This window comes from Mirounga leonina, unplaced genomic scaffold (assembly GCF_011800145.1).
Source record: "Mirounga leonina isolate KUSES-001 unplaced genomic scaffold, KU_Mleo_1.0 Mir_129, whole genome shotgun sequence".
NCBI classification, from domain to species: Eukaryota; Metazoa; Chordata; class Mammalia; order Carnivora; family Phocidae; genus Mirounga; species Mirounga leonina.
Window position 1 is genome coordinate 40,576,462 of NW_023270323.1, and position 131,166 is coordinate 40,707,627.

General features: G+C 42.0%; 3 protein-coding genes and 1 long non-coding RNA gene across 9 annotated transcripts; 3 read left to right on the top strand and 1 right to left on the bottom strand.

Annotated features, from left to right (window-relative positions):
- Positions 1-26,709: 26,709 nt before the first annotated feature.
- On the bottom strand, positions 26,710-64,864 carry SPATA18 (spermatogenesis associated 18). 4 transcript variants are annotated; one of them, XM_035004999.1, is made up of 14 exons: positions 64,777-64,864; positions 64,083-64,244; positions 51,661-51,766; positions 51,430-51,545; positions 49,948-50,060; positions 44,631-44,726; positions 41,246-41,482; positions 39,228-39,504; positions 36,718-36,876; positions 35,706-35,881; positions 32,575-32,698; positions 30,696-30,779; positions 28,159-28,204; positions 26,710-27,863 (listed from the first exon to the last, which is right to left on the bottom strand). In XM_035004999.1, the coding sequence occupies exons 2-14, from the start codon at positions 64,167-64,169 to the stop codon at positions 27,856-27,858; spliced, it is 1,629 nt and encodes a 542-aa protein (XP_034860890.1). In that variant the 5' UTR covers positions 64,170-64,244; positions 64,777-64,864; the 3' UTR covers positions 26,710-27,855. The 4 variants fall into 4 exon arrangements, 3 of the variants coding, with proteins under 3 accessions (XP_034860890.1, XP_034860891.1, XP_034860892.1); XR_004679221.1 differs by lacking the exon at positions 64,777-64,864 and having other exon boundaries at positions 32,525-32,698; positions 64,083-64,488; XM_035005000.1 differs by lacking the exons at positions 44,631-44,726; positions 64,777-64,864 and having other exon boundaries at positions 64,083-64,488.
- On the top strand, positions 64,778-70,591 carry LOC118010536. The gene is made up of 2 exons (XR_004679222.1): positions 64,778-64,867; positions 70,266-70,591. It is a non-coding gene; the product is annotated as an uncharacterized LOC118010536 (long non-coding RNA).
- A 2,749-nt stretch (positions 70,592-73,340) lies between these two features.
- Positions 73,341-91,392, top strand: SGCB (sarcoglycan beta). Of its 2 annotated transcripts, none has more exons than XM_035005005.1 (6): positions 73,341-73,408; positions 79,234-79,443; positions 83,256-83,441; positions 84,089-84,280; positions 84,591-84,722; positions 87,995-91,392. In XM_035005005.1, the coding sequence occupies exons 1-6, from the start codon at positions 73,367-73,369 to the stop codon at positions 88,196-88,198; spliced, it is 966 nt and encodes a 321-aa protein (XP_034860896.1). In that variant the 5' UTR covers positions 73,341-73,366; the 3' UTR covers positions 88,199-91,392. The 2 variants fall into 2 exon arrangements, with proteins under 2 accessions (XP_034860896.1, XP_034860895.1); XM_035005004.1 differs by lacking the exon at positions 73,341-73,408 and adding an exon at positions 78,473-78,618.
- Positions 91,393-93,816: 2,424 nt separating this feature from the next.
- Positions 93,817-116,431, top strand: LRRC66 (leucine rich repeat containing 66). Of its 2 annotated transcripts, XM_035005002.1 has the most exons (4): positions 93,817-94,468; positions 106,433-106,602; positions 111,787-111,976; positions 114,008-116,431. In XM_035005002.1, the coding sequence occupies exons 1-4, from the start codon at positions 93,973-93,975 to the stop codon at positions 116,206-116,208; spliced, it is 3,057 nt and encodes a 1,018-aa protein (XP_034860893.1). In that variant the 5' UTR covers positions 93,817-93,972; the 3' UTR covers positions 116,209-116,431. The 2 variants fall into 2 exon arrangements, with proteins under 2 accessions (XP_034860893.1, XP_034860894.1); XM_035005003.1 differs by lacking the exons at positions 93,817-94,468; positions 106,433-106,602 and adding an exon at positions 108,258-109,948.
- The last annotated feature ends 14,735 nt before the right edge of the window (positions 116,432-131,166 follow it).

The following is a 131,166-nucleotide window of genomic DNA, read 5'->3' on the forward strand; positions in this document are numbered from 1 at the left end:
AACTGAGGGTTCTAGAGGGGAGGGAGGTGGGAGGATGGGTTAGCCTGGTGATGGGTATTAAAGAGGGCACGTATTGAATGGAGCACTGGGTGTTATACGCAAACAATGAATCATGGAACACTACATCAAAAACTAATGATGTAATGTATGGTGATTAACATAACATAATAAAAAAAAAATACTCTCCTAGAGCCCTCATCTTGAGTAGACAATCTCATTCCCCTTCCATAAATGCCCAGTGGGGAAGTCTAGAGGTTCTAGAATACTGGGAAACTGTATCCAAGTGTTTACTTAGAAATGTCACTTGATTTTGGATCCTGACTTTTGTCCCCTGCAATTTAAATTAGAATTTTATTTCTGCATGTGTGTATTTAAATGGTGAAGATAAGAATTTGTATTTATAATTCTCGTATATGCATGAAGACATTCTGGGAGAATACAAAAAATGGAAAATTGTTAAAGAGAATGGGCAGAGACGGGAACAAGTAGAGCAGAGACCTTTTTAAAATTAAATTGAAAGTCTGTACGTATCAAAATCTTTAGTACAATTGTTTTAATTGAAAAATCTGTCTAGGGGCTGAAGGAAAGGAGAATTTCTGCTGATGACTCTGAGAAGGCTTATTTATTCAGGAATCCAGAACCAAGGCTTCACATCTTCTTCAACCAAGAACAAAAAAGTAAGTGAAATAACTAAGCTTTAAAGATATAAACTCTCTTTAAGACCTTTTCCCCTAGTTTCTGAGACCTCTTGCTGAATTTCAGAAGGCTTATTTCAGTTCCAGTTTTCTGATGTATCTTGCTGAATATTTAGTCTTATAATACCTTCATAATAAGGATTAAAACTGTTAATTTCATAATATATATTAAAAATGTTTTGTCAGGGGCTCCTGGGTGGCTCAGTTGGTTAAGCATCTGCCTTCGGCTCAGGTCATGATCCCAGGGTCTGGGGATCAAGGCCCAGGTCGGGCTCCCTGCTCAGCGGGGAGCCTGCTTCTCTCTCTCCCTGCTGCTTCCCCTGCCTGTGCTCTCTCTCTGTCAAATAAATAAATAAAATTTTTATTTAAGAAATGTTTTGTCAGGCATTTTTAACAGATAATAATCAACTACTCAAGACATTTGCAAGACATTTAGCTTTTCTCTTTCTTTGCTTTCGTCCTTCACAGCCCCATCCTCAAATATTAAATAGTGAATGTCGAAAGTCACTGGTGGGTAAACAAGGAAACAAGGTCATTGTTATTTTTTCAGACAACAATTATTTAGTGCTTGAATCCACGTGAAGATAAATGGTTAGCTGTGTTTGATCTTATTAAGTGAAAAAAGAGGGGCTACTGAAAGCATTACGCACACAAAAATAAAGGAATTACTAAATCTCATTTGTCATAAAATGAAATCTGCACAATCCAGCTGAGAAATATTTGCCCACGGATGGCTGCCTCATTGTGAGCAGATGTTGCCTTCAAAGAATTTTAGACAACAATGGGTGAAGAGCTTTCTAAATATAATTTAAATATATATATCTTTATGTATTTTTTTACATATATGTCTTTATATTTATAGTTATATGTTACCCAATGGTCCAGTAGCATCGATCCATTTTTTTATCTGGGATTCAATTTCCTCTTGGTTGACTTGATCTGTCTAATAAGTTTGAAGTAATTGTGACCTTCACCATATCCCAAACCTGAACGAATTTGGCAAGAAATAAATAGAACTTTGATTTTCTCTTCATCCACTCATCAAGATTATTAGTTGCTATTTGTTTGCTTCTTTATTCCTCTAGCTCAAAATCTGTTTTATTGGAAAGACATGCATGATGTAGAGAAATTTAAGCCAGGATTATCTTCTGGCAATCAGCAACCAAAAGTGAACGCTAGTTTGTTAGGTTTTTGATGCTTAAAGAGCATTTGAGGAAAAGAATATTTCTTTGCCTTATTTCATTTGTAGAAAATTAAAAAGTGGAGCCTGGAAGATCATCTCCTGTGACACTTACCTTTTTCTTTCTCCGTGAATCTGGTAGAGATGGCAACGTTTCAGCTGAGATGGCCCATACACAGGTTTGTAAAGGGACAATTCTGAGTTTCTTAAATGGATTTCTTCTTCGTAAATAGCCCCTCTTTTTCTTTTAAGGAAACAAATTTCACTGGCTTTTCCAGATGTAAGAAACTATCGATTTGTTTTGTAGATGTATTCTTCCTAAAACCTTGTTGTTTCTATAATTTGGTTCCAGAGCCTGCTTCATGGGTGTGTGATCAGGGCCATGGCACAGCCCTGCCCCCAACTCGGAGGGGCACAATGCTTGCTTTAATACTCTACTGTCACCAAACTGAAATTTTTAATAATTATTAAACAAGAGAACCCATGTTTTTTCATTTTGTACAGGGCCCCCAAATTATGTAGCAGGTCCTGCTCAGTTCAAGTAATCAATCATCAAAATTCAAGTGGAAGAATATCATGGGCCTTATAGAGTATAATAATAATAGAGAATACTTGGTGAGGATTACGTGCTGTTCTAAGAACTTTATGGGTACTAACTCATTTGAGCCTTGAGAAAACCACTGCAAGGTAAATGTTATCATTTTCCTCATTTTGCAGATGGGGAAATTGAAACACAGAGGTTAATGAAATTAATCACTCACTGCATTAATGGAGGGACTAGAATTAGATCCCAGACAGCCTGACTCCAGAGTCTGCTATATTAAAAGTAGTGAGAGCAGTTAAATTAAACTTCAGAATCACCTGGCTTCCATAATACAGTCCCTACCCCAGAATCTTGTAAAGCCAGTCTTATTTTGTGCTTCTACTTCCCCTGCTCCCCCACCAGTTTCAGACTTTATCTGGGTAACCATTATACTGTGGATGTTTTATTTAGCAGAATTTATAGGATGCCCCCATTTCTTTGATCCATGAAGTATCTCACCTGCAGTATACCCATGTACCAAAGAATCACATTTTAATTCTTCTGGGGGGATCCATGTGACCTTCAATGCATCTGGGAGGTTTAAGGTTGTTTTCCTAACTCATATATTTGCTAACCCAGGAGATACTCTTACTTTTTTTACTTAAGATGGGCTCAGTTCCTTGGCTGAACTAAAAATGCATTTTGCCCCATAAAACTTGCTCCAACAGACTTCTAATTAGTTTGCCTTCTGTCAGCAATGGGGAAACCAGCTTCTGGACACTAATATTTTTCAGGCAGGGAAGGTCATAAAATCTGGCAGTTAGCATCTATGAATAAAAACAAAGAAAGGAATTCCCATTTTGTGAGACATGTCCATAACTCACAGCCAAAACATCGATGCAATAAGTGATTTATTTAAAAATATTTTTAAACAAAGAAAAAAAGTGTAGCATAAAGACCTCATTGGAAGGAACACGACTGAAGATGATAGAAAGGATTGCCAACATACACCCAGGAAAGACAGTGAGAAGAGTTAAGCCTGGTGGCTATGAGCTCTGTAGCCTGAAGACCTGACTTTAAATCCTGGCTCTACCACAGAGTGATTTGCCCTGGGATGTTCATCTGGTTTCTGAGACCTTACTCCCAGTGACAGATAGAACTCACTTTTCACTTAGGCACTTCTCAGGAAGGGAGTCTTTGTTTCTTGCCAATATGTCCTATAAGATATTTACTGTGGCTTTATGATGCTGGAATTGGTTGTGCCTCTAACCTGAGCGTTACTGTGTCTGGGCTCTCTGTGCAGGGAGCAATTCGGGCCACCTGCAGAAAAGGGAAGGTATAGTTAATGCCTTTGTTGACAAGAGTCACTTTTCACTGAGAGTCTCAGCTGAAAACAACGCTGCATTGCAAAATCATGCATCACTTCTGGTCAATGTCAGGAAACATCCCCCCATATATACACACTGCCCCTTAGCAGCCATATATTTGATATCCACTACCAGGTAGACTCATATTTCCAAGGAATTTAAGGTGTACCAGGAACACATGAAACCTCAGGAAGTCATCTCCCTGAAGCATCAATTCACTCAAAGACCTAGGAAGGAAACATACAGTTGGCATTTTTATATTCTTTTTTTTTAAATAATTTCAGGGTTTTTTTTTTTAATTTTATTATGTTATGTTAGTCACCATACAATACATCATTAGTTTTTGATGTAGTGATCCACGATCCATTGTTTTTGTATAACACCCAGTGCTCCATGCAGTACGTGCCCTCCTTAATACCCATCACTGGGCATTTTTATATTCTTATACATAGGAATCTGAATGATCAAAATCTGACACTGATAGAGTAAAAATACCACCAAATGTGCAGGGTTGGTTCTCTTCCATTCAATCCGATTCCCCAAATTTATAGACTTAATATATGTCATCCCTTGACCAGCAGAACAATTAGAATTGTTTAGAGGCTCTGAAGATAAAGTTGCAGCTCTCAAAGTTTCACACTTGTAAAAGATGCTTTGGGCTACCTTTTCAGACCAGGCAGGCATGATATGATAGGATTGTATGTTAATTCTTTCTTATGCTATTAGACATTTCCATGAAAAATGTGAGAAAAACACAGATCTGGTTTATCCTATGTACTGTGGGTATTCTTGAGTCTCACAACACCAAAGAAGTTAAACACTAGAATTTTCAATCCACAGGAAACCTTAGAAACTATCTCATCTACAGGTTCTTCCAGCTATACCTAGGGGCCACAGTAGAGGATGAGGTGAGGCCAAGAGGGAACAGCTCACCCTCCCCCTACTCAATCCCTCTACCATTGCCCCTTGCCCCCATCAATCACATCGAGAGGCTCCACTTTGATCTGATTTTTATTTGTCTAGGATTTCCAAGTAAGATATGATTTAAGGGAGAGCTTCTAAGAAAAAAAAAAAAAAGAGTTGAAAGTAGCCAATGTCACATTTTTTATTTATTTTTTAATATTACTAAAGTCACATTATGCCCAGCTCAGTCCTCCCATCCCAACCTGAAGCCAGTAAACATCCTGCTTTAAGACTAGGCAAGAATCTTCGGTTTCATTTATGTTGCTATCACCAGGATTCTTTGACAAAGCATTATGGTCAATTAGCAAGTTGAGTGAATTTAAGAAAGTATTGCTTCCTGTTCGTTATTTCAGTTGGTGTATGATTGTCCATCATTAGGAAAAGGTAGGTGTGGCCCTTCCTTCCTTTAAGAAACAGCCATCACCCTTCTGCTCTCCCCCAAGCTCTGCCCCACTTCAGAGCCTAGACTCAGACAGCATGTGATCAATGGAGTGTTTCCCTAAACTCCAGTCAGACATACCATTTTTATGCTTTTCATTATAGCTACATGTCAATTGCTCTTTCATTTATTTAACATTTTCTTTAAATCAGTGCACATCTTAATGTTAGCCATGCCCTAAACAATAATATCCATTAAATCATGGGGAAAAAATGTCTTTTTACTGACACCTTAAAATAAATACAGAATCATGAAAATAAAAAAACTCTGCCAATTTTCTGGGCCAAATCATCTTGTGGAGCATGTTTTGGAAAACACTGATCGAATTCAATCCATCAGCAGAGTCACCGAATCCTTGTTCTCCGCCAAACAGTGTACCAGGGGTTAGACATACAAAACTTATTGAGGGGCCGTGGCGAGTGCGTTTTTTCTGCTTAGGTGATTCAAATGGTACTGGGGTCCCAGGTGCCTAAAAGAGTTTCTTTGTCCCCATTTTATTGCCCAATGAAAACATGTGCCTTTAAGAGAATCAATTTCAGTGTTGTGGCTGTGTTGCTTTGGGGGTTTTTCATTTGTTTGTTTTTGACCCAGGCATGTTACCATTATTCACAGCAAAGAGACACTGGCATTGGAGACTCCTGTCTGAAATGACAAGGGGTTGCATGCTCTGAAAGCACTTTTGGGGAGAAAGAGATTGCCCAAACCACCATGAGTGAGGAACATAAGTGGCTGTTACGGATTGAATGCGTGTGTCCCCCAAAATTCATATTTTGAAATCGTAACCCTGAATGTGATGGTATTAGGAGGTGGGGCCTCTGGGAGGTGAATAGTTCATCTGAATGGAATTAGTGTCCTTATAAAAAAAGACCCCAGAGAGCTCCCTCACCCCTCCTCCATGTGAGGTTATAGCAAGAAGATGGCTGTCTATGAACCAGGACGAAGGCCCCCACCAAACATGGAATCTTGTGGCATCTTGATCTTGGACTTCTGTGAGAAATAAATGTTTCTTGTTCAAGTGATCCTGTCTATGATATTTCTGTTATAGTCGCCAAATGGACTAGGACAGTAGCCCAAACTCCCCCCTCCACTAGCTCTGCTTTGATGTACAACAGCATTTGCCAAACTGCTCAAAGTATTAGGTAAAATGATGATAACTATTATATCATTATAATTATTCTTAAAATGATTCCCTGGGTAAACAAGTGGGAAACACTGGATTAGTAAAAAATTAAATGTATTTCTTTACTGGGAAACTGCTCAGAGCTTTTATTTGCTAATCGCATTGCAGCTTTCCAAGAGAGGAATATGGTTTGCATTGTTCCTCAATAATTATCTGGCCGTGGAGCACGTTCTTGAGAATCATTTCATGGGAACTGTGTTACATGGAATACACTTTGGACAGCATTATTCTGGAAACATCCAGAAGCCGTATTGGAGAAATGGAACTTAATTGAGAGTTCACACCTCCTGGCAGAATTTAAGAACTTAAGACGTGGGATAAGGAGAGAAATGCTGGATTATGCAGCACACCCAGAGCCCCTCGGGAGATTTAAAGAGCTTTGCCTCACTCAGCGGACTCTCCCACACCTGGGGTCAAGAGAAGACAGACAAGGGATGTCAGCTACACAGTACTTGCCTTCAACAGCTGATGGTGTTTGGGCTTCTTCCCTTGGAATATTTGAAGTACTGAGTCAATGAAGATGATTCTAAATATTTTCTTAGGGCTAAGACTGTAAACTTGGCTACAAAACTGGAAAATTTTCAAACCTATTTCTCCGTAACGTGGGTGTTTGGGATTTTTAAAAATACTTTTCTAGTAAATTGCGCACTGCTTGTCCACAAACAGCAGCCTAAGGCCCTTGGTGCGTGCGTTGTAAGACCATTTCTCCTCAAACGTCACTGAACGTCTGCGGCCAAGTACAGCACGGCATGCATGCCCTGTTTGTTCCCAGGGCAGCCGCTACCCTTATTCCCGCCAGCAAAGATTATGAGTCATGTTTGGGTGTCTTGGGGCTTTGTAAATGGTGGTAAACTGAGTCCAATTTTCTTTTTCCGATAGAAATGAGCAACAAAAATCATTGCTCTTGATAACAAAAAGTTAGAGCTTGTCAACGCGCTCACAGGGCATGTGACAGGTTTATAGGTCCCTTTCACAAGATCTTCCATATTTTAAGGTCCATGTTTTCCCAGTGCAGACTTGGATGACAACTTGAGTGATTCCTGTATTCTTTTAGTCTCTCTGGATTAAAATCATGGGCTCTGGTCAAGTTCAACTTTCCAATTCAAATCTCCAACTAAATGAAAGAAAATGTGCCAGTGATATGGTCAGCTAAACCTGGGAAAAGGGCCTAAAGGTCATGGATGAGGAGTGACCTCGTAGGGGTAGGTAAGAAGCCAACTTCCATTATCATCAGTTTGGTAGATTGTCTGGGGGTTGGGGGGTGGAAATGGTTCCAATTATTCCTCTCTCTGTATCCATGCCCTTGCAATGTGATGGCGGTGCAATATTGCAGCTCCTACCATCAAAGGATGCAGCTTGTCCTTGGATCCGGGCTGGCCTTGTAACCATCTTAGGCCAATGGAATGTGGAAGAAGCGTCAATGTATGAGTCCTTGCATATTTCCCTTCACTTTGACCCTGACTTCACCATGTGAACAAGCCTGAGTTAGCCTGATGGAGAATGAGAGAACACATGGCCTGTGGTCAGTCAGCCCAATCGGACCAGTTGTGACCCCAGCTGGCATCTGTGATACTTGGTTCAGGAGCCCCCATATGACAAAGTCTAGCCCAGATGAGCTTGTTGATCTGCAGCTGACTGTAGATGCATGAACGAGCCCAGCTGAGATCAGCCAACCCTGTCCTAAATCATCAGAACCTCCCAGCTACCCCATCAACATGTGAGCAACAGTATATAGTTAATGAATTAAACCACTAAGGTTTGGGGCAAGGGCTTGGTATGCAGCAGTAACTAACTGATACAAACATAATCACCTTAATCTCTTCATCATCAATAATCATCATTCATTTTAACATTTTTTTCCATATAGTCTTTCACCCTACCCCCGGTTTCTTCTATTATTAACATTCTGCATTAGTATGGTACCTTGTTACAATCGATGAGCTAATATCACTACATTATTATCGACTAAACTCCATTGTTACATTAGAATTCACTGTGTTGCACATTCTAAATGTTTGACAAAGGTATGATGACTTGTATCTGCCATTACAGTAGCATACAGAATAGTTTGGTTGCCCTAAAAATCCCCTATGCTCTACCTACCTATTCATCCCTCCTCTCCACCCACCCACCCTGAACCCCTGGAAACCGATGACCTTTTTACCATCTCCATGGTTTCGTCTTTTCCAGAATGTCCTGTAGTTGGAATCATAAAATGCATATTCTTTTCTGATTGGCTTATTTTAACATTTTCTATGTCTAGCACGGTGCTGTTTTTCCTAAATTAACTCACTTAACACTGCAGGGTGCTATTTCTTGCTCAGTTTACAGCTAAAAGAACCAAACTCATAGATGCTAAATTAGCTGGCCCACAGACACACAGCTAACAAGTGCTAGAGTTTGAGAAACTCAGGTCTTCCCTACTGTAGAGCCAGAATCCTTCCCTACCACAGGAAAAGTGATGAAGTGGTGACGCGAGGCCATAGTCTGCCTACAGCTTTGTCTCATTTGGCTCACCTACTGTTTTAAATACCAGAAAAATTTTAGCTTTTCTTTTAAAAATGGTAGGGTATGGCAATTGTAGGCCTGGCTTCTCACACAGTCCGTCATCTTAGTCAATTTGGGCTGCTAGAACAAAACACCATCGACTGGATGGTTTAAACAAGACTATCATTTCTCACATTCTGGAGGCTGGAAGTCTGAGATCATTGGGGCATGAGATTATACTTCTCTAGGGTCTTCACCTCTCCCTATTGTATTGGATCTAGTCCTATTCACTTATTTACATGATCTCTCTTTTCACTGTTCTCTCCATAAGCAATGCTATTGACCCCGGCTAGGAGTCTTGCAGGGTCTTAGGTCTTAGAATAAAATGGTGAGTTAGATATCTTGCTGCCTCTGGACAGTGCTGAACACGGGAAGTCCTGATGTCGCGTAGGAAGAACTTTAAATATTTGATAGGCTGGACTTCCTTAAAAACTTCTGCTCTGCAAAAGACAATATCAAGAGAATGAAAAGACAGCCACAGACTGGGAGAAAACATTTGCAAAAGACACACCTGATAAAGGACTACTATACAAAATATACAATAAACGCTTAACACTCAACAAGAAAACAAACAACCTGATTTCAAAAATGGGGCAAAGACCTTAACAGAAACCTTTCCAAAGAAAATATATAGATGGCAAATAAGCCCGTGAAAAGATGGTCCTCATCACATGTCATCAGGGAAATGCAAACTAAAACAACAATGAGATATCACTAGACACTTATTAGTCAAAATCCAGAACACTGACAACAGCAAATCCTGGTGAGGGTATGGAGCTACAGGAACTGTCATTCACTGCTGGTGGGAATGCAAAATGCTACAGACACTTGGGCTGTGTCTTATAACACTAAACACACTCTCACCATAAAACCCAGCAATCATACTTCTTGGTTGGTATTTACCCAAACAAGTTGAAAACTTATGTCTACACAAAAACCTGCACACAGATGTTTATAGCAGCTTTATTCATAACTGCTAAACCTTGGGAGCAACCAAGATGTCCTTCAAGGTGAGTGGATAAACTGAGGCACCTCCGGGCATGAAATATTATTCAGTGCTAGGGAAAGAGCTAGGGCCCGACAGGCTCCCTGCTCAGCGGGGAGTCTGCTTCTCCCTCTCCTTCTGCCCCTCCCCCTGCTCGTGCGTGCTCTCTCTCTCAAATAAATAAATAAAATCTTTAAAAAATAAAAATTAAAAAATAACAGGAAATGAGCTATCAAACCATGAAAAGGCATGGAAAAACCTTAAATGCAGGGTGCCTGGGTGGCTCAGTTGGTTGAGCAACTGCCTTCGGCTCAGGTCATGATCCTGGAGTCCCAGGATCGAGTCCCGCATCGGGCTCCCTGCTCGGCAGGGAGTCTGCTTTTCCCTCTGACCCTCCTCCTTCTCATGCTCTCTGTCTCTCATTCTCTCTGTCTCAAATAAATAAATAAAATCTTTAAAAAAAAAAAAAAAAACCTTAAATGCATATTACTAAGTGAAAGAAGCTAATATGAAAAGGATGTACCTACTGTATGTTTCCAACTATGTGACATTCTGGAAAAGACAAAACTATGGAGACAGTGAAAAGACCAGTAGTTGCCAAGGGTAGGGGATAGGGAGATGAATAGACAGAGCACAGAAGATTTTTAGGACAGCGAACATACTCTGGATGATATTATAATGATGGACACATGTCATTATACATTTGTCCAAATCTATAGAATGTACAACACCAAGAGTGAACCCTAAGGAAAACTATGGACTTTAGGTGGTTGTGGTATTTCATTATAGTTTCATCCTTGGTAAAAAATGTACCAATCTGGTGACTGATATTGATAACGGGCAAGGACACAGGAAGTCAGAGCCAGAGATGATAGTGAATTGTAGAATCTTGGATGGATATTGAACTTTATTTGAGGTCTTTTGGGAGGGGGGGTCTAGGCCACTCTCATCTAGATCATAAGGGTCCAGGAGACCCCAGATAATATCCAAGCCTTTGTGTTTAGTCAAGAATTTCCCACTGAAATCTCCCATCTGGTTCCATTTGCCTGTCCCAGGCAAATGCAAACCACAGGTATTTGACCCTAATTGAGGGACAGGGTGTCCAGACAAAATGAATGTGTAAGTCATGGTATGTGTATTTTCCCAGCAGTCTCTGCAATTAGAGAACTTTGTAATTCAAAATTGGCAGAAGTAGTTGTATGAGAGAAAAAGGAATTTGTTTGAGGTTTCTAGATGAGGTATGAATAACATAAATCCCTAACTTGTACTGATCTTTTACTGTTTTACTTTTAAAAATAATGTCTTCAAAATGCAAGACATTTTGTCATCTTGACCCAGTGGAAATTTTTATCTCAAGTTCTTGACACCGAGGACTCTTTCTAGAGATGTTTTAATTAGAATGATATCAATATTGATGAATTTTCATAAACCATTTTTCAGAGCAAATACAATTAAGCCATCATATTAGTTAGGATTTATATTCAGCTGTGAGTAAACTGAAACCTGAAAAAAATAGTATGTTGATCACACAAGAGTTTATGCTGTCATGTAAAAGGAGTCTGGAGATAGGTTCTCCAAGGATGAGATTGTGATTCCATGAAGTCATCAGGACACCCACCTCTCCCATTGTCCTCCTCCTCCACCCTCAGCTTGTGGTTTTCATCTTTAAGGACCCATCTAGCGAAGGCTGCTGGAAATCCAGCTATGAGAGGAGGAAAAAGGAAGAGGAAGAGCTAGTTACCTCTTCTTAATGAACCTCTTCAGAAATCCCATCTACTGGCTCTACTTAATACATCATTGGGTGGATCACAGACACAGGGCTACAGTAGCAGCAAGGAAAACTGGGAAATGTAGTTTTTCAGCAGGGTACCTCACCCAGCGTTCCCCTGAGAAAGTGGGGAAAACAAATATGAAAGGCCACCTTTAATCTAACCACACCAGTTTAATTTTTGATTAATTTTCTATTCGGCACCATTCAAAAGTTCCATTTTTTCCCATATTTCATTCTACTAAAATTATTTAGTTAGTATTAATTCCTTTTGATTTGAAATTTATAATGGAAATTTCTTTCACTCCTATGTTTTAGTCCATAACTAATTTTACCAGATACAATTTATGCCATTGTGAGATTTCTTCTGTGTATATTATTTCTACCAAAGTAAAACTTTCTAATATCAAATACTGCACTTTTAAATCATCTCAAGAAAATTTTATTCTACTCCTATTGGTATTGGGGAGAGTACAAATAATATTCCCCATGACTTTTGAAATCTCAGAATGTTTAAAATTACAATTCTTACCCCCATCATTTTCCTTAAAGGTAACCACTATTAAACATTTCTTGTGTATCCTTCCACAAAAAGCTAAATGTATATATATTTATTTCTTAGCAAATCTGGGAGAAAATAGAGACTAAGTTAGTAAAAGAGAACATTAGAAAAGTAAAGAGAAGAAGGCTACAGGAGAGACCCACAGAAGGAGTTTGACACAAAGAAGCCCAAGCAGACAGGAAGGGCAAATAAAGGAAAAGCCTGCTCCATCAGTCCAGAAGGATTGCAAGGTGAGGATGGTGAGGCAGGGGTTGGAGAGATAGAAGGTCAGAAATGTGCCCATCTGCCTACCCCTGTTTAGGGAGAAAGTATAGTAGGTAAGTCCGGAGGACCTCTTGCTTTACAGGCCGTTTGGACTTAACTAGAGACTGCTAGCAAGGTAACCCTGTACCTTTGGTGGCCTCCAAGACAACACATAGAATGCTCAAGCAGAGAGGAGATTCAGTTTGCCCTCCTGAGCCCCCTTTGTTTTCTGTTTCATGAATGCTAGATTGACCAGCTGGTCTGCCATGTGCCTACCTTCTTGGGACAAACAGATACACCCACTGCCCCTACTACAGGCTAGACAACTGGACCAAGAACTGGATGGACCCATGGCAGGGACTCCCAAAAGAGGACGGGGAAGAGGGAAGACCGGGATCCTCTAGATCCTCTAGATCCTGAACTATCTGAGCAAGACTAGAGACTACATATATAAAACCCGCAAACATCAGCAGAGATGCCAGCGGAACATTCAAGGACAGGACCAGGCCATCCATACCCCAGGGAACACAAGCTGTACATGCCAAAAGTCTAGCACAAGGTCACAAGACCCCTTTCTTATAAGACCATGAGGTTGTGGAAGCCTGTCTTCCACACACTCGGGTACCACCTTGGAGAAGAGTAGAGGGAAGAAGGAAGAGATTTGAAATACTAGGAAATTATTCCCTGAGACACTGGATTGACCACGAATAATTTTAAATCATGGAATCAGGCCAAGTTTTAAACTGGACTAAATCAGTTCCCATTCCCCAAAGGAACTAGAGATGAGAGGAGTTCTTGAGGCAGAACTTACCAGTTATATTTAACTCCATAAACTTTCTTTGCATGTAGGATTAAGGAGAGACCATTTGTGACTTCACCAGAACTGGTAAATTCTTTAATAATCTGAGGGCCAAAATGTTCTGCTTCCTTCCATGACTGTTATTTCATGTGAGTCTCACTTGAGGTAGGTCTGGGGACATTGTTACCTCCATTGACAAATAAAGACAAAGTAAGTGGCTCATAAAATAGGAAGTAGCGGAACTGGAAGAAAGAGCCCAATTTCTCCAGCTAGTTCTCTTTTCACTGGGCAAGTGAACGTGAGTCTCCAGATTCTCCACCAAAGACCAAAAAAAAGACAGTTTTTTAGGGATAACGGACACATTCTGGGCACTGCTCTCTAGATATGCTGAGGTTTCTCTACTCCAGCCAAAGAGTAAGTTTTTGGACAGAGAAGGCCCCACACACCAAGGCCTGGGAGAAACAACCAGCTGCCCCCTCTCTCAGCGTTCTGTTCTCCCCAGGCATCCACAAATTCTGTTAAAGCTCCAGACCATGTTCCTCATTTCATTTTGTGCCAAGGACAATTTATTTGCAACTTCCCCAACTCCCATGAGACCTCACTGTACCTCCATTGATCTGATTTAATTAAAATCAAATCTTGAAAAAGCTCACACACAGTCCTTGCCTTACAACGATGTTCACTGTGCTTCCTTGCTAATTTACTGAAAAACCATACTGAAGCCCCATTGAACCCACTGACTGAAGGCTCAACCATATGATCATCCAAACACTCATTTCTCACTTCCTACACTAGTTAAGTAGCCAGGTTCAAGTTCACAGGAAGCTCCAAGATCTCATGCAACTTTTCCAGGGTCCAAAGATGTGAGCTGTGTTTCCTTTAAGATGCACTGGAAACCTAGCATTGAAATGATGTGTCTAAATCACACTCTCTCACTCTGCGGGGTCCAGCTGCTCGAGTTTCATGAGGATGACTTTTCAGGGCCTTCAGATCTTATTTCACATCAAGCGAAGTCTGGTCTTGATTAAAGTTGCAGCGAGGGAAGCATATGGCAGTGAGAGAGACAGAGGCTGGGTAATGAGCCCCTGCAGGTCCACACTGAGGAAAGTAAGAGCCCATATACTGTCTGCCGTTCATTGAAGTTGGGCTCCAAATGAAACACGAGCTTGCACATTCCCTGTGTTTATATATTTCAGTTAATTGAGTTCTTAATTATTAAAAGTGATCCCAGCCAGGCAAGGGATTTAGTGAGCTAAGTATTAAAATAACACATCATTGAGACAAATTTTCTCCAAAGTTCCCCTGATACGGTAAGTCTGGAGAGTCGTTGCTGTCATATATTTTTATAGGAAGGGAGGGGTAGAGCTGAGAGCATTCTAATTTCACTAAGCTTTTGCATCTGCAGAGTGGAAGAGATAATGCCTTTAGCTTTGGAATTCTGTTAGGACCAGACAAAACATTTCTTTTCAGAAACACTTCCATTTGCTGCGAGAACCAGCCATACAAAGAGGAAATGGAGCCTCTCTTCCCGTCATCAAGGCTCCAGGCCAGACCAGACCAGAAATTGCACCGGTCACTTTTATAGATATAGCATGGGGAGAGTCTTTGCACAGGGATCTCATGACAGAAGGGATAGGGACAGGGGTTTTGTCCTAAATGCTGAGGAGCTCTTTATGCTGTGGGTGAAAATACCTAGAGGTAAATTTCCCCTGTTTCATAAATGTTTTGCTCTTTTTAGTATAATAGTGTAGAATATTCTAAAATAGAAGGATAGTACTGCAGCAGGGCACTCCTGTTTTTTAAGATGTCTGCTTCCTTTCCTGTTAAAACAATGTGCTATTCAGTCCTTTTTCCTCTGCACAATTTTGAACCACAGCTTTTCAAAAATGCTCCTTCTAGAGAAAGAGCAGTGATGTGTTTTCACCGCAGCCCATAGGAGAAACAGGTTTGGCCTGGTACCCTGGACACTCTACAGTGGGTTTTCCTTGGCTAACAGTGCCCTGCCTTCATGGCAACTTTTCCCAAGTAAAACCCCAGGATTCCTAGAAGTGTCCACAGTGACAAATGCCAGGGAACTGAAGGCCAGGAAACTGAAAGCCTGGGAACCAGAGAAAGGAGCCCCATCACTATGGGAGGAAGGAACAGGGCTGGAGGGGCGCATGCAGGGAAGTGAGGTGCTCAGCATCTTCAGCGAGAGACAGCTGCAACTTTGATGTTCTAAGGAGATTTGGGTCCTCAACACATTTATTTAGCACCTGCTCTACATGATTTCAAACTTAGTTCTCATGTAAACATCCCATTTTATCCATCAAGAAAGTGAGTCTCTGGGAACTTAACGGACTTGCCCAAGTTCACAAAGAAACCACAGGGGCAGTAGGGATTCCCATCCCTTTGTCCAGAAGCCCAAGACCTGGACACTCATTCTACAGACCAAACAGCCTGATAATGCTGCCCAGAGGGTCAAGAGTGGGCTCTCCTTGAGCGATGGAGTTACTCAGGCTCTGCAAGTCTGAGGGCTGGGCTGGGGGAAAGAGACAAGGGGAGCTGGACAGTTTGGTTGCCACCTCAGAGGTACCAGTTATTTGATAGTTATTACCCACCCCTCTTAGCTACCTATTTTCACTCCTACCAAGGCTTCCCCTTCCCTCTCTCTCCATCACTGCCCGCCCCCATTCAAATACATCTCTCTCACTCACCCAATCCCCTCTCTCCTTCCTCCCAGTCCCCAAAGGGAGCTCCCACCTGCTGGCAGGATAGCCTAGTCTGCAACAAGGGATTCTTCCTGGTTAGGGCCAAATCCCAAAAGAGAGAGAGAGGAAGGGAGAAGGAAGAGAAGATAAGGAACCCAAACCGACGCCACAGTGTCTTCAAGATGATGCCTCAATAGGAGTCAGCAGGGGTCAGGCGGTCACTTTAGGTCCTCCTTCTGTACCTTCTTGTTCTTGACACGTCTCCCTACAAGGCCCTATGTGTCTCTACAGAAACCAGGCCATGAAGAGCCCTGGCTAGTGGCGCTCCTCCACCCCCAACACAGATGGAGGAATAGCCCTGCGGATGAGGCTGTTCCTGTAATGTGAATAACACTCCCTGTGGGGCAATGGTGGGAGCTCTCACCACCTGAAAGTCTTTGGGGTGGGGATTCAGGGGATTGGGTGAAGTCTCCCGCCCCCTGATACGTGGGGCCGCCCTGAGACCTGTCCAAAACCTCCCAAGCTCTGTACCAGACTGCCTGAGCACAAAACAGCCCCTGAGCAAATTCGTGCTGACATGGGTGTGAGGACCAGTCTCTCTTCTGTCTGTCTGGCAGGAAGAGAGCCCTCAAGTCACCTCTCAGAAAGCCAGGACCACCCCCTCCCAACACTTCGTCTGACATCAAGGGGGTGAACCTCGGGGGAGATTTTTTTCTTTCACAGGAATCATTGCATCCTCCTTCTAAAGTTTCTGGCCTGAGGGTTATTTTTAAACTGACATCAACTCAACAAGAAGGCTACTCTTCTAAGGGGTAAATGTTTCACTTCATGAGGCATGAGTGATTTCTGTCAAAGACTCATGGCCTGGGTAGAGTCTCTCTGGACCCTCCTTCTCTGAGGCAGGTTTCCAGCTTCAAGGCAAACTTCAACTGTTCAAAGTCAAACTGCCCACAGCCCAGTCTCCAGCCTTTATCAGCACACCCTTGTATGTGGTAGACGTGCGTTCATGTGCTTAACGTGGCATGGACAGACTCTCTCCCTCGGGCTGCTTCTGGAAGGTCTGTCTGCTGGTCAGAAGGCAGAAGAGGAAGGAGCCCAGTGGAAAAAGTCATGTTCTCATGTCAGCTATGCTTCCAACCTCCCTCCTTAACTGTAGCCCCTCCACTTTGCACAGAGCATCAGCAGTTCACTGCTTTCAAAGCTCAGCCAGAGGAAAAGTGATGAAGTAAGTAACCCAGCTCTCTTCTCTCAATAAAACCTAAGGAGCTATTCCATTTATGGAGGCAGCACCATACTGTCCCCCGTTCCATTTCCACAGTCTTTGGCGTGGCTCCCTGGTAGCTCTGAGACATGGCGTGCAAAGCTGCCTCCATGGCTAGAATTCCCCCATCAGACAAATGTGGTGGAGTTGGGGCTGGCACTGAATTTAGGACCGTCTGCCTGGGATGCTGGGAGTGGAACTGTGGAGAGCACTTCCTTTGTCAGTCAAGATTATCACCAAACAGGGGGCGCCTGGGTGGCTCAGTTGGTTGAGCGACTGCCTTCGGCTCAGGTCATGATCCTGGAGTCCTGGGATCGAGTCCCGCATCGGGCTCCCTGCTCGGCAGGGAGCCTGCTTCTCCCTCTGACCCTCCCCCCTCTCATGTGCTCTCTGTCTCTCTCATTATCTCTGTCTCAAATAAATAAATAAAATCTTTAAAAAAAAAAAAAAAAAGACTTGAGCCTCACCCACACTTATTTATAACTCAATTTTTTCACTGTCTAAAAGCCTAAGGGAGTCCAACAAAATTCTGATTTTTCCTAAAGCTACTTACAGTACTTTTTAAAAATAGCAGACACTAAATTGTTTTATTTGGGGGGTGACCTTGCTTTGCTGATACCCTAGTTCGTGTGAAGTCTGACCAGTGGCAGCCCAGGATTGATCCTCGTCTTCTTTCCAACTGCAAAAATCAAAAGAGAACATCGCTGCTCTGGGTTACAAGCATACACAGATCTGCAGGTTCATGGGAAGAAGGAAAAAAATAAGCCTTCTTTTGTTTTCAGTAACTCTATTACCATGATTAAGAATATTTAGAAATAAACAACCTCACTTAAATGTATTTCTGCTCTTGGGAAAGCAGTGTTCCAACAGAGGAGGCTTACTGGGACCTTGGGATTATCTCCAAATGGAATGTCTTTTTGAAGTTTCTTCATAAAATTCTCATTGTTTTTCAAAGCAGAGAGCGCTCAAGTGCTAGTGTATGTTGCACCATCCTGCAATTGCTAGAACATTAACTCCTAAGGCAACTCTCCAGTGTATAAAGTCTAAAGCCAAACAAGACACGTATTTCAGAAAGCTCCATCCAAGAAGGCACAATGGAATCGCATCCAGTAATAAACAAACCTCCATTATCTTAGACTTCCCCAAGAAGTATCTATCTTAAGATGTTCTCTTTCAGTGTGAGTGTGATTCTGTTTTGCTGAAATAAAACAGTTGCTTTGTTGAATCTCTTTTAAGTATTATCCACTGTCCACTCGATTAGAAATGCCTTTTAGGTCCACCAGCATGATAGGCATATACCAGACTGGCAATTCCATCCCTCAGTCTATAGTGGTCTGAAGCATGTCTGGGAGTAAAAAGGAAGTAATATTGATTAGATCCATGTAACACAATTCATATGAATAGAAACTGAAATTGGGCAAGTCCTCATTTCTTTTTTTCTTAAGATTTTATTTACTTATTTGACAGAGAGAGAGAAAGCGCACAAGCAGGGGGAGAAGCAGAGAGAGAGGGAGGAGCAGGCTCCCTGCTAAGCAGGGAGCCCTACGCAGGGCTCAACCCCAGGACCCAGGGATCATGTCCTGAGCCAAAGGCAGATGCTTAACCAACTGAGCCACACAGGCACCCCCACATTATTTCTTAGATCCCACATTTTTCACTTTTGTGGCTTACAGAGAAAAGTTGCTAATGAATGCAACTTCATCTGATACAGGACACTTTCTACCTTGGGTTTGGTTTTGTTTCTAATCTGATTTACTGAAGAAGTATTGATCACAATGAGACTCTTTCATCAAAGCCCAGTGATACTAGCCATACTGAGCTTGTTTGCAGACAATACATAGCATGAATTCAGAACCCAGGAGACTATCAGCATCATCCTGTCTTTACTTAAAATGCTGACAGTTTGTTCATCATAGATTTTTTTTCATTAACTTTGATTTTTTAAAATATTGCATTAAAATATTTTATTGCTGAGGTTTTTTTGGTACCCAGTGCAACTGCATTACTCACATCACCCTAGTCCAGATCCTGGTGCGTACTTCTCTTCCTAAGGAATCTCAGAAGAGATGCAGAAGTCCCATTTGAAGAATACAGTTTATATTCCCTCAGCAGGGGAACGGCAAAAATGGTTCTGACGATCTCTTCTTACGTGAGGCTTTCCAGGAACTTTGACGATGCCATTGAACCAATGCTAAAGCCTTCCCCTTTCACCCAGCTCCACTGCATACTGTTGGACAATGCACAATTCTAGGGGACACTGCTCTCATCAGAGTCTAATCAGTGCTCCCCAGTGTTACTGTCAGTCCACAAGCTGTTGGTCATAGGTCCACCATTAAATAAAGAGCTTGCATCAGAATCTAAATCAACTGTGTCCCTAAGCACACCGGTTAATCCCAATTAATTTAAATAGCAAGACTTTGCCAATGAAAGAATCAGTACATTGATTTACAGTTCTTTGAAGTTCTTTGAAGACAGGCACTTTGAGTAGCGGCAATCCCGATGGGAGGGCCTCCCTCAGATTGTGGAAAGCACAGCCGAACACTGACATTGTTTTCCTCTCCTACCTTCTTGATAGATGCATCTCCAATAGCAAAACCAGCAGAAAGATCTATTCAACCTCTCCTTTAATCTTCACCCCCTTCTCCTAACATCTTCAACATTTGCAACATTCCCTTTCCTGGATTGGCTGTGAGGTAAAGGTTTTATGACACGGTTCTGGGTAAGAGAGAAAGGTACCTTACCCAGGAGGACTTCTGCAATCCTGATACCCATACACAATATTGATTTGTTAAAATTAAATACAAATAATGTGGATGCTCTACCACACCAAGGAAGAGTTTCCTCTCTTTCAGCCACCCGGTCACAATATCTTAAAACAGTTATATCTCTGAGGATGCCAGAAAAATTGGGGATTGAGGCCCTTTTCCAAAAGTCTGGCCCAGATGGTATAGAGCCTAAAGAGCTGGCTGAAAGCCTCCGTGAGAAAGGCGAGAGTAGAAGTCCTTTGTAAATTTTGGTCTGGAGACTAGTATTTTGACTTAAACTTAGGTGCATGGCCATTGGCAGAAGGGATATTTAACTTATCAATTCACTGACTGTAAGGATATAAAGATCAACATTCTCTGAAAAATCTTCTTGTTAAAAAATTAAATAGAAAAAAAATTAATCAAAGCAGGCTTAGAGAATCCAAAATGGCAATCTTCATTTTTGACAAGAAACATCCCTGCTTCTGAGAGGTGATTTTAAAGGAAAGAAAATAGTTATTAATGTTATAAATTTTTCTTCCTCTCATGTAGAATTGTGGCTTTTTCAAACACTCTAGCAATATTATTCCGGTGAGTCCCTGCAATTTTTTAAGAGAGTTTCTTAGTAACATTATTCCATCTCCCAGGTGAAAATTAAAATAGTTGCTTGGAATAACCCTAAGGATTTCTGAAACTGAGCCATGAGAAATGCCAATTATTTGAAAAATCTTGGACATCTTAGAAGATCATTAAAGAAACCATCAAGTCTCCTCTTCCATGTTTAAGACAAAGAGCTTTGTCTAAAATGCTTATTAACAAACTGAATTATGTCTCAATAAGAACTCTTAAGTTGACAAGATGATGGTGTTAGGTTGCATAAGAGGATTAAAATTAACACACAAAAATTTGTTCCCGCAGAGGAATTGCTTCCCGAGCCTTGGGTATTAAATGCCATCCCCTTTATTAGGTATAATGTTATAGTTATTTAACACTCATATTTTCTATCATACTCTTTGTATTTTATGCCTGGCAATTCTCCGTTAATTTAAGTTATTCTCCAAATTTATGGAGAGCAGTAAAACCAGTAATTAAGTTATAGATTCTATCGAAGGAATTGCTCTTTCCCAGCTTGTGTTGGTACTACGGGCATCCTCTCACTTCTTAAGCAACATTGCCATCTCGTGGCTAAATCCATAACATTTCCCAGGAAAAAACACCAACCCTAAATGGACTAAAGAGACCCAGAAAGCACCAAAGATTAGAACTGAATTATGTCCCTAGAATTTCCTCCAATTGTAGATCAACTTGGTTAGGAAGGGAGAAATCATCTCAAATTTTACAACTTTAGTTTTCCAATAATCAATGTTGTTTTGTCTTATGTTACCACCTCTGGCTAGTCAATGAAGAAACGTGGAATTCAGGCAAGGAAAACATTAAGAAAAAAAATCTATCGTTTCCACCAAAGCATCTCTATTAGACCTATTAGCCCACACATTTCAAATCCTGGCACATTCAAATTGGGATTACGTTTGGCCCATCTAAATCAGTATTTCTTTTCTGGAGCTAGTTTAGAACCTACTTTTCAACTTAGACACTGCCTTGATGAGAGATTCCATCAGGCTCTAAGAAGAAAAAGTGCTTCAGTTTTCATGAATGGAAGTTGAAACAGGTTCACTTCCAATCTTCTCTTTGGGTCATTTGGGACTTTGCAAAGTAAACAGAAAGAGCCAAATTTCTGTCCTCTATTCAATGTTTGGGAAAATCCCATTGGAGGTAGGCCATCTGTGAGGTCTAATTTTTGGATGTCAGTTGCACTCTGTTTTAGATTTTTATCTAGAGACTCATATGAATAATCATAAAGATGTTCCTAAGTCTGAATCATCCAGGTGACTAGCTCCATTTGGCAGACAACCATGACTAGGCAAACTATGGCCGATGGGGACTCATTATTCTAACTCTGACTCTCTCAGTTACATACAGTGAACATAGATCTACAGGGTTGAAGGGGATAACTTAAGAGTTTAATAAGAAATACATATTCTGACAACTCAACAAAGATGCTTTCCAAACATGAGATACAAAAGAGGACAATTTTAGCCTCTAGGGAAGAAAAATAAAATTGGTATCCTTTTCATCCTTTTCTTTTATTGAAAATCTAACTGTATAGCCCATAATGGGCCATATTTTTATGTGTGCAGAAAAAAGAATGTATATGCTAAATTTCCATAATTTACCTATTACTAGAGTGTAGCCAATAATTTAAAATTTTCAGAGGCTTTTAAATTAATACATTATTTTCCATTTAGAAAGCTAAGGTGACATAATATATGCAATAAATTATTTCTGCAATATTTCACTTATGGATCATTAGAGCCAGATACAGACCAATGTTTTTCAAACTTGTCTGCTGATATTAAAAATACAGATGCCCCTGGAGATTCTGATTCAGATACTTGGAGTGGAGCTCAAGAATCTGTCTTTGATAAACATGCCAAGTGACTTTCATCATCAAACAAATTTGGGAAATACTAGTCAACATTTTTTATTGGAGTGACTTAAGACATAAATATGATGACAGTTCCAACTTACTGAAAGTTTAAGTATAATTTAAAGAAGTGTCATTTCTAGTAATGCAAATATTCAAAATTTTAGAAATAATTATTTGAAATTTTCATAGAGTTAATGCATTATATGAATCAGGATATGTGTATCTTTATATGGAATGCCATTCAGTGTTTTAATTTTGAATAATATCCATTTGTCTCTTTCATTGATTCATAATGACATTGAAATTTAGGTGCCTGTTTTTAAGAAGTGTACATGAATATGCATTAAGGATATTAACTAGGAAACTGAAACTCTGAAAAAGAGAGAAAGTAGAAAGGAATGAGAGAGAAAATAGAAACAGCAGCAAAGGTGTGACATGGTCAGAGATTTAAGGAAAAACACGAATGCTAGAAAAACCACCCTGACATAGATATGGGGCTCAAGGGAATTCTATTTCATGATACAATTAATAGAAGTGTGAAGAAAATAAGACAAAAGGAAAAGATAAGCAGAGGTATAAAGAATAAAGATAGGGGCACCTGGGTGGCTCAGTCGGTTAAGTGTCTGATTTTTTATTTCGGCTCAGGTCATGATCTCAGGGTCGTGAGATTGAGCCCCGCGTTGGGCTCCATGTTAGGTGTGGAGCCTGGTTGAAATTCTCTCTCTCTCTCTCTCTCTCTTTGCCCCTCCCCACCTCTCTTGTGCTTTCTCTCACTCTCTCTCAAAAAAAAAAAAATAGAGATAAAAGGAGATTTCCATTTTAGGCTTCTTATTTAGGAACTTATTAATTGGGGCAAAGTCTTAACATGATAAAATCAAGATTCTTCCTCCACATGTGAAAGCTGAGAAAGCCTAACTCCCAGTGGTCAGCAGTATCTGTAATTCTAAAACCCAATACATAGGTCCTAAAGAGGCATTTCCTGAAATGGGTCTTCTAGAACAATACCTTTACAAGAGTGCCATGAAACAAGGGTTCCATAGTGAAATAAATTTGCAGAGTGCTGCATATGACATTCTCCCCGAAGTTTCCCATGAACAGCAGATGATGAATGACTCTTCGGGGTCTGGCAGAAAAGATGGGTTCAACTCACCTTTTAACTTCTTTTTCCAAATGGATAGGGCCACAAGATACTTTTTTCATCCCACATCTTAACATCCTGCAGACTCGGTGAAAAGATGGTGGGCTCAACATGAAAAAACATGGGTTTGATCTTTTGCTCCAATGTTTACTAACTTCATGACTTGGGATTAGGTTACTTAGTAATAACCTGGAGCCTTCGCTTCTCCTTCTGTACAATAGGTTTAATAACACAGAGTGCTTGGCACAATGTCTGGCATGTAGGAAATGTCAGATTAAATACTTGTTACTAGTATTCCACAGAGGATTTTCTAGGAAATGTTAGGTCTTCTTAAGTTTTCTGTCAAATTATCAATATGAAGTATAAATATTGAATGACACTATCACTCTTAAAAATTCCAGGAGAGGGGCGCCTGGGTGGCTCAGTTGGTTAAGTGACTGCCTTCGGCTCAGGTCATGATCCTGGAGTCCCGGGATCGAGTCCCGCATCAGGCTCCCTGCTCAGCAGGGAGTCTGCTTCTCCCTCTGACCCTCCTCCCTCTCATGCTCTCTGTCTCTCATTCTCTCTCTCTCAAATAAATAAATAAATAAAATCTTTAAAAAAAATTCCAGGAGAAATTTATTTTTCTAATCAAAGAAAACCCGAAAGTTTTTCTTTTATTTTTCCACCCCACCCACCCCAATCCTTTTTTATTTTCAGCTGGGCAATTTCAAATCAAACTAAGAAAGGTCAGAAGTCATTGATAGCACATCAAGGCCAGTGATTTGTAGCAACAGGCTAGAGTATGCATACAAATGGGTCTTCGAACAAAAGTAACCACTGTCTAAGTCTGTTCAGGATGCTATAACAAAAATACCATAGAGTGGGTACTTTAGACAACAAACATTTATTTCTTGCCGTTCTGGAGGCTGGGAAGTCCAAGATTAAGGTGCCAGCAGATTTGGTGCCTGGTGAGGACCCACTTTGTCCTTCATGGACAACTGTCTTCTTGCTGACATGGCGGGAGGGATGAGGGAGCTCTCCAGGGTCTCTTTTATAAGAGCACCAGTCCTACTCATGAAGGCTCCACCCAAATGACCTAATCACGTCCCAAAGGCCCCACCTCCAAATACCATCATTTTGGGGATTAGGTTTCAACGTATGAATCTAGGGGGAGACACAAATGTCCAGGCTATAGCAACCATTTCTGAGATGAGGCTGCCTTTTGGAAAGAGAGAACTCTGGCTGGCCAGTAAGACTGCTCACACCAGACACAGCAGTAGAAGAGATGAAAGCTGGTTTTCATGCCTTCAACTACCCCATTCAAAGGGGAAAAAGCCTTCCCATTACATAACCCACTGACGCTAGTCGCCTACTCAGGGCCCTCATGGTCCCTCTGTCCCTTGTCTAAAAATGAATTATCATTGCTTAGATTTTATAAAAGGTTTTTTAACACAGAACACAAAGTAATAGTTGCATGGTTTCAACATACACTAACTTTTCCAGAGATGTGCTTACTATGTAAATCAAGGCATGACTAAGATTTTGTTCAAAACTTTATCAGGAGTTGTCCATCATTTCAGAATATCATAACTGACGCTGTTCGTGATATTGCCAATACAATGCACATTGGCCTGCATTTGTAGCTCATGACTACCTACAGGTGTAAGCATCTGATGACTTAATCTTATCATCTAGGATGGCAATACCGAAGCTTTCTTACTGAAATACATGTTATTAAACACTGCTTTTCCTTTTCTCTGCTTTGTATTAAAGTTAGGATACTATACTCATTATTTAAAAGTACATATGCATTAACATTGAATTTTATTTCACAATAATCAGAATATTTGTCATAAAGGGGCACTGAATCTGGGAGGGTTGAGAGAACAACTAATCTCCTCCAACCTACTCACTCTAAAATAAAACTGAGGGCGCCTGGGTGGCTCAGATGGTTAAGCGTCTGCCTTCGGCTCAGGTCATGATCTCAGGGTCCTGGGATCGAGTCCTGCATCGGGCTCCCTGCTCCTTGGGAGCCTGCTTCTCCCTCTGCCTTTCTCTCTCTCTCTCTCATGAATAAATAAACAAATAAATAAATAAATCTTTTTTAAAAATAAATAAATAAAAAATAAAATAAAACTGAGACTCAGAGAGGTGGAGTAACTTTTGCTCAAGTCCACAAAGCAAACTGATGACCAAGTCAGAACTGGAACTACCTAAACACCGAGTCCTCCTTCCAGCAGCTGCATTGCCTCAATGTGATGACTATGTAAAAATACACAGGGGGAGAAAAATCAACCTCACACTTCAGAATGAAGTTGGTGACCATTAGACCCAAGGGACAGGGATGGAGGAGGTCCCTCCTCGTGTCTAGCTACCAGCACAAGGGATAAGATGGGTTTTTTTTTTAATTTTATTTTATTATGTTATGTTAGTCACCATACAATACATCATTAGTTTTTGATGTAGTGATCCACAATTCATTGTTTGCGTATAACACCCAGTCCTCCATGCAGTATGTGCCCTCCTTAATACCCATCACTGGGCTAACCCATCCCCCCAACCCCCCCTCTCTAAAACCCTCAATTTGTTTCTCAGAGTCCATAGTCTCTCATGGTTCATCTCCCCCTCCAATTTCCTCCCCCTTCATTTTTCCCTTCCTTCTCCTAATGTCCTCCATGCTATTCCTTATGTTCCACAAATAAGTGAAACCATATGATAATTGACTTTCTCTGCTTAACTTATTTCACTTAGCTTAATCTCCTCCAGTCCCATCCATGTTGATGTCAAAGTTGGGTATTCATCCATTCTGATGGCTGAGTAATATTCCGTTGTATATATGGACCACATCTTCTTTATCCATTCATCTGTTGAAGGGCATCTAGGCTCTTTCCACAGTTTGGCTATTGCGGACATTGCTGCTATGAGCATTGGAGTGCATATGGCCCTTCTTTTCACTACATCTGTGTCTTTGGGGTAAATACCCTGTAGTGCAATTGCAAGTTGGTACAACCACTTTGGAAAATACTGTGGAGGTATCTCAAAAAATTAAAAATAAAGCTACCCTATGACCCAGCAATTGCACTACTGGGATAAGATGGTTTAGAGAAGTTTTTGCTTTGGGTTTGTTTGTTTGTTTTGTTTTGTTTTTTCACCTACAAAGCACTAGGTGCTAGTTTGGGCACTGAGTTTATGCAAACAAAGCTGTGGCCAATTCAGAGTTTCTCTCCAAAAGGCACACAGAGAAAGCAGTCATTTGTGAGGCTTGTGTTTAAGACCATTTTAAGTGGTGGGGGGGGGAACAGACAAAACATTACTTATCTTGGGAAAGCTACATTCCATTAGAACTTGAACTTTTTCAATAGTCCTTCACAGTCAGGAAATCAAGGTATATTCGCTCAATTTAAAATCAATAAATGGTACCCCTAGTTTTAAGCCCCGCATTTAGGTATTTTTAGTCAGATGCAGTTCTTAGGAGGTCTGAATTTGCAAACAACCAGATGGAATAGATAAAGCACATGTCCAGATCGCTTCTATATGTAACATGTACATTAAAACTGTATGAAACATTCCCACGAGATAAACACAAGGTAATTACCATTTCTCTCAAAGCTGGCTTCTAGCCACATTACTTCTGTGCATTTATGAAGCAAGAACATTCTGTCAGGTAAGTAGCTTTGGCATTGGTACCCAACTAAACCAAACAGGGCATTCTCAAAGCAGGAAAAGAGAAGCAAGCCAGTGAACTCTATTCTCTGAAATCAACACCATCTACGTGTAGCCTGAAGTCACTGCTACCAGGACAAGTTCCCCAGCCTGGGATTAGGGCTGTCTTCCAAACAAGAAAATTATAACACTCAATATTGTTTTCAAGATCTAAGCTAATACCAGCAATTATAATATTTATGATCCATCTGTAAGCTAAACTGACTCTATCTTTTGAACTCCACATGGTAAAGATCTTCCACTTAAGTTTCTACAGTTGCCATAAAAGAGCCTAGTATTTGAGGATGAAAACCCTGAAGGACTTTGCTTCCAATGAATATGATCCTAAACACCTATGCAATTGTTCTTATCAAAGTAATGGAATTTGTATCTATAAAATATAATAGAATAAAATAAAATGCAATATATCTGAGGTTACAAACACGCTAAGCCAAAACATTTAACTCTCCGTGTGGAGTGATACACAGAATTGCGTTTTCACATTATCTTAAGTGAGTTCTGAGGCAGGCACAGGAGACAGGCACTGGGGAAGTTAGCTGGGGCAGATGTACTGTAGCAAAGGGACATGTCTGCTGGCTTTAAAACCCTAGGGAGAAAAACAAACAGTTCATGATTATGGTCACTTTCTTAGACTTTCTTTTGGAAGGACCTAAATGAAACTGGGGTGGTCAATCTGGGTTTACATCAATAAAACCTCTCAATCAGAGGCTCCTCCCATGTCACCCGTGGGACCCACTTGGGCACCATCAACAGGAGGGCCCAGAAATGAAGGTGTGAGGTGGAGGTCAGAGATGTTCCTTGGGAAGCGAAACATTCATTTTGCTGCACAGGGCTGAGTGTTAAAAAGAGCATTAAAAAGCTGTCTAAACCATCCCACTTACTCGGCAATCCACATCTTATTGGAGAAGGGCTCCGGCTTCGAGATATCTGGAAAATACAAAGGAGTAATGTGAATGACACAGTAGATGGACCTCAAAGAATGACTCCCTTTGATATTTTATTCCTAAAACCAGCTAAATGGTTAGTTGTTCTGAGGCACTTTACAACTATGATGTCATCCCTGAGGTTGAGCAATGCGATTCCTCTTATACGTCCTGAAGTAAATGGGCAATCAATTTAGTTTAAATCATGTCATTCATTAAAATCTGGGCTCAGTGGCCTACGTTTGTTTGTTTGCTTGTTTGTTGGTTTTAATAGTTGCTGAAGATTTTGAGATTGGATGCTCAGTGGCCATACTGAATTCAATGCTTTCCAGAAAATAATTAGTAGTAGTAGTACAATTAACCAATTAAAACTAAAATGATCAAATACTCTCTATCAGATTTTTATATGAATCATGTCATGTGTCCAAAACCCTGTCCTATGAAGGAGGGTCCCTGGGGAGCCAGAAAAGAATCATTTTCCAAATCTCACCTTTGCTTTCACTAAGCAAAAGCCACCGCCTATCCCTACAAACCTGTTATGGTTCAGAAATAACTGACTACAAGCAACATCTTGCTCTGAGCTTTCAAAAACTTTAGATAAATAGGCACTAACAAAGATGAAAGCTATTCTGGATGCATCAAGACCTCAAATAAGCCAAAAAACCAGGCTAACTAAAAATATTTGTATTTTATTTTGCAGGTGTATCCAATCACTATAAGAAGAGGACGGTGGAAAGGGGCAGAGTGGGCAGCGCTTTCACCATTAATAATATATTTTAGGGGCACCTGGCTGGCTCAGTCAGTAGAGCATGTGACCCTTGATCTCAGGTTCATGAGTTCAAGCTCCACATTGGGCGTGGAGCCTACTCAAAAAAAAAAAAAAAAGAATGTATTTTATTCCCTCTAAAGTTTGAATTATTTGGTTCGCCTTGGGCACAAAGTAGGAAAGAGAAAGACGGGGTGTGAAACATGCATAAGGGCTTTGTTAGAGGGACATTGCCCACCAATAAGCCTTCTAGTGAGAGTCCAGAGGAAAAATTTGCCATGTCTGTGAGTGCTATAGGCGTCTAATATTGCTCTTCAATAAGCCATGTCCTCTTAGAATAAGGAGATTGTGACTTTTCCAGGATAAAATTCTCAAGATTTCTTTTTTATTTTTCAGTCCACTAAATGCACTATCCTCTTGCTTTTACCCACTGTAAATACTTATTCATGAATACGGGTAAGTAAGTTATATTAAAATCTCTAAGAGCAAAAGATCTGTGTCAGATTCATGTCTTTTCCATTTTGGGCTATTTCCTCTTTCTGGATATTCCTCCTTAATTTCCCAGCTCATTGAAATTCCATCCAATCTAAAAAGCCAAATCAAGTACCAACTTGCCCATGAACCCCTTCCTCACTACCAAGTCCAGAAAAAGTCCCTACCTCCTCTCATGGCTCTAGTCCTTCGTGCCTCTTATATGGATGATGGCATATACCACACTCAGTTACTTTGTTTAAATCATATTGATCTTCCTTTATTGAAACCCATTCAGGGAAGAGACCGTGTTTTCATCATGTTTGTGTCCCCTCTCTGCAAATCGAGCATCCACCAACAAAGGAAGGAATATTTGGTAAAGAGCATGCTGAAGTAATAGACGCTCACTAAACTCAGAAAACTAGACCTTATTAATGGAGGGTGGGGGGGCGGTTGTTTTTGATTTTGTTTTACAGAGGGAGTTTTAGAAGTTTATAGCTAGAGTTGCATTACTGGAGATAATTTCAGAGAAGTGGAGCCCTAGCTGTTGTTCTCCTCCACCACTCTCCCTAAAACAAGATAGAGCAAATATTTCAAGAATTTTTATTCAAAGGAACAGAAATTGTTAGCCTATCTGGTGTCCAGAGGTCTTGGTATTCAAAAGGCATGGACTAAATATTATTTGTTGAATAAATCAACAGTGGTGACTCTTAATAATGTTTTTGGTTTTCAGAAATGTTTTTGCTGTTATTTTTTTTTTGACAGAGGTATCAGTAATCCTCCCAAGAACTAATACACAAGGATGCCAGTGTTATTCTTCTTACTTTGAAGCGTGGACGAAAATTAATACCTGCAATGCCCTTTATACAGTATTGAAATCCAGACCATTTGAGCAATTTCTCCAAAACTCATGCAATACGTTGAAGAGGAACCAAGGACCTGTGTTTAGGTCACTCCCATCCTATATAAGATATATAAGACTATATCTATTGCTCATTTTCATTCTAAAACAAAAATAAAACTATGAAATATGTAAAGTCTATTATTCTTCGAAGTAATTAAGAAAAACATGACCTCTACTTCCTTCTTTCTAGAATGATAAGTTCCTTAGCCCAAGGGAGCATAAAAATCAGTTTGGGGTTATTGCAACACGTTCTCTTTCTACATACAGACTTATAATCACCTCTTGTATAGGTGATGATTGGAGATAAGAGTGTCAACCAGAAGATGCTTTGTGTAAAAAATATTAGATATATACCGTGCTTAAACCAATACGGCTACGGGGGCAGACGGGACTTAAACTCCTGCTTCGACATCGACTTACAGATCGAACTGAATTCCACTAAAAAAAGAGAGAGAAATAGCAGTTTGTGAAAGTTCACCATGGCTTAAAACAATATGCATATCCTAAAGAATGAGAGGTTTTGCTGATATGATTACACTTGGCCTATTACTGGGGATCAATCAGCATGAGACACACTTTTCACATCTTACAGCTGCCCAATATTTGACAATAACTTTAGGGTATTTCTCAGATGAAATCCCATGACAGTGAACTTTGGAATATTCAAAGTCTCGGTGCTAGAATTTTGTTTTGATGAGTAAATTGTTAGAAATTACATTCCAGCTTGCAAGTGTCAGAGAATGTAAGCCCCATGTGGGCAGGGATTTGGGTCTCTTTTGTTCATTGCTGAATCCCCAGCACCTAAACACAGTGCTTGGATCATAAAAACATTGTTGAATGAAATGAATTAATGAATGAGGGAGGGAGGGAGGGAGGGGGTCACCATTGTTGCCCATCTATTAACTAAATTAATGACTAAGAAAACGATATTCACTATAATGAGATTTTACTAGCAAAATCCTTCTCACAAATTTCCCTTCATTCAACTTTTTCCTTTATTCCAAGTACTTCCTTTTAGGATTTTCACATTTTGTTTTAGGAGTTTAAGCTGGGATAAATGTTGGCGATATGCTTGAGGAGAGGAAGAAGGAAGTTTAAATGCCTATTTGATGTAGAATATACGAATAGTGGCCATTTCCTCTCCCTCCCTTCCGAATTGCACTACAGAGGGTCTACAATTAGAGTTTCTTAGCAGAAAGTGATAGTTGCAGGAACAAGAAGCATGTTTTATGAGCTCATTCATCATAGACCATGTGTGGCTGTCAGATCAACCCAACCCAATTTCTGTAGGTTCAACTTCCATAGCACAAAATATTTTATTGAGATACTATTCACTCTAGTGGAATGTTTCAGCTGCAAAAACCCTTAAGTTCTTTTAAAATACTCTACTCCTGTTCTCCTTATATTATGAAAAACTGCCATTAAAGCACTTCCCTATTCTCTTGTTCAAAGAGAACAGGAACTGAGCCCACCCAGATGGTGGCTTTGCACTGGACTGAATAGCTTCCGTTTAGAATTCACTTAATTCTTTCTAGGAGGGGCAGGATAAAAACTCCATTGTGTGAACTATACAGAATATCCAAGCCCCCGTGGCCACCCAACCCCCACCACCACACACATTAATACACTTTCATAATTACGACTCCATTTTGAAGGTTGCCCAATTATTTACCATGTCCAAAACATTTTACAACCAATGCATATAGGAAGCAACCCTCCAAAACTGTTGGGCTACTCTCTCCCCACCTCCTCTGCCTTCTTTTTTTTCATCCCTTCCCCCTCCCTACACATCATACCAAGGAGAGAAAAACAGAGTACATTCATCGTTTCCAACATGGGTAATGGTCAGTAAAAATTTGGCCAACTGTTTTCCTGAAAGTTAATTGATCCCTTCCCAATGCTTAGAATTATAGAGGGCCTCCAATAAGATGAGCTCAAAGAGCTTTACCCTTATGATAGCATATTTCTAAGATGGAGGAACCAAATAGGACTAGTTCCATCTTATAAATAAAGCAACAGACAAAGAAGTTACTGCCAGGAAATTATGAAGAATCATGGAGGAATTAAAGAAAAGAATCTCTTCTTTGCCAGCCAGTCCGTTTCCCCTCCTTTGTATGAAGCCTTATCAAGCAACTCTTTAGACTTCCTCTATAGAATCTCTGGGTTTAGAAATGTTCTCGAACTTGTGAATCAAACACTTGGGATGAATTGTCACTATGCAAGGCCACCGTACAAAAGCCCCTCTCTTGGTGACAGCTTCTCCCTTCATAATGACACAGTCATTCTCCATGAGAGCAGGCCACACGTGATAGAGGACCAAGGGAGCAGTGAAATCAGAGTCATAGCTGCGATGGTACCTATTTTAAACACACAAAAGAACAAAAAAGAGAAGTTAAGCAATGATGTAGTGTAACTGGAGGACATCAGTGTAAATTCTCATTTTCTATTATGCTCAGTCTAGATGAATATGGATCCTGATTCTGTTACTGAAGAGATGGTTGTGGGCTCTTAGAATGGGAATCAATGATAACAAGGACCCAACATGGACTCACACAGAACAAGTTCTGTCAGACTAAACTCGTTCCTTCCCTTCTCAGAATTATAAGTTGCAGGTCAGGGAAACACTAGAGACGGAGACCATCTGAAATCCTGTAGGCACCCTGAAAGATTTCTCATGCTATCTTTGTGGGCAAAATAAGAAAAATAGAGGTGGATGATTGACTTAAGTAGATGGATTAGAAACTGGTTCAATGATCATACCCAAAGTGAAATAATTAATGAGTCAATAAGACCTTGAATTCAGCTCTCTCTCAATCGTTCGATAAGTAACATGTTCATCAATGACCTGCATGAACTATAGATAAACCACTCAAAGGCTAGGGATGGGTAGGAAAAGAGAAATAAAGAACAGTATCAAAAAACAGTTCAAAAAACAGGAACAATAAGCTGAATCTAATAAGACACAATGTAGTGCAGATACGTATGAGGTTCTATAATTGAGTCCAAAAAGCATATAGTTGCACAGATAGAGGCAATAAAAGGCTTAATCACAGTACAAGTAAGAATAACAGGTTTCAGTTGAACTCAGAATGATCAACAACAGTGTTATATAACCGAAAAACAAAAAACAAAAACAGAAAACACTAGTACAGATTAGCGGGATTAAGAGAGAATAAGAATGGAAAGGGTATTAGTCTCTCTAAGCTGCTCCATTCAAAGCAGAGGACTACATCTAGTGTGGAGACTTAAAAAGGAATACTCAGAAAAGCATGGAACACAGGCCAAAGAAACTGATCTATCAAGAAGTCTCAAATCTCCTTTACATGGAAAAACCCAAAGCCATGAGGCCAGAAGTAGGAAGATTTGAATAATTGCTTCAAATATGTGAAAAGCTGTCAGGTTTTTTTGGTTTTGCTTTTTTGTGGTTTTTTTTTTTTTTTTTTAAGGATTAAACTTGTTCTACGGGGCGCCTGGGTGGCTCAGTCGTTAAGCATCTGCCTTCGGCTCAGGTCATGATCCCAGGGTCCTGGGATCGAGTCCCTCATGGGGCTCCCTGCTCCTCGGGAAGCCTGCTTCTCCCTCTCCCACTCCCCCTGCTTGTGTTCCTGCTCTCGCTATCTCTCTCTGTCAAATAAATAAATAAAGTCTTTAAAAAAAAAAAAAAAAACCTGTTCTATGAAGTCCTCGAAGTAGAACCAAATAGTCATTATTAGGAGCTCTAGTTTCAGCTCAACAGCCTTTCAGAGGTACAGGCTACAGAGTGCACCAAGAGGCAACAATTTCCGTCTGATTAAAGGCATGGAAGCAGGAGGACCCCAGAGGTCTGTGAAGTGTGCAGATTCCATAAAGTAAATTGGGTGAACATTTCTGAGTGGTTCTATGCATTCTCCAAAGGAGAAAGGAATAAAGGAAGGGGGATGAAGAGAATATGTTCTGTAAGGAAATCAAAAAGCTCAATTGCAGTGTAATGTTCTAATAGCAGCTCTTCCATGAGTGGACACGTGTTAGGAGGAATGATCTGAAAGAAACTAGAAACAGGGCAATGGCAGGAAAATATGGCAAGCTAGAAGGCAGTTGGAAACACCATCATTGTGATTTGGATAAGCAAAAGAAATGTATGTAGTCTCTGTCATCAATAGCTTGTAGGGATATTGGGCCACCACCACCCCATAACTCTATAGACTGAACAAAGACCAAGAGCTAACATTTATTGAGTGCTCAATGCATGCCAAGCAGTGTTCTTTAAAAAAAAAAAAAAAAAAAGATTTTATTTATTTATTTGAGAGAGAGAGAAAGTGCACAAGCAGAGGGGAGGAGTAGAGGGAGAGGGAGAAGCAGACTCCCCGATGAGCAGGGAGCCTGATGTGCGGCCCATTCCCAGGACTCCAGGATCTTGACCTGAGCTGAAGGCAGCCACTTAACTGACTGAGGCACCCAGGCGCCCCCATGCCAAGCAGTGTCCTAAGTACTTTATCTGAATGAGTTCGACTAACCTTCTCCAGCCCTAAGAAATAGGTATTATTATTTCCCCCATCTGACAGAGAGGGAGCTAAGGAACAGAAAAATTAAGTAGCATGCCCCAGATTATAGAGCTAATTGGTGGTAGAGCTGGGATTTGAACCCGAGCAGCTTGATGCCAGAGCCTCAAGCCTCAGAATGTTCTTAACCACTAGCTTGGCCTCTTCCCAGTAATTTCCAGCTGTATCATAAGAGCCCATAAAATTTCAGTAAAATGTTTTAAATTAATTTAATTTCTTCTAATTTATATAGGAAACATTTACCATGTAAAAGTTGATAGAAATCTAATGGACCGAGAGAGTCTCAAGTGCTAGTGTGCACAAGGAACACCTAGGTGTTTCTTAAATGGCAGATTCTTGAGCCCCACTCCAAACCTACTGCATAAAATATCATGGGGTGTGATCCAGGAAACTGCCTTTTTAACAAGACTTGGGTACTTCTGACACAAGTGATATATCTCTATGCCGTACTTTGAGAAACCTGGCCTAAATACTGCAGTAGAAACCAGTAAAAAGTAATACACATTTGTATGTATGTAGCGCCTTTTTTTAGTGTTCCAGACAGGCTCCAGGTACTCACTAGTTCTCCCCAAGACCTTTCCAATGCATTCAATGGAAATGATTACATCACCTCTGAATCACATTTGACTGAGAAAGAAAATGACCCCAGGAGAGGGGTCGGCCCCCTGGCACAGAGAAGTATATGGCAGGGCCTGGAAGTCACGTCATGTCTATTGATTTCCCCACCCAGAGTTCTTTTCCCTAAATTGTTTCCAGGAAATAGAGAAAAGTTTATTTATTATTTAAAAAAAAAAAATCCCTTAGCTTCTGCTCTAATGTCTCTTACTTGCAATCATTAAAAATTTCTCCATCCGCCCCAAATGCAATATCTAGGGGTGGGTCTAAAGCCTGCATGGCAAAGGCAATGCAACATATCTCCTGGATGAAGTCACTGAGGAGGCAAAAGTCAACTTCAGGAGGAAATGAAATCTTGGGATTGACATTCATGGCTCGGATCACATCCTGAAAAACAAAAAGATGGCATCACCTTGTTACCAACCTGTGACAAGAAGCTCTGACATCCAAAGGGGGTTATGTCAGGTGGGGGGCGGAGAAAGAGCACATGGGTAAAGACGTTGTAAACTAGGAAAGTCGCACATGTGCTGGAGGAGAAAGACTCACTAATGGGGAAGGAGGAAAGATGATGCGGAGGACAGATGGCATACTAAAGGCCAAGAGAATCCTCCCCCTCAAAAAAAACTAAAGCAAACACCCTTAGTGGGTTTTATTTATTTCCTCAATTCTCTATTCTGGGCAAGTATAGGAAGTGCCAACTTGTTCATAGTGTAGAATAATAGCAATTATAGTAGCTTGCCCTTATTGGGTGTTTGCTGCGTGCCAAGTCTTGTGCTAAGCAAATTACTTGCTTGTTTTTCCTCTCAAGAACTCTGCGGGGGTCATGGACATTGTTGCTCCCATTTTAAGGCTGGAAAGCTGAAGCACAAACAGGTGAAGTAAATGTGCAAGGTCAGACAGCTAGTAAGTGACACAGCCAGGATGCAAATCGACACCCACCTTCCCCAAAGCTGTTGCTCTTAAGCACTATGGTATTCTATCTCCAATATTAAGAACCCATCGGAAGAATAGAACTATAAAGGTCAGACTATTTTTTCTCCGCATAAAATGTCTAAGAAACGGCCGATAATGACTGGTTCTACAAAGTCAACTGGATGCTGCTCCTTTCTGCTATCCCGTTACGTAAAAGCAACCCTGAGCACTGGGTGGATTTCTGAGGTGTTAGTATTCCACATAAAGGGCAGCAGGAGCACGCCAGTCCTACTAAGAGACCCAACACTTACGTTAACACTGCTTTGGGAATCATATAGATCGAGATGACAAATGATATAATCCAAGACGGCATCCTCAAAGTTACTCGACCCCGCGAGAGATGGTGTCAACGATTTCCTCACGCGGATCTTGAAATGCCTGAATGCCATTTTAGCTACATGGAATGCCTCCTGCACGTAAAAATGCAGCAAATTTATTAGGTAGAGGAAGGGGAGTAAAGAAATCCAAAGCAAGGAATGAAGAAAGAATACCCACCAAAAATTCAACATCGTATGGGTCTTCTGATCACTAAACACAGTTGGTCAAAACTAATTTTAATCTGGGAGAAAATACATACCTCAATTTTGAAAAGTACATAAACACATCTACGACTATGCACGTTCACTAATTTCAAGACAGTTGATCCTGGGAATCCTGAGTGCAAGAGGCAACACAGTGCAGAGGTTCAAGGAAACAGATCATCTGTGGTCACATAAACACTTAAAAAGTGCTGGTTAGGGGCGCCTGGGTGGCTCAGTTGGTTAAGCGTCAGACTCTTGATTTTGGCTCAGATCATGGTCTCAGGGTCATGGGATCGAGCCCCATGTAGGGCTCTGTGCTTAGCAGAGTCTGCTTCTCTCCCTGTGCTCTTTCTCTTTCTCTCTCGAATAAATAAATAAATCTTTTTTTAAAAAGTGCTGGCTGATGCTATGATCCCACCACAATGTCAAGGTCCAGAAATGAAATTATCAATCTGTGTTTATGTTATACAAAGACACATATCAAGTATCTGGCATGTTTCCTGGCATATATTAATTCAACAAATATTTATTAAATGCCTGTTATGTGGCAGGCACTGAGGAAACTCAGTTATGCATGAAGGTCATGGCCATTAAGCTTACAGAACTTTAACCAACTTCTTAATGAAATGAATCACGGCTGGTAAACTTTTTTCTGCAAAGAGCCAGAGAGTAAATGTTTTAGGCTTGCCTAAAATACATACAGTCTCTTGTCACATTTTTTTTTTTTACAACCGTTTAAAAATGTAAAACCATTCTTATATTCCTAGCTCTCAGGTGGTATTTTCCTTAGAAATAAGGAAATAACAGACCAGGACAAGATCTATCCCACAGGTCATAGTTTGCTGAGTCCTGAAATAAATTAATAACTCAGGATAATGTTCAGTAGACTCTGATAATTCTGGTCTCATACCAGTGTTTCATTTTCTTTTTAAATATTAACTGTTCTCATTTCTCAAAATGGACCCTTAGTATCTCAGTATGGTATCCACAGAACAAATACCTTTGCTTTGAGAATTAAGGATTATATATGAGCACTTTTAATCTGCCATCCTCAAGTAACTCACATACTAGCAGTTTAGTAACTTCTCTTAGCTCAATAAACGGAAGAGTTAACAGCCTTCTGATTTTTTTTTTTTTTTTTGAGAAGGGAAGGAAATCATCTGGAAGATTCAGTGCAAATCAACATAGTATATATTCATTTGAGATAATCCTCTATTTATGGATACTTCTTCAACAAATGCCTGATCAAAATAAATATTGATATATATGAATAGTTCTTGACTGCGAAAAATTAGCCATCCCAAATATTTGTGAAGGAAAGAAGGAAGGAAGGAAGCAAAGAAGGAAGGAAGGAAAGGAAGGAAGGAAGGAGGGAAAGAAGGAAGAAGGGAAAGAAGGGAGGGAGGAAGGAAGGAAGGGAAGGAAAGAGGGAAAGAAGGGAGGAAGGAAGGAAGAAAAGAAGGGAGGGAGGGAGGAAGGAAGGAAGGAGGGAAGGAAGGGAGGAAGGGAGGAAGGAAAGACGGGAGGAAGGAAGTAAGGAAAGAAGGACGGAAGGGAGGGAGGAAGGAAGGAAGGAGGAAAGGAGGAAGGAAAGATGGGAGGAAGGAAGGAAGGAAGGAGGGAAGAGAGGGAGGAAGGAAGGGAGGGAGGGAGGAAGGAAGGAGGGAAAGAAGGGAGGGAGGGAGGAAGGAAGGAGGGAAAGAAGGAAGGAAGGAAAGAAGGAAGGAGGGAAAGAAGGGAGGAAGGAAGGAAGGAGGGAAGGAAGGAAGGGAGGAAGGAAGGTAGGAGGGAAGGAAGGAAGGAAGAAAAGAAGGAAGGAGGAAAGGAAGGAGGGAAAGAAGGAAGGAAGGAAGAAAAGAAGGAAGGAAGGAAGGAGGGAAAGAGGGGAGGAAGGAAGGAAGGAAATGAAGGAAGGAGGGAAAGAAGGGAGGAAGGAAGGAGGGAAAGTAGGGAGGAATGAAAGAAGGAAAGAAGGAAGGAGGGAAGGAAGGAGGGAAAGAAGGGAGGAAGGGAGGAAGGAGGGAAGGAAGGGAGGAGGGAAAGAAGAGAGGAAGGAAAGAAGGAAGAGAGGGAGGAAGGAAGGGGCGGAGGGAGGGAGGGAGGGGGGGAGTGGAAATCCCACCCTCCGTCTGTGGCCTCAGGGCCGACCAGTCCCTTAGGCCGTCCCGTTGGGCTGACGCCCGTGCTGCCCCCCGCGGGGCGCACGGGCCTCTGGGCGCAGCCACACGAGTGTCACCTACCACTGCGGCGATGTAGATTACGCGCTGCACGGTCTCGGCTTTGTCGATGCAGCGCCGCAGCAGGGACTGCGCATCCAGCCGGGCCTGGGAGTAGGCGTCGCTGAACCGGGACAGGAGGGCAGCCTTGCGCGCCACGTTGGACATTTTGGCGCGATTCGGGGACGGGCTCCTGATCTTCACGACCGCGGTGGCGGGGCTGGTGGAGCGGCTGCGGCTGCGGCTGCGGCTGCGGCTGTGGCTGCGAGGGCCAGGGCTGGGAGTCCGGCTCCGGGCGGCCCTGTTGGTAAGCAAGAACCAGCCGGAGAAGCGCTCTGATTCGCTTCTCTCTCATTCCCGGCCCATGACCTGCAAGTGATGGCCAGGAGCCGTGCGCCCTGCTGCCCCAGGGAAAGCAGCTGCCCCCCGCCCCCCGCGGCCTCTCTGCCCGGCATCAAATACGCGGTCATCCGCTCTGGATCTGCACAGGGAATTTGCACCTCATTTTATCCTTTAAGCAGCCCTTCGAGCTCAACATCGATTGTTGGCCATTTCAAGGCCAAAGAACTAGAGGCTCAGAAAAGGAAAGTAACACTGGTGGCAAGAGCCAGAGGGAGAAAGACCAGCTTCTCAGTATTTCTTACCCCAGCCTTGGGGTACTCACGTATCAGAGGCTGATACGTGAACGTATGAACACTCAACCGTGAGAAAGAAGATCTGCGTTCTCGTTCTACAGCAGTGGGACCGTTCGCGCTCATTTCTCCCCTCCAGAGTCTGAGTTCTTACCTACAACATGCTCGCCCTCTTTCTGGTTGGGAGGGAGGGCCTGAAAGATCCAGTGGGCTAATACAGGTGGAAGTGCTCCGTGAATTGTAAAGCACGGCATCAGTGAACGGTATTGCTATCAAGTACAAAGTAAATTCTAAAGGAAATGGGTCCCTAAGGAGGGAAGCGTAGAAGATACTAGGAAGCAAACGTTTCTTCTACAAAGCCCGCCCTGAAGGTGGAGCAGAGCGAAGCGAAAACCCTCAACAGTAGTCTGCCAATTTCCATGGTGCGAGAAACTGCCGCCGCGACCCATTTCGAGCTATGAATGTGACATCACACTGAACTTGGAGGGAGGCAGACGTGCACAGAATCAGTTCTAGGGAGCCAGGACAAGCTAGTACCAGCACAACATGGCAGAGTGACTCCCCGGAATGAAAGGCTAAGGTGGCATTTAGGGGAATGGGGACCAGGGTGGGAGTGGCTTTGATAGCTTGGATCCCCGCATGCTGTGGGGCTGAGGGAGGTGGTGGGTGTTAAAAAGAACAAGGAAAACGCTCCAAGAAAAACGTCCCGCTCTGTCCTCACGTAACTCCGAATGACCTGTCTTAACATTCTGTCCATCAGTAGAGAGGGATGTCACAAGAACACTCACCTACACACTTCATCAGACAAAATGAGCTATAGAAAGTAAAATGACATTTTACTTTCTATAACTATAGTTCTACAACTATAGCTGGCCAAAGATACAATCTCCTATCTTCATTAGCTCTCTGATTCTCTGAACAGATGGAATGGGGGCGGGGGGGGGGGTGGAGTATGACAATAGAGATGGAATAACATCCACAATACTAGGTGGAAGGGTGAATTTATACAAATAATGTATTCTAGAGACCCCAGAGAGGGACTGGCAGGCCTCAGAGAACAGGACCCTCCTATTATGGAACATTCTTCCGGCATGGGTACCATGCATGTCTGACAGGCCCACCCAAATCTGCTTTCAAGCCAAAGAACTATCCTCTCATCTCACATATCTCTCAGTTTCATTCCTTGGGCTTCCATGTCAGCCCCAAATCAATTAGTGCCCAAGCCTGACAATCCAGGAGGTATTTTCTCTCTCTGGAAGAGGGCAGTTAGAGAAAACAATCCGTTTCAGTTCAAAGTTTCCCATATTGTGGGGGTTTGGGTGCAAGATGTCCTTTCATTTTTTTTCCAAGCCACGTTTTACCACTACCAAAAGGAACTTAAATGAAAAGATCTGTGAGAATTGGTCAGACCTTCCTTGAAGCACAGATTTTTCAGCAGACAAAACAGCTATCTCGTCCTTTAGCGTCCGGAGCTGTTTCTCATAATCAGAAATCACTTCAGTCCGCTGCTCTACGCCCCACTTGTCAATGCCCCGCTGGTCCAACCTCCTCTGCTCAGAGGTCCTCGGCTCCGTACACCGATGCTCCACACTTCTATGTTCTACGTTTCGGTGGCGGGATTCCTCCTGGACTTGAAGAGATTTAAGCCTGAACAGAAAACAAAAATTAAGGAGGAAAGAAAAGAGAAGGAGGGAAGGACGGAGGAAAGGTAATAGCAACAACTGGCATACCTAACAACAGAGGCTACTCTACTCAGCAAAGCAATTACTGCGTTGGACAACTCTGATGGAAACGCACGAGGAACAAACACAATTCAGAAAAGAGCAGAATTACCAGGGTTAGAGTGCCACCCCACGTCTGCAGCTTGCATGAAAAAAGGCTCCTGAGAAAGGAGTATGTACGCAGATCCTCCAGCAAAAGCAGAGTGGGCCTATAGTCATCCTGTTCTATATTAGGCTGATCTTAACTGCACAGAACTCTGGAAGCATCAGACCTCCAAAGCCTAGGTCCAGAAGCTGGCCAAAGATACAATCTCCTATCTTCATTAGCTCTCTGATTCTCTGAACAGATGGAATGGGGGCGGGGGGGGGTGGGGGGTGGAGTATGATAATAGAGATGGAATAACATCCACAATACTAGGTGGAAGGGTGAATTTATACAAATAATGTATTCTAGAGACAAAGCTTCAGAAATAAACTTAGCATCCTTATAAAGATGCAGAGAGGCATGACTACCTAAAACAGGAGCAAACCCACACAAAGAGAACGTGCTGTGATGAAAAGGACAATGATATAAGATGAAAAGGTAAGGGCTAAGATTAAGAAGGACACAGAGAAGCTAAAAATGCAATAGCAGAATTAAAAGCTGCACTGGAAACGGTAAAGAACAGAATCACTGCTACAGGAAATCACTCAATTATAGGGTCAAAGAATCTGAGAAGTTCTATCAAGTAGGAAATAAGAGATGAAAATGATGGTGAGAACTCTTAACCTAAGCGGCCTGAGGTGACCTCTGAAAATGGCCCGCTATTCGCTTAACCTAGAAAACCCTACAAAATCATGCACGTCAGGAGGTTCAAATCTTCATGTTCACTTTAAGAACACATGTGAAACTGCCCAGGCCATCAAGGGTATGCAGATCCCAAAAGCCACGAGGTATCTGAAGGACGTCACTTTGCAGAAGCCATGTGTGCTATTCGGTCGCTACCCTGGTGGACCTGGCCAAACAGTGGGGCTGCACACAGGCTCAGGGGCCCAGGAAGAGTGCTGAGTTTTTACTGCATATGCTTAAAAAGGCAGAGAGTCATGCTGAACTTAAGGGTTTTGATGTCGATTCTCTGGTCATGGAGCACAACCCAGGTGGGCAAAGCCCCCAAGATGCGGCGAAGAATTTACAAGGCTCATGGTCAGATTAACCCCTACATGCGCTCTCCCTGCCACATGGAGATGGTCCTTACTGAAAAAGAGCAGATTGTCCCTAAACCAAAACAGGAGGTTGCACAGAAGAAAAAGATATCCCAGAAGAAACTGAAGAAATAAAAACGTATGACCCGGAAGTAAATTCTGCATTGAATAAATGCAAATAAAATTAAAAAGAGAGAGAGAGAAAAGAAAATGATGGTGAGGGGGAGATAGAAGTAGAAAACAGAGCAGTGCTCCCAGCTACAACAGTGAGGGTGTTCCCAAAGAAATCAGAACAATGGAACATGTGTGAAGGCAGCAAAAAGGTATTTGTGTGTGTGTGTGCGTGCATGGGTGTGTTTTAATACAACCCCCACTTGCTTTTTGGGGGGAAAAATCAAAATTAAGATCAATGAAGGTATACCCACTTACCCCTGTCAGAATAGCTAGAATGAAAAAGACAAGAAGTTATAACAAGTGTTGGTGAGGATGTGGAAAAGGGGACCCTCGTACACTGTTGGTGGGAAGGCAAGCTGGTGCAGCCACTCTGGAAAACAGTATGGAGTTTCCTCAAAAAGTTAAATATTGAAATCTAATAATTCCACTACTGGGTATTTACCCAAAGAAAACAAAAACACTAATTTGAAGAGATATATGCGCTCTGTATTTATTGCAACATTATTTACAGTAGCCAAGATATGGAAGCAAACCATGTCCACTCATAGATGAATGGATAAGGATGCGATATATGTATATGTGATATGATGTGATATGATATATATATTTATATATGTATACACACACAATATATATAAATATACATACAATGGAGTATTACTCAGCCATAAAAAAGAACTAGATCTTGCCATCTGTGACAACATGGATAGACCTAGGGTGTATTATTCTAAGTGAAGTAAGTCAGAAAGAGATAAACAAATACCATAAGATTTCACTTATATGTGAAATAAAAAAAATGAATCAACAAACAAAAAGCAGAAACAAACCCATAAATACAGAGCACAAACTGGTGGTTGTCAGAAGGGAGAATGTGGGGGGATGAGTAAAGGGGGTGAAGGGGAGTGGCAGGCATAGGCTTCCACATATGGAAGAAGGCACAGGAATAAAAGGCACAGCATAGGGAATATAGTCACTGATATCGTAATGGCATCGTAAGGTGACAGATGGGAGCTGCACTTGTGAACGTAGCATAAGGTACAGAGTTGTTGAATCACTATGTTGTACATCTAAAACTAATAGAATACTGTGTGTCAACTATACTTTGATTTTAAAAATTCAAGGAAGATATAACCTTAAAGTATGTGTTTATGCTCTCCTTCTAGAAATTTATATTTAGAGAATTATCTGAAATTTAAACTAACATTTGCTGCAATAATTATCACAATGTTATTTCCAATGTTTAAAATCAGTATCAAAGTAAATGTTCACTATTAGGGAAATATCTAAATAATGGAACATGATGCATCTATTTAAAACTAAGTCTTGCACTATTTTTTCTTAGTAATAGAGAAAAACAATGTTAAGTGAAAAGATGGGGTCCAAAATTGTATCCTTATGCTGATTTTGTAGTAATAACTATTTTTTTAATGTATCAATTGGAAGAAATAGCAAAATGGTAACAATAACTGGCTCTGGAATTTTGAGAGGGTTTTTGGGTTCCTCTTATACTCTGTTGTACTTGGAAATTTTTCTATAGTAGACAGCATTTTTGTAGTAAGAAAAAAATTATATAAAACAGTAATAAAACTATTGCTGCCTTTCCTCTTTGTGAACAGCTTCTTTCATATTGTAATGGAGTACCAAAAAGCTAAATTCAAAGATCAATCAGCAGACTGCAATAATCCTGTCTTTTTTTTTTTTTTTTTTTTTTTGCTTACTGCTTTCTTAGCTGATTTATTTCCTCCTCTGCAGCCAAAAGGGATATGGCTGATCTGTTCTTGGTTTCTTCAAGAGTCTTTTCAGTTTCAGCCAGACTGTAAGAGAAATCAGTAACTTAAGACAGATTTTCCAAAATTGGCAGACTTTCCAAATCAAGGCATAGGTTGTCCCAGGAACTTTTGGCATATGATATAAGTTCAACAAAAACAAGATCAAATTATGAGACATCTGCATCCAATCAGATACTATTGCAAATATTATGGTGCGCTTGTATGCAAAAGCATGCTAGCATTCTTTCTCAATGTCAAATGTGAAGACATTATAGAGTGGCTACCACTAAATAGCTATGTAATAATTATTAACGTTAGAATGTAAAGGGCAAAGAAACTTGTTCACTTCCTCCTTCTCACCCTCCTAATTCATCTGCTCAGCACACCAAATCTTCAGGCTGCCTCTCCCTATAAAATCTCCATTTTCTGCAATATCCCAATACCCTTTTCTGCAGTATTCTCATTACTTTGCACCATAGAGTTGCATTTGATCTAATTTTCCCAGACTTCCTACATATAAAGAAAAAATTGTTTGCCCACCTACAAAGAAAGTCTTCCACAATCACACTTGACTACCAAGTATTTCATGCCTCTAACTTCCACCACTTATTGAGCATGATTTTCCTGAGTTTTCAACATAGCTAGGTCATTGTGAGTTTCAAGGACTCTCTTCATTATAGGCAAATCATAACAAATCCTATTATTTCTTTAGGTCTATCTAAAATTTAAAAAGAAATGGATGTGTATGGATGACATTGGATGGAGACCAGTGGTTCTCAGTTAAGTTGCCCTAGTCCAGCAAGAGATCATAGGTTGGCAAAGGTTTCTTGACTTCTTGGACCCTACCTCCCTGTACTATCCAGGCTCTTTCATCTGAGGCTGAGAGGTTGCAGTTGCTATCTAAACTCACACCTGTCTTCTTCCTTCCTTTTAGATGGAAGAATGGAAGGTCAAACACTGGGGTCCTCCCCTAGACAGTGAAGCAGATAGAGAAATGATGGGCTAGCAGGATTCCTACCAAGTCCCCACAGATCCCGACCAATCAGGCAATGCAAGAGGTGGTGTGATTACCCAGTGTTCCTTCCCATCTCCTTCTCCTCCTCCTCCCCTAACAAGTGCCCACGCAACCTGTGAGTGTTCATGCAAATGTCATCCCTGACTCTCTCAAGCCAAGTGTGTCTCCCCTTCTCTGGAGCACCTCCAACACTTGGTTCACACTAACAGTCTCATTACAAATACACTGTGAGCTACTTAAGGGCAAAAATTATTTTTTATCTTTTTATCCCCAATACCTAAAATAGTGCCTGTAACACAGTAGAGATTTTTTTAGTTGAAAAATGAATGAACACAATGTCTAAAGTCTTTTAACAAATGCCAAAGTAGCAATAACTTCATAATAGGGCTACTGGCAATTAAGAGGAAATTGCTGTGATTTAATTCAGAGGTGACTATGTTACAGGGTTTTTAAAGTATACATGGAGAAGAAAATGAACATTTTTGTCAAGAGAAAACTGTAGAAAATTAAAAGGAGCAAATAGACCAAGAAAGGAAGGAGAGTATGAACAGGAATAAAGTAGTTATGTTTTTCTCTTAAGGCATGGCACACCTGGGTGAACACATGTACATACAACCAAACGTACATGCTAATTTGGCACCCTTGAATGATATACAGAGAGAAGAAAGGGAGGTACATTCATGTGCCAAGCATTATTTTAAGCAAGTTAATGTATTTTACTTATTTTTTATTAGGGATTTATTCATTCATTGAGGATATATCATGTGGCAGGCATGATGTTGGGTGCTGGGGATACAACAGTGTCAGAATAACAGATACAAGACAGGGGCGCCTGGGTGGCTCAGATGGTTAAGCGTCTGCCTTCGGCTCAGGTCATGATCCCAGAGTCCTGGGATCGAGTCCCGCATCGGGCTCCCTGCTCCTTGGGAGCCTGCTTCTCCCTCTGCCTCTCTCTCTCTCTCTCTGTCTCTCATGAATAAATAAATAAAATCTTTAAAAAAAAAACAAAAAACAGATACAAGACAGTAACCCTTTGGGGCTTCTAGTCTAGTGGATCAGAAACTTGCGAACCAATGTTTTAAAGTTCCAAATTGTGGTAAGGGCTATTTTCAGATCACTGTGAAAGAGAACTACAGAGCAGGGGGAAGGAAAGACCTTTCGATATACATGGTCACAGACTCTGAGAAAGTCACATTTCAGCTGAGACCTGAAAGATAATAAAGAACCAGCCATGCAAAGAACCAGAGAGAGACCGCCATGTTTCTGAAAGAGCACAGGCAAAGGCTGCAAGGTGAGGAAGGGGACCACAGACCAGGTGAGGAGAGCCTGACATGAGATGAGGGTGTAGAGAGAGGCAGGGCCAGATCACACAGGGCTACAAGAGTCCTGGTAAGGAGTTTAGAATTTTTTTCTAAGTGTAAAAGGAGGCTACTAACAGCTTTTAAGCCAGGGTCTGACTTTATAAATTTCTATGTGTGAAATGGATTATAGTAGAGCAAGAATGATAGCAGGGTAGCCAGTTGGAAGGCAACTGGTTGAGGCAACAGGTATCAGGGCCTTCAACTGGGCAATGGTGGTAGAATAGTAAGAAAGGGACAAGAGTGGGAGATGTTTAGGAGGTAGATTCAACCAGATTTGCCAACAGATTGGAGATAGGAAATGAAGACACAGAGACTCATAACCAGATCCCGAGTATAAAATCTAGACATCTTCCTTTTCGAGGATTCATCAAACTTGGGCAGACCTGTCCCCATTGAGCACTGTATTAGAATTTGCCCATTTGTAACTGAGTCAAAACCAATCTGGGCTCCACAAGGTCAGACATGGGGAATCTCCTTGGTGGGCCACTCATTCCATAGCAGGTAGCAGGTAGAGTAAGAGAGAAAGGAAAGACCTAGCTACCACAGAATGTGGGGGACAGACAGCATCATTTCTGATGCCTTAAAAGAATAAGAACCACAGGTGGGTTAAAAACCAAACCAAACTAGGAAATCCAAGGTAAAGGAGCAAACACCTTCATCTGTGCCACTTTCAAATGAGATGCACAGGGTTTGGTGGGGGGAGGGGAGGATATATATATAGTGTACACACAAAGGATAAAGCAAATAGTATGAAACATACATGACAGTGTATATGGGTGTTCTTAGTACTATTCTTACAGATTTTCTGCATTGGAAATTATTTCCAAATAATTTTTTTTTTACAAAAAGTATGCAGTCATAGTTCCTTGACCCCTGATGCTCCTGATGGCTATTTACAGAGCCATAATGATAAGAGAGGGAGGTAGGAAGGAATTCCTGGCTCCCCTTGGTGCTGATAGAAGTCAAGAACCAGCAAAGTCTTGAAGCCCTGCCTCACAGTTAGTGGCAAATGGAAGGGCCTGGCCAGCCACAGTTGCCAGCAAATTCTCCAGAAGATTTAACCAGACAAGCCACAAATCAGCACCCCTTGGCACAAGACTCTACTGCCCATTGGAAACGAGGCAGCAAGAACTCATACAGCAGCACAAGACCCAAAGTCTCTCCTCTCCAGCTTGAGTCATCCCTCATAAGCACGCAAGCATCCCTCTACTTCTAAATGGCCAGTCTAGGGAAGGAGGAGGGCTGAGGAGACTCCTGGAGAGGGGGGAGAAAAGAGCCCCTAACAGAAGTTTGAACTTGGAACTAACTGAATATTTACAGGAAAAGGACTGTATAGTAAACCAGAAAAGAAGTGGTAAGTTTAATTATCCTCACCTCACTCCAAATCAGCTGATATTAGTTGAAATAAGTTGCAGAAATTCGGACGATTGTGCTTTTTTGCTCATTACATTTGTAAATGTTGACGGTTGCAGCCATAAAACTATTCATTGACAATGATTCCAATTGGAAATGAATGGGGGGTGTGGAGGTAACTGTGTGTGTGTGTCTATGTGTGTGCACACACACACACACATGCAAACACACACAAAGAAAAATGTCTGGAGCAAAATAAACCAAAATGTTAACAGGGATGAGATAACAGGTGATTTTCACCTTTACACTTGTATTTGTTGTATGCATTTTGAATTAGCAATAATCATGCCTCAGATAAACCCCTTGGCTATGATACTGCCATTTTCGTATGTTGTATGCATTTTGAGAAGGAAACTTTTATTACTTTTATAATCAAGCAAAACTATATCAGTAGCAATGCTTTCCTTAAAAGGAAATCTCATCAGAGAACAAGGCAGCATGCCACAACTTATTCCATCACAAGCCCTAACTAAAGAGTTCCTTGCCGCCCCATACATGTCCGCAGTGGAGCAAAGCTCCAACTGAGAAACATCCGATTGATGGGTTTTGGCTAGGTGGGCTGAATGCAGTTTCAGACACATTTGTCTGTCTTCCTCAAGTGCAAATCCAAGGCTTGCAATTTTCTTTGCAGTGATTCCTTGAGCTTGCTACCCTGGCTTGGCATCTGACACCGGTTGCTGCCTGGCATTGCTTAACTTCTTTAAAGTACTTTTTATATCTACTAATTATTCCAAAATCTTGAAATGCTCATTCTTTAAAGAGTCTGACTTCTCAGCCAGGCATTTATACCCTCTAAATGAGCACATCTGACAGACGGATGCAGCCTATTCATCTTATTTTTGCTCTCTTTCCTTAATTTTACTCTTTGTCTGACCTTCTTTAACCCTCTCCCTTTTGCATCTTATTTTTCTTTCAAAAGATAGATTACCAGGGGCACCTGGGTGGCTCAGATGGTTAAGCGTCTGCCTTCGGCTCAGGTCATGATCCCAGGGTCCTGGGATCGAGCCCCGCATCAGGCTCCCTGCTCTGCGGGGAGCCTGCTTTTCCCCCTCCCTCTGCTTCTCCCCCTGCTCTTGTTCTCTCTCTCTCTCTCTCTGTATCTCTGTGTCTTGAATGAATAAATAAAAAATATCTTTAAAAAAAAAAGATAGATTATCATATAACAATCTTTCCCTGTTTACATATATAGGCTCATAACAGGCCTCTAGAGAAGGAGGAGCTCCAGGGATGGAGCCAAGGGGAGCAGGGTCTTAGGTAGCCTAATATAATATAGAAATCTTATCCCCAGATTCAAAGACACTGGCTCCTTACTCTCTGTCTGACGCTCTCTCTCTCAGTCTCTCTCTCTCTCCATACACACACACACAGAGTTATTTGCAGATGTCTACCTTTTACATGAGCCATTATTCTCCTTTCAAACTTAAAAATTAAGAACAAACAATTCTTTTTGGAAAAAGATAACTTGCATTCCTCTTACTCGTCTTGAACCTGGTTGAGTTGATTATGAGTCGAAGTCAACTCAGAGTCTAATTGTTGCATGTCCCGATCCCGAACACCAGCCTCTTTATGTCTCTCCTTATCAAATGTGTCCTGGAATGATACACAAATCAAAAATAGTCTTGAATACATGAAACAAGATGATGGGTTGCACCACATTATGCTGAGCAAAAGAAATCAAGCACAAAAGGACACAAATGCATAGTTCCATATATATGCAGTTCTAGTGCAAGCAAAATTAATCTAGAATGATAAAAATCAGAAGAGTGGTTGCCTGGTTGGGGGGGGTGGGTAGGTGACTGGGAAATGGCACAAGGTAATGCTCTGGAGAGATGGAAATGTTTTATAACTTAATAGGGTGTGAGTTACACGGATATATGCATTTATTGACCTATGGATTTCACTGCAGGTAAATTATAGCTCAATTTTTTATTATACATCAACTTTTTAAAAAGCCATTGAAATATCATCTCATATCTTTATACTCAGAAGAACACCCACGGGGTAAAAATCTCAGCAACATGTAAAAAATCCCCAGGGGAGAAAAATTTGCTTAAAACCAACTGATGTCTATGGAATACTTAGCCTATGTTAGTTGTTTCTGCATGTTTATCACATTTAATTCTCAAAATGGCCCAAGGGGGTCAGCAAAAGCATTGTTTCCTTTCCAGCAAGTGAGACATGAAAGGTTAGTCAACAGACTCAGGACCATAGAAGAGCGACCAGAATTCTGCCCAGTGACCTCCAAGCAGGAACCCTTCCACCCCTGCACCCCTAAGGCTGCTAAGAAAAGACCACTCTACATACTTTAATTTTAGAAAAGAATTTATGGAAATCCATATAAACATCCAAAACCAAGGTTACTAATGCTTAATGATGTTAATGCCTTAAGCAAGGTGTATGCTCTCTTTCCAGTCTGGGCTTCAACTGCCTAAAACCTGACACTAACCCACAGAAATCACCCCATAGCAACAGCAAATGACAATACTCTTTGTCAGTCTCTGAGAACTAAGTTTTCAACTCGTTTCATTTCACTCTTCCAGAATATGGTGCTTTCCCCCATCTAATGGTCTCTTCTGAGGCTCCGTGTACCCTAACTGTCTGTGTGACTAATCTGTCATTCCAAAGTTCCCATTTAATGCCGAGTGTGGGCAATGTCCCAGATGTAGAACATCACCAGTCCTTTCTTACAGCTGAGGAAGCAGAGGCTCGTTGAATTGTCTGAGGTCACACCGCTGGGAAGTAGGCAAAGCTGAGAGTTGAACGCAGGCCTCTTTGAAGAGAAGCTCAACCCATTACGCCACTTACTACTGTAAACAGAAACGCACCTTTTGGACCTGTGTCCCCAATCCCAAGTAGTGCTGAGTCCCTCACTAGGTAAAAGCCATCTCTTATATATGTCTGAGTTCCCAGAGCCTGACCGGGGTGCTGAAAGTCAAGGGGGATCCTTTAGCGTCCCTACCTGTAGAGAGGGGACCTTGCTGTCAACAGGTTTTCCCAGGGAAGCAGCAGTAAAGGAGGCCTCCAGCCAAGGCAGAAGGCGCGATTTGATTATTTCCACACCATCATAATGTCCACCTAAAAGAACCCATAAATCAGGTCAGGGAAAGAAATTCAGCGACACAGTGAGAGAGTACCAAGGACTGAAGCAAAAGAAGAGAGAGCCAGATGGGGAAACACAGGCCATTCTCACCTTCTTGGGCTGCCGTAGTGAGGATCCTAAAGAGCTGTCCTTGAACTTTGGAAATTTGTTCGATGAGCTCAAGGCAATGATTAAGATTTTGATCACATGTGTTTGTCTACAAAATCAAAACAGAAAATCAGTGCAATTCCTTTCCTCAGGGACCCATTGCAGGTTGACAGGGCCTGACTTTACCCAGGGGCCTCCTGGCTCTGGTATGCTCCCAGGTGCAGAGACTGCCCTGTGTTCACCAAAACATCATTCCCGTTCCTCCTGGACGTGCAGCTAGACCACTTCTCCCAGCTTCCCTAGCAGTTGGGCAGCCATGTAACAGAGTTCCAGTCAATGGGACAGGAAGTACTATGTGCCACTTGCAGGTATGACCCAGAAGAAAACCCCTTGAGTGATTCTCTTCTCTCCTTCCCCATCTGGCAGCCAGATGCAGAGGACCCAGCAGAGGGCCCAGCAGAGGGCATAAAGGATAGTGGAGCTACAAGATTTGAAATTTGAAAGGCTACACATTGGACACTTGCAATGACTGTCACATCATCAAGAAAGTGTGTGTGTGTGTGTGTGTGTGTGTGTGAAGCCACTGAGATTTGGGTGTTATTTTAAGCAATACCCCTGACTTGCTACTCAATGGAACCCTGCAAAAACTCCTTTTATAAAGTGAATAGGCCTTTTGTAACCCAATACAAGCCACTGCTTCCTAATTTACCTGCTTTATTGGTTCGTGTCCTCTAAGTTCATTATGTACGTAAAGAACACTACTTGTTAATGGTAGGAAGGTACTGGGGGGTTGAGGATCCCATGGTGAATAAGACAAAAGACATGGCCCCGGCCTTCTAGCACATGCAGACTGGTAAGGGAGACAGGGGTGGAGACAGTCCCATGCGGTGAAATATGTGTGCACGAGGTCCACTCCAGAGCCCATGGCCTTGGGAAGACTTCCGAGAGGAAGTGATATCTAGGCAAGGAGAAAGCAGGCAGATTTGGGGGGATGGGCAGTTCCAGGGGTTGCAAAACATCCACAGAACATGAAGAAAGCCAAGAGGTGGGCCTTTAGCTATTATTCTGCTTTTTTTCACCTCCTTGGTGAGATTTTACCATTTCCACACCAACCAAACCTCTAATGAAGTCTACCACTAAAGGAAGGAACACAACCACAAGCAACAAACAAATCATGTGGGTGCACAGACTGCTGTGTCCTCTCAAGCCGTGAATCCCAGGCAGGAAGCAGGGGGTGAGGAGGCTAGAAAGGAGAACAAAGAGGATGAGTGACCTCCAGGCGAAAGGCTACAGGGCAAATACATGTGGGGGGGTGGACAGGGGGGTTCAGGCAGGAAGCAAGCTCCCTGTGGACAGAGGCTATGCTGGCCTGGTTGCTGACGCACTCCCAGACTGTGTTCTGTAGTCTCTGTAGTCAGATCCAGACAGGCACATGATGGGAAGATTCACACACTTTATGTTTATCGCATATCTCCTATGCGCCAGGCACTATTGATGCTTTACATAGATAAGCTCGGTGAAGCCCCACAGCAGTGCACTGGGAGGTGGGGGCATCATTGTTAACCCCCCATTTTCAGAGGACAAAACTGAGATGCCGAGAGGTTAAATAACTTGTCCAAGCTTACCTAGCCGGTAAAATGACAGAACTGAGATTGGAACCCATGCTCTTAAGATCGTGGTTAGAGCTGGGAGCAGAGGGAGGATGGGATCATGGGACAGGAGTGAATGGGGAGGGCCATCTGGAAAGGCACCCCCTGAAGGGGAGACACTGAGCAAAGTGGATAATACACTGAGACACTGAGCGAAGTATGAGAGAGAGACCGTGATGCACAGTGGGAACAGTCGGGGCAAAGGCCCTGTGGCAGGGGCAGAAGCAAGTTTAGTCACCTTGAGAACCATAAGTAAGTGTATGTGGCAGAAGCACAGAAGGTGAGAGAGGTTGGCAGGACAGATCCTGGAGGGCCTTGCAGGCCCGGGGAGGAATTTGGGGGGGATGGACTCGTGGTGCCCTCCGTGGAGCTTCTGGCTTACGTCCACGCCTGGTGGACAGCACCTGGTAACAAGCTCTGTTATGGCACCTACGTCTCATACAGCCATTTGTTTCTGTGTCTCATCCTTCTATCCCCCTCTCCTAAAAAGACCAGGAGCTCTTTTAAAAAGTTCCTTTGTCTTTCCTATGTTTATATCAGTTGCCACTGATATGCATAACAAATTGAAGGGCCCAAAAATATTTGACAAATGAATGAATGATGAATAACTTAACAGTGTAACATTGATATCATCAGAACATTTGGAACCCCCAGCTGAACAGCTGTGCCCATCCCTCCTTTGCTGAAGCAGCAGCTCCTTGGCCTTGCTCTCCCACCTGCACTTACCAAGGTGAACCTGTTACTCAAGAACAGCTTTGCCCTCTGGCTAGACCATGCCATAGGCTAAGTGGACAGGGAATGGGGCCTGGGGGTCCAGCAGACCTGAGTGATTATCTCTGCTCTACCACTTGCCACCCTCCTCTGCAATCCTACGCAGATTACTTGACCTTTCTGAGCCCATTTCCTCTCCAGGAAAATGGGGATCATGCCTTGCAGAGTGTTAGAGGAGAATTAAATCCAAGAATAGATATCTAGCACCTCAGAGAGAGAAGGCACTCAACAATTGGTACCTATGAGGTATTATGTGTTCTTGAGAGGAGCAATGGGTATAGGAATAAAGGCAGACCTTGGTTCAAATATGGTTTCCCACTTAGTTGCCATATTCTCTTAGAAAAGGTATTTTAAATAAGAGCCTCTGTTTACTCATATTCAGGAGGTGGTTGATCTCATGAGCCAACTTAGGTACAGAATAGAGGAGGGACAGAATAATTAGAAGCATTATTGTAGTATTATTACCATTTGCTTCTATGCCTTGCCCAGGGCCTGGTACAAAGGAAGTACCTAAAGGAATGTTTGTTAAGTGGGTTTGTACACACAACTTAAACAACAGAAGACAATACACAGTGTAAGACAGTTCCTGTTCCCGAGACCTGTTACAACATGCTGCAACTTCTAACACAAAGCATCACACAAGATGCTCAACTTGCAATGGAGTCATGTTCTTCTACCAAACAGTCACTCACACCAAATAAATCAAGCAAAGATATGACCTAATTATACTGTCTCCTAATTCCAAAGTTCCTTCATTCATAAATCATTGAGTTCCTACTATTTGTAAGGCCTTGGGCTGGTAGCTCAGGAAATAAAACTACATTGAAAAAATTAGTGGTGCCTGGGTGGCTCAGTTGGTTAAGCGTCTGCCTTTGGCTCAGGTCATGATCTCGGGGTCCTGGGATCCAGCACCACATCGGGCTCCCTGCTCAGCGGGGAGTCTTCTTCTCCCTCTCCCTCTGTACTCTCTCTCTTGCTCTCAAGTGAATAAAATCTTTTTTTAAAAAAAAGGAAGAAAAAATTAAAAGTTGCCTACTGTCAGTGAACTCACCAGCTGGGGAAGAGGGCTGGAAAATGGGAGACACACAGAGGATTAATAGTTACCTTAGAGTTTATTAAGTGCTCTCAGTGGGTAGTGAGCTGGGGAAGGAGCAAAGCAGTGAGCAGTGGAGGAGAGTGGCGATGTGATCCGATTTACTTTGCGTTTTATGAAAATCACTCTGGCAGAAGCCGACCACATAGGGTTCAGATAAGAGAGTGAGCCTGGTGGGAAGAAGGGTTGTTGTAACCGTCTGGCTGAGAGATGCTGAAGGCTGTGGAGATGCCAAGGGTCCCCTGAAGGCCCTGTGCAGCCCTAAATCACATCTGTGTCAGCCACTGGTTCTAGCATTACCTGAGGAGGATGCCTGAAGGTTTGGAAACAGAAAACAGGTGTCAGAGGGATGGTGCTGTTTTCAGACAATGTAGGGGATCCGCAGGACCTTCAGATAGAGCTGTCTAGTAATAGTACCTAACAATTATCGAGCACTTAACTTTGTGCCAGCCAAACCCTGTGCCAAGAGCTTTAAATAGTTTCATTTAATCCTCAGAATAACCCTACCAACTGGATAACCACCCGTCATCCCTAATTCACCAATGAAGAAAACCAAGATCTTAAGCAAGTTGGAGAAAAGGTGATTGAGCCAGAAACTAAGCCTGTTCCTGCAGCCTTTGACATGGAGCCAGGCTCTCAACCATGGCCCTATCCCAAGAGCAGAAGGAGAAGACTCTGGATCTCAGCAGAGAGGTGGGGGCTGGGGGCGTGGCTCTGTAAGCCTTCAGCTGATGGAGAGTGCGGCAGCCATATGCACAGACGAGATCCCCAGGCTGGGAGACGGCAAAGGGCAGGGCAGAGGGCGGTTTTGCTATTTCAGAAGTGGGCTGAGGAAGAAGGGCCAGTAAATGAAAACAAAACAAGAGCAGTGAGAAATAAGAGCACAGCCAGGAAGGAAGGTAAAGAAGCAGGAAGCCAGAGAAGGAGATGGTTTATGCTCTGCTTCACTTATGCCTTTAGGCTCTCAGCACATGCTTATGGACAAGGCTACTGTGTGCTGCATGCTAGGGGTACCATGATGGGTAAGATACAGCTTCTTGCCCTCAAGGAATTTATAGTCCAAGATAAACATGCAAATAAATGCAAAACCAGAACGACTTGCTATTAGAAAAGTAGGTCTAGATCTCCCAGGTGAGGCTCAAAGGAGGAAATGGTGAGGAGCCAAGATTTAGGAAGGCCTTCACCTGAGGAGCTCTGTGATTCTAATTGCTCTAGTGTGGGGCCTGAGCACTGGAAATTGTTTTTAAGTTTTCTAAATGATTCTTATGTGCAACCAAAACTGAGAACCACAGCATTCGTGGGAAGTGAGATCAATTTAATGAATCTCAACCGGTACCCCCCCTTAAAAAAATTTAATGAAAGAGAAAAGGAGTGTATCACAATTACTAAAGATAAGAATTACTCAAGAAACCTTTGCTTCAGTAATATGTATAGAAGAATGTAGGTGTGCTATGTTGTGAAGTAAAATGCATAGATTTCTGTGGTGAGTTTTTAAAGCACTATCCTAGAGAACAGTGCTTTGTCCATGTTGAGAATCTCTGCTATGGGCAGTGAGAAGCCACAAAAACGATCTTGCAAATGGCTAAGTAAATATTGGCTTAGAGGTGGGCATGGAGGAAGGCAGGGAAATCAATAGGAATATGCCATGTTATAATTGTGGAACTTAAGTAAACTTCAAACTTATCCTTTTTTTTTTTTTAGTTTTTATTTATTTATTTGACAGAGAGAGACACAGCGAGAGAGGGAACACAAGCAGGGGGAGTGGGAGAGGGAAAAGCAGGCTTCCTGCCGAGCAGGGAGCCTGATGCGGGGCTCAATCCCAGGATCCTGGAACCATGACCTGAGCCAAAGGCAGACGCTTAGCAACTGAGCCACCCAGGTGCCCCCAAACTTATTCTTATCCTTCATGCCGATAGGAAAGTGAGAGGTAACAGAAAGGAGTAGAATATTCAGGAATAGAACTACCGGCATTGTTAACAAAACGTGTCCTTTTATAGCCACCAATCCCTGTGCAACAGAGACAGGCTACTAGCCTCCTTTTGTAACCATGATGGTTATAAAAATACTGTGAGTTCGGTCCAAGGCAGAGTTCTCTGGACAGCATGAAGCTCCTATGCCTGTGAGTCTTGCAAGTATTTCTGCAACAACGTTCGCTTGGGATCTGCCCTAACTTACCCTAGATTTTCCCACACATGTAAGAAATGATAGGAGCTTGAATAAGAGCAATGGTAGCTAGAGGGGGAAAGTGGGTGGTATTTGACAGATATTTAAAGGTAGAATCCTGATGTGATGAACCCATTTGTGAGGCATGATGGAGACAGGGGGCAGCCCTTCACGTGGCTCAGTTTCCAAAATCAACCCTCTGTTCTACAGCATGGCTGACTTTGCCAGAACACCGCCACCTCCACAACAATGTTTTTAAAACCAAAATACTGAACTTTAGATTTCAGAAAAGTAGGCTTATATATACCCCAACATCTTACTTAGCAAAAGCTTCTATTTAGATCTCTCCACCGGATTTCAGCATCTTGACCTGAAGTTAATATTTCTATCAGGTTTCTTTCATTAATGATTTTTCCTTAAGTATTAAACAATGATGATGTTTCCATTAGCAAGTTTGTCTAAGATGAAACTAAGAAGGAAAATTTAAAAGTTGATAACCCCTCTGTTAAAGATAGAATAATCTGCCTTAACCACTTGTCAACTTCTTTCCTAGCCATGAATTTGTCATTAGTAGTTGTGGCAGAAACGGTAGCACTAATTAAATATTCCACGTGCTTTCCATGCCTCAGGCTCCTTTACAAGTAGATGGGAGCCACGTAACAATCCCTAGGGAAGATGAGTGAAAGTGCTGTGTATAATTTAAGTGCTCTCCCTCTCTTCCCCAGCGGACCTCTGAGGTCCCGTGATGAGATGACCATGCCACCAGGCGGGGGCCACCTGAACCTGAGCCAATGACGGAGAGAGTTGCCATCACTTTGCATGAATGAGAAATCTCTTCCGTGTAAGTTTAGACAGTAAGATTTGGAGTTATATTCATTACTGCAGCTTAGTATACTGTAAGGAGATAAAGGGAAGAAAAAATGTTTTCTGTGAATTAACTAGACTGAACCCTCAGGAATGTGGAAGTGTATTGACTGTGGGGGAGAGAAAAGGCAGCCAACGAGTCTGTTTGAGGACACCATAGCAACCACAACAACCCTTTTGTACTGAGAATCAGGGACATTTTGTCATAGAGGCAACGTCTATTTCAACACGAAGATTATCCTAAAACAGAGGGATACCTCTTTGAGAGCTCCTTTTTATGTACCCATATTGAATATGCTCTTTTCACTTGTAAGGGCAGATTTCTATAACGTAAGAGGAGAGTAATGCAAGAGGAAGTGTTATGAGCTCTCCCTAGCATCCCCACTCACATATCAGCTAATCAAAAGTTTCCAGATCGTCATGTCCTGGGGTCTACAATGATACTTCAAGAAATGGAATCCTATCCTATCTTAGGGATGGGGTTATCAAGGGAATGGTAAGTTCTTACCATTTGCTCCTATAATTACATACAGTACATTTTAAAAAGTAATAAATCGCAAAGCATCTGACCAAGGGTAGCTCCCTAGTCCACAAGATTCTGGGTGGAAACAAAAGCATCTCAGGAGGAAGAGAGTTTCAGCCCAGAGCTGACCTTCTCCAGGTACTGCTAACATTGGAAGGAGGTTAATTTCTCATCTTAACATCTCTGTGAAGTAATTAGGTCATGAGACCTAATTCTGTTCTGCATAGGTGGTTATTTGACCCTTTTGCAGAGTTGACCGAGAGGACCACACAGATGGTTCATGATCAATTGGGGGCATTTGGGGCAGCATACTCTTACCTGAAGGACCATTCTCAGAGTCTGACCTTGTTTACATGTCTCCTCATTGCGTGATGCTTTTAGTCCCACCCCCCATTGCCCCCTGGGGATAATACCCAAACTCCGTAACACACCACCCAAAGCTTCTACCCTCTGGCCCCAACCGCCCCACCTCCTCAGCCCCATCTCACTTCCTCTCCCTGCCTAGAACCATTCATAGGCCCCCAAATAGGCCAGCTTCTTCCTGCCTCCCCACTTTTTACACATGCTCTTTCCTCTACCCTTCGTCTGCATCTCTGACTGGAAGTTTATCATTAAGATGAAGCTGATATTTCTATTCCCAGCATCTAGCACAGTCATATCATAAACTCTGAAAAAATCTTTTGTTGAATGAGTAAGTTAATCAATAAAGGCACACTGCCCAAAATGTAAATATAGAATGTCTAGGCCAAACCTTCACACATAGCAGAAGCTAAATAACGATTTATTGAGTGAATTATTAAGCTCTTAATAATTGGCTCAGTTCTTGGTTGAACAAGGAGAGATTTTCTATGGTTCTTTCACCAACAGTCTCAGTAACCACTGAGGAGGAAAAACAATTCTGAAAGTTAAAAGTTTGTACCAAGCTGTCCTTGAACAGCCAATGGAATCCAAGTTTTAAAGACCAAGTAATACAATAATTCAGCTTCTCTTTAATAACTAAAAGAAAGTGAATTGGCAATGTTTGCTGTTGTTTTTATTGTGTTTCTCTAGTGGGGTTTTGAAAAATATCCCTTCTTGGAATTGTTTTAAATAAATAAATCTTTAAAAAATTAAGCAAGTAGTGGTTTTGCATAGGGCCCATAAGATTGCTAGATGTCGTAAGATTAAAAGCGAGCCAACAAATAAAAACCAAAGGCTCTGGGGCAGAAAATTACATTTTTAAAAAATGTACTGTGTCTGACCACATACATAGGACCCAATGAAAAGAGTGGTGATGGACAGATTAAGGCAGAGGAAATGGGAATCCATATGAAGGAAATTATATGAAAGAAGAAAAATTAACTAGGATCTAACTGTTCATCCCAATAATGGCTAGTTTGAAGGAAAATGAAATTTTTGCATTGTGTTTTAGAACTAGTCTGTTCAAGTCATTGATCTTTTTCACTGAAAATAACTGTTTCCCAAGGGGAACTTTAATCCCATTCTTAATTCTAGAGTGGTATTTATGGCCTTTTATTTTGCTTGAGTTAATTAGAACTAAATCAATGTGGTCACAGTCAGCAAAATCAACTTTCCATAGCAAACATAATTAAAAGCTTTTAATGAACAAACCTCTACAACCAACATTTTAATAAATGTAGTTTGCTACAATGACTATTCTTCATCTTAAGGCCTCAAGGAAAAAGTCCTCGGAACTAGTAAAACGAACTTGCGGTATTACAGGGAAGCTCTTAGCCATTGACCAAAACCCACACTCTATGTGACAAGATACTGAATAAGTCTAGAGGTAACCTTAATTTTGGTAGGTGGTATATATTTTCTTATCCTCTCTCTTTAGCTACACACACACACACCACACACACACAAAACTATTAAAAACACTTGCATCCTCTCAATTGTGCCCCTACTTGGAAATCTTGGGTTTTTTATTCAATTTTAACAAAGGCTGAATTAAAGATACTTGGGGATCATCTTTAATTCTACACTGGATATGAGGTTTTAAGAAGACAAATGAGTCCAAGAACCCGGGTATCTAGGAGAATGGTGGTAGCATTCAATCAGTCAGTATTTATTGAGCAACTACTAGGAGGCAAGCATTGTTCTAAGTGCTGGGAATACAGAGATGAGCAGAGAAAAGGAGAAATCTCTGCCCTCTAGAGCTTACATTTTAGTGGGAAGGAGGGAGGAAAGATTGACAATGAAAGAATAAGTAAAAATTAGAAGATGTAGCTATTACAGAAGAAACAAAGCAGAGAAGGGACACAGTGAGTGCCAGGGGCAGGGATAGGAAATGGCAATTGTAAACAGAATGGTCTCTCCTGGGAAGGTGACATTTAAGCAAAGACTTGAAGGAGGAGAGAAAGCAAAGATGTTGATATCTTACTGAAATATCCACAGGCAAAAGTTTTCCAGGCAGAGAGGAACAGGGAGTGCAAAATGCCCTAAAGCAGGAGACCAGCTGGTGTGCTCTAGACTCTTCTGCCCAATAGAGTAGCCACTAGCCATATGTGACAATTTGGATTTAAATTAATTAAACTTTAAATAAATTTAATTTTTTTTAATTTAAATGAAATTTAAAATTCAGTTCCTCAGTTTGTACTTGCCACAATTCAAGTACCAAATAGCCACCATATTGGACAGTGCCTGTATAGAACATGTCCATTATAGAAAGTTCTATTGGAAAGCTTTGCTCTAGAAAGAACAACCAGACCAGTATTGCTGGAGTAGAGTGAAGAAGGGAGTAACAGATGAGGTCAGAGTTTAAAGGAGCACAGTTGTGTAGGACTTTGATGGCCATTGCAGGAACTTTGGCTTTTATTCTGAGTGGGACAGAAAGTCTGAGGATTTTATCAGAGAAGTAACTTGATCTGACTTGACATTTAGAAGAATCACTCTGAGATATTTTTACAATAATCTAGATGAACGATGATGGAAGGTGGACAAGGGTGATTACAGCAGAGGTGGTGAAAGGGTTCTGTGTGAATTTCGAAGTAGGTGTCAACAGATTAAGCTGGCAAAAATGTTGTGGGGTGTGTCATGATGAAGACAGTGAAGTCAAGAAAGAGGTCAGCTAAGATAGGTTTTAGACTGATTTGACTTTGAGATGACAATAGCACAACTGAAAATGTCTAATGGGTAATTGGAGAAGTGAGCTCAGATGAGAAGAGGCCCTGAATATGGATATGAGATTCATGGGCATATGTGTAAGAGAGAAGCAAGAATGGAGGCCCAAGAGAAGATTCCTAAAGTCTTAAGGAACTGCCATAGGAGGAAAGTGGGTAAGGCAAGGAGACCAATTTTTAGAGCCTTAGAAGAATGGAGGTGTCAACAGTCAAATGTAACAGAAACACTAGATAGTCCAAGAAAATGATTGCATGGGGAAATGGCCACAGATTTTTTGGAAGGGCATTGGTCTCCAAGAGTGCAGTCTCTATGAAGGTGGGGGGAGGAGCTTGGCATGGGGGAGAGAATCTAGAGTGAAATGATTTCAGTGACGGTAGAGGAGTGGGGGGGGACTACTGTTACTGAGAAAGGAGAGTGTAATAAATTTTGGCATTTCTCAGTACTTATGAATAGTTTCTAAAACAATCATTAAATTTGATCCAGTCAAATGTTAATGTCATTTGTGTTAAACATTGTCTTGTGGCAAACTGAATATACTTTCTATAAAAAAAAAAAACTTATTTATTTTTTTAAGTAATCTCTACAGCGAATGTGGGGCTCAAACTTACAACCCCGAGATGAAGAGTCCCACGCTCTACTAACTGAGCCAACCAGGCACCCCCAAACTAAATATACTTTTTAACATTCAGAGTTTATTCAGGCCAAGGGGTAATAATGAAAGAAAGGGCGGGGGGAGGAAGGAAGGAAGGAAGTGGGGAAGGGAAAAAGGAAGAAATAATATGCTATAAGAGGTAGTAAGAAGTAAATTTTGGGGCGCCTGGGTGGCTCAGTCGTTAGGCGTCTGCCTTCGGCTCGGGTCATGATCCCGGGGTGCTGGGATCGAGTCCCACAGAGGGCTCCCTGCTTGGCGGGAGGCCTGCTTCTCCCTCTCCCACTCCCCCTGCTTGTGTTCCTGCTCTCGCTGTCTCTCTCTCTGTCAAATAAATAAATAAAAATTAAAAAAAAAAAAGAAGTAAATTTTAATTTTCCTGCAATCCGAATGGGAAAGGAATAGTCACAGTGTTCATTCTTTAAAAGTGGGCAAAGATGGTAAACACTGAACACTAGAAAGGGGGCAAGGAGAAAGCTGTAGGTGTAGTTTGAGCTCCCCTCCACCACAGGAGCCCTGGTCAAAGGGTGAACTGGAAAGCCCAGAGACTCAGACAGCATCCAGTTGCAATTTTCCTGGTAGGATTTCAGAAACGAGCTGATTTAAATTCAAAAAAGTTTGAGATCTGGTTGAGTGAGTCTGTCCTATTTAACAGATGAGGTACTGAGACCCAGAGAAGTGAAATAAATTGCCCCAGGTAATTCAGCTAGTACTATCTAGAGCCAGACCCAGGACTTCGTGTGGGGGAAGGGGGGACTCATTCCGGGTCCAGAGATGCCCAGCTCTGTCTGCCTCACTGTCCCACTGTACGAGTGGGACCCTCCTATTTAAGACGGACAGATCAAACCCAGCAAATGCAACACTGAGTTGTACTTAATGTGCGGGGGAGGTTAACGCGAGCCGCAGTGGGGGTGGGGATTAATGAGACTTGAAGAGCTCTATGGGTTTGATGACAGAATATTGGCTTCCTACAAATGCCTTGTAACAGGCCTCCTGAAGTCTGCCTTGGTGTGAAATTGTGCCTTACTTGCCATGCTGACCAGCACACAAGTGAAACCCGCAACGTTGACAAGTGTCCATCTCACTGACATCTGGGTAATAACTCCCGGGAAGTATTTTTATAAAAATTCATTGTGATACAACCCCTGAGTATCCTGAGACGTGATGAGAGGCAGGACCACGGGTGTAGTTTAAAAAAAAAAAAAAAAAATCGAGTTAGGGATAGGGAGGTGGATTGCTAACGGGGGGATGGAAGGGAAAGCAGCAGGCTGGACCCCCGGCGGACTTCTGGGCTTTCCCGTTGCTAGGGCCTCCAGCGTCCTTGGTTACCGCCGGACGGAAGGCGCTCTCTCTGCTCGGACTCCGAGTCTGCGCTCCGCGGGCCGCGCCACCCCAGCGCCCCCTGGCGCCGGGGGTGGGGGGCGGGAGGGCACCGGCCGACCCGTGCGCTTCCTCCCTCCCCCGCCATCGGGTCGGAGCCTGGGTCCCGGCGAGGAATCACGCCGGCCGGGGCTCTGATAAGCGACCACCCCGAGCCAGCCCTAAGAGCGCTCTGCCAGGAAGTAAAGCGAGGGCGAGCCCCGGACTCACGTTGTACTCCCTCAGCCAGCACTCTAGCTTGTCGTGCATCAGTCGTAAAGGTTCGCTCGAGACCAGCTTCCTCAGGTTTTCGGCCATCGCTCACTCTTCCACTCGGCCCCGCTCTGGGAGATGGAGACGTGGAGGGGACGAGGCGGTGGCCTCCGCAGGACCCTGGGGTGATGTGGCGGGAAGGGTGTTCTTTTCCTGCGGGGCTCAGAGCGCGGCTGGCGCTGCCATCCTCCCCCTCGGGCCAGACGGCGCAGGGTTCGGGAAGCCGGGGGGAGGTGCCCTGGGCCACAGCCGCCGCGCCTCAGCCGCCTCCCCCGCGGCCGCCGGGAGCCCCAGCCAGAAATACCCTGGCGATTATTAAACACATCTTGACGTGCGCGGGCGGCCGCTAGCGACGCGCACCGCGCGCGCCTTGGCAACGCCCGCCCCTGCGGCCGGCCGCGCCCGCTACTCCCACCCAGCGCCCACCCCGCCGCCCTCCCCACCGCCCCCCGGGCCTGGCACCCGCCCTGGCGCGCCCTGGAGCCGCTCCTGCTCCTGCTCCTGGGGCTCCTGCTGCTCCTGCTGCTCCTGCTGCTCCTGCTAGCCGAAGGCGAGGCCGCCCAAGGCCCCTGACACTCCGGATGGGGCCGGGAGCGGAGGGGCTGAGACTGCAGTCGGCCGCCACTCCGTCCCTTGATGGAGCGAGACTCACCCTCAGTGCGGGATGCCGGGCATCCATCCCGAGGCCTCTAGCCTGAAAGAGCCCAGGTTGCTTCTCCGCTGACCGTTGGGTTAGGCAGGAGGTAAGCCCCTCCTTGGCGCCTTCCTTTATTCCCTAACTTCTCAGGCCTTCAGTGCTTCATTTGTAACACTTGGGATTCGGTGGGTGCCCAAGTCAGGAGATCGGAAGCTCCAGGACGTTCACAAACCAAAGTTAGTCCTCGGGCTTAGACAAGATGTGGTATGGTTTTAGAATCATTGAGCGCTCTAAAGTTTCAGTTAATTCTCATTCTCCGACTGAAACTTTGTGGAAGTTCAGACCCGGTTTGGCGCTCTTTCAAAAGGGTGCATTAAGCCACAGCGGTAGTTTAAACTGCTTAAGAAATGAAACAATTTCAACCATCATTAAGCACTTTAGAAGCCCTTATTTTATATGCATCAAATGATGAGCTGATTGCAAATCATTCTTATCTAGTCATTAAAACAGCAGGAGTGGAGCCCCGCCTCCCAGCGAGCTAGCTAGCTAGTTTAACTCAGTTCCATTTCTTTAGGTACTTGAAAATGTATGAACATTGCACATGTCCAAATATGGTAATATTCAAAATTATACCACCGCTTTTTTTTTTTTCTTGTTTCTCTTAATTACAGTGGTTTTCTGTCCTCCAATAAAAATGAGAGGCTGCTTTCTGGAGCCTGGGTTGCTACTATCTTGTGTAGACTACAAAATAAGAACTATAGAAGTTCTCATCACAAGGGAAAAAATTTGTGACTATGTGTAGTGATGGATGCTAACGAGATTTATTGTGTTGGTCATTTCACAATATATGCAAATACTGAATCATTTCATTGTACACCTGAAACTAATATAATGTTATATGTCACTTGTATCTCAATAAAAACAAAAGGAACAATAAGGACCATAAGGGTACATAACCATTTTATCATAGTAGAGTAATAATTACTAAAGTAAAAGAAAAAACAAAAAAGCCCACTAAATATTCATTAGACACTTCCTTCCTTTAAAAAATATGTAAAGAGGGAGGAAGGGAATGGAGAAAAATCCCACAGATTTCTTAATTTGGAGCCAATAATTGCATATTTCAATAGGCAGTTGGAATCTTTGAGCAGTCCTCTTTACTTATTCATAAAAAACAAGTTGGAATATTTGCTTATGTTAGATTAGGAGTTAAGTCCTCTTCCTTGCTGTGGGCTCTTTAACTGCTACTTCTTGGTTACACTATCTATAAACAAGGAACAACAGTTCTTACTTCACAGGATTATTATGAGACTAAATAAAAAAATTTGTGTGAAGTGTTTAACACAGTGCTTGGCACAGTGCTTCACAAATGCATGATCATTATTACTACAATGTAGATCACAGTACTACATTTACTAGAGATAACTAGGTTGGAAACAATCTAAATCTCCAACAATAAGGTGATGGTTGAGCAAATCCTTCAATGAAATGTTGTACAATAGAAATCTTGTTACTGAAGAATATCTATTATCTAGGAATTCTCACTGTATTAAGTGAAAAAGCAGGAACACTAAATTATCTATATTGTGTTATATTATACAATATGAACTCAAAGTGTGATTATATATTATTTTAATTTGCTCCTTTATACTTTTTTGATTTTCCGAATTTCTACCATGAACAGTGATTGCTTTTCTGAAAACTTATTCAGAATTAGAGTTACCCAAAGAATTTTACCACCTTCAGAAAAATGTTAGCCAAAATAACAATATTAAGCTGATTCAAAACAGAATGTGCTTTGACCAAATGTCCAAATTACTAATTTAATAGTCTTATAGTCTTAAGATAGAATGGATCTTTGAAATCACTTTAGAATTTGCTACCTGATATTGTTTATCTCTATATATGCTCTAGCCCCACAGCCGGATTCAAGACCCTTATTGCCTGCAGTGTTTTGGGTACCTCTTATTTTCCCCAGAACTCCTGAGCATGCGCTGTGTGTAGCAGGAACCACACGTTTATCAATAACAAAGCAGCGTAGTCATCAATGACTCAATATTTATTCATTATTTACTCCCCACTACTTCCAAAAGAGGATCTGAGATAACTTACAGTAAGAGACTTGTAGAAAATATCATTGTTAGATTAGAAATACTTTAGTGGAAAAAGCAAATATGCCCCCAATTTAAGCCTATGTATGAAGATTGAGCTTCATTTAACATTTAATCTATACCTTGTGGAAGCCAACACAGAAAGGAAAATGACTTTCATGATTATTATTATTATTTGAGTTTAGAAGTATACATTCCACTTCTTTGAATGGAACATCTTTTCCTGGTACCAATTACAAAATATGCTTATGCTTTTCCAAAGAGCCTAGAACAACACAGATGATGGTGTCTTTAATACCTCCCCCACTTTTTTTAGAAAATATAGAAACAATCTTGACATGATTGTTTCTTGCGGTCACCTTTGATCAATGCCAAGGGGGTAACACTAGAACTCATGTCATCAAAGAGAGGGCCAAGCAACTGACATGCCATTTCTTAGCTCTCTGGTGATGTTACCTGATACAAGCTTAGAACTTCCATACCTGTAGGAAGAAGCGGACATCCTCGTAAGTGCCCTTCATAATGATCCCCTCCACAGAGCTTTTGATGAGTGCTGGATAGCAATCAATTTAAGAGAGAGCTGGAGCCTGGAGTGCAAATAGTCTGTGTTGCTGATGAAAGAAGAATCCATATGCTTCATATTACAAGCGTGCAGCCAACAAGGTTGAGATTCTATTTTTAAAGCCTACGTTTTTATACATACGGAAGAAAACATCAGATTAGTAAATGCTCTATTTGGACAGCATTTTAATTTTGTCTCAATTTGATTATTTTAGGATATTATCACTAGGCAATTATTTGGAAAGAAAAGATAAAATCAAATTTTTCTTGCATGGTACACTATCAGGCATGTTGAAGAAGTTGAAAGAACAATAAACTTGGATCATGATGGACACTCTATCTTACCCTCTGCCAATCAGTGGCTTCTGGTGACTTTACATAAGTTTTTAATCACCCTGAGCTTCAATTTTTTCCACCTACATAATGAAAAGCATAGACTAGATCAGCTCTAAGATCTCTTGCAGTTCTGACATTCTTTAATGCTGGTTGTTCTGTTTGTTTCTTTTTAACATACTGGTTATGGTTCAGATTGAGCAAATCTTGCCCTTTATTTCAATTTATTTCTCAACCATGACCTTATTTTCAATTTTTGGTTCACAGTTCAGCTTGCATCGAGTCTTGATTCTGAGACCATTAAGTCAATCACCAAAAGTAGAGCATTTTTCTTGAGTACAATTTATTCTGCAGGCTTGCTGGAATAACTAATACACCTAACCTCCAGGACATAAGCAAGGGGTTTCTCTGTAGTTGCACTTTTAATAAATTTAAGCCCAACTGAAATTGACAAAATCTTCCTAACTCCTCCCGCCCCCCTGGCTCTCAGAGCTCATCCCTGCTCTTCTTTATGCTTTCTCTCTTTCACTTTTGGACACATTCATATTGTTGCTGTTATCACACTATATTAAACTTATTTGTCTGCCTCCTGTGAGCTTGTGAGCTTCTTGAAGAAAGGGAGAGAGGTTTATTTAGCTTTCCTCAGCATAGCAGCTGACTCATTCTAGGCCCTCTATAAAAGCTTGTTGAACTTGGGGTGTCTGGGAGGCTCAGTCTGTTAAGCATCTGCCTTTGGCTCAGGTCCTGATCCCAGGGTCCTGGGAATCGAGTCCTGCATCAGGCTCCCTGCTCTGTCAAATAAATAAAATCTTTAAAAAAAAAAAAAAAGTTTGCTGAGCCAAATTGTTAATAAAAAGTGAAAGAAAGAAAAAAGGAAAGAAGGAAGGGAGGGAGGAGACGATTGGCTGCTTTATATCTGATGTCATAATCCTGTTGAGGCAAAAGAAAGCAAAGTTTTAATAGCCAGTTGGTGGTTCTTATGGCGTCATAATTCTACCACCCAGCCAGGAGCCACTTGTTCTAGAGAAGTGTCACGTGACAAACGTCTGGATGGAATAGGAAAAGTGCTTAATTTTAGAGTCCTTAACTCTAAATTTTACCTGTATTGGTCAACTGGGGAGATTTTTAGTTGGGGATTTTAAGAAGCCAACAAAAGATTCACTGAACCCACTCACTGTAGTGAGAGGTGTGTTTGTACGGAGTTCCATGCTGCACTAAACATAAATACATACAACAAACTGCAAGGATATACAGTGGAATCCTCATCATCATTTTCAGTTCTTCCTCACTAAGGACAGTTGCTCACCCTTAGCCAGTATGGCTGAAAAGAATATTCTGTTCAGCTGTGGCCTGGATGCTTTTACAGGCGCCCCTGATCCTCTTCTGTGAGCTGTGCTATTCTCGTCCCACAGCTGTCTGTGTTAGGACCTTCTTTAGGGTAGGGCCTAGTGCCATCTGAAGAAAATCTTTTAACCTTTTCTCACCCACTTGCATGAAGCTTCCTTTAAATCCAGTTTTCATTGGTAGTCTTGCTGAGGTGCTTTTTCTCCATTCACAGGTAGCAAAACACACATTTGTCCACGTACTTCATGTTCTCTAGTCTAAGGGCTCCCTATACTCATTTTATCAGCTTCATTAGGTCCTTTTTATTCTCAGCTACATTGCAGGTAAGGAAAATATTTTAAAAGACAAAAAAAACAAAAACAAAAACCCACTGCCCATTGGAGAAAGAACCAATTGGTTGGGATCTGAGCTGAAGGCAGGCTCCCCCACCACAGAGAAAGCAGGGATCCTGTTTCCTGTGTCGTGCCAATAAGCATTTCCTGCTCACAGCAACAGTTCAGAATGTTTCTGTAAAATTATTTCATGCCTCTTCTTGGTTACGCGACACAAACAAGAGGAAAATTTTAATCTATCACAACTGTATCACCTTAGCACCTAAATATAGAGCTTTTGTAGCAAACACAGATTAGAAGGGGGGAGCCAATTTAGTGTGATTTTTGAGAGCCATAGATAACCCTCCTATCACAACACAGGTTTTCATTACCATTGTGATGGAATATTGAGGCATGCTTGCCCTCAATGTTTTCAGTTCCGCTAGCTAAATGCAATGGCAAATACTTGGCTCTGAAAATGGCCATCGAAGGGTGCTCTTAGGATACATTAAGGTGTTGCAAATGTATATTGGGTGTGATCTACACCATAAGATGTCCTTAAACATCCCAGGAGAGGACCTGGGACACACGAGGGCAGTCCCTAAAATAAAGGATGTTGAAATAGGTTTTTTCATCACATTTGATAAACATTGACTGAATTTCTAGGTGACAGAAACATCTGCCCTAATCATAAGGCAGGATTAGACTTGGTCTCTGCTCCCTAGCATCTCACAATCTATTCAGAAGAGAGATATGTAACCATAGATCAATGTGACAAGTTACAATAGTAAATATAAAATTCTATGGAAATACTGACTGATCCTTCCCTTACTTCCTCATCCAGTTCCCTGAAGAAAGGACCAAAGGAAGTTGTAGAAGAGAGTGACATTTAGAGCCAGATCTGAAAGGATGGAGAGGAGTTTCACCAGGAAGAGAAGAGATGATGGAACAAAATGGACAGTAGCAAAGAGGCATGAAATTGCATGGACAGGCAGAGAATGATGAATGCTAGTCCAGGGTGACTGTAGGGTATTCAGGGAATCAGAGACAAGACTGTGAAGATAGTCCTGGGTTCAACTGTGATAAGTCTTGTATATCAGGCTAAAGAAGTTGATCATGATTTTGTAGGCGGTGGGGAAGCAGCAAAGAGCTGTAAACAGAAAAATGATATGTTTGAGTCTCTTTTTTATATCATATTGATGCTCCGAGAGGTGAAATTTGGAGCAGTGATGGACCCAGAAAGAATGCATACGAGACACAAATTTGAGAGTTAATGAGGTTCTTCTCTGGAGTAATGCATGGGTGAGCATTACAGTGGACATATGTCAGAGACACTTAGATGTCGGTAATATTTTTTACCCAACAGAAGAAAATTAATCCAATATTCATTCATCAGTTATTTTTTTTTAAAGATTTTTATTTATTTATTTATTTGAGAGAGAGAGAGAATGAGAGAGAGCAAGCACATGAGAGGGGGGAGGGTCAGAGGGAGAAGTGGGGAGCCCGATGCGGGACTCGATCCAGGGACTCCAGGATCATGACCTGAGCCGAAGGCAGTCGCTTAATCAACTGAGCCACCCAGGTGCCCCATTCATCAGTTATTAAGTACCTATTATTTACTTGGTTCCCAGTACTTTCAGGAGCACAGAAGTTGTAACACATTCCCCCTGCTTTGTAATGAACTTACAGTCTACTCTGGAGCAAACTATACGTGCATGAAAAGTAAAATAACACAAGATAGTGTATTATTAAGTATCAAAAGGTCATCATAGCAAATCAGTGCAATAGCAATTACTGGGGGCCACAGAAATCAGAAATTTGTGATGAGGAAAAAAAATTAAGAAGGGCTTCCCAGAAGAAATATCCCTTGAGCTGAGTTTTGGTGGACAAGGAGGAGAATTGCCAGATAAAATAGAGAAATAGCCACATCTGCAAAAGCACAGAGACATTAAGAACTTGATGCATTCAGGCAAACAGATGGGAACTGCAAATACCACACATGGTAGTGTAGGATGGAGTGTAGGATGAGTTTGTAGAAGGGGCAGGGAATGAGGCTAAAAAAGAGGTAGACAGGGACCAGAAAGTACAGAACTTTATGTGCTAATATAAAGAATTCTCATTGTGAAAGTTATTGGAGGATTTTCAAGTTCAGGATGAAGAGTGTCACGATTGGGTTTGTATTTTTAGAAAGATCACACTACAAAGAGTATAGAATGACTTTGAAGGTTTCTGACTGGATGGTGGTGTCATACATTAAGGGAACACCCAAAGAGCAGATTGGGGAGGAAAGATTTTTTTTTTTTTTTAAGATTTTATTTGTTTATTTGAGAGAGAATGAGATAGAGAGCATGAGAGGGGGGAGGGTCAGAGGGAGAAGCAGACTCCCCACTGAGCAGGGAGCCCATCTTTCAGGTGACATCGGACAAGTAAACAAGATAAAATACAACGCAACATGATGTACTACAAAAGACAGAGCAGAGTTAAGGGATAGACCAGCTAAAAACTGCCTGTGGGAGCCTGGGAAGGCTTTAGAGAGAATGTGACATTTGGATGGATTTTAGGAGGATGAATAGAGTGCTTGCCAGAGAGAAAAAGAGAAGCTCTTTCCAAGCAAAGGAAAAAGAGGCAAAGCATAGGAAGTAAGGACCAGAACTAGAGACAGGAACTGAGGATCAGTCAAAAGCCCAGTTATCTGAGTTGATAAATGGAACCAGAGCCATTAACAGACTTACTGCTGACTCCAACACTTTGGGCTACAATTTGCAGTTGTCCTGGTTAAGATGCAGGTTTGTCCTAGAGATCCTAGCAGCACTGAGCATAGAGATGTGAGTCAGTGGTTCTAGCATTTGGGAAAGAAGATTAAATATAGAGATTGATGACCAGTGAGCTACTGACATTAGCCAAAATCCAGAGAGAAGGGGAAAGTTTATGAGGGATTTCTTATGCAACAGATCATCTAATTTCAACTTCACAGCAATGTTCTGATGGAAAGCAGGCAGAGCCATGAAATAACAGCCCCAGTCATCAAAAAAAAGCAAAACTGACCTGGTTCCTAGAGAAAGAAAGCTTTTGCCAGCTGGTCTCTTTGCGGTTTCCTGCTGACTTAGGCAGCGCTGGGGCCCAAAGGTGCTTTCTAGAAGTGGTTTCAGCTACCTGAGGAACAGTTCTTACACCTCAGTTTCACTGCCCTGAAAACAAAAACCGAAAAACTACAAAGAGCGTTGGATTCTATTGACAACAAGGAACAAGGAATGTGTATTCAAGTTACTTGTACATTTGGGCGGCACATTCCCGGTGTGCAGTGAGTATCTGTTAGGTTGGGTTCCCCACGACGTATATCGACAACCCTGTCTCCAATACTAAATGGAAAACCCACCCCAATACCACAGAAGAAAGCATCAGACTTCACAGGCCCTCCAAAGTCAAGAAGCATCCCTAAAGCACTTTTACGTCCTCCTTGAGGCCTCTCAGTTTCCAAGATTTTAGCAGGCTAACTGGCAACGTGTTAACTTCCACGCACACTGTCACCACCCCTGTCCCTAAGTGCTCTCCAAAGCGCCCCTTGCCACCCTGGCCAGGGAGACCCCGGCCCATGATGCAAGGAGGACGTCACAGCTCGGGACCGCACCAGCCCTCCGTGATGGGAACCGAGGGCGAAGGGAGAGGCGTCGCCCTCTTCTGAAGCGCCCTTTCGGGAGAATCCAGAGGCGGCCGGAGCTCGCGTGGACACCGGCGCGCGGCAAGGCGCGCCCCGAGGCCACGGCGCTGGACGCAGGGGCGGCGAACCCCCCGCCCCCGCGCACACGGAACCTCCCTTCCCCCGGGCGGGGCTGCGGGGCGGGGGGGGGCGATGGGGGGGGGGGGGCCCCCCCCCCCCGCCGGCCAGGGCGCAGGCGCAGGCGCGCGAGGTGCGGCGGGGAGGGCGGCGGCGCCGGGCGCGGGAAGATGGCGGCGGCGGCGGTGGCGGCGGCGGCGGCGGCCGAGCAGGTCTGGGAGCCCCGCCGCGCTGGGGGCAGGAGGGCCCGGGGAGGCCTGTGGGGTCCGGCGTGGGGCCGGCCGGCGGAGGCCGCGGGCCGGGCTCCGGGGGGCGGAGCGGGCGGCAGGAGCTGTCCGCAACCCGGGATGCTGGCGAGGGCCGGGCGGCGCTGCGGGCAGGGGCTCCGGGTCGATGCGGGGAAGCAGGCGGCGGCTCTCGGCCTGGCCGCCTGCCCCTTGGCCGGGCTGAGGGAGGGTCGCCGCCTGAGGGGCGGGGAGGCGGCCGTGGCAGCCGGGAGCCTGCGCCAGGACGTGCCCGCGTCGGTGGCCCGCGAAGATGCTGGTAAAAATAGCCTCAGCCCCTGGGGGAGGCTCCCCTGACACCAGCCAAGAACCAGTCCGCTGTTGCCTGCGTGTCAGCTTGGGGCCACTGCTTGCGCCTGCCGTCCCCGGTATGCAGGCATCAGGTTTCTCCTCCCGCTTTGGTTTTGGAAATTTGGTCACCAGTTTGAAACTGCGTCCTGTCCAGTTGGTTTAAAATTGTTTTTTTTAATGCTCTATCAAGTATTTCCTGATCTGCATTGTAAACTGGTACCTTAGAGTAGTTTAAAAGACTATTTTCCCCCAAAAGCAAGCTATGCATATGCAGACACATGCATGCATGTATTACATATACATATCTATAGTTGCTAGGGTATTTTGTTGTAATAAAAATAATTTTCATAGTCACTTTTCCCCTTAACTGTTATTTCCCTTTACAAAACTATGATAGGATAGTTTCCTTTGAAAAAGTCTCATTCTGCAACATTTTTGAAAAAATAAATGTAAGTCAAGTTGCCAGCATTCTGTTCTCAGAAAAGACTTTCTTAACGACGTAATTGCTTTATATATCACTGGAACAGTCATTCTAAAGGACATAAAAAAGACTTGAAATCCACCTTCAAGGAACTTAAAGTCAGATTGCCAAATAAATGCAGAGAAATCAGCTGAGGGGGCAAGCTACAGATCATAACAATAAAATAAAATCTAAAGGAATGAGTGAAAGTAAAAGGAGACAAAGCTTCTTGGGGTTGTTGAGATTAAAATTGTTCTTTGGCTTTTCTGATTTCCTACCAGCTCTTGTTTTAGATGGTTCTTTTTTCATCCGCATCACCTATTGATGCTCTGGAGGCTCCACCAAGGTTCTCTTGTTGCTTTACACATAAACTGGGCAATCTGGTCTATTCCTTAGTTTCCACTTCAGAGTTAAACATTTATGTCTCCAGCCTGAACCGAATTTTCCACAGGCACCCCAAACTAAAAAATGTACAAAACTGGATTGCATCATACTTACCGTTAAAAGGGTTACAAACCATCCATTCACTTCGTTAACCTAGCTAGAATCTTGAGAGCTGGACCAGCTTAAGGGAGCACAGAAGGGACCCACACTTGGTTTCATGTTCTGCTGTCCCAGGTGTGATATTTGAACAAAGGGCCCCACATTTTCTTTTTCCTCCAGACTCCACACATTTTGTTAGCAGGTCTCTAGCTGGGAGTCATCTTAGATCCCCTCTGGGTCACACTCACAGCCAATCAATCACCAGGTTCTGTAGTTCTTCGTCTTAATGCCTCTCCCTATCTTCTCTTCATCCAAAGCTCAGTCAAGCCCTCCTTTGGACTCTTAGATAAACCTGATGTTGTTATCTTCATCTCTAAACTCTTCTGTTCCAGTTCATCTCATTTTGGTACATGACTTTGATTTTGCTGTAATGCAAATCTGATTGTATCACTAACCCATTTTAAATTTTCAGTAGTTCCCCATCACCTTCAGGATAAAGTCCATTGTTCTTGACAACTCGAGTACTTATGTCCATTCATTTACTGGCCCCTAACCATATCTCTGACCTTATTTTTTGCCCCATTTCGATACTCATCCTTTTCACCATCCACAGAAACTACCAAAGTTGATTTCACACTGAGATGACTTGTACTCAAAGTTTCCATGCTGTTCCCTCTGCCTGGAATGCCTTTCTCTGTGCTTTTTTTGCCTGGCTAACTCCTGTTTATCCTCCCAAGATGCAAACGAAATCTCAGCCTTTCTTAAAAACCTTCCCCTGATGTGCCTGCTTGCTGGGTAGAGCTACATTCCTCTTCTGTACCCTTTCAGCATTCTGTGCACTTGCTACCACTGCATTTGCCGTGTTAAACTGCCGTTGTTAGTGACCCGGTCTGTCTACTCTCCTGGCCTGTAAGGAAGTTCACTGAGGGTAGGTGCTATGTTTGGCTTGTCTTGATGATCCGGGGCATTTGGCATATAGTAACTATTCAATAAGTTATAAATGTATCAAACTGAATAACAATGTACATGAATTGGCAGAGAAAAGAATGTATCCCAGGAGGGATCAAATTTGTCCTGTCTCTCTTTTATGTAGACCTTTATTCAAGCCCTGACTTTTAAATTGCCCATACTGCGTCTGTGAAAATTAGAGGAAAACATACCTCCCTTAAGGTATTCTGTACCTTCAGCCAAGAAGTATCAAAATGCATATTCCAGGGCGCCTGGGTGGCTCAGTTGGTTAAGCGACTGCCTTCGGCTCAGGTCATGATCCCCGGGTCCTGGGATCGAGTCCCGCATCGGGCTCCCAGCTCAGCAGGAAGCCTGCTTCTCCCTCTCCCACTCCCCCTGCTTGTGTTCCTGCTCTCACTGTCTCTGTCTCTGTCAAATAAATAAATAAAATCTTAAAAAAAAAAAAATAAGAAAACCTTTAAAAAAAAAATGCATATTCCACTCTAGGAGGTCAGCGGTATCACTGTACCCTCACAGATGTTGTGCCTCATGCAGACACACAACCTACACAACACTCAACAACCTGTTGTGTGAAAAATCTGGTGAGTAGATGGAATTGTCTTCTATAGAGCCTTCTTTACTGCTTTGTGGAATTACAAAAATTGTATCTGCTGCATTACTCACAATGATTATTCGCGTCTCTTTCTATTTTCCATAAGCCCTTAACCAGCCTGCTACCTCTGCCACCATGATAAGATTCCAGTAGCCTTCTCCACTCTTTCTTGGCAGATGGCCTTGCCTTCCACATCCCAAAGAAAAAGAAGAATGTTTTCTCTCTTGAGTGTGAACTGTTTCATTGAAATGGGAGCCTATCCTTAAAGCTTATTCTTTTCTCATTTATTCTGTATCACTTTCTTTCCTGTTCCTAGAGGGTCTCATTTCCTACATTATCCTGCCCTGTTGTGAGATCTTTGGTCTTTGCCCCTCTTGGCATCTTTCCCTCTGCCATCAAACATACAAGTCTTTCCCCAAATTGGGGGGTGATGATGGTTACTAACAGCAACAACAAAAGTACAGTTTTCCTCTGACAGTACATAATTCTTTAGCTACAGTCTTCTCTTTTTCCTCTTTTCTCTTTCTGGACTGGAAAATAGATGTATACATGTGGCATCTTTTCGGACTTACCAGCTTACCAATTTGCTACTCAGAGTTCGCCTTTGAAGGTTATAGAAGCACTTCTTGGCAAAGCAAGTTGAGCAACACTGCACATTCTTGGTTTTCTTACTATTCATTGTATTTCTCATTTTCTACTGTAGCTGCACATTTAAATTTTCCCAAGACTGTGTCCTTGGCTCTTTGTTCTCTTTCCTGTATGCTGTTTTTTACAGTAAACTGATGCTCTCTCATGGATTTAATTTACCTAGAGGCTAGGGACTCTCAAATCTGTATCTCTAGTCCTGACTGATCTAATACCCATTCCATCCTTCCCCTTGCCTTTGAGTCATGTGGTTATTTCTCATTTAGTTTAAGTGCAACATATGTAGACTCTTCTCCCTCCTCCATTCCCCGTATTTAGCTAGTCACCATTCAGTAAACTTGAGATTCTTTGAAGCTGGCTGCAGATTCAGTCAGCTCCTCTCACGAAGTATGTTTTTAACTTTTTTTTTTTTTTTTTTTTTGAGAGAGAGAGAATGAGAGACAGAGAGCATGAGAGGGAGGAGGGTCAGAGGGAGAAGCAGACTCCCTGCCGAGCAGAGAGCCCGATGCAGGACTCGATCCCGGGACTCCAGGATCATGACCTGAGCCGAAGGCAGTCGCTTAACCAACTGAGCCACCCAGGCGCCCTCACGAAGTATGTTTTTAACCTATCCTTTTTCATCCCGAGTTTAGGCCCTCATTACCTTGTTACCTCAAACCTCCATTACGACAACATCCCCAACAGCCTACTCACTGGTAGTCCTGTTTCCTCTCTCTCCTACAAACACCTACACATTTAGCACCCTGAAAAGTATGTCATTCCAGGGACTCCCAGTTAAACAGACAGAAAGACTAGAATTTGTACCCAGCAGTCCAAGAATTTTCTCAGCCTGCCCTACTTCTCCCTGCGTTGCCGGCTCTGGCCCACCTACTTTCTGTTTCTTGAAAACAAGTGTGAAGCCATCCTGCGTCTCCTCCCGTTGAACCCCACAGCATATATTGGCCATACTACTGATTCTGGCACCTGAACAGACCGAATACATTATTGCATTGCTAACTATTTTATACCCAAATCACATTTGTAATAGCTAGAGAATAAGGATCCTGTCCTATATTTCTTTAGTATTCCTATTTGTGGTATTAGTGTTTAAACATAAAATATTTAATAAATGCCTACTCAATAAATAAGTTTTCCCAGAGCTCTAAAATATATGTAAGTTGGGCAGAACCCATTTTGTGTTCATGAGGTATTACCAAAAATGTTATTCAACCATAGCCTAAGTTAGTGGTTCTCAAACTTTTTGGTCTCAGGTTATTTTTATGCCCTTAAAAGTTAACTGAGGGGGCACCTGGGTGGCTCAGTTGGTTAAGCGACTGCCTTCGGCTCAGGTCATGATCCTGGAGTCCCGGGATCGAGTCCCACATCGGGCTCCCTGCTCAGCAGGGGGTCTGCTTCTCCCTCTGACCCTCTTCCCTCTCATGCTCTCTGTCTCTCATTCTCTCTCTCTCAAATAAATAAATGAAATCTTTAAAAAAAATAAAAAAAAAAAGTTAACTGAGGATCCCAAAGAATTTTTGTTTATGTGGGTTATATTCATTGATATTTACCATATTAAAAATTAAACCTGAGAAAATTTGCAACACAGGAATACACAAGCACACATTCCGTTAGCTGTTAGAGCATTGATGTCATCACATGCAGTCATTTAGCCTCTGGAAAACTCCACTGAACATTCATGAGAGAAGGAGAGTAAGAAAGGTAAATAACATCTTGGTATTATTTTGAACATAGTTTGTACTCTCCAGGCTCCTGTAAGGGTTCAGGGGGCTTCTGCTGGTCTCCCCTGCCCATACTTTGAAAACTGCTGATCTAGGATAATGTTAGCTTTAGCCAATTGGGGTGATAAATAGCAAAGTGTGTCAGCCTTTCCAAATTCTTTTCTTATAAATGAAAAAAAAAATATATATATATATATATATATGATATCTATCTATTTATTTATATATATATATATAAAATGAAACAAATCACTATAAATCATTAGTTAAAAAGAAGATGACCCACTGTGGAATGTATATGTCAACTCTTCCCCCAGATGAGCTAGCTGTACACTTTAGGGACACTGGGACTGTTCAAAGCAAAGGGTGGAAATGTGTTATCAAAGAGTCACACTAAAAGGTTCTTCTCCACTACCCCTCTAAGCATACTAATGTCCTGACTTGGAGCCTACAACTCAGCATGACTTAAAGTTTATTCATGGAAAATATGTCACTAATCAGTTCAGCTTTCTTTCATTAAGAATTTGCGCTTCATAAATAGGTGCATTGCAAAGAGTAGGTATGGCTGTTCCATGGTTTTGTATTTTGTTTTTAGCAAAGTTCCAATGGTCCTGTAAAGAAGTCCATGCGTGAGAAGGCTGTCGAGAGAAGGAACGTCAATAAGGAGCACAATAGTAATTTCAAAGCTGGATATATTCCAATTGATGAAGATCGCCTCCATAAAACGGGATTGAGAGGGAGAAAGGGCAATTTAGCCATCTGTGTCATTATCCTCTTGTTTATCCTGGCTGTCATCAATTTAATTGTAAGTATGTGGTACAGAATTTTCTTTTTTTTAATTACCATGGGGAATTTTTTAGTGAAATCATGGACTTTGTTTCTATAATTTCTTTTGAAACCCTCTTACTTTCTGCTTTTCTGTACATGTTTTATCCCTTACTAAGTTTTTTTAGATGCACAATCACCCTTCACAGTGTGTACAAAGAGCCCCTGACTTGCTTACTGTCCAAAATATTGTCTAACAGAATCCTGTTTTCCGAATTTCACACCCAAGAACACATTTTATCAGATGTTTCTTCTTCGGATATATACTTTGAAAAACAACAGGAGATTCCATCTTTTACACACTTATAGAAAAGACCACTGGCCTTTTTTTAATTTATTATTAAAGTGTGGTTAACATACAGTGTTGTTATTAGTTTCAGGTGTACAACACAAGGGATTCGACAGTTCTATACATTACTCAGTGCTCACTGTAAGTGTAGTCACTATCTGTCACCATATAGTGTTATTACAACGTTATTGACTATATTCCCTATGCTGTACTTTGCATCTCTGTGACTTACTTTATAAGTCTGTGCCTCTTCTTATTGAGTTGTCATAAATGTGTTATATATTTTAAAAACCTAGTATGCTAGTATTACCATGTATTAATTTTATTTAATATATATATTCATGGAATATTCCCTTTAAAGGACTTAACTTTTGAAAGGGTAGAGTCAGCTAGGTAGAAGAGACCTTTGCCATCATGACTTTATTGCCTTCACCTCTCCTAAAAAATATAATCCTTTCTGTTTTCATTCAGCTTTGCCTAAATTTAGTCTTACCTCCTCAACCAGATTTTGAAATTGTAAACCCTTGTTTGACAGCAGAAGGTAATGTTTTGTAGTCTTAAGTCTCTGTTGTCAAAGAAGGAAAGGATCTGGTAGGCCAGTTTACACTAAAGTGCTGAAGACCCAGTATGTTGCCTTTTCCAAAGATACTTGCTTTTCTAAAGAAGAAGACTTAATCCAAGGTTGTAACTATCTGAGGGTTAAACTTGAACCCCTCTGGCATGTGTGTAGATGACATATTCAGAGGGTGGCTATTGGTATACTAATGACTGATGAACATGGGCTACAGTTCTAAAGTGATTCCATTTATTTTTATTTTTGACTTCTAATGCTTTTAAGCCAGTCCTTTATATTTTATGTACATCCAAAACGTTTGTGTCTAATTCTTCCCTTACATTGGAAAGAGCTGGTACTGTAAATAGTTTACTAGGAGCATATGTTCTGAATTTATCTTATTTTATACATTTTGTTGTTGTTGGAAACTTCTGGTTAAGATGGCAAAATGAAGACATTTTTATCCCCTTCCTCTTTAAAAAGCTCATCCGAAGGTGACAATGTCAAGAAACAGAAATATCTTGAAAGAACGTGAGAGGCAACCAAATCCTAAACCATAATATATGAAGACAAAAAAGCAGGAGGCGAAATGGCAGCTAACTTACCAGAGAAGAAACTGCTTCTGTGTGTTGGGGACGGGGCTACAGAGTGTGTTGGTGAAAGTGCCATGCAGAATCATCAGGAATGGAAATACAAGTACCATGAAAAGCAGGAGTGAGGCAGGAACTGAAACAGCTTTTTGAGAACCCTGTAGAAGGAGCCATGAGATCCCTAGCCTTCCTGTCCCTTCCAGCCAGCAGTTAGGCAACCTTGCCCCCTAGCCCCACACGGTATGTTATAGAAGGGAGAGGATTCTTCCTGTCTGAGAATGCTACGCAGAGGAGGGTAGGGATGGGTTTCCATGCTGGAAGCGGGGAAGTCTGAATCCTGAGCGCTGAGACTCCGTTTCCCAGATCTCTAGCTCTTTTCTCAGCCTCTGTCTCCAGCTCCCTGGCACCAGGCTTATGTCCTCCAGGCGAGAGATGAAATAGCCTGCCCTGGAGCAACCGAAGCATCTGGAGAAAAAACCTGTAGATACTGACACTTGGCAGGTCCCAGTGAAAAAGCCACCTAATCTCCTACCGTTTAGCCTGTCACAAGCCCCACCCCACACAGAGAACTTTCTGTGCACTTCTTTAAACCTCACTGTTAAATATGAACACTGAGTCACCAGGGATCAATGGATTTTTTGGGAAGCTCCCAGAATTGAAAAATGATGGAGACCAAAAACACACCAACCATGGGGAAAATAGGAATTCGGGGAGATAGAGAAAATACAATGAATGACAGAAAACTTAAAAAACTAAAACCAATATCTTCAGAGAAATGAGAGAATATTACATCCACAAAACAAGAGTAACATGCCATTAAAAAGGAGCAATTAAAGAATAAGGAAGAACTTGTAGAAATACATAAGAATGGATGGATAGATGGAGAGAGAAAGCGATTAGAAGATAAAGAAAAAGAACCCTTCCAGAAAGGTCAACAGAATTAAAGAATCAATCCAGGAAGTGTCACATTCTGTTAATAGGAGTTTCAGAAAGAGATAAGAAAGAACACTGGGGAGAAAGTTATCAAATAAATGAACCAAGAAAATTTCCTAGAACAGATTGAAAACTACCATTCTGGGTCCAGTGTCATGCATGAAAAAGAATCACACCAAGGCCATTCCTGTGAAATTTAAGAAAACTGGGGATAAAGAGAAGATCCTAAAATCTTCCAGAGGAAAAATAGAAACAGGTTATGTATGAAGAATACAACAAAATCAGAGGCGTTGGACCTCTCAAATGCAGCCCTACAAACCAGACAGCAAGACAGCAAGGGCCTTCAAAATTCAGAGAGAAAGTAACACCAAACCTAGAAATGTCTATCAAGCTAGACTATTAATCAAATGTGAGGGCTTATGTGGACATTTTTTAACCATGCACACTCAAAATTTCCTTCATACGTATTCCTTCTAAGGAGGCCACTGGAGGAGGTGCTCACCGCAAGAAGGCACTAACTCCCAGAAAGCTGAAGGTAGGGATGCAGGAAACTGGGTATCCAGCGCGAGAGAAAGACAGAAGGAAACTCCAGCATGAAAGCAAAGGAGAAGTTCGCAGTTACAGCTGTGTCGCAGACGCAGGGGGAACAGTCCAGATTGGAGCAAGAAGACCAGAGTTCCAACAAGCTTTCCTGAGAGAAAAAAATAGAACTCATAGAATAAACTATCTGAGAGGTTTGGACTCTGAGAACCTTTTACTGAGTGTCATTTTATAGAAACATTGGAGGTTTTGAAAAGATTCAGTCGGGTTTTCAAAGAAACTAAGCAAATGTGGTCCAGTGCTAAAGAAAGACAAATATGAAACTCTAAGAGACGCAGAGTACAAGAAAGGAAGTGCTCTCTTAGTTACAGTATTTGGCTTAGCAGTGAACAGTACTTACATGGTTGCAATACTAAAATACTGAACCTGGGTCTTGCCAGCACTTGAGATGGGAGCCGGGGGAGAAGAAATATAAATGAGATAAATTCTCATCTGCTAAAGTAGGAAATTAATAGATAAAACCTCAAATTGATGAGTGAGGAAATAATATATCACTTAAAAATCTGGAATAAATTCTAAATGAAATACCTAAAATTGTTGTAAGTGGCTGTTGCCAGACAAGATGTGGAGAGAGCAGAAGAAATAAGAAACTGCTCTTTTAGCACTTTTTGACTTTTAGCTATTTGCCTGTAATACCTTGATAAAAATAAAATGGGTTTTGTTTATAAGTGGAAAACCAATTGATGTGTTCAAATCACTCATGAGACATCTTCACTGATGAGACATCTTAAGGAATTTTAATCCTTTGGCAATTACCTTTTCTGTTTGTTTTCTAATTATGTTAAATGTATGTTACCTATTAGCAGGGGTCTTGTTTTCTATTTTAGATAATACTTGTTATCTGGGCTGTGATTCGCATCGGACCAAATGGCTGCGACAGTATGGAGTTTCATGAAAGTGGCCTGCTTCGTTTTAAGCAAGTGTCTGACATGGGAGTTATACATCCTCTTTATAAGAGCACCGTAGGAGGAAGGCGAAATGAAAACTTGGTTATCACTGGCAACAACCAGCCTGTAAGTTACCATATCAGTTGAGGGACATTAGAGAAAAATTCTTTGTAAAAACCTAGAGTTGATTATTGGAAATGGGTATTTTTCTTGAGAGAATATTCACAAGCATATTTAATAATATTGTTGGTCTTATAATCTGTTAATATTACATGCTTTCTTAATATCTTAATATGGTAGTAGCATTTTCTGTAATAGATTAATTACTCTAAGAATAGAGTGTTCTCTTTATCCTCCATGCACGGTAACCAGCAAACAAAGGTTGGAATACCCTGTACTTTCTGGGAGTCTAGAAGGGAATATGCCAGTCGGGTCAGTGGCAGCCCATGCCAAGTGGCTGCCGTAACATAGGTTCTCAATGGACTAGAACCCCAAGGAGGTAATCTTACCATCCCCTGCCCATCTTAGGTCCAGGTCTGTCTATATGTCCTATTGTGACCCATGGATTTGTGCAGAGTAGTGTAAGCAAACAAGCGTATAAACCCTCATGTGAAAGAACTCTTTTCCCAAGTAGATAGAGAGGGGACAGACAGATGCAGTGAAAATTATTTGAAGTTAGTCTGTTATTATAAAGTGTTTTTGATAATGTTCTTGATGAATTTTGGATGCTGTCTCCTTTGAAAACATATTCATGATAAAGTGTTTTCCTGAAGATTGTTTTTCAGCAAGGGACAACAAAGCTCAGTGTAGAAAAGAACAAAACTTCTATTACAAGTGACATTGGTATGCAGTTTTTTGACCCAAGGACTCAGAATATCTTATTCAGCACAGACTATGAAACTCACGAGTTTCATTTGCCAAGTGGAGTGAAAAGTCTGAATGTTCAAAAAGCATCTACTGAAAGGGTATGATTTATTTTGTTTACTTTATTAATGGAAGAGAATTACAGTCTAAAGTTACAAAGCGGGTGGGGAGTTTTGCTGTTTTATAGTGATGTGAAAGAATAAATTCTGGAATAGTGGGGAGGATTGATTAATTCTAGATTTGTCATCTGATCATTATCAAGTCACGTCTCTCTATCTCAACACCTATAAAATGTGACTGAAAACACTTGCCTTTCATATTCCATGGCTGAAACTCCTGTTCCTCTGTCTCTGATAATGATTCTCACTTTAATTTAGAAACGCTTTTTATTACTTTTTTTTAAATTTTCAGATTACCAGCAATGCTACTAGTGACTTAAATATAAAAGTTGACGGGCGTGCTATCGTGCGTGGAAATGAAGGTGTATTCATTATGGGGAAAACCATTGAATTTCACATGGGTGGTAATATGGAGTTAAAGGCAGTGAGTATTTCTTAAGAATTTTAGAGAATTATTAGATTCTTGAGCACATAAATCTATATGTGGAATAGTATACACTTATTAAAAATGGTAATGTAGTTGTATATTTTTTGACATGGAAAGATGTTCAAAATGCACTTTAAAGTGAAAGAAAGTTACAGTTTGTGAAATATCTCATTTTCATTTTTCAATACATATGTACGTTTATAAAAACCTGGAAGGGTATGCCAAAATGTCAACAATGGTTGGCTGTGGGTAGCAGGATAACAGATGACTTTAATTTTATTTTTCTTTCTGCTTGCCTCTTGTTTTCTAAAAAAATTTTTATAACATGATACCTATATTATTTTAAAAGGCAAAAATAAATTTCCAAAATTCTGGAAGAATTCTCAAAGTAAGAATTATCATAGGAAGTATCCATTCCCTGAAGTTGTTGGAGTTTTTTTTAATTAAAGATTTTTCATGCCCTTTCCTGAGTTTTATACCTAGCTATGTGAAAATCAATTAGCAAATGTATAAAATGTATTTTATTTACCCATCTATTATTAACTGCAAAGGAAAATGATTTTGCCTTTATTATAGCTATTGAAAAGTGAAGCTTTGTCCTTCACAGATTATATCTGAACTTCAGTAGGTAACATATCTCATATAAGGGAGCCAGAAATCCAAAAACGGTTTACCTGCTCACAGTTTTGATCAAAGCATATTTATTCAAAATGTCTTTGGCCACCTGCTATATGCCGCTTAACTAAAGCTAATTAAATTTATTTTACCCAAGCATCATATATGACAAAAATAAACTTAAATCTAAGGACTTGTAAAATAATTATTTCTTTTATTTAAATTTAATTTAATTTAGAAAAAATAAGCTTTAAAAAATTAAGTTTTCCATTTTCATAAATAGCTTTCTCCTCTAAAACACATATTACAATTTCTAAATAATAAAGATAAACATAAATGTGTTTCTTGCCAGAAACTCAATAGCAATACTGAGTATTTTTTGCATGTATTATAGTTAGAAGCCATTCCTCTGAGAGAATAGTGTTGAAGAACGGCCACAGTGGGGCTATTCTTCTCAGCACTGGAAACTCAAAGAAGCAAGAGGTGTGATAGATTTGCATATAGCCATTAGCAAGTTACCTAAATCTTTTCTTTCTTTCTACCTGAAAATTCTGTCTGTTGATAGGGGAAATATTAAGATACTTTGAAATACATATACATTCATACCAGTTTCTCCACAGTTAAAGAAAAACAAGCCCACGGTACTGAAAAGATAATTAGCTTTATAATCCAGTTAATATCAGTGGCTAGCTTCTAAGTGTATAGCTAATTATTTAAAAAAAATTTTTTTTTTTAATTTTATCAAACGCATTTAAAGAAATAACTGCTCTCGCAATTTAAAGAAAGTGAAATTAAATGACCACAAGATGGCAATATTGGAACAAAATTTCAAACTTCATCACTTAAGGATTCTGTTTATTCCATATGCATAATAACACTACATAGTCAAGTAGCTATTTCCATTTCTTCAAACCCAACTTTGTCTTATTGCTTTGAATGCCTTCTATAACCTGATGACTCTCAAATTTGGAACTCCTGCTTTAATCTCTCCTCTGAACTAAGACTCACATACCCAGATGACTTTGTACCTTCTCCACTCCAGTGCATAATAGGCATCTCAAATTCAACAAGTCCAAAATCTTCATACCCTCCCTCTCTCCCCAGATATGCCTTTCTTTCAGTGTTCCCATCTTGTTAAATGGTGCCCATCAGTCCATCAGAAAAGCCTTCTGGCTCTACCTTCAAAAGATAAGAGTCTGGCTGCTTCTCATTGCCTCCACCACCACCACCGATGGTATAAACCACCAACCACATCCTACTGCACTGTTAGAACAGCTTTCTAAATGGTGAATGCTTCCTCATTCGCCCCTGTAGTCCTCTATACAGCAGCCGGAGTGATCCTTTCTCAGAGATCACATCACTTCCACATTCAGATCCCTCCAAATGGCTTCTCATCTAATTGGGGATAAAACTCAAAGTCCATTCCCTTCCCTAACATGTCTGGCCCTGAGTTATTTTTTTGACTCATCTACCAGTCGACTCCCTTGTGCTCTCTGCTTTAGCCGCACTGGCTTCTACAGGTTCCTCGAACACTAGCACATCTTCACACGGGGGCTTTTGCGTGTATTGGGTCCTCTGCCCAAAGGGCCCTTCCCCAGTTGCCCACATGGCTTACTCATATCAGCCAGTTTCCACTGCACTGTGACCTTACCAGAGAGGCCTTCCCTGACCACCCTATGTAAACAGAGCCCTTGCCTGGTCACTCTCTCTCTGCTTACCTTTTTTCCTCCAGTGATGTTTTATTTATTTTACCTGTTCACGTGTTTATTGTCTGCCCCTCCCCATTAAAATGTCAACTGTATGAGAACTCAGACTTAGCTCTCTGTTGATTGCTATATCCTCAGCACCTAAAATAGTATCTAGCACATAGTAGACATTGAATAATTATTTTTTGAATGAGTGAAAAGAAGAACAGGAAAGAGGGAGGAAAGAAGGGAGAGCCAGACTTAGGAGTTCCCCCCCAAAAAGGGCCTACAGTTCAAGAATGTTCCTGAAACGGTGGGCTTGAAGAAGAGAACCTTGAGGTGGTTTTCTTTGAGTGCCTGGTCTTCAGAATTATCTGGTTTGAATCTTCATTTGTGGTGTTGTAAAAACATTAGAAATTAGGGCGCCTGGGTGGCTCAGATGGTTAAGCGTCTGCCTTCGGCTCAGGTCATGATCCCAGTGTCCTGGGATCGAGTCCCACATCGGGCTCGCTGCTCCTTGGGAGCCTGCTTCTCCCTCTGCCTCTCTCTCTCTCTCTGTCTCTCATGAATAAATAAATAAAATCTTTAAAAAAAAAAACATTAGAAATTAAAATTAATTTTCTGTAGGAGAAAAACAGTCTTTTTCTTTTCATCATCAGAAACCTACCAGTCACTAACTTTGTAAAAACTCTCTTAGGAAGTAACAAATGAAAATTCTCTGTCTTACGTACTTAGGAATTTTGATATAATTTTAATGAAGTGTGTTATAACTATTGATACACTTTATGAGCTAAAGAGGTCACTAGTTGAATCTTGACACTGGTTTTGTTTTCTTTGTTGTTGTTTTGGTCATGACTTTACTGTTTTTTACTACCTATTTTTCTTGTTAATATTCTAAGTTTTTCTTATTAATTTTGTTCTGTCACCACTTGTGGAGGTAAATAAATCATGCCATTATTCTCCTAATAGGAAAACAGCATCATCCTAAATGGAACTGTGATGGTTAGCACAAGTCGCCTACCTGGTTCCTCCAGTGGAGACCAGTTTGGGACTGGCGAGTGGGTGCGGTACAAGCTCTGTGTGTGTGCGGACGGAACGCTCTTCAGGGTACAAGTAACAGGCCAGAACATGGGCTGCCAGATCTCAGACAACCCCTGTGGAGACACTCGCTAAAGGAACCCGGGACTTCAGCAGTGTGTTCAAAGCCTGGCTTGACTGCTTTTAAGAGTGTGCATGCAAGTCATGTTTTTAGAGAGTTTGCAATAACTCTCATTTTATCTACAGAGCACTACTGTATCTATTATATAATCTCCATATTTAAAAGAGCTCTCAGAGAGCCTAAATTTTAATACATTTCGTTAAGTTGCACTGATCTTCAAATTACAGTTCTAAAGTAATTATCAGAAGTGAATACAAGCAAAATTAATCTTTAAAGAAGTGTTTTTAAAATCCTGCTGTTCCTTGTCTAAAGGATAAAGGGCTGAAGCAACTGTTTAGACTTGCTATAAGTAAATTTTGGTACCTAATGGAGATACACCCACTTAAGATGTTTGAAAGGTACTCCATTAATAAATGTTACATGCTCCGTCTTTGGGCTTCTAAGAGAAAAGACAGATTTTTAGTGCATTAATTTTCAGCTGTATTCTCAGTGCAAGTGAAGTCATTAAAGAACTTCACATATGTGAGCTGGTAAGAAACTATGGTTTCTTAGTTTTGCACTAGGATGAAAATACTCTAATAGAATAGATTTTACTTTAATAGAATTTACTTGTTAAATATTGATGAATACTAAGTGTTCACAATGTGGTAGAAATTGAAACACCATCCCAGCTTCAACTGTTAAATCCTGACGACAGCTGAGCATCTGACACATCCTAGGCACTGTCCCAGGCGCTGCATCTGTAACGTCACTGATTCTCACCACAGCTCTGGATGTAGGTGTTACTATCCCAGTGTTTCCCCTTAGGAAACTGAGGATCGGAGAAGTTAAGAAACTTACCTAATGTCACATAGGAAATAGCTGGCCGGGTTGGGATTGGAACTTGCATGTGATTCAAACCTAAATGTACCTGCTTCCAAATACTGTGTTCTTTTTACTATCTGCACAGAAATCTTAATATTTAAAAGTCTAGAAAAATGAACAGAGACTAATTCAAACTTACCTAAGCAGATAAGAATCAAATAAAACAGCCATGCTTACTCTAGTTAAAAAAAAAAATCAGTCTCATGTCAAAAAAAAAAAAATGTCCAACTTCTGTCAGGTTTTAAACTAGCTTAAGCCAATTCCAAAATATTATACTATAGAGAAGTCAAATTAGCCTACTTGTAGGTTACTGCAGTGTCATAACTGAAGGGGTTTGGCACCTGGGAATGCCTGAATTGGGTAAAAGGGTCACTAAGATATTTATACCCTCAGGCCTCAGGGCAACACAGTGAGAAGTGGGAGGCCATGGCCCCAGGCAAGTCTGTGGGCTGGGAATGGCTGGTAGTTCACCCCAGTGTGCCATTCAAATAGCACCCATTGCAGTGTGCACCAGGCCTTGAACAAAGCTGGGCCGCACTGCTGTAAAGGGTGCTGATACAGAAAATTAATCTTTAAGTAACTTTTGAGTAAGTATGAGAACTGATCTCTGCTCCTCATATCACAATCCCATTGTGATTTACAACCCTCAAGCCAGTTGATTTTTAATGTATTTTATATTTGACTTAAAAGGAACTCTGGTATTATTAATCACACACAGAGCATCAGGGGCCGAGTTTTCAAAATAGTTTTGCTGTAAAATAAGCAGTAGAGATAAATCATAAGCCCCACTCTGCATTCAAGTAGAACAGCATTCTGTCGTGGCCACTTTGAACTGTGTAGATAAGAAAATCAAGACAAAAAATTTGCATTCAATCTAGTCACAGTTCTCTCTGATAGAACAACCACATGCCTTAGAGATTATGAATAGTCATTAAAGTGTACTAAAAGATATCGACTTACTATATAATACAGAGTACAGTTTTTAAATGAAGGAAAAAAGTGAACTTTTTTTTTAATTTAAATTCATTTAGCCAACTTACAGTACATCATTAGTTTCAGATGTAGTGTTTAATAATTTATCAGTTGCATATAACACCCATTGCTCATCACATCACGTGCCCTCCTTAATGCCCATTACCCAAAAAGTGAACTTTATGACCTGAGTGTTACTGTTGTGATATTCAGATCTTATTTGAATATATTCAGTGTCATTTCATATTTGATGTTCAGAAAAATCCATTGGAATTTTCATTCACATGCTTAGTATATTTTAATTTTACATTCTTGTCTGCTCTATTTAGATTTGTTTTGAAAGTCTCTTTAAATATTTTTGCAAAAGTCACAAGACACTACAAAGTATTATTTATTGAATATAATTCACAAAGCAATCTATTTTTACTCCTCCTTGAAAAATACTTGTGTTTTTGATACACCTCCATTAAGTGCTTTTAACATGAGAGGGTATTTTGATGTTTTTATAGAACTGATTGTAAAGGTAACAGGTATAGTATTTTAGGACACTTTGCAGGTAGCCCTTGCCTTTTCACTGAGATGTAGACCTGGAAAACTCACTGGAAATGAGATCAAGAACAAACCGTCCATTTCACTTGTGATCTATTTTGCATAATGGAAAAGCTTCAGCTCCTCATTCTCACCACCAGGTGGTATTTTTCAAAAACCAAAAGGTTAACTTTGCCTCTTCTGGTTGTTCATCCCCTGCATTGAGCACTGATAGGAAAAGCAGCAGACTTGGGAAAGTAGATAAAGACAGGCTCTCAGGAGAGGGGGGTAGATATATGCTTGTTTAAATAACCACAGTACTTTAGAGATAGGTTGCAGTGACAAGGGAGACAAATGAAATAAAAGCAAAGTATTTCAGAAACCGTCCAATGGGCAGCTAGGAAAATGCAGACAACACAAGGGAGGGGCTGCCTATATATAGTCTGCAAGATTTAAAAATATCCTTATTTGTATTCTTTTTGCATTATGAAAAAAATGAAATAAATTTTGTGTGATAGTTCTGATGATGAAAGGTGGAAATTCTACCTAGCTTTGAACGAATTTTTTTAAGAAGATAAGAACGTTATGGTGCTAAACTTAACAAAAAAGAGACCATTGAAATGCTGATAATTTTAGTAGTCTTTTAAAAAGTGTTGACACGAGGCCCTATAGCTTGGGGGTTAGAACACTGGTCCTGTAAAAAGTATTGAGGGGGCAAAGACTACAAATTATGCCATTCAAAAACCTATAACTCTGTTTCGGACTGCTACCCTGAGTGTCAGTTAACTCAGTTTGTAATAACTATTAATGATCTCTGTTTACAATAAAGATTCTGTAAATTGTTTGCTGTTGATTTTTTAATGGTTAAAATTCTAGCAGGTTTCTACTTAATCATACAAACATGATGAATTTATAGCTTGAGAATACTTAAATGCATTGGTGTTTATGTAGTCTGTCTGGAATCCTGGAGCTCATAGCTCGAAGCTGTACAGTTCCTGTTTGGATAGTCCTACCCTCTGTGCATTGCAGACTCTCTCTAGTGGCTCCTCCCTTCGTGTCCCAGGGGAATGTGCACACTGTCACTGTGGCAAGAGGCCAGAGCCCGGAAGATGAAAGGGCAAAGGTTTGCCAAGGGCAGGCAGGCTCCAAGGGTGGATGGGTGGAGCCTCAAAGGCTCAGGTCTGAATCCCCACCTGGCTAGATCCAGACAGACCCACTTGAAAACTGCCTGAGGACCTAAGGTATGCCTTAGAAACTGTTACTGTTATGGTGTTCTTCCTACATCTTATCAAACATACCTTCTTCTGCTTTCTTCCTATTGTTTTAACTTCTCTTTTATGGAAGAATGGCCTCTTGATTTCTGCCGTACTTTGTTTTTTCTACAGCCTTCCCCCTATCTCTCTCACTCTGACACACACACCTTCAATATCTCTAACTGCTTCCTCATACTTAGGCTTGAATGTGTCCATTTAAAGACTGACATTTTACCTAATTGTTTCCAATTTCCTTAGAAAATTTTCTGGGGTTCTTAGGGGTTCTTTACCTAGTACATAAAAGTTTGTAGTATACATAATTTTTCTTTACAAATCAATGTATTTCATTTTAGGACATAAAATTATCCTTATATAGCTTTTTTGAACTCCAATTTATTAGTTAATGTATAAATCTCTTCAACTTAAAAAGAACCAGGTCAATGAAAATCTTTAACTTATGCCCCCGGAAGTATTTTTCAGTCATACGTTTCTCTTCAATACTGCAAAGTAACGTGCCTGTGAATGATGACTATATTTTTTGGTTGTTCATATCGTTACATTAACTTGGTGTATACAATTGTATTTACAATGACTGCAGCTTTGCATATAGAAACAAATACCTTTCTGGCTGCAATTAATTCAACTTCTGGTATTGTGTAAGAGGCCCACTGTAAAAATAAATCACTCCTCCATGCTGCAGGGCACCATGTGTACCTGGATTTGGGTGCTCTTCAAAATGTAGGAGAATTGACCTTGTATGAAACCAAAGTTTAAAAGTTACATGTTAAATTTCATTCACTCCATGCATTTATTCATCCAAACAGCATAGCCCTGGGACAGACTGCAGAGTATTGAAAATATAAAACATGAGGAGAAGGGGGAGGCATTTTATATAGTTCTTATAGTCATCACTTAAAAAAATTAAGCAAGAGTCTTGTGAATGGAACTCTATATAAATTTTCCACATATATATATATATAAATTTTCCACATATATATATATAAATTTTCCATATATATATATCTGGAAATATATGAAATATATATATTTGGAAAACATAGCCCTTCTGGGAGCTTACAGTCTTTTGGGGAGTTTACTATCCATTTTCTTTTAAAATTTTCTGTGTATACATTTAGCCATTGTAGATACTTACTTTAAATTTTTCATTTTCTTCTCAATCTTTGAAGAAAAGGATACTTGATGTTTATCTTATTTTCATGGTGCTGATGCAGAACATCCTTTTTATAACCCATTTTGTTTATGTTGTATTTCAACTTAAAGTCACAAAAAAATGTAAATTTAATTTTAAAAAATCAAGAGTCTCCTTTGTGAGTCGAACTTTCTCTTCATATCGTTCACAATTTAGTGTAACTGGATGGCTTGTCACTCACATAATAAACCACATAGCTGATTACAGGTTGTAGATAAGCATAATAGACTTTGCTCAGTACTAAGGACCAGCAAGAAAACAGAGAAGTCTTTAATCTTGGTAAGTTTCCATCCAAAGCAGACTGCACAGTGAGTGTTCCTGGAATAACAGACACAGAGGTGAGGCCCAAGTGAATATGTATTCTCTGAAAAATCAGGGGAGTTGTTTCTTTAAAATGTGACATAAATGTAATTGTATACTATAGCTTTACCGTTTTTTTAAAAGACTTTGAGAGAGAGAGAAAGCGAGCACGTGGGGTGGGGGGAGCAGAGGAAGAGGGAGAAGCAGACTCCCGGCTGGGATGGGGACCTAAGCCTAAGGCAGACACTTAACCAATTGAGCCACCCAGGCGCCCCATAGCTTTACCATTTTTTAGCTACATTTTAATGCCCCAAGTTCTAAGAAATCAAACATGCACTTAAATTGGCAATCAAGGCAAAATAATTTTCCTAAATCTTAAATTGAAAACTGTGGGGCCTGGGTGGCTCAGTCGGTTAAGCGTCTGCCTTCGGCTCAGGTCATGATCCCACGATTCTGGGATTGAGCCCCATGTCGGGCTCCCTGTTCGTGGGAAGCCTGCTTCTCCGTCTCCTCCCCCTACCCTCATGCTCTCTCTTGCTATCTCTCTCTCTCTCAAATAAATAAATAAAATCTTTTTTAAAAAATTGAATTTTCCGCTTATTTGCTGTTAATTTTCATATACGTTATTTTGAATAAGTCCATTTTCCTTTCTCTAGGCATTATGAAAAACCTACATTTCAGAGTCCTAACAATGCTAATAGGTCTTTATTTTACTGGAACAATGACAAACCCATCCAGAAAAAGCAGTCTTTTATTCAGTTCGGAGTGCCAATGGAATGGGTATCTTCTGACAAATTGTTCCTTTACCGGAAAGCATGATATCCATGTGGACAAACCCCAGCCAGCAGCCACAGTGGACACAAGGGCCAGTTTCCTTAGGGCTCTCTTACGGTCACACATGAGAAAAGAAGACTGGAATACAAAACATCTGGACCTCAGTAACAATCGCAATCCGAACATCACCTTAAGCCCTCTTGCACACTTCCACGCTTTGGAAGTACTAAACCTCAGCAACAGTTCCCTCCTCTCCATCGCGTTGGATCTACGCAGTGCTAAGTCCTCGTGGGGGAAACGCCACAGAAGCAGCTGGAGGCACGGGCTTCCGTTTCTAAAGTTGTTAATTCTTCAAAGAAACAAACTTGCCGACATTCCCAAGGGTAAGTACAATTTTAAAAGACGGACTAGACCAAGAAACAAGGAGATGTTTTATGCCCGTAAGAATTCCATGTTTGTTTCCAGTTTTGAAGAAACCACTGAAAGTAAAGCAATTTTATCAGGACAAATAAATGAGTTTCTTAGTGGAATTTCAAGTTATAATATGTGGAATTCATAGCCAATGCAATTTAATCTCCCATTACTGTAACCTACATTAATGTAATATAGATTTGTCAAGAGACACAAGGAGGTATTTAAGTGCTAAATAATAATGCATGATTTCCAATTACCTACTTTGATTATTAGTTATTTGCTACTACATATAGAAAGCACTAAGAAATAACTAGTTCATGTACTTTCAATGTGTAGCACAATTCAGATTATATTGCCATATTTATAATATTTGTTTTCTTAGAATACATTTTGCATCTGGTTGTCTAGTTGTCCTCCAAATGTAGACTAGAAATATGCTAATGTATGATCAATACGTAAACTTTCTTATTATCAAATCAAAATCAGAATTCTTTTTTTTTTTTTTAAGATTTTATTTATTTATTTGACAGAGAGACACAGCGAGAGAGGGAACACAAGCAGGGGGAGTGGGAGAGGGAGAAGCAGGCTTCCCGCTGAGCAGGGAGCCCAATGTGAGGCTCGATCCCAGGACCCTGGGATCATGACGGGAGCCGAAGGCAGATGCTTAACTGAGCCACCCAGGTGCCCCAAAATCAGAATTCTTTATCCTGGTTTCTAATAGGATACTCCACATATTCCCGTTGTTTAATAAATTCTCATCTCTTCCGGCACTCAGTAATCTACATGTTGGAGCTCTTTAACTAATCACCAATATTTTATTTAGAAAATATTAAAATTAAGAAAATAGATTCTGCTAAAAAAGAAAATGTAAGGATATTGTCTTTTTTTCCTCCATCCCAAGTTATACATATTTAGTTTTTCTTATTTTCCATTCTTTCCTTTCATATTTTTATTGTTTTGCTTTTTCTCCAGCTTTTGGTCTTGTGTTAAGCATCATTTTGACAGTAGCCTGCCAGGTGAAGGAATGACTATCCCAGTCATCAAATCAACAGAATTGTGTGAGAAGGGGAGGAGTCTTCTCTCCCTAAGCTTTTCCATAAAAGCAATGTGCAGGAATTTTCAGTGTAAAGTATAAACTAATTGCATCGTATTTTGTAATTTTTACTGTATTATTCTTATTTTTAAAAACCCGTCATTACTAAAAATTTAGTAATTAAAGAAAAATCTAAAGGAAAAAACATAAGTCCTTCATGTAATACAGTTGACCATGGTGCAGGTCTACTTATATATGGATTTCTTTTTATAAATACCATAGAGCACTGTAAATATATTTTCTCTTCCTTAAAATCCTTATGATTTTCTTTTTTTTTTTTAAAGATTTCATTTATTTGACAGAGAGAGACACAGCGAGAGGGAACACAAGCAGGGGGAGTGGGAGAGGGAGAAGCAGGCTTCCCGCGGAGCAGGGAGCCCAATGTGGGGCTCGATCCCAGGACCCTGGGATCATGACCTGAGCCAAAGGCAGATGCTTAACGACTGAGCCACCCAGGCGCCCCAATCCTTATGATTTTCTTATTAACATCTTCTTTTCTCTAGTTTACTTTGTTGTAGGAATACAGTATATAATACATATAACATACAACATATTTGTTAATTGACTTTCTGTTACAGGTAAGGCTTCCAGTCAGCAGTAGGCTTTTAGTAGTTAAGTTTTGGGGGAGCTAAAGTTATATATAAATTTTTTACTTTGTGGGTGATCAGCACCCCTCAACCCTGTGTTGTTCAGGGATCAACTATATATATGCTTTAAGTCTATTCCTCATGCCTATGTACATATTTTTCTTTCAAATTGGATACTTTCCATAGTATTTCATAATTTGTATTTTCATATCAGTGTATTTTGAACATCTTTATATAATTAAGCAATCTCATAAATAATATTTTAAATAGTTGAATAGTTTTTATATATACATATGTTATAACTGGGTTAATCAAACAACATTTAGACTATTGCCATTTTGTTTGCTATAACTCTTTGATGATCATCATTATAGCTACACATATCCATATGATATAACATATTTCTTAACGAGTATGGTAGATGTGAATTTCAACCCCTAAATTGAAGTGTACTAGAGATATAACCTTCTGTTGTCTATAATTCAACATAATTTCTGATTCTGAGCCCCCGTTCTAGTAGGGTCAGTTGGGGAAGGGGTGTAGAGATAGTTGTACTTAACATCAGTCTTCCATGAGCTTTCCTCTGCTTTTCCCCAAATTTGTACCACAGCTCTAGAATCTTACACCCTAACAAGTGTGTGTGTGTGCACATGCATGCATGTGTGTGTGTGTGTGTGTGTGTGTGTGTGTGATGTCCCTTACCCCTGCCAGCCGGAGAACATTTCAGTTTTTTCAGTTTGGAGAAAATTCTTCCCATTTTTTTGTTTCTTCAAAACCCTGTTTAGATCTAGAAATTCCTTTCCTCTAAAGGTTTAGGCCTTTGAAAACAAAAGCCAGAAAGACTTGTAGACTCCTCTGTTTTCTGCCTTGCACTGTGCCTCCCCTGGGGTAATCAACACAGAGCCTACTTTCTGGTTGAATGGGGAGAAATAGAAAGAGAGATATAGACATAAAAGATTAATATATCAAAATATTATCCCACCACTTAACATATCTCCTTAAGGCAGATGAATTCCCAAGAACTAATTGGAGGTCAGAGGGAATACAATTCCATTTAAGGATCAAACACCCCTATAAAATGCACATACAACCCCATCTTTTCCTAGTTGAACTTCTGCCTCCCCAAAATATCAGGAAAAATGTTACACTTACAAAGGAGAAGAAAAAGTGAAATGAGCAAATCATGTATCTGAAATTCTGTTAGAACTCTAGCAGATGAAACCATAGAGAGATGAATGAAACCAATAGATGATGGAAGGCCAATGGAAGCCCTGAACCTAACTGGATATAATTCAGAGTTCTTTTATCCATAGCATTTTGTGATTTGAATTATTTTCCTCTAATCATCACATATTTCAGTTGAGCCCCCTGTAACATCCCTTTGCCATTCTATGATTTTAGGACTGTGGCTCAGTCACTCTGACTTTGAAATCCCATTTTGGAGGGAAAAAGCTGGTAAAGGGGAGGTGCTGCCTGGAGTACCATTCTATTTCTGACCTTCCCTTTGTTCTTTGATTCCTTTGTTCTAAGCCTGTTTAAAGGTAGCATCTGGGGGCGCCTGGCTGGCTCAGTGGGTAGAGCATGCCGCTCTTGATCTTGGGGTTGTGAATTTGAGCCCCACACTGGGGGTAGAGTTTACTTAAAAACATTTTTTTAAAAAGGTAACATCTTGATAATGTAATATTTACTCATAGAATTGTGAGGATTAAAGGAAAAATGTATTTCAAGAACCTACTGTAACATGGCATTTGGCATAATAAATGGTAGCTATTAAAATATGTGAAAAGTACTTTGTATACTTGTAAAGTACTTTGCAAATATTAGTTATTTTTACTCTCTTGGCACAAATTGAGAATAGCAGTCTATTTAGAAACAAATTATAAATTTGGTTTTGTCTAAATCTCAAGTTATCTTTTAAAATGTTAAATAACTATTGCAGTAGATGGAACTCCTAGCCCACTATAATTCATGAGCAGAGAATCATTTGTGTCTACCTATTTATATAAGTGCTTGCACTTGTTTAAAATAATAATAAATCAGAGATTCTCACAAAGTAGCAATCAAGCAACTGGCCTTGTAACACATGTGTACTTTTATAAACCATGTCCCACGTCTTCAAATGGTGACAGCTTATAGAAGCAACTAAAAGTTGCTTTCACTCAGGAAAGCCCACCTTTGTAAGAGTGAAAGCTCACACTGACTAATCCAGAGTCAACTGATCCCATACCTTCAGGGTCAGCTCTGATGTCACCAATAACCTTCATGTTGGGAAAACACCCAGAGGAGGTGGCGCCAATGCAATTTACAAAACAGTTAGCTAGCTATGAATTTAAGCTTACTGATGAGTCCACCTTTCTCCCAGATCTCTGGAGTACAGTGTTAATGACAGAAAAATTAGTTTTAAAACATTTAAAACAATGGGATCAATCTCCAGTTAAATTATTCCTCCTTCATCAAGCAATATTTTTGGAGTGCCCACAGAGTACCTGGAAAGGTATAAGGACCAACATCTCACTGGGATTCCAATAAGGTTGACAGACCAGATTTGACAGGCTGACATTTAACACACTAATTTCTGGAACTCAAGAGATAAATGTGTTACAAATGAGATGAAATAATACCCGACTTTTGAAACTGGTGGAGGAAAAAAAGAAAAAAAAAAAAAACAGTGTATGGTAAAAACAAAAATATGTTATATTCTTATTTATTTTTAGGGAATTATTTCCTCCTGATTGCTATTGGATTATGGAAATACCAATAACCTATGTTCTCAAAACCAGGTCAGGTTCTAAAATAACAACATGAATGTATGTCAGTAAGCTAAGAGGGCAAGGTCTTTGGCTCACCTATATAAAACTGACCATATTGAGGGCTGACCTTGTGAATAAAATATCTTGTCTAGGACCATTCCATACTCTTCCAATTCTTAATACTCTTTGAACTTGAAGCCGTAACCCCTTGAATATCATTGTTTTGTGTCATCAGATTATCGCTTTTCGGAGAGCATTTAAGAAGTTCATAGTCCAAAGGAACATTCCTAGGCAATTTAGTGTCTGGGCGTACCCTCTATGGCCTTTCTTCTAATAGACACTGAGACAATTTCTTGGACATAATAAAACACCTCTGGCCACTTAAATGCAAAAGCTAATCAGATTCCTGCTTCCCATGGCTTATGTGATCATCAGAAAGCAGTTCAATAAATAATTCCTTCTCCAGGGCGCCTGGGTGGCTCAGTTGGTTAAGCGACTGCCTTCAGCTCAGGTCATGATCCCAGGGTCCTGGGATCGAGTCCCGCATCGGGCTCCCTGCTCGGCGGGGAGTCTGCTTCTCCCTCTCCCGCTCCTCCCTCTTGTGCTCTCTCTCTCTCTCTCTCTCATTCTAATAAATAAATAAAATCTTTAAAAATAATAATAATAATTCCTTCTCCACAAAAGTGCCTCCGTATTTTCCTCCCAATGTTCAACTCCCCTCTCTTGAAACATGGAATCTACCCTCTGATGTCCATGCCTCAGCCTGTGAATGCCCCTCCCAACTTCCCTGAGTACCCCCCTCAACATTGATTCACCATGCAAAATTTTTAAAAGAACACCTTTCCCCCATTGAGAAATGCAGCCAAGTACTGTGGAAGAGTTTACTCAAATCTCCCAACTCTCTCCTGGGAGACCCTAAACAAACAATGTCATTTATAGGACCCCACCAGTTCTCTTAATACAATTAAACCTTTATTCTCTAAAATTGGAAGTAGATGGAAACTTTTCATGTAGGAGTTGTAACTGAACTTAACAGTCTTAATTCCCATCTGCAGAAGTTTACCCTCCTCTTGGGGATCTTAGCTTGATATTATGAAGGGAGTCAAATAAGGGGGTATCCTTATAACTCTCTGCCTTCAAAGTCCCTACCCCCCCACCCCATGCTTAGGATGTTCTGGTCCCATCCTTCTTATTAACTCTTATACTCTTCTTCTATAGTCTTATATTTCTTGTATTACTCTACCTGTTAATTGACCTTAAACAAGACACTTAACCTATAAAAACTTGCCTGTTTATTTTTAACTGAGGATGATGGTGTATACAGGGAGGATATGAAGGTTAGAGATGGTATTTGTAAAAACTTTATTTTTTTTTTTTTTAAGATTTTATTTATTTGACAGAGGGAGCACAAGCAGAGGGAGAGAAAGGGAGAATCAGGCTCCCTGGTGAGAAAGGAGCCCAATGTGGGACTTGATCCTAGGACCCTGGGGTCATGACCCGGGCCGAAGGCAGCCACTTAACCGATTGAGCCACCCAGGCATCCCGGTATTTGTAAAAACTTTAACACAGAGAGTGATGATACATGTGAAACATTTCTCACAGCATATGGTACATAACAGGTGCTCAAAAATGTCATTTCCCCTCTAGTGCCTTTTGATCATCCTGAGTCTCTAATTCTGTTCCCCACCATCCCAGTCTTTGCTGTGATGGTCACTTCTGTGATTTGAGGTACAGTGGGTAACTGTAGGTGATTTCCATTCTCTTTCTGCAAAAGTTCAAAGTTCATATGAAGTTCAGAGTGCCCATCAACAATTCTGTTGTTACTGCTCAGACTTCTGTAAGTCTGTACATTGCTGGAGGCCCCTTCTCCTCTGTCTTCTGAGCACTCTTTGATCTGTCCTTTGACTCACTGAACCACACTGACCCATGAGATCATCACTACTATCAAGATAATGAACTATCTGCACCCCCAAAAGTTCCTCATGCCCCTTATAATTTATCTTTCCCACCCATCCTCTCCCTTCTGTCCAAGTAACCACTGATCTCCTTTCTGACACTATAGATTTGTTTGTATTTTCCATAATTTTATATTCATGCAATCATATGATATGTACTTTCATTTTTGGTATAGCTCCTTGCATTCAGCATAATTATTTTGAGATTTATCCATGGTGTTGTATGTATTAAAAGTTCATTCCTTTTCATTGCCAGAATTCATTGTATGGATATGTGTTTACCTGTTAGTGGACACTTAGGCTGTCTTTTCTGGCTATTATTAAAAAAGCTGCTAGCTAAAGGGATAGAGAAAGATAAACCATTAAGGGCACCTGGGTGGTTCAGTAAGGGTCTGCCTTCAGCTCAGGTCATGATCCCAGGATCCTGGGATCAAGCCCCGCATCGGGCTCCCTGCTCAGTGAAGAGCCTGCTTCTCCCTCTCCCTCTGCTGTTCTCCCTGCTTGTGTTCTCTCTCTCCCTCTCTATCAAATAAATAAACGAAATCTTAAAAAAAAAAAAAAAGATAAACCATTTAGATAAACACTAGTCAAAAGAAAAGTGGAGTGACTATATTAATTTCAGACAAAGGAGACTTTAGAACAAGGAAACTATCAGGGATAAATAAAGCACTATATAAAGGGGAAAAGGGACCAATTCTTAAAGAAGACCTAATAATTTTATTTATTTTTTTTAAAAGATTTTATTTATTTATTTGAGTGAGAGAGAATGAGAGATAGCACGAGAGGGAAGAGGGTTAGAGGGAGAAGCAGACTCCCTGCTGAGCAGGGAGCCCGACGCGGGACTCGATCCCAGGACTCCAGGATCATGACCTGAGCCGAAGGCAGTCGCCCAACCAACTGAGCCACCCAGGTGCCAAGACCTAATAATTTTAAATGTGAATGCACCTAACAATAAAGTGTCAAAATATGTGAGGAAAAACTGACAACTGAAAAGAGAATTAGAAAAATCCACTATAGTTGGAAACTTCCAGCACTCCCCTGTCAATTGGTAGATTAAGCAGGCAGGTAATCAATAAAGATGTAGCTGACTTGAATATTACTATCAATCAACTTGATCTAATTGGTATGTATGGGATACTCCCTCCAACAACAGTAGAATACACATTTTTTTCAAGCTTACATGAAACATTTACCAAGACAGACCACATTCTGGGCCATAGAACACACCTTAACAAACTTGAGTAACAAACAGAAATCATGCAAAGTATGTTCTCAGATTACAATGGAATTAAACTGGAAATCAGCAACAGAAAGCAGCAAACCCCTCAAATCTCTGGAAATTAAACAACACATTTCTAGATAACACATGTGTCACAGAAGTCTCAAGAGGGATTTGAAAATATTTTAAGCTAAGTGAAAATGAAAATGCAGTTTATCAAAATTTGCAGGATGTGGCAAAAGCAGCAGTTAGAGGGAAATGTATAGCATTAAAAGCATCCACTGGAAGAGAAGTCTAAAATCAATAACATAAGTTTCCACCTTGGGAAATTAAAGAAGTAAGAGTAATGTATGCCTAAAGCAAGCAGAAGAAAAGAAATAATAGAAATTGCAGCAGTAATCAATGAAATTGAAAACAGGGAAAACAATAGATAAAATCAACAAAACCAAAACGTGTTTCTTTGGAAAAAAAAAAATAAAACTGATAATCCTTTAGCCAAACTAACCAAGAAAAAAAATAAGAAGACACAAATTGCCAGTACCAGAGATGAAAGAGGGATCATCACTACTGTTCCTATCAACATTAAAAGAATAATGAAACTAAGTTTTTGTGGTGATATATGCTTTCATTTCTCTTGGGTAAAAAACCTAGGCAGAGAATGGCTGAGTTGTATGTCAAGTAGATGTTTAACTTTTGAAGAAATCGCCAGTGTTGTGTGCGGTGGTTGTTTTTAATTTTAAATTTTAAATTTTTAAATGTTTTAAATTTTAAATTCCCACCAGCATTATGTAAGAATTTCAGTTGTCCTACATTCTTACCCATACCAGATATGGGCCATCTTTTTAATTTTAGCCATACTAATAGATGTATAGTGGTATATCATTGTGGTTTTAATTTGGATTTCCCTAATGCCTAATGATATTGAATTATCTTTCTGTGTGCTTATTTGCTATCTGTATGTCTCTGATGATGTATATAAATCTTTGGCCAATTTCTAATGTTTTTTAAATTATTGAGTTTTGAGTGTTCTTTATATCTTCTGGATACAAGAGTTTTCACAGATATGTGACTTGTAAATATTTTCTCCCAGTCTGTGGCTTGAGTATTTTTTTATTTTAACAATGTCTTTCAAAGAGCAGAATTTTAAATTTTTGTGAAGTACAGTTCATCACTTTGTTAGTTTATAAATTGTGTTTTGGTGTTGTATCTAAGAAATCTTTGCCCAATCCAAAGTCACAAAGATTTTTCTCCTATGTTTTCTTCTAGAAGTTTTATAACTTTACTTTTTTACATTTTATATTACAGGTTTATGATTTATTTATATTTAGGTTTAAATTTAGGTTTTACATTTAGGTTTATGATAGTTTTAAAATAGTTTGAGTTAATTTTTTGTACATGGTATGAATAACTTATAGAAGTTTTAAAGATATGCAATTATTCCAACACTATTTGTAGAAAAGACTATTTTTTCCATCCTTTTACATGTATCCTACTCATGTTTCTATATTTAAAGTAGGTTTCTTGTAGGAATTATATCGTTGACTCGAATTTTTATCCAAACTTGGAATCTTTGCCTTTTATTTAGTGTTTTTAAACTATTATTTCTATCATCTCGATATTTTTTCTTTTGTTCCCCCTTTTACCTTTTTCTGCCCTTTTTTGCATTAATTGTGTATCTTTAAAATGAATCCTCTTTATCTCCTTTGTAGGCTTATTAGACGTAATTCTCTGCTGTTGTTGTGTTGTTTTAGTGGTTGCTTTGGGATTTCCAGTATACATCCTAACATCTTTATTTGGTGTTCTATTACTTGCCTGTAACACACGAAACTTAGAACAATATTCTTCCACCTCTCTTCTCCTGGTGTTTGTGCTAGTTTTTGTCATACACTTTACCTCTACATATATATTGTGAGTCCTACAATACATGTTTACTATTTTTGCCCTTTTTGTTTGTTTGTTTTGTATGAAATGTTCATGGTTAAACAATAATGGTTGAGAGATCTGAGTTTCAATCCCAGCTCCACAGTTCTACCTACTTTGACATGGGGCAAGTTCTTAACTTCACTGCACCTAGGTTTTGTCATTTACAAGATGGTAACAACACCCAGGGCTTTGTGAGGATTAAGAGGAAATGTTTGTGAAGTGCTCAGAGCATAAAGAGAGTATACAGTTAAACAGGAGTTTTAAAATGATTTCTTCCCTCCATGGAACTCCAAGGGTCCGTGTTCCATTCAAATAAGCAGCAAGATATTACAGGAACTATGAGCTCACAGCCATATATATATAGCCAGGCAAGTGCCATGACGATGTTAAGGAAACCATAGCTTCTTTTATATTGTTGTCTTATGCTACATTTTTTTCTCATAGACCCATATGTTTGCATAATAAAACGTATAGGAAAAAGTCTTCACTCCATGAAGAAACATGTTTTCTCTAGGGGTTATATTCAAAATATTTAACAACTGGCCTATAACCGGCGCTTTCCCGCTGGGTTCCTAGGGCCGTGGGGCAGCCCACAAGGGCCCAGCAATGGTTATTTACAAACCAATATGGAAATATTTCTTACTAGCCTATGCCAGCTGAATATCAGCCTTGGTTCTCTTCCATTTTTTTTTTTTAAACATGCAGCTTCGTGGCCTGTCCTTTGTTTTCCTGTTTTTGGTAGAGGCATGAGTACAAAGAAATCATCTTCTTCTATAAGTGCCTGCCCCAGCTAAAGCAGGCAGCTCTCATTCAGCTCTCACAAAGCATTATCTTGTGCCAGTTGGAACTTTAATTTTTCAAGAGAAGCTAGAAATGCGAATTTTTGTGCTGAATCTTTATTGTTAGGTCAATAATTTTTAAATCTCTGTGTGGGTCAAACACTGTGACCTCTGGCTTATTGGATACATATTATATTCCAGGCATTGTAAGAGTTAACAAAAATATGAATTCCTCCCCGAAGGGACTAATCATCTGATGGAGAGGCTGACAGGCAAACAACAGTTAATTTTATAGTAGGATGGCGGGGGTATAACGGTTTGTGTAACTAGTACTTTTTCTTGTGTGTATGTCTTATCACTCACTCAGACACAAGGATGCTATGCTCTATTTTTCCTCAGCACTAAGTGCCTGGCTCATAATGTTTTGATTGAGTTGTCCTAATGATCTCTTACTTAATCTGTACAGCTGATGTGAATATAAGATAACATTGAGGTACAGCTATTTACATTAAGTCATCATCTCTGTATAATCAGTCTGATAATGAGTATCTTGCAGACAGTAGACAAGGAATAAACCCTTCTGGAATTGAACCAATGTGATCTGCTAAGTAGTAGTTGGTTAAAGACACAAACTACATGTGGGGGGCACCTGGGTGGCTCAGTCGGTTAAGCATCTACCTTCAGCTCACGTCATGATCCCAGGGTCCTGGGATCAAGCCTCACTTCGGGCTCCCTGCTCAGCGGGAGTCTTCTTCTCCCTCTGACCCTCCCCTCTGCTCGTGCTCTCTCTCTCTTTTGCTTGCTCTCTCTCAAATAAAATCTTTAAAGAGAGAGAGAGACACAAGGTATATGTAAGAATAGAGCAGAAGGGAAATGTGAAAATGCAGGGCATCCTTACGAGACTCATATGGGAAATCAGATTTGGAAGTCTGCTATGACTGGCACCTCCTTCCCAGCCTCTGTGTTCTGTGCCAAATGGGCCTCCTGGTTACTCTCTGGAATCAAGTGAAATACAAAGCCGGAGACCAAAACCCAATTAGATTCTTTTTGTCAGAAAACAAAACCTCGGGGCACCTGGGTGGCTCAGTCGTTAAGCGACTGCCTTCGGCTCAGGTCATGATCCCAGGATTCTGGGATCGAGCCCCACATCAGGCTCCCTGCTCAGCAGGAAGCCTGCTTCTCTCTCTCCCACTCCCCCTGCTTGTGTTCCCTCTCTCGCTGTGTCTGTCAAATAAATAAAATCTTAAAAAAGAAAAAAAAAAAAACCTCGCTACAACTTATTACCTCTGAAAAATAAGCGAATGCCTAGAAATGTTGCAGGATCAACAAGAACTCTGGAGTGTTACTACTATTGATCACTCCGTTCAGGTCCCTCTCGGCCTTTTTCCTCCGCTGGCTCAGCATGTGGCTCTTTTTTTCCCCAAGAACATCGGAATCCCACTCTAGGCTGCTCTGCAAACAGAACCTTTTCCTTCCTACGCGGTGCATCGTGCGCAAATCCCCATAGCCTCCGCCGTTCAGCGGGTCCTGCACGGACAGCCCGGCAGGGTGTCACAACTGTTTGACCGTGATAACCAATAGTAAATACCACCCGTGTGTACTTTAACGTGCTTTTCCATTTTAACAGGACTGTGGAAACTGAAGTCATTACAGAGTCTGGATCTGTCCTTCAACGGGATAGCGCAGATCGGTTTGTCTGACCTTCGGCACTGCCTGCGGCTGGAAAACCTCTACTTAAAGAGCAACAAGATATTCAGGATTCATCCAGAAGTCTTCAAGGACCTCAAGAAGTTACAGGTTATAAAGTGACTTTTAGAGTATTTCAAATACGCAGACATCCAGGCCATTGCATTAGAAGAGTATTTCTATGGAAGAGTTTCTCCACACCCAGGAGTAGGGGCTGTTAGTCAAAAACTCTATTTTAAGGCTCTGCTAAAATTGCTGAAGTCTCTCTCTTGCCTCAGAACTCAAACACCTCAGTAATGGACATGAATTTTACTCGAACATAATACTCAGCCGCAAGAATTGGCACACTATTTTTCTAAATCAAATTAAACCCAACTCCAAGTGTCCACTTACCAGTTGGCAGGAAATTCAATCTGGGTTATAATTGAGACTCCCACCCTGAGCTGCAAGGTGGGTCACAGGTCCCTGGGGTCTTGTGTGATCTGGAGCACTTGAGGAGGCTCCTCTGAGCCACCCCGGGGCACGGGACGATATGGGGCTCTGAAGGCCTGCGACACTGGTGCTTCCAAACCCAAACAGGGCCCTAAATAATAACAGTGATCATAATAACAGCCCATACTTGTACTCACCACGTACCATATACTGCTCTGAACAAACATCGGACCCATCTCGGACCCCTGTCTCTCAGGCCCCTTGCAGTTAATCTCACTAATGCTGACAGCTATGAAGGGGAGGAACCCCCCACCCCCGCCTCTGCCCCGGGCCAAAGCCCTGCTCCGGGCTTGGCCACTTCAGCCCCTGCCCCAAGCACTTTCCTCCATTCTCCCCACTCTTCTCTGGGAGATAATTTACAGTCTCCCCACAGTGCTCCTTTAGAAAGGCCAGGGGGCTTCCAGTGGGACATCTAGCGAGGTCTTGGGGAAAGATTCAGTCCCCCATATCCTCCATCACAGACCCTCACTCTTTAGACAGGCCCGCATCATTCGGTAGAAACCAACTGCGAGCCACATACGCGATTTTAGACGCTCTAGTAACTAGATTCAAAGTAAAAAAAGAGGTGAATTTTGTTTAGTAATGTATTTTTAACCCAGTATACCCAAATATTATCTTTTACCCATGTAACCAATATACAAATTATTAATGAGATATTTTACGTTGTTTTTCATGCTAAGACTTCAAACCCACATCCCAATGGGACGAGTCACATTTCAATGCTCAAAAGCCACGTTGTGGCTAAGGGCTGTCATATTAGACAGCATCGACATAGACAGCTGATTTTTCCCAGGTTTAAGAAAAGCGTTCTTCAAGTATAGGTGGGAGATGAATTTCCAACTGCCACCTGTCAGCCAGGGCCCCCAAGTCCCTCCTCTATCGAAGGGAGGGAAGGGAGGCAGTGGTAAGGTGGGTGGGCTCTGGGCTCAGTGGCCTGGGTTGGCTTTGCCACTCTGCGGCCACACCATCTTGGTCAAGTCACCATGTCTCTCTGTGCCTCAGTTTTCTCATCTGAAAAATAGAGGTAACTTCATTCCTTTCTCATAGAAGGTTGTGAGAATTAAATGTTTTAATGCATATAAAGTGCTTCGAATAGTACTTGGAATATAGCAAGGTCTTTTTTTTTTTTTTTTAAGATTTTATTTATTTATTTGAGAGAGAGAGAATGAGAGACAGAGAGCATAAGAGGGAGGAGGGTCAGAGGGAGAAGCAGACTCCCTGCCGAGCAGGGAGCCAATGCGGGACTTGATCCAGGGACTCCAGGATCATGACCTGAGCCGAAGGCAGTCACTTAACCAACTGAGCCACCCAGGCGCCCATAGCAAGGTCTTTATAAATGTAAAGTGCATGTAGAAATTCTAAAGTGGCCACAATATCCCACTCTCTGAACATACAAATCTGATTGTGCCACTTCTTGTTAAAAATCCTTCTGAGCTTTCCCAACAAGGGCCTGGCCCCTGCCCACCTCTCCAGCCTCATGGCAAACCACTCTCCCTTGCTCACTGCACTCCATTTCTGTCTTCACACCAAGGCTGAGGGATCCCATGCTGATCCTTTGCCTGGGAAAACTAACTCTTCTGAATCTTTCCAATGTCACTTCCTCAAGCAAGCCTTCCTGGGGCCTCCAGATTGAATTCATTGCCCTTTTATATACACTTACAATGTGCTATGATTTTTCCTCATTGCATTTATCACAACTGAAATTATTTAGCTTTAGGTATGGTTAATTGTTAATGCCTATACCCCCCTAATCTCTTCGAGGACATACATCATAATCTATTTTGTTTTCTAGTGCTTAGCATATGTCTAATTCATAACACATATTTAAAAACACTTGCTGAACAAAGGAATGAATAAATGGATGATGGCCATGAATAGGTATATCACAAATAACTACTAATTTAGTCTAAAACTACACACATATTATCTCATGATTTGGGGGTCAGGAAGCCAGGCAAGGCCCTGGGTCCTTCGCTAAGGGTATTTTAAGAGGCTGCAGTCAAGGTGTTGGCCAGGGTTGGAGACTCCCCTGAAGGCCCAGCTGGAGATGGACCCACTGCCAAGCCTACATGGTTGTTGACAAGACTCAGGTCCTTGTGGGCTGTGGGACTGAGGGCTCAGTTCTTTACTGGTTCCTTACTGGCTGTCAGCCTCAGTCCTGAGCCACGTGGGCTTCTCCATAGGGCAGTTCACAGCATGGCGGCTTGCTTTAGAGCCTGAAGAAGAGCCTGCTAGCAAGAAAAACATTACAAGCTAATATAATGTCATCAGGGGAGTGACATCACATTGCTTTTGCCATATTCGATTGCTTAGAACCAAGTCACAGGCCCTGCCTGTGCTCCAGGGCAGGAGATTCCTCAAGGGCGTGAATACCAGAAGGCAGGGCCGTTGGGGAGCATCTTTGCCGCAGTAATTATCAGAGCAGATGAGAAAGTCCGCTTAACTTGGCAGTGCTCCCCAGCTCCCCACAAATGAGTTGTTGGGTTGCCTGGGAACCTCATTTAGTATACTGTATACTGATCATAGGTGTATTTGGGTGGTGATTGCCCTATGTCTATTGTTATTTCCTATGCATTTTTACTGTGCTTCATAGGTGTTCTGTAGCTCACAGGTAAGAGATGCTACAGGCAAACTAAAAGTGTTTTTAGGATAAAACATTTAGCCCCAAGAATGTTTTAAATCATCTGTAATTCTCGCTTCACCTGAACTGCCCAGAATCATACAATTTCTCCTTCTCCATTATCCCTTCTACATGTTTGCCAATAACTCTAAAAACTGGTTTTGGAACTTGACGGAACTATTTGGTACCAGAAAGCTGAATATCAAAATAGATGTTGGTTTTTTTCTTTTTCGGGAGATGCATTTAGTACTTGCACTATGCTACGTGTCTTCCCATGTGGGAATCTTCAGAAGCCAGATGGAGTTTTCAAACCATAAATTCATCCTCACGTTTAGATGGAACGAAGTAAGTTTCACTGGCATTTCAAATTAGCATTTCTTTTCTTAATCTTTCCCATTCTTCTTAGATGCAGTGACTTGTGTAGCAACATTAGTTGCCTCTTCCAATCTTTCTGTAGTGTACACCCCTTTCAAATGATGGTGGATGGCTTTTTCTTTAGGCAAATTAGACTGTTCTGCTTTAATCTTTCCTTGGAAATTACTCCTCCTGAATCATTTTATTAGTTTTCTGTCCTTGCTCCAGTTTTGTTTTCAGTTCCATGATTTGTAATATAATAAGATGCTGGGATGAAGAAAATGCAGATGTGCACTAAAAGGAAAATATCGGAGTATTCCACTCTGTTGCTGAGGAAGGGTACATAAGAAAGCTATTGATCACAGGCAAGGCCTGGCCAAGCGAAGTGGTTCTTTCTACCCCGAGCCCCCAAGTCTCCTCCTTCCTGTTTTTGGCAACCTTCCTTTGGAAGTCAAGACTACTTGGTTACTCAACACTGGAAAGGTCACTGTCACTACCTAAGTTCAGGGAGAATTCTAATTCTACACGTAGTGGTCGTGGTCATGGTGCTGTTTGATTGTTTGAATCAGTTCTTCTTAGGAATTTATATAACCCAAGATGCCAATGCTGTTTTTTCCCTGATGTTTATAAAACCATTGACCTGGATAACATTTATCCGCTCTGGCTTTCATTGATGGTCCAATTTTCTTTTCCTTTTTTTTTCCCCCTTCCAGCAAGGCTTACATTTTTTTTTTTTTTTTATGATTTTCTGTTCTTCTAACTACCAACCTGCCCCTCCCTAAGCCCCACGACCCCCCACCCCCTGACACCTCCTGCTGCAGGCCTCCTCCACCCAGCCCTTTCCTCCCGTGCAGTGGGAGCCCAGGCTCCAAGAAAGCGTGTTCCAGAGTGGAAGTCACACAGCTGTGGAGCTAGATCAGATCTCAACTCTGCCAGTCCACTCATTCATTCCTTTCTCCATTATTTACTGAGGACCCGCTGTGTACCAGGCCCTGGTACTAGGGGCTTTGTGGTATGTACTGTGTGACCTAGCCCAGTTTCCTCCTCTGTGAAAAGGGGGAGGGGAAGGTTGAAGCACCCAGTAGAATGCCTGGTACATAGCAGCACTCTGCAAATGGTAGCAAGAGCTACACCCAACTGCCTTCCCTGCTGAATCATGTCACAGCCATATCCAACTTCTGCAGATCCTGCTCTATGTTTCTAGAGCCACTGAAGCCTTTTTGGTCCCCAGGTTCCTCTTTGTTCCTGATTAGACTAGAAAAATTAGTCATCTTGTATATACCAGGTGGCCATGGATGCAGGGAAATGTACTACCACCCTTGAGATAATTGTTGATGCAAAATATCTCTCTTTGCTACTTCTGGTCAACCACAATTCTTCTGTGTTCTATGTTCTCATGGCCCAGTGTCTTTGGTCACTTTCAAGATCACAGTGCTTCCAGAAATTCTAGACCTGGTATCTAATTCTAGACCTTGATAACCACCGGGAGTCTTGGTTTTGTCTAACAGTACAAATTGCAACTCATAGGAAAGAAGGGAGGGGAAAGGACTGGGCATCTAATATAGGCACCATACTTAAAGCTTTCACATACATCTGACCCTTACAACAACCCTAGGAAGGAGCCTCCTAAAAAGTGAACAGCTTGCTGAGGCTCACAGAGTTGCTAGGGGGCAGAGCAGAAATTTAAACCCAGTATTCTCTAACTCTCAAATCAGGGCTAAATTTGTATTGCCTCCCTAGCAATGTAAACAATACCTGTAACTAGTATTTATTTTGTCTCTAAATGTCTTGATTCACAGACTGCCCTAAACTTGTTTCTTCTCAAACAGGTGGTAGACCTCAGCAACAATGTTCTGACCACCATCCTACCCATGATGGTCATTGCTCTGGAACTTCCCCATCTGGAGGTGGACTTGGCTGATAACCAACGGGAGTGTGACTATAGTGTGGCAGCCTTCCAAAAGGTCCTTTCTGAATCCTGGAGGAAAACATGGAATGTCATCTGCAGTAAGTCTGTAGGTAAGTCAGTGGCATCTCCTCTCTGAAGTGGTTCCAGCTGAACTGAGAAAAGCCCATGGAAAATTTAGTCTCATTGGAAACCATGACAGTCCCCTTGAAAGCAAGAGTGTTGATTAGGGATTAAGTCAGCCGCGGGCTGTGTCACAGAATAATCACTGGTACCTGTTTCCCTCAGTTCATGGATGATTTTCTTCACATGGTCAAAGAAACCTAGTTCAAACTGCTCAGAAACAATTGGATTTGGTCAAAAACAGTAATTTCACAGGGAGAGAAAAGCCCCAAAATGTCACATTTTTATCCCAATTCTTTTTTTTTTTTTTTTTAAGATTTTTACTTATTTGAGAGAGTGTGTGAGCAAGGGCATGCACAGGAGCAGGGGGAGGGGCAGACGGAGGGGAAGAAGCAGACTCCCTGCTGAGCCCAGAGCCTGAGGTGGGGGTGGGGCTCGAGCAGATTCCCAGGACCCCAAGATCACAACTTGAGCTGATCCCAGGACCCCAAGATCATGACCTGAGCTCAAGTCAAAGGCTTAACCAGCAGAGCCACCCAGGCGCCCCAATCCCAATTCTTAACAAATAACTAATCAAAGAAAGAACTTTTAAAACACAAAACATGATTATTTAAAGCGTTTGCCTCTGAAAATAACATCGTATGTTAACTATGCTGGAATTAAAATAAAATAAAATGCTTGCTAACCCTATGAAAGTATAATCTTGTTATATATATTATATATATGTGTGTGTGTGTTTTGTGTGTGTGTATATATGTGTTTATGTATATATATATATACACACACACAAAACACATATATTTCAAAAGTATACTTTGATTTGTTCCCTGACATTCTCCCAAAATGCTAGACTATGTTACCAGAGTTGAACATTCTGGAAAACTTTTTTTGCCATTAACTATCTTGGCTAAATCCCAAACTCCTAACTGGGTATAGGGGCGGGGGTGGGGGTGGGGGGAGGTAAGATTTTTTGTAATAAGTCCTGGATTCTGTTCTGTTCATGACTGCCACTAAAGTAGAAAATGGCCATGCTTACTAGGTTTAGAAGAAATCTATGAATTTTATTTTATTTATTTTTTAAAAAGATTTTATTTATTTATTTGACAGAGAGAGACACAGCGAGAGAAGGAACACAAGCAGGGAGAGTGGGGGAGGGAGAAGCAGGCTTCCCACTGAGCAGGGAGCCCGATGCGGGGCTCGATGCAGGGCTCGATCCCAGGACCCTGGGACCATGCCCTGAGCCGAAGGCAGACGCTTAACGACTGAGCCACCCACGTGCCCCAAAATCTATGAATTTTAAAGATTGATTTATTTATTCGAGAGAGGGAGAAAGCGAGTGGGCGGAGGGGCAGAAGGGGAGAATCTTCCAGCAGACTCCCCACTGAGTGTGGAGCCCCACTGGGGGCTTGATTTCCCCACCCATGAAATCACGACCTGAGCCGAAACCAAGAGTCAGATGCTCACCGCCTGAGCCACCCAGGCACCCAGGTCACAGAGAAGTCTTAATGTCAGTCACCCTGTTTCACTCCTCTGTAGAAACCACAACTGGCATTCTGGGTATGGAAGGCAGAATGGCAGGAGCCAGTAAGAAACCTGAATGTTTCTGTTTGCCAGCCCTGGGGCATAGTAAGAAATTGATACCCTGCACATAGGTAGAGCCAAGGGAGGTTGTGCAGGGGCTGATGGAATGTTCTCCAAAATGGGCAGTAGGTGGAGGAGTCAGAGGAAGGAGAAGCGGTGTAGCTGTCCCCGTCTTCTTTCCTCGCATGAGCAGCAATCAGGCAAGAAGCCTAAGAAACGGACAGCCTCCTGGGCCTCTAAGTAGCAGGCCAAAGCCTGACGGCCAGTGTAAAAGCGTACGTGGCCGGAGACATACTGTTGGTTACAACCAATTGATCAGTCAGTAAAGCTGCGTACCGTCATGCCATGCACACCTGAGACAGCCAGGTAAGGACTGAGGAGGACCCACAGAGCCTTACTTTCATGTTCACTCACTATGTTTCCCCCCACCCCGCTTCCAGGGAACGAGGAGGCAGACCAGTGGACCCTCCAAAGTGGAATTTCCAGGGAGACCCACCTTCCTCATGGTCCTGCGAAGCCTGTGAAAAGCCTCCGGCCAGGCCAATCCAAGAGGCCCCAGGCAGGCTGGTTTGAGCGCCCTGGCACCGCATGGAGGAAGGGCCCCGCGGGCGCCCCGGCCAGCGAGAGGCCGCGCCGGCTGCCCAGAGGGGCCAGGAGCCCCAGGGATGTGCCCACGGCTGGCAGACAGGGAGACACTTCCCAGGACCTCGCCCTGGCCGTCTGCCTGGCCGTGTTCATCACGTTCTTTGTGGCTTTCTGCCTGGGGGCTTTCGCCAGGCCTTTCATTGACAGACTGTGGCACCAGAGATGCGCACGCAAAAGGCCCAGCTCCGACAATGGGGACAACGCGGATAACGCATACTCAAACAAGGGCTTCTGTGACGACACTGAAGCTGCAGGGAACGCCCAGCACCTGAGGACAGATCGGCCTCTCCAAGAGCCTGCCAGCCCCCGCGCTGCCGTCATCCCCAACGGACCTCTAGGAGAATGCGGAAGGGAGCCTGGCAGGTGGCAGAGCAGGGGGCCGTGTGGGGACAGCAGAGGGCCAGGAGGTGGGAAGGAGTACATACCTCTGAGTGACAGCGCAGCCCATTCCATTCTCCAAGGACAGCCGAATGCTGGTCATAACCAACGAATTCCAGCAGGGCAGGATCACATCCACAGGAAAGATGCTCTCGGGGAAGTAAATTATGCAACTCTGGCCCAGGAAGGTTCTCCCAGCGTGCATTCAGCGGGCGCCCCTGTGCGAGCTGGCAGATTGCAGATTGTCTCTGGCTCAATTCACAGTGACTCGGGTGAGTTAAATGCACCCCTCTCGGGAGAAATGGCAGCTTCTATCTCTCAAATGCAAACGCATACGAAAGCACAGGGGGCTGGAGAGAATGAGCGGTTACCTTCGGAGTTTTCCAAGGAAATGCAAGTGGGCACTTACCTGAATTTGCAGGACACACAGCAGCAAAGCCTCCAGGGGGCCAGTGCTGAGGAAGGGCTGCCCGCCTCCCACGGTGCGGTCCCACTCAGTGACGTGGAACCAGGGCAGAAACATGCTCCTCCTGACCCTCAGTACCCATTGGACAGCAGCTACGATTCTGATTCTGATGAAGGGTCTTTATTTACTCTAAGTTCAACAAGTTCAGAGGATGCAAGAAATGTGACTGAAGAAGAGGCACATGGTGAGAAGAGCCACAAAGCCAGTGAGCCCCCGGAGGACGAGAACTCGGGGGTGAGGAAGGACACTGTTATATCATCAGAGGATCCTAAGGACAATATCCCCTGCCAGAAGATTCTGGAGAAGTGTGAGAATCAGGAGGACTGTTTTGAAAACCCTCTCATTTCTGGTCCAGACTCAGGTTTGTGTGAGACTCATCTGGAAGGTGCCTCTAACACCAACACATTTGAGGGTCCACTGACCGTGCCTGGATCACTGGGCAGTAACAGTCCCTCCGGGGATGAGACCCCAGGCATGGTCATCTGCGATTATGCCGCAGCTCTCCGATCTGAGGCCGTAGAGTGGCATTACTCACTTAGAGACTTAGAATTTTTAAATGTAGATGTTGTACCACAAACACCACCATGGTCTGCTGAAGTTCCCTCAGATCCTGACCAGAGCGACTGTCGTGAAAGAGACTCAGACATTTATAAATATGAACCTTGCCTTCAGGAAATGAACACAGCTCAAAATGATGTTCCTCTCAAGATCACTGCCGGTGAAAACTTAGGAGCCTCACAACAAAATTCGGAAGGGGGCAACATGAATCCCCACCTGACGGACACTGATGCGAATGAGGGGTTGGCATGCACTCTTGAGGACTCGGATTCCAGAAAGGTTAGAAGCCGCACACAATTGTTACAATCCTGTAGTGATGAACCGGCTCTTCAGTGTGAAAGAGGAGAGCGGGGTTATGCTGAAAGCCATTCCAGGAGCCAGGTGCCATTACAAGAGCTCCCAAGTGAAACCAGTTTACCAGGAACGCAGGAGCCCTTCAATGGCAGAGATTGGGGTAAATACTCAGAAGAGAACCTGTTGCAGTTAGAAAATATTCAAATGCAGACCCAGGGCCACCTAATGGGGGCTGGCTTGCTGTATGAGGACCTACTCTACTACGATGTGGAACTTGAAAATCAAAGGGAATTCAAGTAACATTTTGAGTTCAGATTGAAGGCCTTAGAACCGCTGAACGGATTTTTTTTAAACAAATTCCACACAAAGAACAGCACAGCTTTCTGGATGGTGATCGTGAAACTACAAAGTTAGGGGGATTCAGAGCAACTCTAAATATTTGTTCGTAAGTGATGTTAAAAGAGGGACCATTTTGTAGACCGAACTGTAAATTAGAAATCAGTCTTCAAGAAGAGAAGTGGTATTGTTTGTAAAAAGGAAAAGCTACCATGCCATTATCCTCAATTAGCCCTTCCTTGGTGGGACTCTCCAATCTGGGCTGTCAGGAGCTGTGTTCTTCTGTGTATCCTCCTGTTTTTCTGGCATTTTCTCCTTTTCCTTCCTGACATCCCTTGTCCACCTCTGCTTGCCCTCTCAGAGAACATTCCTCAAAGAGCTGTTCCCGGTCTTTCTGAGGTACCGCTCTCCCTGGGCCCCGCCGCTTCACCATCAGCCCCATACAGGCCTCACCTGCATCAGCGCCACGAGGCCCGGCCTCCCTCCCAAGCTCCAGACTCACATTCTCAACCCCAATGGCCCAAATCCACATAGATCATCCCGGGACCTAAAATTCATCATTTTCCTTCACAAATGTGATCTTTCTTGATCAACAGTATCATGACATCCACCCAGGAAAGCCAACTGAAATTGCTATCTTATCTCCGACTCTTTCTCTTGTAGTTCCTGTATCTGAGTCACCTCTAAGCTCTATGCTGTGGAAGTTCGTATATGTCTATACAAGGAGACATTTCAGTGTGGCAATCTGGATGGGGCTAGGCAGTTCATGTCAAACCAGTGTTTGCACAGAAAGCACCCTGCTTTGGCTCAGAGTGTATATTTAGGGTGGATTAAGATGGGAGAGGATTGAATTTGGGGAAAGGAACTAACCATCCCCCAATGCACCTGTTGGCATCACCACTAGTCTCATAGGATCTAGCTCCTCAGTGGCTCTTAACTTTGTCATCTCTACTCTCAACCCCCAAATAAGGCACATCCTTATCTAGCTCCTAGATTATTTTAAGGCCTCTTTGTAACCTTTAGTACTTCTCCTTGCCGCCACTCACCCCCCCCCAAAAGTCTTATGTTCTCTTCATCTCTCCACTAATCAAAAACCTTCGATGCAGGTGGCTGGCTGGCTCAGTGGGTAGAGCATGCAACTCTTGATCTCAGGGCTGTCAGTTCAAGCCCTACGTTAGGTGTAGAGATTACTAAAAAGACAAAAAAATAAGCAAACAAACAAAAACCCAGAAAAATTTCATGCTCCCCATTGCCTATATAAAGACCAAATTCCATAATCTAGACACATCCTACCTTTCCAACTGTATCTCATGACATTATCACTTCTCCACACATGCTGCATTCTGGTTTATATCATTTAAACCAATCATTTATTCATTTATTTTAGCAAACTTTTGAGACCTTCACTGGTCCCTGATCAGTTTCTCCCCTGTTGTTCACAACTGCAATTTTGAAATTTCCTTGCCCTTGAACTTTCACTGAGAAAATTTAGGCTGTCAGGAAGAAACCCCCTCATTTCCCTACCCCACAGCAGTACACATTTACTGTCCACATCTACACTCACTCCTTGGCTCTGAGCTAAGAAATCAGCATTCTGTGGTCAAGGTTAATCCCTCCGGTCAGCTCCTGCTACAGTCCTGGGCATGGATCCATTCATGTTTCCCATTCCTTCACTTCCAAGCTTTCTCTGTCTAGTAGCTCCTTCCCACTGGCTAAAAGCGTGCCCAAGTCCCTTCAACATTAAAATAAAAGGAAGAGGGGCGCCTGGGTGGCTCAGGTGGTTAAGCATCCGACTCCTGATTTCAGCTCAGGTCGTGATCTCAGGGTCCTGGGATGGAGCCCCGCATCGGGCTCCACACTCAGCACAGAGTCTGCTTGTCCCTCTCCCTCTGCCCCTCCCCCCACTCATGCTCTCTGTCTCGCTCTAAAATAAATAAATAAAATCTTAAAAAAAATTTTTTTTAAATCAAAGGAAGAAAACACCATGCTGCAGCTCCCTCAAAATACCACCTTCTTCTCTTTAAATAGCTAGGCTCCTCAAAGGAATGGTCAGTGCCTCTCCATTGACTCCTTGGTGCACTGCCATCAGGCTCCAGCCCATCATTCCCTTAGCCTGTGCCAGTTGAGGCCACAACACCCTCCAGTTGCTACATAGCATGGACTCCTCAGCCTTCATCAAACAAGGTCTCACAGCATTTGACGCTGGAGACCACCCCACCTTGAAACTCATTCTGTGGCTTTGTGCTAGAACTCTGTAAAGGTGAGGATCCCAACAGGATGCAGATGGCAAGAAACAGGAATGACTGGACAGAGGTTAATGAAGGAGCTGTTGGAAAAGCTCTAGATGGGATTAAGGTGAACCAGGAAAGGAAGATGAGGGACCTAAGGACTTAGCAACAGTAGGACCACCTTTCCCACCCTTAGGTCTGCAGAGACGAAAGAACCTCAGCTATGCATGCACAACAGGAGTGTGGACTTGAGTAGAGGAACAGAGCCACTAACAATCCAGAATCCAACAGGAGGAATCACCCAGCTTCTCTCTCTCTTCTGGCCCTCCCTTCTCTGTCAGTGCCTCCCAGCTGCGGACCTCTAGAAGCCAGAGAGTGAGAGAGCCAGTAGATGCAGTCCACAGGGGTCACAGAGCAGGATGAAGAAGGGAAGAACGCAGAGTAGGAGGGGCAGATGGAGAATATCCAGCATACGCTTTCTTCTGATTCTTCTACCTCTCTGGTCATTCTTCTTCGGGCTCCTTTCTACCTCTTCTTTCTGTGCTCACCTGTTGAATAGCTATGTTTCCCAGGGTGTGGTCTTGGAAACTCTGGTCTTCTCACTCAGTTCACATTCCCGGGGTGAGCTCTCAATTCCACCACCTCCTAATTGCAGATATGTTTCATTTCTGTAATTCCAGCTTTGAAGTCTTCCTGGAACTTTATGCTCGCATCCAGCTGCCCATGGGACGTTTCTGTAGGCACTTCCAACCAAGCATGTCCACAATGAAGCTCCTTGGCTCCTCCTAATCCTCCACCACGTCTTATCTTTGTGCTCCATTTCACTATCCACCCAGTTGCTCCATCCAGAAACCCTAGAGTCATTCTTTTGACTTCCTCCTCCCTTCTTTCCAATCTAATTCACTGGTCATTAAGAACAGCCGTTTCTGGGGAGCCTGGGTGGCTCAGTTGGTTACGCGTCTGCCTTCGGCTCAGGTCATGATCCCAGGGTCCTGGGATTGAGCCCCACATCGGGCTTCCTGCTCATCGGGAAGCCTGGTTCTCCCTCTCCCTCTGCTGCTCCCCCTGCTTGTGCTCTCTAACTCACTCTTTCTCTCAAATAAATAAAATGGTTTAAAATTTTAATTAAAAAAGAATAGCCATTTCTAGCCCTTTATCTACCAAATCTATTCCCTCCTCTCTGTCCACACTGTTACAGCCTTTGCTCTCACCTTGACCCTCCCACTGGATCTAGGATAACAGCACACAGCTACATGGTCTATTTACCTTCAGTCCCATATGCTGTTGCTATTTCCCATGCTACCTCCAGGGGAGGGTTTCTAAAATGCAAATACGATCATGAGGCTCCTCTGATTAAAGTCCATCCATAGGCTTCTGGGTTTTCTACAGCCCCACGAAACTCCCTGTCCCCAGGCCTTTGCCCCTGTCATATCTGCCCTCAACGTTCTTTCCAACCCCACCCAACAACTCCACCCAAATAAGCCCTTCTCTGACTCAGTAGCCTCTACTCTGTTCTCAGGTTCATGGTCACTTCCTCAGGAAAGCCTTCTAGGATCCTCAGATTAAGTTAGATGTTTCCATTACAAACCCTCATGACACAAGCATTGTCCTTCACCCACTAGAGCTTATCACAAGTAAAATTAAGTAGTTATGTGTGTGATTATTGATTTAATGTCTGTCTGCCCTTTTTATACTATAACCTCCACGAGGACAACAACAAAATGTGTCTTATCTCCCCAAGGCCTGTCGTTTAGTACGTTTTCAATACATCAATTTATTAAATAAAGGAATGAAAAATTCTTGAGTACAACGTACAAGGATGTCCACAAATCTGGCCCTGCTTTCTGGGCAGCTCAGCTCTCCACCCCATATTTATTTCATTGTGCCTTACCTCCTTCCTGACCTCCAAAGTCACAAGGGGACCGGACGATGTCACCCCACCACCCCTTAGCCCGCACTGCTCCCACTTTCTGGGTTGTACCTACGACCTTTCCACTAAGCCCTGCCTCACCTGCCTGGCAAATACCTCCTCTGCTTCCAAGATACAGTGTAAGGATCACTTCCTCTGTGAGTCTCTCAGCTCATTCCGCCCAAGCAGAGTGGACCACTTCCTTCTTCCCGGGGCCCCTACCTGCGCCCCTGTGAATTGTGGAAGAAACAAGGCTTCACATGGCGTAAGTGAGATCTTCTAGCGGATCTTCTGTTGGCCAATTTGCAACGGTTGGGTGAAATTCAGTTCTGACTTAGAGTCTATGAAGCAGAAAATCATCTCAGGGTGGGCGGTTATTTTATGAAGTGAAAAATTACTTTCTATTCTGGCAAATACACAGTTTTGACTATTTTTGTTTGTTTTTCTTCACGCTTCCAAAAAAAAAAAAAAGGCTTCTGGTAATGCAGCATAAACACCACAGGCATTGCAGGTAAGTAGCTCCGTTTCTGAGCAAGCGCTTGTAAAAATAAAGTTTTACAACCCCTCTCAATGTGCCTGCTGTAAATGTGACTGACACTGCCCGGTGCGCGTGAGATCTGAGGCCTGTGACGTCCAGATTTCCAAAACGGCTCACCTTTGGGGTCTGCCTGCAAACTGCCTCAAACCTGAAACCACCTAAAGTCCCACAGATCTTCTTCACCTCAAGTTTCCCCTCTGTTTGAGTTTCCCTTATGTTGATTAGGTCTCTCGTTCTATAATTACATAAATGACCTTTAAAACTTACCTTACTTTTCATTAGGATAAATCTTTTTGCATTTTTCTAGCAAAGTAGCTCCAATTTTTATCAGCCTCACAGTTCCATAATAGCATATTTTCATCTAAGAAACATCTGAAGAGTCCCTTGTATAATTTACCTTTACATGTTTCTAAACCTATTAAATAAGTCTTGGACCAATGACTGTAAACCCAAAATATGAAACATTAAAATCTTAGTCTTCTTAAGTCAAGTCATTATGCTATAGACCTTAAATTTACACAGTGCTGAATGTCAATTAAATCTCAATAAAACTGGGGGAAAATACCTTATTCTTCTTGAAGAGCAACCAGTGCCATAAATGAATTGTCTTTTTAATGTTCCGTCCTACAAAACCTTCAGGTTCAATGTATATATTTTTTAAATTGAAAAGGCTGACACACAATGCTATATTAATATCTGGGTGTCAGTAAACTCATTTTCAACCAAGTTGGTAAAACCTTTTTCTTAGCCCTCTAGAATGGTTCCAGTGTGAGGGCTTGGGCCTTTCTCTCTCCCCTCCAGAAGCCTTTGTCTGGTTCTTTGCAGTGGTCATGCAGGGCAGGGGAAAATCAAGGGAGTCATGAGGGATAAGTGCTGGAACCATCAAACAGCAAATATATGCAAGCAAGCAGATGTCTCCTTATTTCCAGTCTATTTAAAAGACAAAATCGAATCCACTCAAGGCTACAATTTCTTTGAAGTGCGTTCAGACCCAAGGGAAATGAAGGTGGGAGGAGGAGAGGGGGTACTTACAGCCTTTGAATGAAAGGCTTTGCTGGATTTCATTAGTGCTTTACACTAGATTGCTATGTCATTAAGCAAATGTGAATGGCAGGCTACGGCCTTACAACAGGAGGTCTCATGAGCCTGTCCACCAATAAGCAAGGGAAGAGGGTACCTTCTTTCTGTTGCCTGAAAATCACATATTCACGAGAGTTTGACGACAAAACCTCTAGCTAACTGAATCTAGTTTCTGTACAAACTTCTGCTAATTTATATTTTTCAATATCCCACTTTAATGTTCTACTACTATCTGAAGATTCTGGGTAATGTGGGCAATGAAAGTTTTATTGAATTTTTAAGTTTTACAGAGTCTTTATAATTTAGCATATAATGAATGCCCGTGGGTCACCATAATAGACAAGGACATCCCAAACCTGGACCTACATTTTTTTCCCAGTCTTTTTCTGACATATATTTCATCTCCCTTTGGGTGTCTATGTATCTATAGTCCTGAAGCAATTTGTACGATTAAGCATGAGTAATATCTTTGCTCCTCTGAATAAATACAATGCAAATATAATATTTGTTATTTAAAAAGAAAATTCTCATTATTTTTCTTTATCTATTGACTCCTGCTTTTCATGACTCAACATATTGAGTTAACCATATTTTTTTGTTTTTGTTTTGATAATCAATTTATTGTAACCTGGCCAATAGATCCACCTTTAACCCGGTTTCTGTGTCTTTCTCCAGAATTTCTAAAGCCTCATCGCTTTCTGGCAATAAAAGTTCCACACCAGGCTAGAACATTACCCCAAGAATGGAATCAGCTTCTCTCCAAAGATTCCTGCTTTCTCGTAGCAGAGAATAAAGAGTTCCGGTTTTTCTGCCATAATATGAAATTTGCATTTCTGAAAAATCTCCCATTCTGTAAAGTCACACATTAAAAGCCATGGGACTTTGGGACAAACAAAGTCGGGGAGACCACTCAAACGTTAAGTGACCTTGGAACCAGAGCACTAAGGAAAACAGTCAATGGAAGACAGTCACCTTGGATGTCGCAGGCAGGTAAACATTGGTACAGGCTGACAACAGTACATAGGAAAAATTCACACAGCCCCCTTTTTTTTTTTTAAGATTTTATTTATTTTTTAGAAAGCGAGCGAGAGAGAAACAGCATGAGAGGGGAGAGGGTCAGAGGGAGAAGCAGGCTCCCCGCTGAGCCGGGAGCCCGATGTGGGACTTGATCCCAGGACCCTGGGATCATGACCTGAGCCGAAGGCAGACACTTAACCATCTGAGCCACCCAGGCGCCCTCACACAGCCCCTTGAAGGGCAAAGCTGGCCAGTCGAGCTAGAGACAGCTGGGGGTGCTGGGACAATGGAGGCCGCAGGAAATCTGAGCCGGGAGCTTCCCTGGCACGGCAGCCGAGCGAGGCCCCGACCCAGGTGCACCAGCCCGGGGCCCACCTGGAGAGCCTGGGGCGGGTGCTCGCTTTTAATCTTCATAAAACAGAGCGAAAGGAATCCTGCTGCCAGTACAGCAGCTTAGTTGTGGGATTTTCTTTTCTTTCTTTCCTGCTGAAGGTTCTAATCCTACTCTTGCTGTGCTGGCTGCCCCTGGCAAGAAAGAAATCTGAGATGCTCGAACTTGAGTTCTAGGTTAGACGGACATCATTCTCTAATCGCTATGAAGGAATTCATGTAGAAACATGCTTCATGAAACCATCAGTTCTTCCCTCTGTGCCCGTGCAGCGCACATGGAGGGGGGTGGCTATCCTTCCACCTACCTCCTTGAATTGGAGCTGACTTGTCACTGCTTGAACCAACAGGGACAGCGGAAGTGACATGCAGGACTTCCGAGGCTGCAGAAGAAGCTCTATAGCTTCTGCCTGGGGTGTCCTGGAAGCTTGCTCTGGAAGAAGCAGCTACCACGTAGGAAGTCCAATTACCCTAAGACCATTATAGCATAAGGAAGCTGAAGCTAGCCATGTGGAGAAGCCACATGGAGAGAGAGAGGCCCAACCAGTTCCCGGATGTCCCAGACATCCTAGCCTGAACGCCAGACACTGAATAAAGACAATGACTTTAGCCACCGCCACCCCCTGATTGCAAACCCGTAAAAGCCACAGCACAAGTAACTCCGCTGAACCCATCAGCCTCCAGAACTGTGAGAGAGAACAGTAATTGCTTTTTCAAGCCACTATGTTGTAGGGTGGTTTGTGTATGCATGGTTATCAGAACATAGAGGAACGCAGTGTACTAGCGTGTAAAAATTAGGCCTAGAAATGCAGAATAGGTTATTTGTGTTTAGTGTGAGACAGACCAGGGACGGGACTGGGGTCCCCTCAGCCCCAACCACAAAATCCAGCGTTCCTGGATAGCTGAAACCCTATGCCCCTTGAGTAGCATTTCTCACAGAAATGCTGAAGCAGGATGCTTACCTAAAGGAGGGACTCAACTAAGAAAACTAAAGACCGAACCAAACCTGTCTGCGCCAAGGTGGACCCCAGCACTGACCTTTTACAGACTTTCTCCCTCATTATAAGACTAAAAATGACACCCAGGGGTGGAGATTTCACATGCTGTGACATGCAGTGCGGGTTCTGTCCACTGCACCTGCGTGCCCAACCTCCTGTCTCTCTCCCCGCCCCAGAAGACTTAGAGGTTATTCCTTTTCCACCTCAGTCTCTTTAAAAACTTTCCCAGCCTTTGTATGGGGAGCCAGGCTAAAGGGCCCTTTCCTTTGGGCCATCTCCCCTGTGCAGGAGGGAGTAAAAGCCTTGCCTTACCTCTTTTGGCCTCTAGTCAATTTCTGTTCTTTAGAGAACACAAGGCTCCAAGACCCGTGACAAGTGTATTGATGGGGTAACTGCAGCCCGGCTATTTAGGGGCAGAGCTAGAAAAGATCTCCTTTGTATACAAGAGTTCACATTAATACTCTTAGGTTTCATTTTAGATTTGCTCTATGATACACCTACTAAAAATTGTGGTTGCTATTCCAAATTTTAACTGCTTTTCTTTCATAATTTGCCAAGCCCAATAATATCTACCACATCTTTATTCACTCATCAGTCGATGGGCACTTTGGCTATTGTAGATAATGCTGCTCTAAACATCGGGGTGCATGTATCCCTTTGAATTGGTATTTTTGTATCCTTTGGGTAAATCCCCAGTGGTGCAATTGCTGGATTGTAGGGTAGCTCTATTTTCAACTTTTTGAGGAACCTCCATACTGTTTTCCAGAGTGGCTGCACCAGCTTGCATTCCCACCAACAGTGTGGGAGGGTTCCCCTTTCTCCACATCCTCGTCAACACCTGCAGTTTCTTGTGTTGTTCATTAGAGCCATTCTGATAGGTATGAGGTGATATACACAGCCATAAAAAAGAATGAAATCTTGCCATTTGCAACAACATGGATGGAGCGAGAGTGTATTATGCTAAGCAAAATAAGTCAGAGAAAGACAATTACCATATGATTTCATTCATACATGTAATTTAAGAAGCAAAACAAGCAAGGGGAAAAAAAGAGAGGCAAACCAAGAAACAAGACTCTTAACTCTAGAGAACAAATTGCTGGTTACCAGAGGGGAGGTGGGTGGGGGGATGGGTGAAATAGGTGAAGGGAATTAAGGAGGGCACTTGTGATGAGCACTGGGTGGTGTACGGAAGTGTCGATTCATTATATGTACACCTAAAACTAATATAACACTGTATGTTAACTGGAATTTAAGTAAAAACTTTTTAAAAAGTCAAATAATATAACTACCTTTTTGTTTTATCCTTCCACACAAAATAAGTCCAAAGTAAGAATGTTGCTATTAACCCAGATAATAAAACTACTGGATGAATAATAAGATTTCACGCTGCAGGGTTTGGCGGCCATATTTGAGACAATCCCATTACCGGTTACTCCTCACTTTCCCTTGTTTTGATGGGGTTGAAACATTAACACAGCTTCCTGTTGTGTTTGGGTTTTGAGACTATTACAAGCCTTGTTATTTTGACCACTGCTACTGTTTCAAATACCAGAAATGATCATGTACTTGCTGAAGTACTGATAGTACTGTTGCAGGGTTCTTGTCTCTCCCAGTGGAAGAAGGAATCTCGCAGACAAAAGGGTAAAAAGTGAAGTGAAAACTTATTAAGTGAAGGTGAGAACAGAAAAGGAAAGCTCTCTAGAGTGAGAGGGGTCCAGAATGGTTACCACTGAGGGCTTTTATGGTCAGTCTTTTATAGAAAACTGACCAGGGAACTTGGTAAATATCATTGTCAATAACATATAAGATCAACATGTTAGATTTGTAAGTATCATGAGAATATCCTGTCTATATTTAGAACCAACAGGGTGCATTTGTTAGGGTCCTTTCTCTCTGGTTATATTTACATACAATGCCCACTTAAAGACACATTTAGGTGTAAGAGTGTTTATTCATAGTTAGTGCCTTTTAATGTAAATCTATTCCTTTCTCCAAGAGACAAATTTTTTGTTTCTTATTTTTCTCAAAAAGATGCTTATATTACTCCGGGGTGTATAATCTGTCTTCTTTGTGTGTCTTCACCAGGTCTCTCGTGATTTTTGTCTGTGAGCTCCCATGGGGGTCTCACGCAGGCGCAGGCCTCCTACACGGGGTGGTGACCAAAGGGCCTCTGCCCAGGCTCCCTAGGATTTGTTGATTCCAGGCCAGCTTTCACATTAGCTTCACGGATTGTGGAAAGGGTGTGAGATTGGAGGGCCGGAGGTGGGGAAGGGGGGGCTGCTCAAGATAGAGACCATTGAGGTAATTTGAGCGTTAGTTAATGAAGTGGGGAGAAGGGGATAGAAAGGCAAGGACCAACATGAGAGACTTTATAAGGGAAGGACCCACAGAGTTTATTGACTAACCAGTCCAATGCCTGTGACATCGTGAGTGCTGAATAAATGTTTGTTGAATACAGTAAAGAAGGACTAAAGGGAGAGAGGGAGGGAGGACAGAGAACTCTGCTATACTGAGGTGCAGTAGGTCTTTTCAAATCTAAATTAACCTTCCCTCCACCACCACCTCTCTCCCTGCCACTGACTTGCTGAAAAAAGTTTTAATTGCCCTGCATAGTGACCTACATCCTGGATTTGGCCAACTGTTTCCTCCTAGTATCATTTGATTCCAGCGAGCATTTGGAATTCTTGCCGTTCCTGTGTCTAGGAATCATGGTTCTCCATTCTGCCTGTGTACATCCCACCCGTGCTTGAGGACCCAGCTCCAAATCTGCTCCCCTTTTCATGAAGCCTCTCCTGATTGTTCTAGCATCAAACTTCCTCATTGTCTCTCTCTGCTCCCTAAATGCACACCTTTGTAATTCTGTTTAAACTTTATTTCATTCTGCTTGAGCTACCTTATTTTTCTGACATAGCTGTGTCTTGGAAGAGGTCCTGGGATCATTTCCTTCGGGAGCTGACCCCTTCCTTGAAACACCATGCTTTCTTCAGTCATCCGACTGTCTTCCCAAAGTATTAGACAAAAAAGCTGGCTGATGAAACTTGATTGCTAAATAGCAGTTTAAAATTCGGGCCCCAATATTGTGCTTGAAATGTAAGCATGGGTCTCACTTTCTGCCATTTATTTTTATAGGATTAGTGGGCTATTGTACCAGCACAGCCCGGGCCCTTCAAGCTGGCCTCCCTTGATATGGGCCAGGACTACACCCGACCCCATCAACAGAGAGGGCCCTCTGACTTTTTCTGCAGGGTAGCCCAAGGCAACAGGATGTGCACTGGGAGATGCATTGGGTATAGTGTGGAGACCCTGGGCTATCAAAACATGGCTTCTTCCTTCCCTTCGCTGACCACACTCTGTGTTCTACCCAGAAGGGCTGGAGATGGCGCTGAAGCTTACTGGGGTTTTACTCAGACCTCGTGGGGCTGCATAAAGATCCACTCCTAGGGGCGCCTGGGTGACTCAGTCATTAAGCGTCTGCCTTCAGCTCAGGTCATGATCCCGGGGTCCCACCAGGGTCCCCCTTGCTTCTCCCTCTGCCCCTCCCCCTGCTCGTGGCACACACACTCCCTCTCTCAAATAAATAAGTAAAATCTTAAAAAAAAAAAAAAAATCCACTCCTTTAGAGAAAAAAAGAATCTGCTTCCAGTTCCATCCCTGGAATCAGAATGTCAGTCCTAAAGCAACCTGCGTCCTGTAGCATCTGGACCATAGGCTCATTGAGCAGGGATCCTGTTTTATACATAAGTCCCACCCTCCCCCCTACATTCCAGTATCAAATAGAACAGAACTTGAGGAAAAGTCAAATTTCAAATAGTTCTTTGGTGAATTATTTCATCAAAAAAACCATAGAGTTGACTCTTCAGATTTAATGAAAAGTAGTTAGGTGTAGCTAATAAACAAGGAGAATTAGCACGGCTTTAACCAATTCCACTGGAAAGAGTGAAGCCAGGGGCTCCTGTAATTTTTACCTAGGATCTGGTGCCGAAATTAGAAATGCTTTCAAATCAAATATAAAGTACCAAAAGGAACAAAAATGAAAAATAACCTCTCGGTGTCCATTTTTGGAAAAGAGATTGTTTTTTTAATACTAGAGATTTCCCATCAATTCTTTGCGCTCATATAAAGTCAAGTCTTTCTCTGTACTTAATGTCCTTAATATCTAGTGTAAATATTGCAGTCATTTCTTATATCTTCTTGATTTAAAAGCTCATTTCCCATTCAAATGCAGTGCTTGGTTTAAACAGTGGCTACCTGGATACAGTTGTGAAAAACTGAGAGTTACATACACTTCCACTATTTTTAGATTCACTAATTATTAACAATTTAGCCATATTTGCTTTCTGTCTGTCTTGAATGCATACACACTATGTTTTCATATATAGATAGATATTTACATTTATATTTATATATAAAACCCAGAACCATGAGCCAATATACTTAGGCTCTACCCAGAAGGGCTCTGTTGTCACAAATATTTTCAATGTGAAAAACAGTAAAGTGGTATTATCTATGTTTCCATACTCTCTATATCTATCACTCTCTACATCTATCACTATAGGTACATTTTCATTTTGCCTTAGCAACAGTCTACTAATGTTGGTCACATTCTCTAAATGATATCCCCACACCCTGCAGCAAGAGGGCTGAACCACTGATTCTGGTGGAAGATGAGAAATAATGTTGATAATTATGCAGGAAATAGCAAATAATATGCAGGAAATAGCAAATTCATTTCCCCTCCATTTTTTTTTTCCAAATTTGTCCTTCTGTTCTTTCTTACAGGTGGCATAAGTAACTGGCCTGGCTCTGGGGGAGCGTTCTTCCAATCTGAAGCAGCTTCCAGGTGAGTATGAGCTCAGAGCCGGAAGAGCCTACCATACACTCCAAACCTATTCCCCAGATGAGGAAACCAAAGCACAGATTAGTCAATGTATGCACCCAAGGTCACTTAGCTAGCTCTTGTTTGCAACCAGAATTCCCTTTGGACATCCCCCATCCATGAGGACAGCCCCTGTCTTTGGTCTACCAGTCCTGCCAGATAGGGAGGCCCTGCCACCCATGAGATTTAGAAAACATTCTTCCCAGGATGTCACAGCTTCTTCCAGACACTGCTTCCCAAGAAGAGCATCTGCCTACTGCAGCAAATGTCTGCCTGCGACCTCACCGCTCCACTTGCTGGGACGGGGTCGCCCCGGCAGTTGGGGGTAGCCTTGTGCTTTCCACCCTTCGAGGTTAACCTTCACCTGCCGGCCATCGGGGCCACACGCAGCCATCTTCCAGTCCGGCTCCCACGTTCTCGCTCTCCATCACTCCCTCTGCACCTCTCCTATCCCCACAATGCCTTTTCCCTCTGGTGGCCAGGTAGCTGGTACCTCTACCACCACATGAGTGGTAACTGCTAAAGCTGCCTGCAATGGACCCCCATCCTTTTATTTATTTATTTTTTCTTTTTCTTTTTACTTTAAGCACTTGGAAGGTGTTCTGGAGTTGTTCCTGCTACAGCGGCCGTGACCCAGCGGCAGAGGCCCGGCTGCTCCGAGACCGGCCTCCCTGCCTCCTTCCAGCCCCACATCGCGTCTGCACACGGAGGGCCTCGCTCCCCTCACACGGCAAGACAGCACGGCAGAAGAAGACCACTTAAAACAACAGAGGGAGAGAGAAATGCTCCATTCAACATCTCCCTAGTTACCGAAGGGGACTACGGGCCTCCAGTGCTGGCTGCCCTCGCGATTTTAATTAGCGCTGCCCGAGTCAGGAAATACCAATACAGAATGCCCGGTGGAGTTTGTCTTTTGGGCAAACAACAAATACTTTACTATTTAAGTATGCCCCATGCAATATTTGGGACCTATTTCTACTAAGATGTTATTGTTTACCTGAAATTCCGATTCAACTGGGTGACCTGGAGTTTACCTAGCCTCCCTATTTTAATATTCAAAGAAAATGATCTGAAAATGTTCCCAGACAAGATAGGGTCTGCAGTTCCGGCAACGGGGGGGGCGGGGGGAGCAGATGTTGCTGAGATCCCCCGGCTGCAGCAGAGCACTGAGTAGGTTAGGCATTAAGCCCTGCCACCCGGGGCCTACGTCGTACGGAAGTGCTTCCTTCGAAGCCTCGGCGATGACTGACAGTAAAAATGGAAATTCCCTCACATGCAGATCCAGGGGGCACAAAAAACGAGAACATCAAGTCCTGCCTGCAGTTACCGAGCGGAGGCGGGAAAAGCAAGCAACAAGAAACCCACAAAATAAACGGTGACAGAACCAAATAACTGCGAAAGTGTTTCTTTGCACAGAAGCAAAGAGTTACTCGTAACAGGGAGAGTGGGTTCTGTAAAAGCTTGCCATTTCCGAAAGGACAGCCTCCCGGGATCCTTGCATTCGGCAGGGTCCGCCACGAGCGGTCACGCCACGCACACACTCCTGTCCGCCCACTCCCGGCCGCGTGGCGTCGGACGCCGCAGCTTTCCCTCTGGCCCACGCGGCAGGCTGCGGCCGACGACCTGCAGCTGAGTCCGCGCCACACTTACAATACCTTCCGGTCGTGCTCCTTGGACTCGCTAACTGGACGCGCCCATGCGCAGAAGCAGGCCTGTCTTAACCGGGACCCTCGAAGGAACGGCTCTGACGCGCAGAATGCTGTCCAGGCGGGCTCCCGCGTGAGGAGAGGGTGTGCGGGAGGAGGGAGGAGGGGGGCGTGCGGGAGGAGGGAGGAGGAGGTGGGGGGGTGAGGGAGGAGAGGGTGTGGGGGGTGAGGGAGGAGGGCGTG

What these genes read in the sequence shown, in the direction of transcription:
- SPATA18 (XM_035004999.1), bottom strand. Translation starts at nt 64,169, where the DNA reads ATGGCCGAAAACCTGAGGAAGCTGGTCTCGAGCGAACCTTTACGACTG. An exon ending in CTCAACCAGGTTCAAGACGA is followed by an intron (nt 44,727 to 49,947) that starts GTAAGAGGAATG and finishes TTTCTCTTACAG; the next exon opens with TCTGGCTGAAACTGAAAAGA. An exon ending in AAATCTGTGCTTCAAGGAAG is followed by an intron (nt 39,505 to 41,245) that starts GTCTGACCAATT and finishes GCTTACCAACAG; the next exon opens with GGCCGCCCGGAGCCGGACTC.
- SGCB (XM_035005004.1), top strand. Translation starts at nt 78,556, where the DNA reads ATGCAGTCATTTAGCCTCTGGAAAACTCCACTGAACATTCATGAGAGA. An exon ending in AGAGAAGGAGAGTAAGAAAG is followed by an intron (nt 78,619 to 79,233) that starts GTAAATAACATC and finishes TTTTGTTTTTAG; the next exon opens with CAAAGTTCCAATGGTCCTGT. An exon ending in TGGCTGTCATCAATTTAATT is followed by an intron (nt 79,444 to 83,255) that starts GTAAGTATGTGG and finishes TTTCTATTTTAG; the next exon opens with ATAATACTTGTTATCTGGGC.
- LRRC66 (XM_035005002.1), top strand. Translation starts at nt 93,973, where the DNA reads ATGAAAAACCTACATTTCAGAGTCCTAACAATGCTAATAGGTCTTTAT. An exon ending in AGGACCTCAAGAAGTTACAG is followed by an intron (nt 106,603 to 111,786) that starts GTTATAAAGTGA and finishes CTTCTCAAACAG; the next exon opens with GTGGTAGACCTCAGCAACAA. An exon ending in CATCTGCAGTAAGTCTGTAG is followed by an intron (nt 111,977 to 114,007) that starts GTAAGTCAGTGG and finishes CCCCGCTTCCAG; the next exon opens with GGAACGAGGAGGCAGACCAG.